The 139,891-nt window shown below is 37.8% G+C and overlaps 7 protein-coding genes and 3 long non-coding RNA genes across 27 annotated transcripts in view; 6 read left to right on the plus strand and 4 right to left on the minus strand.

Moving 5' to 3' along the window:
* Positions 1–17, minus strand: part of LOC139979827 (beta-sarcoglycan-like) — a 13,022-nt gene extending 13,005 nt beyond the window's left edge. Inside the window, exon 1 of the mRNA XM_071990975.1 lies at positions 1–17. This exon is cut by the window's left edge and continues 143 nt beyond it. The gene's annotated coding sequence lies outside the window, so the exon portion shown is untranslated.
* Positions 18–4,498: 4,481 nt separating this feature from the next.
* Positions 4,499–20,183, plus strand: LOC139980344 (lengsin-like). 4 transcript variants are annotated; one of them, XR_011797544.1, is made up of 3 exons: positions 4,499–4,590; positions 17,267–17,311; positions 18,482–18,491. XR_011797544.1 is itself a non-coding variant. In XM_071991954.1 (3 exons), exon 3 carries the CDS (start codon positions 18,536–18,538, stop codon positions 19,886–19,888), a length of 1,353 nt encoding a protein of 450 aa, XP_071848055.1. In that variant the 5' UTR covers positions 4,499–4,590; positions 17,267–17,311; positions 18,519–18,535; the 3' UTR covers positions 19,889–20,183. The 4 variants fall into 4 exon arrangements, 3 of the variants coding, with proteins under 3 accessions (XP_071848055.1, XP_071848054.1, XP_071848056.1); XM_071991954.1 differs by lacking the exon at positions 18,482–18,491 and adding an exon at positions 18,519–20,183; XM_071991955.1 differs by lacking the exons at positions 4,499–4,590; positions 18,482–18,491 and adding exons at positions 16,070–16,084; positions 18,519–20,183.
* Positions 20,184–20,315: 132 nt separating this feature from the next.
* On the minus strand, positions 20,316–27,337 carry LOC139980349 (uncharacterized). The gene is made up of 2 exons (XR_011797547.1): positions 27,085–27,337; positions 20,316–24,861 (listed from the first exon to the last, which is right to left on the minus strand). It is a non-coding gene; the product is annotated as an uncharacterized lncRNA (long non-coding RNA).
* On the plus strand, positions 26,111–65,789 carry LOC139980345 (lengsin-like). Of its 6 annotated transcripts, none has more exons than XM_071991956.1 (3): positions 26,111–26,228; positions 29,101–30,252; positions 62,691–65,789. In XM_071991956.1, the coding sequence occupies exons 2-3, from the start codon at positions 30,224–30,226 to the stop codon at positions 64,063–64,065; spliced, it is 1,404 nt and encodes a 467-aa protein (XP_071848057.1). In that variant the 5' UTR covers positions 26,111–26,228; positions 29,101–30,223; the 3' UTR covers positions 64,066–65,789. The 6 variants fall into 6 exon arrangements, with proteins under 6 accessions (XP_071848057.1, XP_071848061.1, XP_071848058.1 ...); XM_071991957.1 differs by lacking the exon at positions 26,111–26,228 and adding an exon at positions 27,536–27,644; XM_071991958.1 differs by lacking the exon at positions 26,111–26,228 and adding an exon at positions 28,676–28,845.
* LOC139980093 (lengsin-like) lies at positions 28,644–30,224 on the plus strand. The gene is made up of 2 exons (XM_071991469.1): positions 28,644–28,749; positions 29,206–30,224. Exons 1-2 carry the CDS (start codon positions 28,644–28,646, stop codon positions 30,222–30,224), a joined length of 1,125 nt encoding a protein of 374 aa, XP_071847570.1.
* LOC139979742 (uncharacterized) lies at positions 56,872–61,369 on the plus strand. Its single transcript, XR_011797310.1, has 3 exons — positions 56,872–57,958; positions 58,762–58,976; positions 60,609–61,369. It is a non-coding gene; the product is annotated as an uncharacterized lncRNA (long non-coding RNA).
* A 3,417-nt stretch (positions 65,790–69,206) lies between the features above and the next one.
* Positions 69,207–85,883, plus strand: LOC139979557 (lengsin-like). Of its 8 annotated transcripts, none has more exons than XM_071990488.1 (4): positions 69,207–69,398; positions 75,375–75,460; positions 76,307–76,420; positions 83,302–85,883. In XM_071990488.1, the coding sequence occupies exons 2-4, from the start codon at positions 75,402–75,404 to the stop codon at positions 84,677–84,679; spliced, it is 1,551 nt and encodes a 516-aa protein (XP_071846589.1). In that variant the 5' UTR covers positions 69,207–69,398; positions 75,375–75,401; the 3' UTR covers positions 84,680–85,883. The 8 variants fall into 8 exon arrangements, with proteins under 8 accessions (XP_071846589.1, XP_071846588.1, XP_071846587.1 ...); XM_071990487.1 differs by having other exon boundaries at positions 69,207–69,386; XM_071990486.1 differs by having other exon boundaries at positions 69,209–69,368.
* On the minus strand, positions 71,731–74,775 carry LOC139979567 (uncharacterized). Of its 3 annotated transcripts, none has more exons than XR_011797213.1 (3): positions 74,003–74,775; positions 73,174–73,330; positions 71,731–72,903 (listed from the first exon to the last, which is right to left on the minus strand). It is a non-coding gene; the product is annotated as an uncharacterized lncRNA (long non-coding RNA). The 3 variants fall into 3 exon arrangements; XR_011797214.1 differs by lacking the exon at positions 74,003–74,775 and adding an exon at positions 73,923–73,943; XR_011797212.1 differs by lacking the exon at positions 74,003–74,775 and having other exon boundaries at positions 73,174–73,915.
* LOC139979559 (carboxypeptidase B-like) lies at positions 85,338–97,542 on the minus strand. Its single transcript, XM_071990493.1, has 10 exons — positions 97,383–97,542; positions 95,354–95,435; positions 93,629–93,832; positions 91,382–91,483; positions 90,345–90,449; positions 89,893–90,000; positions 89,414–89,519; positions 89,011–89,219; positions 88,312–88,396; positions 85,338–86,095 (listed from the first exon to the last, which is right to left on the minus strand). Exons 1-10 carry the CDS (start codon positions 97,442–97,444, stop codon positions 85,908–85,910), a joined length of 1,251 nt encoding a protein of 416 aa, XP_071846594.1. The 5' UTR covers positions 97,445–97,542; the 3' UTR covers positions 85,338–85,907.
* Positions 97,543–99,436: 1,894 nt separating this feature from the next.
* Positions 99,437–121,208, plus strand: LOC139979556 (kinesin-II 85 kDa subunit-like). The gene is made up of 14 exons (XM_071990484.1): positions 99,437–99,623; positions 102,097–102,361; positions 103,653–103,797; positions 105,543–105,627; positions 105,835–105,940; positions 106,723–106,862; positions 107,859–108,056; positions 109,603–109,777; positions 110,696–110,803; positions 112,558–112,714; positions 113,342–113,633; positions 114,860–115,039; positions 118,948–119,150; positions 119,873–121,208. Exons 1-14 carry the CDS (start codon positions 99,618–99,620, stop codon positions 119,916–119,918), a joined length of 2,106 nt encoding a protein of 701 aa, XP_071846585.1. The 5' UTR covers positions 99,437–99,617; the 3' UTR covers positions 119,919–121,208.
* Positions 121,209–139,891: the final 18,683 nt, after the last annotated feature.

A 139,891-nucleotide genomic window follows, 5' to 3' on the forward strand; every position in this document is an offset into this window, starting at 1 on the left:
TACTATGGAAAGCCGAATGCTTCCGTACGAGATTATCAAGATTTTTTCGTCGAAAAAGTACATTTTAGTGTATACAAAAATGTGTAAAAAATTTTACTGATCGTTTGTAAGGTAGATGGATCTGCTATGTATTTTCATGGTGAAGTACGGAAGCTGAGAAATTTGGGCATTCATCGCGATTTGTGTTTTTGCCATAATGAGTGCGGCCGCAGGGGGTATGAGCCGGGGGCACTGGGGGACGTGCCCCCTCCCTACTTTTCCCCACAATAGCAAATGTGCCCAACTGGCAAATAAAATGTGTCCCTTTGATGAAGAACTTTCTTCTGTTAATTTTAATATAGCGTACACCACAATAGTATTGGTAGCATACTAACACGTCATACATATTTAAGTGATATGGCCGGTGTATATCGGTTTATAGCATAACGAGTGGTGGTTGTAGAATGAGGAAGTGCACCTCTGATGTTGTGCCCCCTCCCCACTTTTGGAAGCTTTCTATTCCCCTGAGTGCGGGTGCCACAAGCAATTTGGTGAAGTGTGCAACGTGCCAATATATATGACAATAATCATTTGTATTCTTCATTTTATAATGCGCAGACGTATGATGATTACGGTTAACTTCAAATAGGGGATTCCTGATTTTGGCTATTAGGGAGGGGATCGGGTTTGATATGGGTCCAGTGGACGAAGGCACGGCTACTGCAACACTTTTAGATAATACTTCTTGTTCCATCGTAGCGATCTTCAAGCACAGGAATACAAGTAAGAAAGCAGAATTACTATTGATTTTTTTTGGTAGCAAATTATTGTGTGTGTGGTTTTTTTTTTTTTTTTTTTTTTATAGTAGTTATGACTTCAGGTCTCACCGAGTATATATGCTCACGAGAGGACAGAACGTATATATGGAATAACTGAGAAATTGCAGTACTAGACCTAGAGAAGAAGCAACCTATTTAAGGTAGCATAGAAGGCCTTCATATAACTTATCCTACAATTGACTATACACATTAACTTGTCAAACTATGATATGGTCTCTGGAACTTTGCGAACTTTTCATTATGTTGAAGCTATACCCTTCACTGGATAGATGGCACGTTGGCCATTCGTAGTACCTTGTGCCTAAAGGAAATTATTATATAGGAAGTTATTCAACTTCTTTAACCAGGCAGGTATCATCAATGCGAACTGCTTTTTCCCCTGCTAGATGTTGAGGCAGAAATAAGGTAATTCACGCAATACAGAGCAAGTATCGCGTCTGTTATGATTATTAAGGGTGTCAAGACACGCGCAAAAAGAAACGTCTAATGCCGGTAATCTGACCTAGTTTCGAATGAGGTGTAACAGCAGTGTTAGACACCACCATCGATCCCAGAAAATACACACACACACCAGTGGCGGAGATTTCTTGTCAGAAGTGGGGGGGTTGCAGGCCATTGATGAAATGAAAAGTCAAAAAACTGCTGGCTCACTATCTAAGTGGAGCGCCACCATAAGTTGGCGCAAAGTGCACAAGAATTTGTTTGCCAAATATTGCCTCCCAGATTGCAGTAAATGGCACTGCCCAGGCATTGAAAAGCTGCATTTAACCAGGGGCGTATGCAGGATTTTCTAACCCGGGGGGGGGGGGAGTTTACTATCAAAGCGGAGAGCCACCATTGGTTGGCGCGCAGCGTACAAGCAAATTTCTGGTTTTGGTATCCCCAGATCACCGGAAATGGCACTTCTCGGCTTGAAACTGACCAACCATATGTACACTTTTGTCTGAGAACCAAGTTTATTCCAAATACTTTTTTCTCATCTATAACCTTTTTGAAGATTGTCACCAGTCACACATCATGTTCGACTTCATCACATATCCTGTGGATCATTGCTTTTGTGGGTGATTCTTCATCGCGGCCCACAATATCCGTCAGCCCCACTGTTCAGAATTTGAAAATTAACAATTCTCGTAAATAAATTCGTGAATAATTCAACATACCCATAATGTTGCACAAAATATCATCTATGGACAACCGATATAGAAAAACCTCCTTCAAACCCTAACAGACGGGTCAAAATTGCACGAGTATGATGAAGTATGATGAAGAATGTTGGTTAGGGAATTTTCGAAAATTCAGACGGCTACTAAAAAAATTCGTTGAAGGAAATAAAAATATACCAGATATTTCCGAAACCGAACACTACATACATCGACAGTTTTGAGCATGGGCGCAGATCAGTCTTGGATAATGGTGGGGATGCGTGTCTGTTCTATGACACTATCTAAGCGGAGCGCGACCATGGGTTCGCGCGTAGCGTACGATTTTTTTGGGCAAAGATACCTCCCAGATCGCCGGAAATAACACTTCCCAGACCTAATGATGCTCCTAAACCTCCTTAAGTTTTAGATCTCATGGCTTAGAAATTTAGTTTGGAGAAATACATTCGCGTCTGCAGAAAGAAAATCAGGGGACAAATAATCCAAGTAGACTTTTGTATAAACGATGGGTCTGGGGTCCTCTCCCAGAAAACAAATATAGGCTGCCGCAAATGCGATTTCCGTCCTATATTTAACAACTGTGGATAAAATACAATAAAATGAGAACTGCTGCATGTCATTTGCACAATGCTGGATCAAACTGCGCCAAAGTTCAATACAGGGGAACTTGAAATGCAGCTATTGGTCAAGACAAATCGGTGGGGACACGGTAAATCATGTCCCCACTACTGAAAAAGTTGGTGGGGACGCGTCCCGCTGTCCTCACCAGGATCTGCGCCCATGGTTTGGAGGCTGTTTATCGTGGAACGCCATTTACATGCTCACTGATATATGATGTGATATCTGCTGTTTGCTTTACAAATTCGAATAATTTTGTCACTGTTCCTCTTTCTTTTCCCGTTTTCTTGCCGTATTTTCTACTCCATCCTTTTCTCCTTTTCTCTCTTTCCTCTCTTTCTTCTTTTTCTTTTCCTTCCTTCACCTCGTTGAAGTTGGCAAGTGTATACAGTTCCAAAGCTATTCAACGGCAACAAAACGTTATTTTGTGTATGTCTGTTGTGGGGTGAAGTTAGCGCTATGAGCTACAAGTTCCAATGCGCAAGGAAGGGGAAAGGGGCTAGAAATAATGTGTGGGTCAATTCTAACTCGGTTTTCGGTCGTTAATTGTTGATGTAGCCTACCAGGTAAAAGGTTGAAATGACTTTAACGATTTCAAATTTAATAATTTGATTGATTATGCCATTTGGAGCACATAACATAGGCTATAACAGAACATTACTGGCAAAAACTAGGGGGAGTTGATTGTGTGGGCCAACCCCCCCTCTTCAAAAAGTGGGGGGTTAAAACCCCCCCAACCCCCCCTGTTTCTCCGCCACTGACACACACAGATTGCTACCGTCGGTAATTAGACACTAGTGTACAGTCAGTACATACAGCTGCGGTCAATACCCACAGCACGGTGTATAAACGATACAGCGATGGAAATCTCAGATCCAGCTAAAGATAACAAGGTATCACGTTTCATTTTGCATTTTGCAGCGACACGAACAAAACGTCACTTGCAAGCAACAGAAAGTTAACTTTTGCAGATGGCCGCACGCAATATATTTATGTGGGGGTATTGAGTCCTGTGAGTAACCAACGGATAAAAAAAATTGCTCAAGGAAAAGTAATTATTGGCTATGAAAGGATGATAATCAACCTGACCAGCACACTAACATGTCAATCTATAATGTGTGTAAAAGCATGGAGCTATAAACAGTTTATAGCTCCATAGTAAAAGTAAGTTGGCCTGACGTTTCGATCCTAGCAGGATCTTCTTCAAAGGCTAAATAACAAGTAAACAGTAACAGAAGGGACAAAAACACGCACAGAATACAGACAGGTTAATGAGCATGGTGAACACATATAGACGTAATGTGTAACACATAGATGTAACACAGATAGAAGTAATGGGATAAGTGGACAAGGGATGGAGAGAAGGAAGAAAGAAACCAACAGGGGAAGAGGAGAGGTATAGGAGATAAACAGTGGAGGGACAAAGAGAGGCCTATAGTGGAAGGAGTAGGGAATGAACTTATATCCTTTTTAACTTTTTTTACTTTTAACAAATTTTTTTATCTTTTGCTGTAAAGCGCTTAAGAGCAATTTTTTATTTGAATAAGGCGCTATATAAATCTCGTGTATTAAATTAAACTGGAGAAGGACAAAGACAGAGAGGAAAGGAGAAAAAAGAGTGGAAGAGAGCTATGAGAAGAGGAGTGGTCTCTCTTGTGTGGTCTCTATGACCTTGCGGAGATTTCACTGCATGGATAGATGACACGTTGATGGTGTTTATGGCACCTTGTACCGCCGATAGGAAATTAAAGTTATTCGTTTTCGTTAACAACACATGTATACGAACTGTTTTTTCTCCTCTGCTAGATGATGCAGGACGTATATCGCATCGCATGATTGAACAATTTATCAATGAGCGGGTAGTACTCCTGTGAATCACCAACATATATAAGGATTTAAAGAAAGACAACGATCGAAAAGCAAACTAATGATTCTATAGCGATTCCGGTTTACAAGATATTCACTTGGTGCACTCCTCGGTGCAGGCCTAAACGGTAATGTTAATCTCTTATTCATTTCTCTGTTAACTCAAACAAAACATCTTCTTTTAAGTTGTTATAAACAAACAACTCTTTGTTTCAACATTGTTATGCTACAAATTTAATGTATGTAACGTGACTTCCTTAAGGGCAAAACCAAAGTGACTGTGCATATGGAGCATGGAGATTCCGGTTGTTAGGAAATAATCATGCGGGTGGACCGGCTAGCGTAATTTTTTTTTCCTAGGAGGGTTAGGGGCAATTATCATATATAGGCGTATCCAGACCCTCGCGCATGCGTGTTACTCGTGGCTAGTAGTAGTACATACAGTGTGTGCGACGCGATTCAAGTTTTGCATATGCGTTCATGCAGCGATGGAGACCTGTTCGACTGACACCCAGATTTTAGACACAATGTACGGATTTCATATGTTGTCATCAATGTGCGCGACGGACATTAATTTAATGGTTTGGTTAATGTTAATCTGCTAGCCTGCATTACATGCATTTCTAGCTTCACGGTAAACTTTAAGGTTACGGTAAACTTTAAAATTCTATACATGATACTAATATAGTAGGCCTACATACAAAATTAAGCCTGCTTTTATGAACTATCAGTTCTATCAGATATTACTATCAGATATTAAATCACCAGCCGATACGCAGACTATTAGTCACCTACATTAGCCACAACACCTCCAGAAAATTAGTAATTGAAGTGACGATTTGATCGCGCTTTAATTTGTATTTCTTTAGCCTGCGTCCCATCACTCATATTATTCAATTCTCACTTGGTAATCCTTGGCCAAAAAGCAAACTGCATTACGTGTAAAACTGTACAGCGGAGATCTACTGCTTTGTACTGCGTACATAGTGCCCACACGTGTATTACAGCGATCAATGAGTAACGCGTGTGTATGAGTAACACGCATGCGCGAGGGTTTGGATACGCCTATATATGATAATTGCCCCTAACCCTCCTAGGAAAAAAAATTACGCGACCGGCTATACCGTACATAACCGCATACCACCAAATTAACGCTAGGTCAAACTTGGATTGGAATCTTTGAACTGGTATCTACATGCATGGTTCTATACGTATATTAATCTATAGTCACAAGTAAGCAAGAAACATATCAACGTACGTAACATGAACATAGTACTACTGCAGGCAGATATTAACATAAATGATGACGTAGTTAATTAACATGTACCGAGCTGCGGATCGTACATGTTCCGTTTAAAGTCAATATTTTAACTATAGTCATGATAATGCAAAGTTGATTTAAAGGAGAACATGTAGCAACATTATGTCATTCAACAAAATTTTTATGTAATTCGGTACTACTACTACTAATAATAATTATAATAATACTATCTATTCACTCTGCTGTTGCTAGAGGCATACTCAACAAATATTACCAGATTTAAAGATAAATCTCATCTTCTGCAGTACAAAGTGTTTTTATAATGGATTTTGACGGACTTTTCAAAGACTTGCATGCAGCCTGTCTCCAAACAATTCTATTAGCAACGACAGTCAACCAACAATCCCTTTAAGCCATGAAGGCATATATATAATGCTAACATTTAGTTCCTGTGCCAGGCCCAACAACAACAAAAAGGAGTTTTACCCCCTGATCGACCTCGCGAGAGGTCCTTCTCCGGGGGATAATATTCTAATTAAACGAGCTTAAAGTGAAGTTTGATTTAGATTCTATCGAATCATATGCTTTGCATGAAGGAATCTATATAACCAGCAACTGCGAGACCAAAGAGCTATTCTACTATACATCACACTACACATCCGTCGGAAAAGATCACAAGTCGTTTATTTTCATGCTAATACTGTACTAGTCGCATCGAATTCTTTCGTAATCCCTGTTCATATCACATAGAGAAAGAAAGAAGTGGTCAGTATCACGACCACGCTGTTCATGAAAGTAGGTAAGAACTCCAAACGAAACCTAACTGGTAAGTACGTTTTCTTTAGGCATTTATGCATAACATTTCCACGGCCTAGACCATGAGCGGCGATCATGGTGGGGGGGGGGGGGGCAGGGGACATGTCCCCCCAATATTTTAGGTGGGGGAATATAGTAGGCTATCTAAAATCCCCCCAATATTCGGTGGCATAGTTTTTTTTGTGGCTATAAGAGCATATTTTTTTTATGATATCGCTAGTAACTTCAAAATTTTCTTTTACGCTTCGCGCCAACTTATGGTGGCGCCACGCTTAGATAGTATGCCTACAAGCTGCGCCCCTCCCTTGGAAAATTCCTAGCTACGCGCCTGTCTAACCGAGTCGAATTTGTAACTAAATATCACCAAAAAACGACACAGACTTTCACCGAGAGTAGTTTTTACTTATTTTCGCAATTAATTAGCTAGACGGACCATGGGCGCAGATCCTGGTGGGGACAGCGGGACGCGTCTCCACCAACTCTTTCAGTGGTGGGGACATGATATACCGTATCCCCACCAATTTGTCTTGACCAAACGCTGCATTGCGAATTTCCCTGTATTGAACTTTGGCGCAGTTTGATCCAGCATTGTGCAAATGACATGCAGCAGTTCTCACTTTATTACATTTATCCACAGTTGTTAAATTTTGGAAGGAAATCGCATTTGCGGCAGTCTATAATTGTTTTCTGGGAGAGGACCCAGACCAATCGTATACAAGGTCTACTTGGATTATTTGTCCCCTGATATTTTTTTTTTCTGCAGACGCCCATGTGTTTCCCCCAACTTAAATTTTTAATCCATGAGATCTCAAATTTAAGGAGGTTTTGGAGCATTATTGGGTCTGGGAAGTGTTATTTCCGGCGATCTGGGAGGTATATTTGCCAAAAAAATTCTTGTATGCTGAGCGCGAACAAATGGTCGTGCTCCGCTTAGATAATATCAGAGAACAGGTATACGCGTCACCATTATCCAAGACTGATCTGCGCCCATGAACCGGACCGCATCCGTAATGAAATTTGGTATATATATATACAAAATATCACGAAGCGCGCGAACAATTTTTGGGATGTAGTTGCTACGCGCCTGCACCCAAGCAAATGTCCCCCCCCCCAACAAATCGCCGCCCCTGGCCTAGACAGGAAAAAATAGAGTCCTGGCTTTGGCAGGCTCGTGTGCGTTTGATCATAAAGTACTATAATTGTACGTATTTGGAGCTCTGACTTATGCAGGCTCATTTAGTAAACCTATCTAACTTTGGCAGATTTCTCAGTACAGAGTTGATTTGCGTATTTGCAAATAGGCTCTAGGACATTTAAAGACCAACTATGGAGACAATTTTTTTTATTGGGATTTTCCATTAATTTGGGAGTTTACATAACCATAATCAACATGTGTAAAAAATAATCTTCGAAAACCTACTATAAACCATCAAAAAACGACCACGAAAATGGACATTTTGGGTAGTCACGTGACATGAACCTCTGGAATGTCTGAAAACAGAGATTGACCCAAAGGAGCCTCTGGTCACCGTGTGACGTCATTGTTTGTATACCGCGAAAATCAAACGCTGATATAGGCACTGTTTATACACAGATAGCGAACAATTGTACTGTATTTGACTTCCAATTTCGAGCGTTTGAAAAGCTGTTAGCTTAAAACAAGAACACATGAAGGTAAAAAAATAGTTTTAAGACAATTTTAAGAAGAAAATTTAGTAAAATTGGTTATTTTATTAGCAAAATTTTCACTCAAATGGAAGCATCTTTTACATAGGGGAGCGTCAATAGGTCCGTACGGTACAATATACTGTAGAACATGCAAGCAGCTTGGCGATTCCGTAATACAATTTGATCGCAGGATACCGTAAACTGAACAGAAGAATAGACCTAAAAGATGCCTCATGCGTGATATGTGACGGAAAATGGCTTACGTTACTGTCAACGAATTACCAAAAAGACACTAAACATAATCGAACAACTACGAGAAGACGCTGACCCGAATCGACCAGGGTAGCATATACATGACTAAGCTTCAGCTGAACATAGTACTTACTCGTTTTAATATCCAAAAGTACAAACACAGAAAAAGTATCCTTTCAATAAACAAAATTTAGCAGTGAATATCCAAATCCACGTTTCTTGTTCAATCCTGGGCGAAATACTACCGTGACTCTGTGTAATTCCATAGAGTTAGGTCTAGTTGAAACAGACCTTGACCAGTTACATATGGAACGCCAAAAGGACCACAGTGACATGTACCACTACTAATTTGACATGTACTACTACTAATTCGAAGTGTACTACTACTAATTTGAAGTGTAATACATGTAAAATGTCGCGTACTACTACTAATTCGAAGTGTACTATATCTAAAATGTCGCGTACTACTACTAATTCGAAGTGTAATACTACTAATTTGAAGTGTACTACATCTAAAATGTCGCGTACTAATTCGAAGTGTACTACATCTAAAAAGTCACGTACTACTACTAAATTGGAGAGATGGCGCTATTCACAATTTTTCCGATACCATGTCATCTAGTTACGCATCTGCATTAAAATAATGATGAAGAAAACATATTGTTGATTCAAATGTCTATTTTAAAGTTTATACCTTTAAGGTCTGTGGCAAATATAGAAAATAGCATATAGTAAGGCACAGCTGGGGAATCAAAAGCATTCTTGACATTTCAATGAAGGGGAAATTGCTGCTTGTGAATAATAGTGTGTATAACAATTTTAAGAGTTAAAAACTGAAGCTACATTAAGCACATTCTTGGGGATCGATGGTTCCACCTGCTGGGGCTTCGAAATCTTGTTGCTTTGCCACCACTGGATTTTATTTTTGTGATGCCCAATGGTCACAGACAATGGTGATTATAGTATTAGTAATGAAGGCAAGGAGAAGGGGAACATTCCTACAGGAAGACTGACACGTACATATATACTCCTAATCCTACGCTTACTAAGCTCTGCATATACACACATTACTGTGCCAAAATTTAAACGGTAACTTATATTTGGGCTCTTAAGTTATGCTCGGAATTAATCCAGGACCTAGTACTTTAGTAGGCCTATATTCAGGCCATTTGTAGAACACCTAAAATGCATACGGTACTAGACCTGTATATAATTTAAACAAGTAGCAGTTTTGGAATATCATTTAAATTAGACACTATATCATAGCCGCAGCCTGGCCTAGCATATAGAAAAAGCCTAGGAAGCCTAAGTTTAGCTCATTAACAGTAGCACCTCACCGGTCTTTTCTGAATTTAAAGCAGCATTTTGCATTTGGGCGCCGTTTTCTATTTTTTTGACATGTCCATCGAGTTTTTTACATATATCAAATACAAAACAGCAAACTAAGATATCAGCCAAGTTTTTCCCTGCCAACATGGTTAATTGGCGAGTAATTAAGGATATTTGCAGAGAATGAGAAAAGCATCCACGACAAAATTCCACATTTAAAATTAATCGCATACAGTACCCCAAACCCACTAGTTTGAATTCAACCAATCAGAGATGCAGGTTTAGTTATGAGCCGTTGCTAAAAATAGATTCAAGACTTTGCGTTGTCACAACCAGGGAGTTGTTATGGAACTCCCTGGTACAACTGCCATAGGCCTATAGACTGTACACAAATCAGGCTTGGTGTTGGATTACGTATTGGTCAATGACGTTCGTAGTGTTTAAATAGTCATATTATAGGCGAGGTTAATTGGGATCTCAACGGAAAATATCTTGGAGAAAAACAAAGTTGAAAGTTGCAAATTTTTCGACTTTTATGCCACCATTTGAAGTAAGATTTAATAGATAAGCTAGTTATGTATGTCGTTATGGCATAGTGGATTCAGTGAGGTTGAGAAATATCATAGAAAAGGACGCAAAATGCTGCTTTAAGTCTTTCTTTCTCAATTGTAAGTCACGTCTCCTCTGCACAGTATTTTCATTGACACTCAGCATTTCTGCCATTTGTCGATTTGTGAAACCCATCTTCACATATTCCTCAACTTTTCATCTATTTCAAATGACATTTTGAACACTTAATTTTGTTATGGTTATATCTTATGCAGGATTGCAGGTGTGATTCTCGCTTTTAATTGGGTCAAGGTCTAGTCGTCGATATAAGTTTGCATACTTCGGCATCACAGATTGAGCATAGCGCCATCGCTCCAATTTAGTAGTAGTAGCTTCCGTTTTAGAGGTAGTGGTATTGACATCAGTAGTAGTACGTGACAATTTAGATGTAGTACACTTCGAATTAGTAGTAGTACGGGACATTTTAGACGTAGTACACTTCGAAGTAGTAGTAGTACACTTCAAGTTAGTGGTGGTACATGTCACCGTGGTCCTTTTGGCGTTCCATAGTTACATCCCACAATCACAAGACAGTCACTAACGAAATAAAACGTCCGATCGCTACATAGTACCGTTTTTATTCAACTCCTTGGACCATGCAGATGCCGGAATAAACATAACGGACAATATAACACAATGTATCACGAACTCACGATACTGGAATACAACAAAGGAAATAGATAAATGCGATGAAATCCTAACATGACTATTTATACATGCTGTGAGCCAACTCACTACATGTACTAACAATGCTACCCTATAGGCACGGTATATACACGCAGTGGCGTCGCCAAGGGGGGGGGGGGGGGCAGGGGGGCACGTGCCCCCTAGAAAAAACCTAGTGCCCCCCGAGTGCCCCCCCCCATCTGAGATTTGGGTTGGTAAAAAAGTTTATATATATTTTGTTATATTCAACTCCCATCATCTGAGTTGGTGTTTCATAAGGACAAAGAAGCACAGTAATTCGTATTTTCTTCAAATGAGCTGCGAGAAAATGAAAAAGTTTATCCTTGACCGTCGGGTATCGAAGTCGTAACCCGCGCCATCACAACAGGTGTCGATATTTACATTGAATGTGTCAGTGCTCACGCCTTACCAGCGGCTATACACGTCTATGGCAAGCCAATTGCTCAACAAATCTAAAAACATGGATTATCGGTCGAAAAACCATGTTTATCGACTGATAACCATGTTTTTCGATCGAAAAACCATGTTTATCGACCGATAAACATGGATTTTCGGTTGATAAACACGGTTTATCGGCGAGAATCCATGTTTATGGCTTGAGAAACATGGAGTATCACTGATAAACATGGTTTTTCGGCGATAAACATGGTTTATCGGCGATAAACATGGTTTATCGGCGATAAACCATGTTTCTCGATAGATAAACATGGTTTATCTGTGACAATCCATGTTTATCTGCGATAATCCATGTTTTTCAAGCGATAAACATGGTTTTTCGAGCGATAACAAGGTTTTTCGCCGATAAACCATGTTTATCTATCGAGAAACATGGTTTATTGCCAATAAACCATGTTTATCGCCGATAAACCATGTTTATCGCCGATAAACCATGTTTATCGCCGATAAACCATGTTTATCGCCGATAAACCATGTTTATCGCGTAAAAACATAGCTACGGTCCCGCACAGTCCGCATATGGACAAGTGCGGAATAATAATCGGCAACGCACAGGCTTAGTAACAGTACACCGTCATCGATCTGACACGGTCGTAAATCAACCTTTAAAGTTCTAGACTGTACAATTATCCTGCATAGCTTTAGGCTCTTTGAGTAAACACTGTGTGGTTATGTTCATGTCTACAATGTAGTTCATCATACAGCGTTCACACAAAGACCTCCATACTAAGAAAAAATATGTGGCAGGCGTTGCAAACTACAGTAATTGGTAAAAAGAGGTCATATTACGACCAATTGCAGGTTGAGTTTGTAATCTCAAGAAACTTTTCCATAATAGCGTGATATGCAACTAACAAGGCCTGGGAAGTGCCATTGACAGCAATGTGGGAGCAATTTTCGGCCTAAATTTTCTTATACTCTTCGCGCCAACTCATGGTGGCGCTACGCTTAGGTGGTTTACCTACAAGCTTGGCCCCTTCCTTGGCAAATTCCTCGCTACGCACCTGTCTAACCGTGTCACAATTTGTTTCTAAATATCACCAAAAAACATCACAGACTTTCACCAAAAGTTGTTTTGACTTTTCGAAATGAATTAGCTAGACGGACCGCATCCGTAATGAAATTTGGTTTGCCGATTTAAAAAGAAAATATAGGGCTGTACGGTAGCAACCAGTATATATGTATATATACAAAATACCATGAAGCGTGCGAACAATTTCGGGGATGAAAGATGCTACCCGCCGGCACCCAAGCCAATTCCCCCCCCCCCCCCCCCAATATTTGAAACAAATCGCCGCCCGTGTATATACAGAAGACCGTTTAAGTCATAGGAAACAGCCATTGAGCATAATAGGAACTCGTTTATAACTCTATGGAAATAGCCTAACTGCATAATATAAAGGCTTACAATAGTCCAATGGCTAAGCAAAGTCAAACCTGTTTTGGCATTGTATTTTCTAGATTGTTTGTAAAGGGCACAGATGCATCGCGCGTATAGTGCGCTATATAAGATTTTATTTACATTACAGTACAAAAATTCCGCAGTAAGCTGGAAAGTCTGTGTATGAATTTGTCAACAGAGGGTTGGGAATTTGATACTCTCTCCTCTCTATTCGGCAAAGGCGCCAACGCAGAATTGATCAAGAGATACAACCCGGTGCACACCATGAACCGTTTCACATCGGTAACAGGGGCCATATTTCGTTGTTCCTAATTATGGAAAGGACCGGGCCCATACGAAGTTTGCGTACGGCTCGCCCACATGCGGCTTCGGAACTAAAGATTTATCATATATATACTAACATAACATGTAGAGTTTTGGAAGTAGTTCCGGTAAATTTTCATCAGTCGCCAAATATAAAAACATGATTTATCGCCGATAAACTATGCTTATCGGACGATAAACATGGTTTATCGCCGATATACATGGATTTTCGACGAAAAACATGGTTTATCAGTCGATAAACCATGTTTATCGGCGATAAACCATGTTTATCGGCGATAAACCATGTTTATCGGCGATAAACCATGTTTATCGGCGATAAACCATGTTTTTCGACAGATAAACATTGTTTATCGCCGATAAACATGGTTTATCGCGGAAAAACATGGCTTATCAGTCGATAAACCATGTTTATCGCCGATAAACCATGTTTATCTGTCGAAAAACATGGTTTTATATTTGGCGACTGATGAAAATTTACCGATAAACATGGTTTATCGCCGATAAACATGGATTTTCGAAATAAAAACATGGATTTTCGAAAGAAAAACATGGAATATCTAATGAAAATCCCTGTTTATGGTTCGATAAACCATGTTTCTCAGAAAAACCATGGTTATCTGCCGATAATCATGGTTTTTCGGTGAAAAACCATGTTTATCGGTCGATAAACATGGTTTTTCGAGTGATAAACATGGTTTATCGGTCGATAAACATGGTTTTTCGACCGAAAATCCATGTTTCTCGATTTATTGAGCATTTGGCTTGCCATACACGTCCGCTTCGCGAGCTACATGACTCATCGTTCAAAACAATGAATTTCCCTGTTCTGGCTGTGCTGCAGCCGTGTTTTTATTTCCTAGGAAGTAGGACGAATATTCAGAAAATCACTAGGTGCAGTCCAATCAAATTCCTGAAAATTAGTAGGCCACCCCTACTCTCCACAGAACACTATTTCTGGACCTTTCTCATGATTCTGACATTAGAATATGAAAGAACGCGCTTTATTTTTTCTGGACCGATGAGTAATATCGTTGCTCTGAACCCTAACCTTGATTTCGAAACAAATTTGAGAATCCCGTATTTTTTGTGGACCCATATTTTAACCCTGTTGTGTAGGGAGTGCAGAGGTCATTTGAGGTCAGATGCTTGTAGGAACAAGTGGCGAATGTTCACACCTGCATACTGAGCCATACTCGATGTGTGATCAAACTTTGGATTGCATGGTGAGATCCCTGATAGGAGCCAATAACGATGCTGGAACCTGTTACATCTTAATAGATAATGGGAGAAAACGAGAAGGACAAGAGAGGAGTCGGGGGTCATGCCACACATTAATTCAACAAATGCAGGTTCTATTGATAGGGTTAGGCATAATATCGACAGCATGTGGTTCCTATCCTCTGAAAAATTCTGCGCGTTGTTAAAATCATTACCTAAAAAGTAGCAATTTCTGGATTTTAGCAACAAATGTGGCACAATTTTGCATCTAGCCCATCCTCCGTATGCGAAAATTTTCCAAAGGGGAGGGGGAACCCCTCCCCTTAGACCCCTCCCCCAGGACGGCGATCCGTATCCACCTAAGTGCCCCCCCATCAAATGCTGGTGCCCCCCCCAGACTGAAAAGTCTGGTGACGCCACTGTATACACGGTCATCTCTTACAGTAAATATTATACTGTCAATTGCGTGATATAATGTTACATGTAAGGACGTCCAGAGCTTGTTTACGAGGAGACTTAAAAGGGTCAATTTCACGTTAGCAATGTCCGACACAGCTATCGACAGTATATAATTTTCGCAGAATGAGACATTTGCAGCATACACAGAGGCAGGGTCATGCATGTGGACTCATGGGCATGAGATACTCCGGGTGCTGAAAAATCTTTCCGCGTGGATCTCAAAAAATTGATCCAAAGTCTGCGGCGTTTTACGTCGGTGCTTTTACTCGGAAATCTAAAAAAGCTGATGCTTTTGTTGGATGAGCTATAACTGCAACCTCCTACAACACAAAATTGTGGCATTTCGGGGGAAAAGCAGTAATATCGTTGATGTTTTTGGCAGCTCAAGTATACAACTTTACACACTAAAAGTATTGTTGTGAGTGAGGTATACAAACAGTGACGTCACATGGTCACCTGATGTCTTCGGAATGTTTCAGGAATGTCTGAAATAGGTTTCATAAAAAGCTGACTTTTCTTCCCATTTTTCACGTATTTAACGTCCGAAATTGGTAAAGTTAATTACAGCAATGTAATTGGAGTGAGTTAAGGATTACATACATGCAAAATGGTTGGATTTTATGTTCATCGAAAAGTCTCCATAGTTGGTCTTTAAACAAACCAGCAGTTCTGACCTCGGCAGACCATGGAGCTATAAGGGCAGACTCATTCGGTAATTCAACCGTTAATATTATCTGACTTCGGCAGATTTTTTATACCAGTGCACAGCAGATATCTGACTTACAGATATTGATTTACAGATTTACAGATATTGATTTAGATTCTATCGAATCATATGCTTTGCATGAAGGAATCTATATAACCAGCAACTACGAGACCAAAGAGCTATTATCTGCTGTGAACAAAATCGTCCGCATTCAGCAGACACATACAATAGCGTAGTACTCTGGCTTAACTATAAGCCAGTCTATGATATTGACGGTTCGAAGTTAATCAGCACAATGACGGTATTCAGTCAACCAGCGCTTCTCACGTGGTTCTGGAATGCAAAGCATGATTAGATAGAATAGTACTGTTTTTATAGAATAGACACTTTTTTTTTCTTGGGAAAGTTGTCTATTGTTCAGTCAAGGAGTTGTTGGTAAGTGAAGTACTATGTAATAACATTGCATAGATGCTATAAATAAACGAGAGGTCGGAATTAAAGAACTAATTAGGCAGGGATCTCTAAATGGGAGGAATTTCTAAGTAAATAGGATTTGGAGACGGAGCGGTTTCTATTGTTTGGGTCGAAAGTGGTTGCTACTTTGTTGGAATTTTTTGTTTTTTTCTTAATAAAGGCATTGAAGACTCGCCCCAAACCGCGTGCGGCCATCTGAAAAAAAGTTAACTTTCCGTTGCTTGCAAGTGACGTTTTGTTAGTGTCGCTACAAAATGCAGACAATACAGTAATGAAAAGTGATACCTTGTTATCTTTAGCTGGACCTGAGATGTCCATCGCTGTATTGTTTGTACACTGTGCTGTGGGTATTGACCGCAGCTGTATGTACTGTCTGTAAACTAGTGTCTAATTCTCGATGGTAGCAAGAGTTTTTCGATCAATGGGTCGTTCTCTAGGTTGTTTGTATATAGTTTGGTGTTAAATTCTTCGAGTAGGGTGAATAAAGATTTTGTGTTTCCTGCGCGGAGAACGTGAGAAGTAGCTATTGCCAGGCCCAGACTCGACTTCCATTATTTATAACAATTTACCTAATATAAGTCAATTGAATTGCGCTATAAAGGTTAAATAGCCTCCGGTATAAAGGAGTCCATCCAAATAGAAGTGCTTCTACCCGTGAAGTCTATAGTACAGACACAAACTTAAATATGCAGTCTATTCATTGCCGTGATATACATATTGCATAAGCCCTTATGAAGGTTATTCTATAGGCTAAATGACGTTATAGTACAACCGGTATTTATTATACCTCAAACATAACGTTACTGATATAGATCGGTAATGCAGCGCTGAAGTAGAAATGAAATCACTATATTATACATCCAACAATTGTGATATTAGTCGCACGTGACTGTAGCATATACAGTAGGAATATACTGAGACGGTGAATGCTTCGATTATTAAATTATTTCATATTTGTTCTTTGCAGAATGAATAAGTGAGGGTAGGTTGAATTTCGAACTAAATATAGCAATGAATGAAATCTATTATTTGAACTTATAAATCACGTTTAATTAAACGTAACCTGGTCTCAAGTGATATAGGCCTATACCATACAAAAGCGCCATATGCAAACTTCGTTTCCCTTATTTTCCCTCTCCACAGAGTTCTCATTTTGAATTTTTGTTGAGCAGATATCTTTAATTTGAAGTAAGTAATCTACTCATATTTAATAACGTATTGGCTGTATAGACTTTGGGTAACGCGTAAATCAAGAGAGCGGACGTTGGGTGGGGGGGGGGAGGGGGGAGTTGGAATTATGCCACCCTTTGGTAACCTTGGGAGAGGGGAGGGGGAAGTATAGAATTGGAAATACACTGCGTTAGATTAAACGCATCTCTTCACGGATCACTTTAGTCATATATGAACATCTGGAATATAAGTTTCTGTGTTCCAGACAAAAAGGAGATGATATTTGGCTTTTGGTCTCCCTTAACTCGGTATTCAAGAAAACAGTTATAGGCTTGAACTAATCAATTGAAAATCGAAAGTTTTGCTAATGTCGAGTTCGTTTATGACTCGCACGTTAACGTTCGTTTGCTGAAATAGTCTTAAGGACGTATCTCAGTTTTATCATTTGTAACCCTATTTTGATAGACATTTAACGAAAACGATAAGATATATTATAAAAAGAGACCTTGTGTAGTCTTCTTCCGCCACTAACTATATCAAAGTATGATGAAATCAATGATAAATATTCAATTACTGCAAAACAAATCAATATGTGGAAACAAATTTTCTATTCATTTTGTACTAAACCGTTAAAGCGTTCTCCTTTGATAACCATAATGATGTATGTATATTAGATCCTCCTGCAAGCAGGAACTCGCGAAGAAGCCTAATTGGCTTATCAAAGCCGCAAGCTGACCGAAGTCAGTCTCTCACATTCATATTTAACGTCCATGATTATGAATTGTTAATTGTCAACAACCCTGTAACTGGACGACATACATTAATCTGGGAGTGACTCGAACCGGGGACCTTATGATTGAAAGGCACCGGTGTTAACCACTGAGCTAACACTCCACGTTGATCTGTTTCTGTAATGATCTGTTTGATCTGTTTGTTATATGTCTGTCTGTCTGTCTGTAATTGATCTGTCTGTAATGATCTGTTTGTTATATGGGGGTTTCCAATAAAGTTAGATAATATTAGTTACTGGTGGTTTTTGGATAGAAATATCGAGAAGTAATACCCAATGCCACATGTAGCATTGCTAAAAATGCAGGCTATAAGGGTAGACACCTACAATACAACATGACTACAAAGTGACTTAGCACATGATTATGAACATTAATACTCTTGCATGTCTCTTCACAGACGAAGCACTTATATTTTTAAATTCATCAATTTACAGACTTTCAGGAGTACAAAATGGCCCTTCAGCATATACTAAAAGAGATCGACAATCACCACTTGGAAATGGTGCGTTTTGAATTGACTGATTTTTACGGTATATCTCATTGCAAGGAAATCCCATCCAGACATTTCCAGGAGAAGGTCGAAAATGGAGTCCTCCTTCACGGTGGGCAGTTATCAAAAGATCCACAAGCTGCACTGGTTTCAGGAACTGGGTACCATGAAGAAATTAACTTCGGTGACTTTGAGTACCATGCAGATTTGTCTACCTTTCGCGCTGTACCTTGGGTACCAGAGACAGCTCGAGTTCTCATCTATCCCAAATATCGAGGGAAACTTGTAAATGGCTACCCGCGCAATATTGCTGAAAGACTCCTCGGAGTGTTAAAATCGGAAGGGTTCTCACTCTACTCGAGCCACGAACATGAGTTCTTTGTCGTGGATGCTGTAACAAAGAAACCAATCACCGACGGTATCCAAGTTCGTTCCACCATCAGACTTGCTAAAAATCGCGATTTCATTTCACAGATTGCAAAACAACTACCTTTGATGGGAGTAGACTTAGAATCGTTCGAGACCGAATTTGCTCCCGGACAATATGAAATTACCTACAAGCCAGCATTTGGTTTGCAGGCTGCAGACAACGCGTTTACTTTCAAGAACGGGATCAAAGAAATTGCTCAACAACATGGATATCTTGCAAGTTTTACCACAAAGCCTTACGCCGATCATGTCGGTGCCTCTGCCCATCTCAACCATTCTCTTTGGGACGAACATGGTAAGAGAAACCTTATGTTTGATGCCAGCTCACCCAATGGGTTGTCAAAGATAGCAAGGCACTGGATAGCGGGTTTGCTGTACCACGCTCCTGCAATCACGGTCCTACACTCACCGACCGTCAATTGCACAACGCGCATAAGAGAGCACCGATTCGCACCAGCTAACGCCACATGGGCTATCGATAACCGTTCTACTGCCCTCCGTATTAAATCCAATGGTACTGCAGGCGGCACTTACGTGGAGAATAGAATGGGGTCCTCGGGCGGATGCCCGTACACTAGCGTGGCGGCCACAGTAGCAGCGGGTCTGGACGGCATCAAGAATGAATACGAGCTTCCACCACCAGTAAATGGTCTCGCATATGAAGAGGATAATCTCCCGCCAAAGACTGCGAAGCTACCGACAGACATGGAAAGTGCTTTGGAAGCATTACTCGCCGATAAGGTTATATGTAATGCAATGGGAGATGAATTTATCAAATGCTTTGTAGCTCTTAAGAAATATGAGTTGGTATGTGAGGCGGCAGCCATGGAAAAGGGAATGGATCATGCCGAATGGGCGCGAAGTTATTATTTTGATTACCTCTAAGTTATTTCAGACTATTAGTGGATCTGCATGCACAAGAACTGTGGTATTCCACCAAGCTTTACTTTTGCTATTATCATCTATACAATGTTGTCAAATTTTGACTTCTACACTCACCACTAAACCGATTATTTGAAGTTTTTTTTAAACGTAAACTTGACTCACGTGATATATACCACAAAAAGGCCAAATTTTCACTTTTTACTTCGCTTCCTTTCTATAGTAAATGGAGTGGTTACTGGAACGTAGAGGGTGACGCAAAACCAGTATATATAGGACAAACACACACACCCACACACAAACAAGAAAACGCAAAATTTCATGTAAGAAAACCGAAGCATTTGAGTGGAACTTGAGTCGAAACTGCTGAATGGATAAAACTTAACCCTTTGATTTCCCTTTAAGTTATTTCGGTTCAATTGTTAGCCTATTTTTGGTGCCGGGCTCGGTACCACCATGTATGAGGTAACATTTACCACTTATCTACGAATACACTTAAAGTAGCCGAGGTTGTTGCAGTAAAGAGTTTCCATATCGACAATGGAACTACTAAACTGAGCAAGTCTCTAGGCAGAAATTTTATTGTCTTGATATGTCCACGTAACAAATAAGTTTTCAAGATAGTTACTTTTCAAATATGATTAATTTCTGAAATGTTCTTTCAAGTTAATGTGTTGATGATGACGTCAACACCTCCGGTGCAGGTCTAAATGTTAATGTTCAGTCCGTTGTTTAGAAATTCCAATAACTCAACCAAAATATGTATCGTTAACTTCAAATGAACAACAGAGTATCCTTGGACGAGGTTCAATAACATTTGTCCTTGACAAATTTGTGACATTTACATTTAATTCGAGGTCATCAAAGTCTAATATTTGGCCAGTGAGTTTTGTGTTGCATCTACGGAACTGGCCTAATGGTTTGTGTATAAGACTACGAAGTCCAGACACTTTAGCTGGAGAGCCTCATCAAATTATATGTTTAATTTCTCAAACATTTAAGGTGTTATAGAATTACAAAGTGACCTGACAGAAGTGGTTTTCAACGATCTCAAACGTATCAAAATTTGTTTTTTTTGCGTCAAGACACCCTTTAACTCTCTGCATAGTGTAAGAAACAATGCCCACCTGTTCATGTATTTTCCTCCCCGCACCTTCCACTTCCACCCAAGGACCACCTGCCAACATACCAGACCTTCCTGTACCCTGCAACCTCTCTGTTTCAAAACATTGGTTTCGTTATCCAAACGGCCTCAACAAATCCAGAAGCTTCTTCATCATTGAACTATATATGTACCTGTATTTTCATTCATTTCATTTCTTTATTCCAGTATAAATTGACAGAGAAATTTATAAATAGGATAAAAATATAACAATATACAGAACATCAAAATACAGGTTAAGACATATAAAAGTTCATGAGACTAAGTTAATAGTGAAAACATAAAAAGCGTTACAAAAGTTATCAAAGTTATCAAGAAGCTACAACAAAGGATCTAAGAAGCTGTCTTTACCAGTTTACAAAAAGGGGCTGTTCTGTAAATAAAACGAGTTATTAAAGAGTAAAAATTCTAAAACATTATCAAAATGCTACAATAAAGGATCTAAGGAGCCGTTTTGTACAAAAATGGCTGCTCTGTAAATAAACGAGTTCTTAAAAAGTATAATTCTAAAAGATCGCGTGATATTTGGATTTCTCAAATTATAATTTGTTTTATTGCACAGAGAGTTGAGCTTGGAATGTAGAGGATGTTCTTTAGAAGTTTGAATATTTTTGACAAGTCGTATAAATTCATTCCTAGCAGACTCATTGACTTTATGTACAAGATTCTCATAATTAAGCCTGAAAATTTTTGAACAAAATTTAAGAAAATTTCTTATTCTTCTCTTATCTTTAACGTGTACAAAATGATACCATACTGGAACCGCATATACTAGGATCGGCAAGACAGACGCCGCGAACACCCTTTCTATTGTATCACTGGAAAAGTATGGGACAGTGAATGCTAATGTCGAAACAATATAACATACTCTAGCTAACATTTTCGAGATATGATTTGTAAAAGTTAACTTATCGTCAATGCACACTCCTAGATACATAGTGCAAGAGGTACGTTCAACGCACGAGCCCTGAATTATAGTTCTCTGCTCTTTAACATTCATTAAACCTTTGTGCTTCACATTTATATTTTCAAACAAGATTTCTTTTGATTTATTTGGATTCAAGATGAGATTTTTCTGCTCACACAAGCTAACAATTCTAGAAATAAAGTACTGAAAATCATTTTGATCTTTACTGTGTGTGCTTTTACTGATTCTGCAGGAAACAGCAGTATCATCTGCATACTTAATAACATTGCAGTTGGAACCTGAGCGTATCTCATCCGTGTAAATGGTGAAAAGTAGAGCCGATAGAGGACCCCCTTGAGGAACGCCAATTTTAATATCCGATTTAGAAGAAAATCCCTTCTGTAATTTCACTTGCCTAGACCAGCCTTGTACAAAGTTTGCAAGCCAATGAATAAGCCATGGTTCTTCAATAAAGCTACATCTTGAATTAGGCGATTAGGCAATACCGTATTAAATGCGCTTGAAAAATCTAAGAAAAGGACTTTTGACAATGTTGTGTCTTTCTGATTTAGCCCCGAAACGATGTCATGTACAAGAGTAAAGTATGGCATCAGTGCATGAAACTCCCTTTTTGTAGGCAAATTGATTTTTGTCTCCATGTTCAATGATAGACTGCATTATGTTTGGGAGTTAAATCAGTTAAATCCAATATTTGAAATATCTATTGGTCTATAGTCTTTAACTGAAATGGGATTACCTGTTTTAGGAACAGGCGACGTTTTAGCATGTTTCCACGATGATGGAATCAGACTTTCATTAATACTTCTATTCAAAATAGTTGCAAAAATACTTGACAGTTCGTCAGAACAATATTTGAAAACCCACCACGAGATGTTGTCGAAACCTGAGGCAATTCCACTTTTAACCAGGCTAAAATATTTGTTAACTTCATTCTTTACGAAAACTACAGGTATATCATTAGTTCTTTCTGGTAAGATCAGATTAACATCCTTATTAACAGCACTGTTAAAACGTCCAAAATGTTCATTTAATTCAACTCCAAGTTCACTAGATATCAAGTTTTTGTGATGGTCACCGGGTTTGCTAATAGATTTTAGCAGGCTCCACAGAGAATTAGAATTTTATGTAACTTTCTCAAAATAAATAGATCTATTTTTGTGTACGTAATTATTGATTTTTTCTTTGTAAGCTGTTTCTCTTTGCAGTATCACCAGTTTCGATTGCTTTCATCTTCTCCTTTTCTAATTTCTTTATTGTCTCATCCGCTGGTAATCTCTTCATCATCTCCGAGGCAGATATAATCTTATGTGGGATGCATATGTCACATATGAAGTTAATGTAACATGAAACCACTTCAGTTAGCTCATGCAAGGTATTACAGTTTTCTGTAAAAATACTCCAGTCAGTTGAGTCCAACATCTCTCTTAAGTTCTTGATATTGTTCATACTAATGTCCCTCTCCTTTCTTCTCGTAATCTTTTGGAACAGGCGATGTTTCTCTGTGTACTTTGGTATGACGCATATGCTGATATGGTCAGATGTGGCCATGGAATGTAGTTTCCTAGCTTGGTAATTATCGTCTTTGACATACACAGCATCCAAAGTAGCCTGTGATCTTGGATATGTGATGAAGTTGACAAGGTTTTTGTAGCTCATAGTCTCAAGGAGAGGAACTCTGTTTCCGTTGATGTCCCCTAAAATGATGACGTTAGATCGTGGGTTGTTTTTCAAAATTTTTGTTAGTGCCTTCTTCATCTCTGCATCGGCAACTGGAAAATTTGATGTAGGACGGGTATAAATGTTGACAATGATGATACTGCTTGTACCACTCGGCAAAAAACGGGGACGGGCACTCACAGTTAGTAGCTCAATGTTCGGCGTTGATAAGGTTACATATACTTTGGGGCGGCAATGAATATTCCGTTGATAGAAAATGTTACCCATAATTCAGAAAGAAGCTGGCTTACACTGTTAGTTGAAGACCCACCTCAATATCGTGTCCTAAAGCTCCTTTATATTGAATTGATATTATATGAATATATGATTGAATGGAATCTAATTTGGTTGGCTCAGGACGGGAGTTCTTCCTGGTTGGCTGCAGCCTCGATTCTTTCATGGAGTAGATCACAGTGGCATGTGATGGCATCACGGTAGATGTCTTAGCAAAGCTTTCGTATCCTGTAATGTGCTAACGATTAAAAACGACGAACGGGGGACGTACAATGACTGAACCCACCACGGCACAGCTATTCTGTAATGCCCAAGATGCCTAGCAGCGCAGCTCAACTGTACGCATTGTAAAAATATTTGTAAAAAGAACCCAAAAAACTATCATGTAGGCTCACTGAAATATCTCACTTCTAATTCGCCATCATAAGTCATTAGTAGAGAAATCACTGATTGAAAAGACGAGATGGTGTCGTGTGTCCTTTTCGTTCGACAAGAGTATAAGTATGTTGAACACACGGATCTATCAATTTCAATAATAGTACTACTGAAAGCTCATTTATTGATCAGAGTATTCCCCACGGTTGTAAGACGTAGTTGTTGGTGCTGTATACCGACCTCCTAGCTGTAACATTTCAGCATTTAATGATAACCTTTTAGAAACAGTTTATAACATTTCATACGAAAAGAAGTAATGTTTTATACTAAGGGATTATAACATTGATCTTCTTAGCAATCCATCTTCAGACTTCCTTACCACAGTGCCCGCTTCACTGATTGAAAAACCTCCTACCCTAATGTTGCCTCGCAAAAAGATGTCCACGTTGGTGGAAATACTGCTCACTGACATCATTGTTTACTTTGCCATTTATGTAAACACTAGAATATAGAAAGGGATATCCATGAGGACCAGGAAAGGTTGATCCAAAGGTTTTCTACCTGTAATATAAATTATAAACACTGTTGTATGTATGAGCCATTCTAATCCATCATCCCTCTTTCTCTTCCTAGCAACTGAAGCTGAAGTTGCTAAAATCGCATCTGTATCCAATAATCCCCAAAATCAGCCGGATTTTATAACATCTATTCAAAAATTATATTAGAGGTTATTCCTTATATCCCACAACCTCTCAACCATGTATTTAATACTTCTATTTAAGACTGGAACTTCCCCGGATCACTTAAAGAAATACAAAGTCATGTCTATCTTAAAGACAGGAATTGTCGACATCTTATGTAATTACGTCCTTTATCTATATTGCCTTGTTTTTTTTTCAAATTTTGGAGGGACTAATGCTTAATCGACTGTACTCCTTTCTAGTAAAACATAGTACTCTAATTGCCAATACGGTTTTCGCGCTGGACATTCCACGGACTTGGCACTAGCTGATTCCATGGATAAACTTTATTCTGCACTTCAACACAAACAAAACTCAACTGGTGTTTCTTGTGTTTTCCTTCATATAGCAATTATCCTACCATTGACTCTAAACATTAACTTGTCAAATTAATATGTGGTATCTATGACTTTGCGAAGTGTTCATTATGTGAAAGCTACGCTCCACTGGATAGATGGCACGTTTGCCATTCATGGTTCCCTGAGCTTATAGGAAACTAAAGTTATTCGTCTTCTTAAACCACCAGTTATCATCAAGGCAAACTCTTTTTTCACATGCTAGATGTTGAAATAATGAAATCCTTCACGCACTACAGAGCACGTACCGCATTGCATGTGTTATTAAAACAATAGGTCAATGTGCGGGTATTAAGTCCTGTGAGTAACCAATGCTTAAAAGACATTGAGCAAGGAAAGTAATTATTGGCTATGAAAGGATGATAATCAACCTGTTCAAGGTATCATATTCGGCCTACATATAATGCTACATTTGACCAGCACACTAACCTACCTACATATAATGCTACATTTGACCAGCACACTAACCTGTCAAACTATAATGTGGTCTCTCTGACCTTGTGGAGCTTTTACTGCATGGATAAATGACACGTTGGAAATTCATGGCACCTTGTGCCGATAGGAAATTAATGTTATTTGTCTTCATTAACAACACATACACACGAACTGCTTTTTCCCCTCTGCTAGATGTTGAAGTACGTAATGCATCGTATGATTGAACAATATATCAATGAGCGGGTATATACTCCTGTGAATAACCAACATATAATAAATTAAAGAATGTTCGTCTATATGAAATGTTGATTTGAATCTTGATGTGTCATGGTCTATTTATAGCGATTACTGTTTTCAAGATATTTACCTAGTACACTACTCGGTGCAGGCCTAAACGGTAATGTTAATCTCTTATTCATTTCTCTGTTAACTCAAACGAAACATCTTCTTTAACTTATAACGTTGTTATAAAGTGTTAAATGCTCAGTATATCTAAAGTATCTCTCGCAACTCAATATAACGACCAAAGCTATATAGATTTCAAACAACTCTGTTTCAGCATCGCTACGCTAGAAATTTAATGTATGTGACATGACTTCCCCGAGTGCACAAAACAAAGTGACTGTGCATATGGAGAATGGAGATCTCGGCTGTTAGGAAACATTCATGATGGTTGACAGACTACCGTATATAACTGCATACCACCAAATAACGCTTGGTCAAAATTGAATTGTAATCTTTGAACTGGTATATACTGTCTTCATGGTTCTATGTATTTATCTAATGACAATCGGCAGGAATCATATCAACTAACGTAATATAGACATAGTACTACTGCAGGCAGATATCAATATGAATAATGACGTAGTTAATTAACATGTACCGAGCTGCAGAATCGTATATTTTACGTTTAACCTCAATATAGTTTAGCTAGTAGTCATGTTAAGGCATTGAATTAAAGGAGAACATGTAGTAACATTATTATTTTATTCAACAAAATAATTATGTTATTTTTTACTACTACTACTACTACTACTACTACTACTACTACTACTACTACTACTACTACTACAACTACTACTACTACAACTACTACTACTACTACAACTACTGCTTATAATAAAAATAGTAAAAGTAATCATAATAGTAACAGTACTAGTAATAGTAATAACAATAATGATAATAATTATAGGAAAAACAATGATGACTATATTCACTCTGCTGTTTCTAGAGGCACACTCAACAAATATTACCAGATTTAAAGAAAACTCTCATCTTCTGCAGTACAAAGTGTTTTTATAATGGTTTTCACGGACTTTTCAAAGACTTGCATGTAGAACCTTCAAACAATTCTAGCAACGACAGTCAACCAACAATCCCTCTCAGCTAATACGTAGGCATATATATAATGCTGATATTATTTCCTTTATCAGGCCCAGACTCCAGTTCCATTATTTATGACAATTTACCTCATACTAGTCATTTAAATTGCGCTATAAGGTTTAATTGCCTCCGGTACAGGAGTACATACATCCTATTGTCAGTAATATACCATACACGCAGACACGAGCTCAAATATGAAGTCTATTCATCGCAGTGATGTACAGGTTCCATACACCCTCATGAAGGTTATTCTATAGGCTAAATGACGTTATAGTACAACCATTATTTTTTATACCTAAAAACTAACGTTACTGTTATGGATCGGTAATACAGCGCTGAAGTAGAAATGAAATGACTATATGATTCATCCTACAATTGTAATATTAGTCGCACGTGACTGTAGCATATGCAGTAGGAATATACTGAGACGGTGGGTGCTTCGATTATTATTTTTTTATTCATTTTTTTCATAATGAATAAGTGAGGGTAGGTTGAATTTCGAACTAAATAGGAATAAACTAAACCTATTATTTGAACTTATATTCACGTTTAATTAAACGTTACCTGGGCTCAAGTAATACAGGCCTATACCATACAAAAGGGCCATATGGTAACTGCATTTCCTTTTTTTCCCATCCCTCTGGAGTTCTCATTTTGAATTTTTGTTGAGCAGATATCTTTGAATTGAAGTAAGTAATCTGCTCATATTTCATAACGTATTGGCTGTATAGATTTTGGGTAACGCGTAAATCAAGAGAGCGGACGTTGGGGGGAGGGGGGGGGAGGAAACTTGAATTATGCAGCCCTTATGTATCCTTGGGAGAGGGGAGGGGGAAGCATAGAAATGGAAATACACATAGAGGTGCGTTAGATCAACCGCGCTCTTCACGGAACACTTTAGCCATAAGAACATAAGAACGTGAATATAAGTTTCTGTGCTCCAGACAAAAATGAGATGGTATTTGTATTTGAGTATCTCTCAACTCGGTATTCAAGAAAACTGTTATAAGCTGAACCGTTATCAAGTGAAAATCGAAAGTTTGGCTTATGTCGAGTTCGTTTATTACTCGCTCGTTAACGTTCGTTGCTGAAATAGTCTTAAGGACGTATCTTAGTTTTATCATTTGTAGCCCTATTTTGATAGAAATTTAACGGAAGCGATAAGATAGATTTTAAAAAAAGACCTTGTGTAGTCTTCTTCCGCCAATAATTATATCAAAGTATGATGAAATCAATGATAAATATTCAATTACTGCAAAACAAATCAATATGTGGAAACAAACTTGCTATTCATATTGAACTAAACCGTCGAAGCTTTCTCATTTGTTAACCATAAGATCGCTTTGGTGGATTGGAGGCTTCCAAATAAAGTTAGATAATATTAGTTACTGGTAGTTTTTGGATAGAAATATCAAAAAATAATAGTCCAATGGAACATGTAGCATTGCTAAAAGTGCAGGCTGTAAGGGTAGACATCTACAATACAACATACATGAGCGAATTAATAGATATGGACAATGCACCGGGAGATTACGGTAATGAGATTAGAATGGTTCTGTTGCAATTCAGTATCAATTGTTTTGTTTTTCGCTCCGCCATCAGAGGTTGAGACAAAATTGGAATACATTACTGTAAGTAAATCCCTCAATAAATTTGTAATATTATGGTTAAAGCACTTGAATATTTGCAATAAGTGAACATACATTGAATGCAAGTAACAAAAGAAGAAGAAGTTTCTGTCTTCAATCTAGGGCCATTTCAGCTCTGCCAACTGTTAAGTTGAACCATGACTACAAAGTGACTTTGCACATGATTATTAACATTTAATTGTCCTGCATGTCTCTTCACAAACGTAACAATTATATTTTAAATGTATTACTTTACAGTATTGCAAAATGGCCCTTCAGCAAATACTAGAAGAGATCGACAATCACCACATGGAAATGGTGCGTTTTGAATTGACTGATTTTTACGGTATATCTCATTGCAAGGAAATCCCAGCCAGACATTTTCTGGAGAAGGTCGAAATGGAGTCCTCATTTACGGTGGGCTTTTAGCAAAAGATCCACAAGCTGCACTGGTTCCAGGAACTGGTTACTATGAAGAAATTAACTTCGGTGACTTGGAGTACCATGCAGATTTGTCTACCTTTCGCACTGTACCTTGGGTACCAGAGACAGCTCGAGTTCTCATCTATCCCAAATATCGAGGGAAACTTGTAAATGGCTACCCGCGCAATGTTGCTGACAGACTCCTCGGAGTGTTAAAATCGGAAGGGTACTCTCTCTACTCGAGCCACGAACATGAGTTCTTTGTCGTGGATGCTGTAACAAAGCAACCAATCACCGACGGTATCAAATTTCTTGCCACCATAAGACTTGCCAAAAATCGCGATTTCCTTTCTCAGATTGCAAAACAACTACCTCTGATGGGAGTAGACTTAGAATCGTTCGAGACCGAAAATGCTCCCGGACAATATGAAATTACCTACAAGCCAGCATTTGGTTTGCAGGCTGCAGACAATGCGTTTACTTACAAGAACGGGATCAAAGAAATTGCTCAACAACATGGATATCTTGCAAGTTTTACCACAAAGCCTTACGCCGATCATGTCGGTGCCTCTGCCCATCTCAACCATTCTCTTTGGGACGAACATGGTAAGAGAAACCTTATGTTTGATGCCAGCTCACCCAATGGGTTATCAAAGATAGCAAGGCACTGGATTGCGGGTTTGTTGTACCACGCTCCTGCAATCACGGTCCTACACTCACCGACCGTCAATTGCATAACGCGTATAAGAGAACGCGAATTCGCACCAGCTAACGCCACATGGGCTGTCGATAACCGGTCTACTGCCTTCCGTATTAAATCCAATGGTACTGCAGGCGGCACTTACGTGGAGAATCGGTTGGGGTCCTCGGGCGGATGCCCGTACACAAGCGTGGCTGCCACAGTAGCAGCGGGTCTGGACGGCATCAAGAATGAATACGAGCTTCCACCCTATTTTTGATGCCGGGATCGGTACCACCATGTATGAGGTAACATTTACCACTTATCTACGAATACACTTAAAGTAGACGAGGTTGTTGCAGTAAAGAGTTTTTATATCGACAATGGAACTACTAAACTGAGCATGTCTCTAGGCAGAAATTTTATTGTCTTGATATGTCCACGTAACAAATAAGTTTTTCAAGGTAGTTTACTTTTCAAATATGATTAATTTATGAAATGTTCTTTCAAAGTTAATGTTTTGATGATGACGTCAGCTCCTCCGGTGCAGGTCTAAATGTTAATGTTCAGTCCATTGTTTAGAAATTCCAATAACTCAACCAAAAGATGTACCGTTAACTTCAAATGAACAACAGAGTATCCTTGGACGAGGTTCAATAACATTTGTCCTTGACAAATTTGTGACATTTACATTTATTTCGAGGTCATCAAAGTCTAATATTTAGCCAGTGAGTTTTGTGTTGCATCTACGGAACTGACCTAATGGTTTGTGTATAAGACTACGTAGTCCAGTCACTTTAGCTGAAGAGCCCCAGAAAGTTAAATGTTTAATTTCTCAAACATTAAAAGTGTTATAGAAATACAACGTTCCCTGACAGAAGTGGTTTTCAACGATCTCCAACATATCAAAATTAATTTTTTGCCTCCCTGGTGTAAGTTATAACGCCCACCTATTTTCCTCACTGCACCTTCCACTGCCACCCAAAGACCACCTCCCAACAGATCAGACTTTCGTGTACCCTTCAATCTCTCTGTTTCAAGCATAGAAATTGAAGTAGAAAGAATGACGTCATGTGACATATACCGAAGCCACTCATCCAACTGGTGGCGCTTTGCTTGTACGGCAAGAAAGTACCGGCGCGTAATACAAACACTACGTCCTTGACATAACTAAAGTGATAAAGTTGACATAAATCACTAGAATTGGTGATATCGTGTGCCGCATTTGGATGCCAAAATCGTCAAAAATGTGGCAGTGGACTACAATTTCACATATATTTCTTCGCAAGCGATAGTAGAAGCAATTGCATAGGAATTTAAGTACTGTGTTAGTGTCGTCTGCTCAGTTGCTTATTTGTATTCACTGGACCCTAGATATAGTTAGCCTATAGGCCCTAGACCGGCTACGTACGACTGTCCTTTCGGATGCGATATGACTACAGCTTCATGACAACAATTATCACCACCCCATTTTACTTAAAACTGTTTCCCTAACGATCTAGACCCACATGTCAGAATAACGTGGGATGACGGTTATGATGTCCTGAGCTAACAATTCAACTTGATACTAGGAAATAGTGTTGACGGTAAAAATGACAAAACATCAAAACAAATAAAGCCCTGGCACCTCCGCCGACTATGTATTGACACACACCAAATAATGGTAAAGATGATGGTTCAATCTGTAAAAGGACACAACAAAATATCCATAAGTACAGATTTAACACTAGTTAAAGGCTTGGTCTTTAAATTAACCTTATATCCAAAGCTATCTTCATTGACATCCCAATAAACACCAAGTGCTCTCTCTACAGGAAGAGCCTCTGGATGAAAGTCAATGTCTTTAACAGCCTTGGCTCTGTCATCCTGAGGGATGTGACTGAGTACCTTAACACTATTAGTGATCCACTTTGTTAATTTGAATCCACCCTTACTGAGAAGCTTTTTAACTCTGAATACAGCTCTATGGCCTCTTCTTCAGTACTCACAGCCTTTGGGCAATCATCGACATAAAAGTTGGATCTGACCGTAATATTAGTGCTCTCCTTAAAGTTACCTTGATTATCTTCAGCTGTGCGCTGAAGAGTAAAATTACAACAGCTCGGGCTCCAACAACCCCCAAACACATGTACACACATTCTGTACACTTATGGCTCAACATTCATGTTCCCACCTGGCCACCATAAGAATCTCATCACATCATGGTTACTAGGACTAACCCTCACTTGGTAAAATATTGACTCAATGTCAGCCATGAGAGCTACTCGCCCTTCCCGAAATCTAAGCAAAACTCCAAACAACTTGTTAGCCATATCTGGACCTTGGTGGACATTCTCATTTATAGAGGTCCCTTTGTACACTGAAGCACAGTCGTAAACTATTCGCACCTTATCGGGTTTCATCGGGTGAGTGACTGGATGGTGTGGTAGGTACCACACAGCTCCATCACTCCTCCCGATATCCTCTTCAGGGACAATTTGAGCATACCATTTATTGAGCACCTCGCCCATAGCCTTAGCATATTTCTCTTGCAACTTTGCATCCTTCCTTAACCTCTTAGCCAAACCCTTTAATCTCTGTTCAGCACTTTCCCTGTTGTTGGGTAACTCTACTGGTTGCTGCTTAAAGGGTATTCCTAACTGGTAATGACCCTCAGTATGGCAAATGGTTTCTTCCCACATTGTTACAGCTCTTTTGTCATTTGGAGACAACCCATTCTCATGAGATAAGTTTTCACTTGAGTCTATATTCCAACATTTTTGCAATTGAGTATCTAGCTCAGCATTGCTACAAACAAAGTGACATACTGGATTTCCACCAGGTTCCCCTAATGGCCCACTCACAGCCCAACCTAGTTGAGTCCGAATGGCATACGGATCACCAGTCTTACCCTTTCTAACTTCAATGGGCACTAACGCCTGTGGGACATCTTGCCCTATAAGCAATTCAACCTGCATAGGATTAACTTGTGGCAAACCAAGCTCACTAAAGTGATTCCATCGCTTCAAGTCTTGCGATTTGACGATATTTTCCTCCCTAATGGGAATCTCAGGTGCACTATAGACACGAGGAACATTAATAACATGAGCATGATCTGAGCCGTTACCTCCAAGTTAACAACAGAGGTGCTAGTGACACTCTCATTACTGTGCAGTGTACTCAATGAGAGCTTCTGCTTGGTACCAACTGTTCCTAATTGTCTTAGTAGAGACTCTGAGCAGAATGAGTTTGTAGAGCCGGTGTCCAATAATGCAAAAGTAGACACACTTCGACGTCCACCCTCTGCTCTTACTTGAACAGGAACAACCGGAAGTGCTACCCTAGTGTTACCGGCCCCATTAACAGCTACAGATGCCTTTGGAGCACCTGTAGTGAATCCACTCTGTACTAAAGATTCAGGCTGCACCACTGCATCATTATGTGCGTGAGGTGCTTCGGCTGTCCCTAGATGCAGAAATTTGGTGTGTTTTTCCCCACACCCATGAACACTGCATGTCCTAGCTAATGTGCACTCATAAGACCTATGCCCTGTCCTTAAACAGTTAAAACAGAGCCTATTCTCTTTAGCAAATCCAAACCTTTGAGTAGGATACATCTCCTTAAATTCATCGTACCTGAATAACGAATGACCACTTTTGTTACACTTGAGACAGGGAACATTCTGCTCTGTGAGCAAATTAAAATTCGTCCCTCTATTTCTCGCCTTGGTTTTAGAACCATCAAACTTGCCCACTACTACGTTACCTTCCTTAGCTCTCAAGCTTAACCTCCCATAAACAGGATCATTCAGCTCTTCAGCTGTATCATTTAATGAACTCTACTATATCAGCAATATTAGGCACCCTACTATGTCGCTTCCTAACACGACGAGCCTCCCTCACCCACATGGACCGTAGGAAATTAGGTAACCTCTCAGCTATTGAGAGGAGAACCCTCTGGTTATTCATCTCTGCTGTGAAGCCCATAGAACTTAATGTTTCCTTACAACTCTGTAGATCATCTGCAAAATCTCTTAACCCTTGCTTATCATACGAGGAGAAGGTGCCCCCAGAAGTGATGTTCTCCATCCAAGCATCTGCTGTTAGGTGGTTGTCACCGAAACGATGTTTAAGGATCCTTAGCGCCTTGGGGTAACCATCGCAAGGATCCATGACGGAGCAGCACTGTATGACCTTGCTTGCTTTCCCCATACAATACTGCTGAAGACGTGTAAGCTTAGCTCCATAACTAAGATTTGAACTACCAACGCTGTTCTCGAAGGACCTAACAAATGACCAGTATTTCATGGGATTCCCATCAAAATAGCTTAACTCTGCTCGCGGCAAGTGAATAGCTTCAATTAACTGGTTTCGACCTTGATCTGACAGCTGTGGTGTGGCTTCTTCTCACTCGGGTGAAATTCCAGAGCTTCGGGACGCAACACAGCACCTTCGCTTTCAACTACATTGGAAGAATTTTTAACACAACTCAAATCAACCTTATGCTCCGCCACCATGTGAGCCTTCTCTTCTGCTTCGGCCATAGCTATTTCCATCCTGAGGTCTAGCTCATCTTTCTGCTGTTTCAACCTCAGTTCTGCTAGCTGGAGATCTTGTTGCTGTTGCAACAAAACTGCCCGTGCTGCTAATGCAGCTTTCTTGGCGTTGGCTTTGGCTCTCTCACTTGTGATGGAGCTACTTGAGCTTGTTTGGCTAACTGAATCAGAAGGCATGACCAATGGGATATCCTGGGATCTCTGCCATGTCGAAATCTCCTGACTGAACTCATCAACAGCACGATGAATGGCTGACATATATGCTTCGGCTTCATGAATATCATCATCCTCTTTGAGCACTTCCAGGTATGCATTATGTGCCTCTTCAAGCTCTCCAATTGCCTGACTGTAGGCTTCATTCTTTTGTTGCACAGTAGCCCTACAGCTGTTGTCTGGCTGTGGGTTTCTGTTATTATGGCCTTTATTTCATTTCCCAAACGGGTAAGACTTCCCCTCTTGGTGGCTCTAGCCTTCTTCAGTCCTTTCACGACTGCTAGGTCTGGCTCTACTGAACCTTGTGACATCATACTTGATCAAACTTGACAACTTATCCAAACGACTATGTATTGACACACACCAAATAATGGTAAAGATGATGGTTCAATCTGTAAAAGGACACAACAAAATATCCATAAGTACAGATTTACAAACACATAATAGATATAATATAAATAGATGTAACAACTATCACACTAATGCCAAGAATGCAAGTCATATAAGATTCATCACACATGAACAACAATTGTAAACATACACTATTCTACTTTAAGCTAAATAGTCACTAAATCACTGAACCCGATACTCAAATATCAGAAGGTGACCTTAAAGGGGCTATACAATGAATCCAGCCAAGCAATTAATGTCAGGCGCCCTCTATTTTTCTCCAACTTCTGATTCTGTCCGATTAAGGGTTGTACCATTGTGTGTGTGTGGGGGGGGGGGGGAAGCTAAGGCAGTGAAAAGTACTGTTTCACCTCAATCATAGTAGAATGAATGTGGAATGCTGTATAGCCCTAGATGTTTATGTTATTGGAGAAAGTCGAGGGAGTTGTTATATGTTCTACTTGGAATGACCTGTTACAATTTGTAGTGTCGGACATGCGGGTAATTTTTACACACATTGAATTTGTCTGCATTGTGAGCAAACAAATTCATAAATTTTTGGGTCGGCCAAGTGCATGATGTGATGCTGATTTATATTTTTAGTTATTTTCACTGATGTAATACATAGAGGTAATTCAATATGACATATGTATGGGTGTAATATTCTTCACCTTGAAGATACATATTTTGTTGGGACATGCGTTCCCCTCCAAAGATCAACAATTCCGCTTTTGACAAAAGTGTGACACAGCAGATTTTTCAGATTAGGGTATGGGGGGGGGGTTGGTGGGGATGGGGCAGGCCCATATTAGCTACAAAATGGAAAAATTTAAAAAAACAAAAAGGTGAAAAAGAAACAAAGGAGATCTAACAAGTGGTTCAAAACTTTACTTTTTTAATTTCAAATTGATGATTCAGGGGCCAAGGCTGGGGTGCTTACCAATTACCCCCGGCAGCCAGTCCGGCACTAATAATTGGTACAATTTTCCTACCATATTTTGTCAGAGTATAGCCTACTGCAGGAACAGTGTAATGAGATTGACTGGCCAGATCTGACTGAAACTTTCTTTCTATTGTGAAACCTTGTGATGGATCCATTGTGGGAGAGGGAACTGGGTTTAATGCCTCCCCTAATCCCCTTATTAATCCGATTCTATGAACATTTTACAATAATGACGAGGCTGATATTAGGGTGTGATTGAATTAACAACTTGTCATACATTTTTTTGTTGGCATATGTTGCAAACAATATCCATAAATCATATATTATTTTGGAGAAGTGATCTTATAATTTAGTGAACTTTAAAGAATGTATATATATGGCAACACCAATGTGAGTCTTTGTGAGCAAATTCATCACATCAGCCATACAGAAAATAACTCCCTCCTATTATTTATGACAATTTTATAGAGTGGACATCATTTTACAAAAACATTTCATTTTATATAGTCTAATTTTAGAGTATTCCTGTACATAGCACGCCTCTGGAGTATTCATTAAAACAGTGTCACAGCAGAGACCTTAATTGTATACAAAAACAACCGGTACTCATAGCTCGTAAGTAACTACTGTTCATGTCCTGATACACATGTTAGGAATACCAAGTAGTTATTACTGTTGCACGGTTGTGGGAGAGTAGTTGCTGTATCCAATCATTGAGTGAGGGTTTTTAATACGTGATTGTAAAATGAAGTCGTATCTAGTAATTTTTGCTATAAGCAGGTCTACTGATATACCCGAACATGGCCTTTCTTTGCTATCTTCATGACGAATTGGAGTCATTTAAAGAGAGTTGTAACTGTAATCAAGAGGTACTGTACCTAGTTACTGTACTAGCTATGAGTATTGGCTGACAATAATTGCTAAATAATATTATAGTGGTTGCAATAATTTTGCTAGTTTTACATGCTAATTTATATTTGAGGTTAGGGTTGCAAGAGCCCCTTCATAACATTCATTTAGAACTCGAGAACCAAGCAGATCATATGTCAAGACATTTGCTTACTACATTAAACAAACGTTCATTTTCGGTCATTAATAATGGACCTGAAGCTTTGAATCTGGCAATGGTCCAAAGATATGACCTGCTGATACTGGGACACAGGACATGTAATAAAACCTACAGGTACACTGCACATAGGTCTTTTATTTACTGGAAAGCCGTCAGAACTGGACGTTACAATAGTGTAGTCATCCCATTCTGTGCAGTTTGGTGCATAAGGAACATGTTTCCATCAGAGGATTGTCACTACACAGGAATTAAAGTTGGCATATTTTAGAAAAACATATTCAAATTAAAAAACATTTATGTTTTTCAATGCATATCATGGATTGTAAGATAACTTTCTTTGAGGGTACGGAAAGAACCAGGTATTGTTTAAGGAAAAGACAATACATGCTAGACATGTTTATTTTGACATATGTAGGCCTTTATAAATTGACCTACAGAGACTACACTTCTCAATGTCATATGCATGAACAACTTTGAAAACAAAGGATAGGTAGTTGTGGAAAATAGGGTAGTTTTTCTTCCAAAGCAACTATCCATACCTCGCAGATATGTCCACAAAAACTGCTTCACGTGTCTCACTTTCACCAGAAATGTACTATACGCACAATTTCAGAAGTGTTATACCATTTTGGTGACTTCAGTTGGTGAGATTAAATTTTATGGGCATCAATAACAAAGTTTGATGTTTGCTTGCAGTATTTTATCTCCTGTGAAATTAAAGAGCTTACATCCATAACATTTGGTCTAATGCAAGCTGTAATAACGAATGGGATAAAAAAAATAGCAAATTATAGTACGGTTTTGAATGTTCTTTTGTCAAACATTCTACCAGCTTTTAACTGCCAATAATAATTTTACTTCCACTCTTTAATTTTGATTAATAATATCATATATTTGTGGAAATGAGCTTAAGAATCTACAACCATTGATTACGTGTAAACCCACTCTTATATTGATTCTGTTAAGTCTTCAACTGTTGGCTTATGGACGGTGGACACTCTTGGTATAATTTTTTGGTTCATCAAGTAGGGTTTTTCAAGCCTGTTTGGATGAACATAGATTAACTACCAGAACTTTCACGATGTTCTCCAGAAATGCAGAATGTATCCATAGGTTTTGAGCTCTTTCACAGGTATCGGATGCCATTGTTTGGTGGCTGTGGAGTACTTCACCTTGACCCTGAAAAGAAATCATAAGAGGTCGTTGTGATTTGCATATTCCTTTGTGCACCTCCAGATAATCAACTCAAAGGGTATTTTAACAAATATCTTCATATGTAGCTATAAGGCTGCTGTCAATTAAATCTTGATTGTTTTCACTATGAAAAACTACCTAGAAACAATTAACATCATCAAAGAAGTGTAGAACTGTATGTTCATGTACTAGGTAAATACCTTGAAAGTGTTTCAATTTAGTTATGCATTTAACCTCTGGTTTAAGACATAAACGAATCCACAAACCACTAATTGCATCTATGGTAATAATGTAAATATTCTGTTGTGAAGTGAGTCAGAAGTGTGCCTAAAAGGTATCATTTGAAATGGGTTGTACATCTAATGCCATTCACTACACATATAAATAAGCATATAATGAGGGCATAGACAGAAACACTTACTCATCATTCCCATCTTCATCTTTCTTTGGAACGGTTTCTGTGAAAGTTGAAATCGATGGCTGCCAAGTACTTTCTCCTAACATACAGTATCCAACGTAGCTGTGATAAAGAATGAAAAAGTTGGGGTCATATGTTAATTATGAAGTTTGTAATGCAAACTTTTACCAGGGTTTCTTTGCCAGAGTATCATTTATAGTAATATTTACCTTTTCAGTAATCGTGTTTACAAGCAGTTGTCTTACCATGTACACAAATACACACACACAACATTTCCATCAAATTCTTGGCCTTTTGGCAAGAATTCAACAATTATTCACAGACCGTCATGAGCCATTATTCTAAAAAATTATATGTCAGCTGGCAGGGTAGTTGAAGGATGTCCATGCAACCCACTGTTGCCATGACAGGGCTTTTAGGTTTATGGCATGGGGCATTGAGGAACCATGATGCAATGCTACTTCTGCATGTATTGTCCTGACTCTCTAAATTCACTCTGATAAAGGGCCACATAGGCTGGATGTCCAGGAAGTAGGGTTGGGCGATATTTGTTTTTTAACGTCACGATAAATAGTTCAAAAATTATCGCGATATGTCGATAATTACGATAATTTTTCCTTGTTGTTTTTAGTGTGTTCGCAAACACACTAAAAACAACTGCCGATTTACCACCAGTGTTTTCGCGCAGCGAACACACCAACCCCTGTTGCGTGCGAGCATAATGGCGTGGGGTCAAGGGGCCAGTGGGGTCAAGGGATGGAACCCCTTGCGTGGGGTCCAGGGGCGAAGGACCCCGGTAAATTTTAGTATTTTTGCGTGTCTGGCGATAACAAACTCGCAGTTGAGAATTCAAAATACTAACAACTTTTTGAATATAAATTGTCACGAAACTGATGAAAATTTGAAAATGACAAGTTAGAGTAGCTATACTATGTGATAAAATGAAAAGAGATTTAACCTGTCTTACAATCTTTAAAAAGTTTAACTTACAAAACTGACGATATTATGAAACAAACTACGTTCGGCAAAGCCCCGTTTCTAGACTGCCTAACAATGAACAGCGTGCACTATACTTACATTAGCTTACAAGTTAACTGCAGTGCTTACCCCTACTTAAATATCACGGTAGGCTACTGTACATGTGCTGCGGATTTTCCCAGGTACCTTGACAAACAACCCCCTGTCTAACACCTGTTTGTTAACATTTTTGGCACGTTTCCAAAAAACTTTTCATGGAGTTAACTTTTTTGACTCCACTCTAGAATTAATTAGGTCAGAGTCAGTAAAGGATCGGTAAAGTTATGCGAAATATTATCTTAGACGTTCAAGAAAATTTATATCCCCGTAACATTAAGGTAAATAAAACCATGGAGGTAAAAACACACCTCAAGCCAACCGACTCATCCGCATGAACAAAACAATCTGTTCCCCATGATACACGAGGCACAGTCTATACCATACAGACATAGCACAATATCAAGGCCCCAATAGCTACAGTATGGCCATCTTTATGAAAGTAAACCTTGCAATCCCATGTTTTAGGCCACTTGGCATGATTAACTAAATGCTAAATATTGTTTCCATGTCCTTGTAGAAAACGTCAACTTCGCAAAATACAATTAGTTGTGTTTTTGTTGTTTCGTGAGATCCGTAACCGACGAGGTGGTTAGGCTATGTACTATACTCTTAACTATGGTAGGATAATTATTTTTCCTTTTTTGTGGAAATTCTAGAAAATACTTTCTTTTTCCCCCGCTTAACAGCAGATGTGGTCGTATGGCTTACTCATAAATGGGTGTACTAGAGCCTTGTTTACATGACATTTGTTGCATTTAGCACGATATGCCAGTTTCGCGTGAATTTTTCGAAAGTATTTTGCTCGATCTTTCGTAAAATTGGAAAGGTGCACCAACTTACTGTTCGTACACAATTGGTAATTTCTCTACTGATTTTCGAGCTGTTTTTCTCTATACAGTTAATGTTGTAAAGGAGAGGGTTTTTTACGAAGTTCAAAAGTCAGTGAATGAAGATGATAAACTTCTTTTTTTTTCAACTTTCTTAACCATGGAATGCTAGAATAACATTTACACATAAAACGTAGAAAGGATAATCGCATTTTTATCCACAGTTATTTCAAATTTCTTTCACAAGAAATTATCGTCATTTGTTCAATCCTCAAAAAATATCGTCTTGAAAAAAAATTTATCGCGATAATAATAATTTTCGATATATCGCCCAACCCTACCAGGAAGTTACTCACCATACCATATAATATATATTTCTCCTTAAGAAGAGGAAGGACTTCCAGGTGTCAACATGGGCTATTCATTATAATCAGCTAATGAGCTAACATGACTTGACACTGCTAACAAGAGACTATTGTAACTCTATGTACTGAAGGTAGTTTATAGGATGACTTCCTGTCAATGCTCTCAATGCAGATGTTGTAGAAGGTGAAGTGGAGATGAAGGGCAAAACTGGATTTGAATACACTTTGTATTACTTGCAAATATTAGAACAATGACAGAAGGGTATTCCATGCAAATAGACCAATCTAATCCTCCTTCACTTCTTGTTGTAACAGTCACAACAGTGCATGCCTTGGTAAACAGTAAACACTGAATAGTACAGAACTTGGTGGATTCAAATTTGGCCAAGTATAATTTGTTCCATTGGAGAGTATGCATGTAGCATTAGCATTGATAGATTTTATGAGAAGTTTGCATCTCTGAAGCATAGATCTACTGAAAACAAATACAAAAAATAAATGCTGACGAAAACATGGCACAAACAATGTTGCATACCATAGGCTATATAGTGCAGACTAAATTAAGTACTACCAAAACAGAATGTGACTTTCTACAGCATGTTGGGTTTCACTGACCTTAGAATGAAGCTTACAGTAGCCTAGCTACATACCAAGTGAAGCAAAATAACTAGATCAATAAAGGAAACTAGGAAAGCGAATGTGGTGGAAGTGCAGCCTATACCTACCTTGCTATGCATGCATAGGACAAACAGGAAATTAGTTCAGTTGGCCTTTCAACCAAGTTAATAGTATCGTCAACTATCTAAGTTCATGCACATGTATGTTAAATTATTCTATAATGTCCACTGTAATATATACTAGCCTAACCATTTTTGCAATCTGATACTTATTCTCCACCATTATGAACACTTTTAAAGTTTGCTTAAATTGCGAAAATTCTGCTAAAAACTTTCTTGTTGCTTACTTATTATTTCATAAGCTACACTTATACTTATAGGCAGAATCATATGCTGGGAGTTAACCACAAAATGTCCATTCTTTGGAACATTGTTTTGTTGGGAGGTCTTTTTTGCTGATTTTAGAGTGTTAGTCGCCTGGGGACTGGAGTAGGAGAAGGCAAGAAAACGCCATCTACTTTCCATTAGTTTTGTACAGTAGGTGCTTATATCTAAGGGTGAATAGTAGTGCTGCATTGAGTTTGGTCATGCATTTTCAGCAAGCAATGTGTCAATTATATAACAATCATAATTTCTGAATTTTCTGTGGGCCATGAGTCAATTATACATCAATGATCAATCAGAAAGGGAAAAAAGAAGTCACGTTAGTAATAAAGTAGCGCCTGTCCTTAGTCACCTACAGACTACTACTAGTCTATGTTCCCTAACTACATGCACCCAAATGTTTGCTCCTATCTAGGAAGGCATATATATTTTAACCACATGTACCTGCATCCTTTTCCTTCAAAATGATGACTACTGATGTAAATATTATTTTGTAAAACTTGAAAATTATCCACTTTCTTTACGCTTCTATAAAGCATGTGGGCCAGGCATTAACTTTTTTTCAAAGTAAGCAAAACCAACAGAAAATAAAGATTGCTACCTAGTACTTTGATCTGTGATATGCTGTCTGTTAAACATGCAAGTTGATAACTATGTGGACATCTTGAGGGAGAGCAATACCAGAGGACACACAATGAAAATTAGGCCCTCAAGAGTACGGTTGGAAGTACGAAGGAACTCTTATTTTAAAAGAATTTGGAAGGTATGGAATACACTACCACAGGAAGCAGTGACAGCCCAGACACTCAATAAATTCAAGAACAGTATAGCAGATTGTGGGATCTTTAAGGGTCGTGGAGACCTCCTATCCCGATGAGCCATTCCTTCAAACAGACTTGACTGAAGTTGAGGGGATGGCTGTCCAGGTAAATCTGTGATATTGGGAAGGCCTATCAAATTTTCGTATAATGAGTAGGTCGACATCACTTTATTTATCTTCTTGTGGATTTTTGGAGGATGCAAAATACCATGAACGAAATCAGGTATCTTTGCCATTTGTAGAAATGTAAGGCTAACAGTGATGTTAACTGCACTAATAAACACAGGTAATATTTTGTAAGAAATTTTGGCAGGTAAGAAGTTGGAGACACGAAAGTCATTTGAAACTAGGCTAGATAAAAGATTCGCACAGTAACAGTTAAATTGATTCCATAGCTGCACAAAATAAGGTTAGTAAGGAGTAGCCTAGTAATACTATATTCCTATCGAACTCCGAGTCCTTGTTGAATACCCTAGCTGACCGTGGTGGCTGCAATTCACGATCGTCTAGACTAGATACAACTACATTAGGCCCATATCAAATATTCAGGCCAAGCCTTTGGCTATAGGCCTAGGCCTAGTCACAGTATTACAGATACTTTTACCATGTGTCCTGACAGTGACACTAACTAAGATAATCTGAATGTAACTTGTAAGGCCTAACTAACGTTACAGGCCTAGCCCACAGTGCTTGTAGCTAGGCCATCAACATCCTTACCGTATTTGAATCGGTAATGAAAGTTATTTGACTTACCTAGGCCTAAGCTACTTCAACTGCGGTATAGCAACCAACGACCTCCTTCAGGGGCTTCAGCGTTTTCCAGTTTTCAAAAGAATCTGCCAGAGAGATTTTGCCGTCTTGTTTTAATTCATTCTCCTAGTCCTACGTTGCTTTGTAGAGCTAGACACAATTTCGATGTGTATTTCGAGTAGACTGTGTCCCAGCTCTGTATATGCACCTAGACCAAGATATTTGTGTATAAGTATAATAGTGAAGCTAAATACGGCCGTGTACGTACGAGCGGGGAATTGTTACACACAATTCCCTAGTATAGTACGTACGAGCGTTACGACTCGGCAATCTAGCTAGCGCTGTATATGTGAACAGTGAACTCGGCTACATACAGTACTGTAGATCAGTGTGTATATATATATTGTACATACTGCGTGTATACTACTGTATCATGTAGATCAGTATCTGTCTACATTGTTTACACTAGCTAACGGGAGTCGAGTTTCAGTGTGTTGCCATAGGGATGATTTGCACACGGCATTTCGCTCCCATCAAGCGATGCTTCTCTCGGATTCATTGTATAGACCCTTTAATTATGGTTATAATAACGAATATGCTCCCAAGCACATAGAGGATAAACAAGTACAAGTACAACACATCCTGGTACACATACCCCGCTATGCTAATGCACAACACAATAGGTTAAATAAGTAACGCTTCCCTTCCCTGAAGTCTAACCACATGTCCCCCTCCCTAACAGCGTTAACAATATAATTCCTGAAGGCCTAGGCTCTCGTCCCAAACAAACTTATATACCAAAAGTTAAATGCCTCAATGAGGATAAACAATCATACTAGGGAACAGGAAAACAAACAATACAGCACACAAATGCCATAACTAAAGACTTATTAAGAGAGAAATCAAATAAAACGGCTAATTCGATGCAAAATTAAGAAAATTTACGACATTGGGTCTCTCTAGGAGGTGCATGGGTGACGCGACTTAAATCCAAATAACTCAACTCTCAAATATGACGAGCGCCACCTATTGACTGCTCTCTGCCTCCAACAAATAGGCTTAGCCTAATTTAGGCATATGTATCTAGCCCTGTCCTTGGTCTAAGTTAGGTTAGCCTAGGTCATAACTTAAGCCTAGAATATGTCAGTCTATTAACGTATCTAGAATTGTACAAATATTCAAACACATCCTTCATTTGCAACTTGATTTCCAACACTGTAAATGTGGCAAGAAGGCATAAGCATTATAGGTCTAGCCGTAGTCTGATTTTGAGGTAGGCCAAAACCTACTCAGCCTAGCCAGGTATGTAACTGCTGGACAGTAACTTTAAAGGCTATTTACCTAAATTTACTCAACTATGATTTTAAGGCCTAATGATACTCACTTATATACTATGTTCGGAGAAAGCTTTGTAGGAAAACGACACACTCAAGCCACTACTCTTGCTAACATCTGACTGGGACTGGATGCAGACATACATCACACATGTTGGACTCTCACTTGATAAGGTGGGATCTGTTATCCTGCATAAACTACTATCCACTGTGCAAGATAAACTGAGAACTGTATGCACAGACTAATATGGAAGTATTACACAACAGTATGTGTGTGTACGAGGGGGGGGGGGGGAACTCGAGGGTTGCTTTTTTCACGGCATTTTCTAGGGACAACTATGACACTTTCAGAGTGGAGCAAACATGTGTGATGTAATAGTTGCATATCAAAACGAAACTTTGACGTGGACTATTCTTTCAAACACAGGACGATACACTGTGTTAGCATTCTTCCTAGTTCAATTTATATGTTTTCAAGACATCGGTTTCGTTATCCAAACGGCCTCAACCAATCCAGTTGAAGCTTCTTCATCATTGAACTATGTACCTGTATGAATATTCCGTTGATAGAAAATGTTACCCGTATATAGTACAGAAAGAAGCTGGCTAACACTGTTTGTTGAAAACCTCACCTCAATATCGTGTCCTAAAGCTCCTTTATATTGAATTGATATTATATGAATATATGATTGAATGGAATCTAATTTGGTTGGCTCAGGCCGGGAGTTGTTCCTGGTTGGCTGCTGCCTCTATTCTTTCATGGAGTAGATTACAGTGGCATGTGATAGCATAACGGTAGATTTCTTTACAAAGCCCCGTATCCTATAATAATAATCATAATAATAATGTTCATTTAAACCACGGCTCTATGACACAAATGTCGTCAGAAGCGCCTAAAAAGCAAAACATTACATATTAACGTTTTAAGTTTTAAGTTGACGTTGAAAGCTGGAAATGTTGCTAACATTCCTCAAAATAACCAGGAGAGCATTCCAGAGTACTGGGGCAGCAATACTGAAAGCATGATTACTGTAAACAATTCCTTTACATTCGTGAACAGACAGTAATACGCACAGTAATAAAAGACAGTAATACGCACATTTTCTTAATTGTAAGGACCTCACCAGGTAATCTGGGGCTCCACCGTAAACACAGCGATGAGCCAAGGTTAAAATTGTAAAATCAATACGCGATTTAACCGGGAGCCAATGTAATTCCCTAATTATTGGGGTCACATGGTCATACCTGTTACAGCAGGTAATTATTTTAGAAGCCATGTTCTGGATTTTCTGAAAGCGATTTAAGGTATAAGCCGGCAGCCCAACAAATAAGGAATTGCAGAAATCCAGCCTAGAAGTAATAAAGGCATGGACCAGAGTCTCAGTATCCGTCTTAGTAAGGTAAGAACGGATGGAATTTATATGTCTTAAGCTAATATAACAAGACTTGATGACATTTGAGATGTGGGTATCCAAGACAAAATTAGAATAAAAATGGACACCAAGATTTCTGGCATGATTTGAAGGACCAACCACTGTGCCACAAAGATTAATGGTTATGCCCGGCACAAGATTTCGTCTGGATTTTGGAGAAAGAACCAAGAATTCAGTCTTATCTTTGTTAAGTTTAAGTCTATTTCTGATCATCCAATTTCCGATATAAGAAAAAGTAGACTGCAGGATATCAGTTTTGCAGAGATATCAGAAGGATTGTCCAAATTAACAGTAGTCCAAATTTGGGTGTCATCGGCATATACATGGAAATCGACATTGGATATGCCATCAAGTAAGTCACAAAAAGGTTTTGTGTATACAGTATAAAGAAGAGGGCCCAGAACACTGCCTTGTGGAACCCCAGATCTCAAATCATAAACAACTGAAAATTCCGAGTAAATGCAAAACTTGAAATTGCGGTCTCTCAAATAAGATGGAATCAGCTTCAGGACACTACCACTGATGCCAATCCAACGGCGAAGTGTAGACGCCAGAACTCCATGAACAATGGTATCAAAGGCCGCACCACTTAAAGGCCAGATATCGTGATTTTTGGTGGAAGGCGTACAATCAATTCACTGCCCATGCGCGGTTATTGGACTACCAAGCTCAGAAAACCGTTGCCGAAAAGTTTCTATAGACGGTGTGCGTAGGATATTGTACACACTGTAGTGTATACACTATGTGTACCCATCTCAGCACCACTAGAACCAAAATATGCACTTTCGTGCAGTATAATTTTCTGACAGGCTACACTGTCCGTTATAGCTACTGAGCGTGTAGGAGCGGGTGCACCTCCTCCTAAAAGACCAAGAGGAAGACCTCCGAGTGGTAATCCTCCAGCAAAACGTGCTTATAGTCTCGATGGGGCCATGCAATTTGAAACTTCATCTGGAGATGGTGGAGCTGGAGAAGCCCCACGCAGAATTTAAAATCAAATGTATATATAGTTACAAAAAATCTTCTAAACTTTTTTACCGTATAATAGTATTTTAACAGGAAAATCATGAGAAATTAATAATGTATGTTTTAGTAAATTTTACCCATGACACATGTAAAAAGGAAATCCATTTCCGTTAGCAACTCTTTTCAACCAATTAAAAAATTGAAAATATACTAAAAGTATATACTATTTGAAATTGATGGCAGGGCGGTTTCAACGCTATGGAATTTCTTATAGGCTGATTGGTTTGAAGGGTAAGTATCGGTACACACTATACATGGTCGTGAATCCTAGAAGCTATAATTTTCTCAAAGAGCTTGTATTCAAAGCTAAGGTTTGAAATAGGGCGATAATTTTTTAAATCATTTAAATTAAGACCACATTCCTTTAATGAAGGTTTAACAATTGTCAATTAGAGCAATCAGGAAAAAACGAACTGTCCAAAGCAAAATTGAACAGTTTGACATAGTAAGGCAGAAGAACTGGCGTGCAACTTGCTAAAATTAAAGGGACCGTGCTTCTTCTTAATTTATGTGGCAACCTGATACATGTGGAATGTTGAAATAGTGTCAAGGTTCCCTGTACTGAGGATTTCCTTGAAATGCAAATTTGTTTGTAGAGATATTATTCCCTCTGTGAATAAGAAGGTTAAATATTTTGAACAAAGCAAAAAATTTCCAGTTGAATTAAAGTTATTACAACATTCAATCTGCTGCTGCCAAATGCATTAACAACATTTTAAAAACTCATATTGTAACTTTGTCCGCTCCGGTAGTGTGGTGAAGTACCCAGTTGGTAAGTAGGGAGGGAGGGGAGGGGGTGGGTGGGGTAGCTAGGTAGGTAGAGACTCGAAGGCACCGTTGAATAAATATAATAACAGTGCATTCTGAATTGTCATTGGCTATACAATGTACATGCTGTACATCTTTCGCAATATAATAAACAAATAAATACGGTATATGAAACATTTAATACATTTACGACTAAAACACGACAAACGGGGAACGTACATGAACTAATCACATCACGGCACAGCTATTCTGCAATGCGCAAGTTGGCTAGCAGCGCAGCTAAACTTCACAAGAACAACGCAGCGCAGGGGACGATGAAATTCGTGAAGGGCAACCGCGCAGCGCAGCTTGCGATGAAATTCGTCAGCCCGCGAGCGAGATTTTTTCCTAGCGCGGTAAAGGCCATCATTTGCATACCTCGCTACTCATTGGCTGAGTCTTGCACTTTTGATGCTGAATTGGGAAGTTCTTGCTTATACGCTATGCGTGTGTGTATGAACATGAACATACACGTGCACGCAATGGGTCGTGATTCGCATACACGTATACTGAATGAACTGTCTTGAAATTTGTTTCTTTGCTTTTGCGCAGTTTGTGTACATTTACATCCATAATTTCGTATAACAATACTGCGACCATGGACTGAGAGTGTACACGTCTCATTTGAAATACTGTCCTTCTTTGAATGTAAGGATTACTTAGGTTGATGATCCAAAACTGAAAAGCCAATAAATCGAATAAGTTAGTTTTGACAAGGGTGAAGCTTCTAAGTGGTGGTGGAACTTGCTGTACAGATTACTGCGATGGCAATGTACGCAGATAAGTACCAGACGTTTGCTTGCTTCAAAACTGCATACAAACATTGGACAGCTTGACCGTTTCTGGTTGACTAGTGACTTGAGATGCTTTAAAACTTTAAACTTGTAGACTCTTAGTTTTGAGCGTAGACATTGATTTGATTTTCAAAATTATGACCCTTTGAAACGGTTTATTATGACCCTTTGGCACGGTTTTCAGATAGTATAATACGAAAGATATAGGCCTAGTATTTAGTCATGTATGTTAGTAGTGCCAGGTAGCTGCTACTCTATAGCTCCCTGGTAGTACCACTGCCACTGTGGATTATAGTTATTGAACACAGAAATTGTCTTACGTTTATATTATATGGTGATATTTTGTATCATCTTCAAACTGTTTCGGTTTGATTTAACTTATTTAAATTTACAGCAACAGAGTTGTGCGATACATAACCACACACCCTCTATCCCGTGGCATAACACACCGACAAATAATTTAACTCTACTCAAACGCGTACCATAGTACATTCTGCTGCTAGACTGTTTCCTTTTTGGTTGTGAGTGTAGCAAAGTGGGCTTGTGAAATGTGGTATGTGATGAGCGATTCAGTGCAGCAGCTGCTAGTTAATATTGTAATGTATCTTATCGTTACGTATACGGGCCCCAGCCAATGGGAGCGAGGTATGCTAATCTTGGCCTTTACCGCGCTGGGAATAAAAAAATCGCAGCCCGCGAACCCTACGCTGCGACGGCCTTGCTACTCTATAAAGCAGTTTACGGAGAGCAGCCGCAGAGTACATCAAGCCGATCTTATGCAGAAGCTAAAAATAACCCTAAAAACTATGGCGCGACAAAGCAGAATATATAACGTACAAAAATATATATGCTGTACTTGCGAAATACATATTATTACATGGTTTACTTGAAAAATACATTTTAGACATATTTATATATATGTATACACATACATATTGTCCGAAAATTTTATTTAATCCTTAAAAGTATAACTTATATATTCCCAGACGTACAGAAAATATTTTCTGAATAAAATATATGTATTCTATGCAAAAATATATATTCCCTTACAGTAAATATTCTGTACAAAATATATATTCTCTAATACCCAATTTGTAAAAAAAAAATCTATGCAAAGAGACTGTATATTTATTCTCTACGAGAAAAAATATATATTCTCTAGAAAATATATATACTGTTCAAAAAATATAAAAATTCTGTTACAGATAAATATTTTCTTTAACAAATACATAAATTATGTGACAGAAATTATATATAAATTCTATAGAAAAATATTATATTCTGTGCGAAAATATATTTGTATTCTTTGTAAGACAAACATTCTCTAACAACAAACTTCTATTTTGTGCAAAAAATATATATTCTGTGTGAAAAATATATTCTGTGCGAAAAAAATATATATGCTGTAATAAAAATACATAGTTCTGAAGCACTAAATTCTTTGAATTTGTATTCGTATTTTGACGTCATAAAAGTGAACAGCGCCGCCAGATCAAAGGAGAAAACATCCAAGGAGACAACAGCATTAAAGTAGCCAACGTTGAAGGAGACAAAACATCAAAGGAGACAACAACATCGAAGGAGACAACAACATCACAAGAGACAATTAGAACATGATAACAGACAGAATAGAAGTAAACAACATAATACATGCCCTTTCGGCGTGACATAGATTCTATGCTAAATCTTAGCCTAGTGTAGGTAGTAGGTGTGCTGTTAAGAGAAGTCTAACGTTAACATCATACTACCAACATCATACTCACGCGCTATATCTGGACGCCATGCATCACTGCAGTACTGCTGCAGTGCTGCTATACGTATGTACTGTTTACGTGACTGGCCCTGCGGGAATCAATACGTTATCTAAACGGAATCTAAACGTTATCTATCGTTACGATTCCGAGCAAGCAAGTGATTTGTACGTGCACACATTATGGCCAATATAATGAATAAGCTGGTCACTGAAGTTTACTGAACAACCAAACATCTCAGTTGGCACTTGCAGAGCTCCTAAAGTATATCGAACTTGGAATTCAGACCTTTGGGGACTAGAGGGTACCCAAGAAGAAAATCAGCCTACTCTCTGCAACAAGACGTTCATAATTATGTAACTTAAAGTTCTCTCCCTCAACTAATAAGGCCACTGTCCTTACCCTCAGTTCATTGTGCTATTATCACTTCCGTTCAGTGTGTGGCTATATTATTCATTTGAGCGTATCAGACTGTGTGTTTCTACGTGACTTGTTAGATGTTTGTTTTGTTACCTTGTAGAAGGGTTTACACCCGAAACGTTGTAATTTAATCAATTTACTTGTTCATATAGTATCAACCATGTTTTCGACTTCCATGTAATTGTATATGCAACGCAATATTTCGCCTATTATTTATATTTATAAATGAATGCACAATGTAATTAACGCTGTTTATGTGTACAAGTGCAGTGTACGGCAGTGCAATGTAAGCCAGTATCCAACGACACTCTGTAGAGGTCAGCTAATTTAGGATGGTCGGCTAACGAGTCCAAATATTCGGCCATACAATCACGTTGTTCAAGTGTGATTCATTACACCGTTAGCTCTCTAGAGTACAACACGCTTGTAGATGTATATCTTTCTGCGTGAATCGGTTGTAAATCTTGTGTGTGCGTGTTCGTTCAAGGTCATACGTATGAGGACAGTGGATATTTAGTTGCATACGCCTTGCGGATTTGTAAAGTTGTACGGCCTTCTGTGCAGGGATTACTCTGAGAAAAATTGTTGCCTAAATTTGTTATGCAATTCGAGGTTAGTACGCATATCAGGTTCTTAAAAGAGTCTGTAGTCAGCTTAATCAGGCTAAAATTGCTGGAAGTTTGTGACAGTTTCAAATATAAAAGAATTACTGCAGAATAATGTATTAAGAATTGGTAGTAATACAGCTGCTATCGTTTATTGGTTCCTTGCTGGACGCAATGGAACATATGCAATCAGATTGGCGTGTGTGTGTGTGAGGGTGTTTGTGTGTGTGTGCGTATGTGACACTTTCTTTGGTCTGCGATAGGCCTCAAGAAATGAGTGATGGATATTTGTCATTCTGTGTATTATAGTGAGAAGGTGTGCCTTATCGTTCTGGCGCGGACCTTATGAATACTAATGACGGTATGAGGTCAAACGTAAAAGGCTTTACATTGTAATAATTCCTCAACCAGAGTTAAATCACTCAATATATATATATATTTATTTAAATAATTGATTTAAATCACATATTTTAATCTTTTACACATCTGGTTAAAGAAAAGGCAGAAAATAAGAACATGCAGAAAATTAGAACAGTAATAGTTATTACTTTCTCAGATATTTATTGAACATGTTTAAAACCTGCAAAAGGGTAAAAGAAGTGATATATACAACTTAAAATTTAAGGTTATTATAGACCAGCAACTTTACAGGATGGTCAAGTAGCATGACGACCTCATCTATACCTTCAAGTTGAAGTCTTCATCATAACTATCAGCTTAGTCAATGTAACCATTTTTTACAGTCACTTTGAAGACCATATTTTGATAATATAAAATGTTGCAACATGCAAAATCATAGTCAGATGTGGCAGCAAAAGGACAAGTAATAAATTACCTGCTGCGAGGGCCTATAAGTATACAGTTGATAACAATGGGCTTCACTGAAATCACTCTGCAATTCAGTAAACTGAAAGTATGAAATTTGGTGTTCTGGGTTGTGAGAATATTATAGTCAGAACTGTGGCCAGTATATATAATCCTGCTAAGCATATAAAATAGATATCAACTTAAGTAACGTACTGTATCCTGTAGCTTAATTGTTATTAAATGTTTAATTAGTACATTTGAATGATTATTGCCAAATTACAATAGAAACAGAGCTACGTCTGTGTCTCTCTTGGCTTCTCAAAGCTTTAATATAGAATATGTTGGCAAGAACTGTGCCACACTGTACTGTAAACACCTACTTTAGCCTACTAAAGTGATGGTTTTCAGTCATTATTTCTTGGTTTATATTGTAAAATTTGTACAGTTAAGTTTCATTTTACACTTCAAAGGGCTTAATTTCTATTCGGAAAGCCGCTAAGTGTTGCTAAATAATTAACATATTTTCAACACATTATGCTAGCTCATTTTACAACGTTCGTATAGGACTATAACGCACTGTACCGTATATATACATATTTTTTATTATTGTCATCTTTTATGAGGGTATAGTCCTTCTCAGTGCAGAAGCGCTGCTTTCCAGAGGAGCCTTGAAAATACCACGGTGCTGTTAACAGCAGCTCCCTGCATATACATACATAACGTTATCAAACTGATTCAGTATATTTAATTGACCATTTACCAGTAATTGCACACCTGTTATTGTCCAGTACTGAGGCTACCCCGTGACCAATTCACTCATGCATGGAATGTATACAGAGAGAGAACGTTTATCGACGCACGCGGCGTTGTCATTTTGCTGACGTATGGGCGGCCATTTGAGGCAAAATACAACGATGAAACAAGAGACACACAAACAAACAAAAGATGAAAAGGAACAATTAGCTACTGTACAGATAGACTGAAAGGATATATATATATATATATATATATATATATATATATATATATATATATATATATATATATATATATAGATGAAGCATTCTAAACATTCTAAAAGAACAAATTAACAGACCAAAATGAAGAAAATTAACATGATCATACAGTAATACTGAAATGTTTGGTATTTAAAACAAGGACTAAAAGAGAAGAAACAAAATTTAAAGATAGAATCATCAATTAGATAAAAATCTAAAGCGAACATCGAGTTGCTAACACAATCTCCACACAGTGATAGACCGAATATAAAGCTCGATATTCACATAATAAGAAAATGATGCACCGCAAAAGGAAACTGACTAAGCAACCAAATTAAACTACACCAAGCCATCGATAAACGAAATGACTGCCCGAACTAAATGAAAGATTACCCACACGATTGAAAGGTTTCCCCATAAAGCAAAAACGAAATTTGGGACAGGATCAAAGTGAACATAGGGACAGAATCAAAACGAACAGCGGGCAAACACGAACAGCCGGCAAAATTAAAACTAAAGAAAGGGCGATATACTAAGCACGCCTCTTAGATAAGTTTAGGAATACCTTCAGCACACGGCGACGGGGCAGCTCGAACCGGATCTTGCTGCATAGAAATGTTGTCTCTTATCGTCATATAGCAGGCATAGGCTATATGTACTTGGTCACGGTGACTAGGCCTATCTATGGGAATCACCGAATCAGTATGGCAGTGTCTCTCGTCTGCCACTGGCCCGGTTAAAAATTCCCATGTGGGCACAATGATAGCGCGACAATTAGCCCACACAGTTCACTGACCTTCTAAAGCACGGTGCAGCGAGGTTGGACAGAAGTTTCGCGCATACACGATAACGTAACTACATTTCGTAATTTAACAAGGTCAAGGAAAACCATAACAGTGACATCTGGTCTTTTAGTTAGCGCTCGTTCGTTTCGCGTGAACGTTCGCTCTGATTTCGTGCTAATATCCTTTTGATTACGTTACATCTTCGTTTTTATGGTGACGCTTATTCTTTTTGTTCTGACTAGTGGATCAGTTTTGACTTTCGGGTGCTTCTTGTTTATCTTTCAGTTGTATATGTTGATATGTTTCGCTACATTATTGTCTTTTTAATCAGTTCTATTTTAACGATGTTTTGCGACCGACCGTTACAGGGTTGGCATTTTCCAGGGAAAAACCTGTTTTTCCCACTAAGCGGTAAAAACCAGGTAAAAACCGGGAAAACCTGGTAAATACCAGTAAAAACCGCCTCCGCCTCGAAAACTATTATTACTTGTCCGTATCATGCAGGGTCATCAGTAGGCACGATATTGTTTCATGACAGGCATATGTTATTGAATATGGGAGTTTCTTAGCTTCATTTTGAGCTATTTTATCACAACCTAATTCTACTTTTTGTGGAAAAAAGAGTATTTTTCATATTGCACATGTATAGTTATTCTGTCACGATCTCTTTAGCAGTATGCATTGCCTATTGCCCAAACCATTATAGGTCTACACTGGGACATTCACCCCTCCTAAATTCTTCAGGCCTATTATGTGCTCAGATAATTCATTCAATTAATACAGTAGGCAACTGTCTATTGAGGTGAACTTCAATCCAGGGGGCTCAATAGAAACTGCTTTGAAACTATGTAAGGCACATGGGCTGATGGTGTTGCATTATATATATGTAACAAGACAATGTGACATGTATAATATGACGAACCATAGCCCTAGGAGGCACCAACAGTTTGATACTTGTCCATTCTCTAGATTATGGAATTATGCATCTCGATAGGAAAATAAAGTTGGTTGATTTGAGCATCCAATATATTATTTATTTGAATTATTTATAATAGTCTAATCGGTAAACTCACAAAGTTATAGATCATGGCTGTTCTTTGGATGTAACCCAACCCACTGCCATAAGATGCCATTTTCTTGTAGTTTATATGCTCCTCCACAAGTTCCACATGAATTTTTAGGAATTCTATATAATTTTAGGTTTTTCCCAGTTTTTCCCACTTATAGGTGGGAAAAACCTCCCGGTAAAAACCGGCCAACCCTGGACCGTTAACGTAGCCTATAATTGTTTTCCTTGTGATTCCTGTGTGTAGGACTCTGCAACGTTTTCAGATTCCTTTTATTCAATTTGTTGCAATTGATTCCCTGCATTATTTTTTATTTTTCTCTTTTAAGTGTGCCTTTCACAATTATTACAATGATACGTTTTCTTTCATTTTGCATTTTCTTCTTTTTCATTTTTCTTTCTTGTTTACTTGTGTCATCGTTGTATTTTTTGCCCAAACAGCCGCCCCAAAAAATGTTCATACTTTTCGCTAAATTTTGTTAGATTCGAGACGTTTTAGGCGCAAAATATTTTAGGTAGTACATGTTTGAAGTAGTGTAAGGATCACAAATAATGGCATGTATAGGCGTCCCTTTGGGTGATACACACAATATGCTCCTTTTAGCGTCTAAGTTCAAAAGTCGTGGAGAGGTCCTTGTCTCTAGGCGGTTAGTTACGGTGCTACATTTCAATTTGTTACATGTTAATACTGACTTTATCGCAGTACAGTGCAGTGCAGTACATGGAGCTCGGTGCATGCTGTCATCATAATTATGGCACGTGCTGATGTGGATCACGTGATCATCATACCGCTTTTCGCGAAATCCTCAATCCCCCCCCCCCACCACCCCGCCCTCCAAAAAAATGGCGACAAGTTAAGGCCGTAGTTTTCCTAAGTCATATAGTAGCAGTCAAATACTCAAGTTTATGCATGGGGTGCAGCCAAAGCAAACTTTAGTTTGATCTTTTAATCAATGGTATCAACAGCTTTTGGAAGATGTAGTTTGTCTGAATTAGGGTTTGCAGGCAAACATTGCTACTTCTCAGTACAAGTTTGGCATTAGATCAGAAAGTACCTATTCCAGGTTCAACACAAGTTTCCGAGTATAAAAGGGACAGACACATGAAGGCATCATATAATGATGTAAAAAAAAAATCGATTTAAGTAACAAGAATCTAATTTAAATTTAAAAAAATTATACCAATTTAAGTTCAATTTTGTAAGCCCTTGAGATAGCTGATATTATGCCACAATAACGAGTACAAGGGATATTGTCAGTAATATCAAACTTTGAGATGAAGTGGATGTAGTTACATTTACAAAGTTGAATGTATACAGTCTTCTTAGAGACCCTCACACGACTGTACAACTTAACCCCTGGTCCTTAGTAACTTGTCAAACCCACACACAATGACCAAACATCATGCTTGCGAAAATTACATTCAAACAGAAACCTGTCCCGTACTAACGGAAGACTAATGCGGGCCATGCCAAAAAATGATATAAACCAAGGATATATATACACTGAAAAAATAAACTAGTCAATATTGCAACGGACTAACGTTAAATTAGTCTGTAACGTTAGTCAATGCACACGAACTAGCAAAAATCTTCGTTTCATCACTGCTTCTTAGTCAGTTTACACTGACTAAGGAATATTTAATCGCAACTTAGTCGATGGCGACGGACTAAGGTATTTTAACCCATGGACTAAGAACGATACGGACACCCGATTTACGCCATAATCGTAGCTTAGTCGGTGTCGACGGACTAATGTATTTTAACCCAATTCGATTCACTTCAATTTGGAAACCGAGAGGCAACGGCAGCTTGCTGGACTTGGCATAGTTTCATACGATCACTCTAAGCAACTTTCAACCGTAAATCACCCAAGAAGGTCTTTAGAAGAATGGAGGTATTAACTGCCATCATCGGCCTACCTGTTATTCCTTTAACTTGAAGGTAAAATTAAAGTTAATTGTTAGGCCACTGGCACTAGTACTGTATCATGGTTAGTGTAACGCTACCGTTGCCACGCTGGCGTTTCGCAATACACAAGTGCAATGACAGTGAGTAGCCTATAGGCTTCTACTGGGTACTGCAGTGCATTCTCAACACTAAAGCGTGCATTCTAAACACCAATTAACAATGTGTTATGTGTGTACTGGGCTAGATTGAACAGTGGCACATAATCTTCTAATTTATTCCCAAACAAATGCTGGAACTATAAATCTCAATAGTTTATTTGAAGTCTACACTCATTTGGTAAAGATTTCCTGTAATTTCCCATGTGAATCTAAATGGGTAGGCTTTGTGATATTGAATAGGCAAGGCTAGACCTTCAAACGTACAGTCACAGTAGGCTGAACAAATTATGTTGGCTAGTCAACGGTATTATATGTTGCGAGCAGTCAGGATGCACGCTTCAGTTCTATTTAACCTTTTCATTTATCATTTTTTAGTATTTAATTTCCGGTCACGCCGGACAATTGCGACATTCCTTCACGGTCGACTTGTTTACTGTAAGAAGTATTAACCGTTTTTTCTCAGGAAAGCTTGATAGTCTGAAGTTATTATAACATGTGCTTTTAGTATACTGCCAAAAGAGTAAGTTGTTGTATTTGTATTGATATTTTATGTAGAAGTAACGGAAAATTTAGTATGTTTAGTTTGGTCTAATTGCACGTTTTTTTTCTGTCCAATGTAGTGCAGGGTTCACTTGCGCGAATTCAAATTATTCTGTTTATGTATATGTACATGCATCGATTCGTAGATTATGATGTTTTTTTTTTTGACATTTATTTGTAATTCAAGCATATCTGTTTAGTAGCAAAGTTTAAAGGTTAAGATTAATTAATTTTCTCTTTTTGATCCTAGATTGAATGAAACTCATTGACGTAAATAATAGATCAGATGATACAGTTTAACGCAGTTGCTAAAACTCTGGGTATTCTCTAGTCTTCGCCGGTCCATTATATACTTTAGTACTACTAGTAAGACTAAATCAAAACGACCGAAAGACAAACTTAGTGTAACAAAGTACTGATTCTCCTCTAGCCTAGGTCTAAACAGGCTTGTTATGTGAGCAAGCAAAATAACAACTAAAAACGATTAGGCCTATAAATAAGTTGGCTCAGTGCATTTCTGTTTCTAAAATTTTATATTTTTAAAGATCATAAAAACAAACAAAGATTTAGCCCATGTTTTATTATCTCTGTATTCTGGGCATTTGATTCTGGTTGCAATGGTGATGACACTCTCGTTCAAATTTTCAGCTTTATACAGTCTGCTTCAAACTTTGGGATTGTTTTTTGAGACTATAGTGGAAGCAAATCTCACATAACTTTGTGGTGACAACTTTATTTAATTTTTTTTCAAATGATGAATACTTTGCTGTTTCTTTTTTCCAGCAGGAATTGAAAAGCCAAATATCTAAGTCAAGTGTGAGGTTTCCTGTGATGTACGACACCAGTGTGGAGGCAACAACAGAAGAGGAGAACTGTGTTATATATGGCTTAAAGACATGTTTTAAGATGATATATTGGTACCCTACGCAGAACAAAAGAGTTTATCCAAGAGTCCAAAAAGCAAAGGAACAAGTACCATAGAGAAAAAAGATGGAAGAGTGAGTTTAACTATTGTACCCAACTGTTTAATGATATTAAAGATACTTTTCATAACCTGTTTAAAAAAAAAACAGTCTAGTATATCATTTACGTGCAAGCTTCATAAGTTTGGTCAAATTTTGACTGATCTGTAGAGCGGGAGTCCAGAGGGTTTGGTTAGCTGGGAAGGTAACCAATTGCCTTGTACATCACAATGTTCACAATGCATTCCTGTATATGAAACCTGACGACTGGCAAACCGACTGTGGTGGATGTGGCTGGAGAGCAATTTTAAAGTCACCTAATAGCTAACATAGATCAGCTTTCATGGTAACCACATCAAAGTAAGAACAATGTGTCAGGTATGGCCCCAAGAGCAACAAATGACCATCGCCAGTTATTATTGGTGGTGGGGTACCCCTGCCAGTGATCAACAATTGACCCCTCACGGCTGACCTAGGTCAGCTCATGAGGTAACCACTTGAAACCTACTGGAAAATGTTGGTTAGGACTTCAGATACAAGGGATGGGCATTGCCAGTAATTTTTATTGGTAGGGTACCCCTGCCAGTAGACCCCCAATATGCCCATCCCCTCATTGACCTAGGTGAGCTCATGATTTGACCAGTTGAAACCTACAGGAAAATGATAGGTATCACTTCATATGTAAGGATGGGCATTTCTAGTATTTTATATTGGTGGGCCACCACTGCCAGAGTCCGCCCATCCCTTACATATAGAATCCTGTCAATCATTTTCCAGTAGTTTTCAACTGGTTAAATCATGAGCTAACCTAGATCAATGAGGGGGGGGGGCATTTTGGGGGTCTACTGGCAGGGGTACCCCACTAATATAAATTACTGGAAATGCCCATCCCTTACATATAGATTCCTGCCAATCATTTTACAGTAGTTTTCAACTGGTTACCTCATGAGCTAATCTAGGTCAATGGGGGATGGGCATTTTGGGGGTCTACTGGCAGGGTTACCCCACCAATGTAAATGACTGGAAATGCCCATCCCTTACATATGAAGTGATACCTTTCATTTTCCTGTAGGTTTCAACTGGTCAAATCATGAGCTCACCTAGGTCAATGAGGGGATGGGCATATTGGGGGTCTACTGGCAGGGGTACCCCACCACCAATAATTACTGGCAATGGCCATTTGTTGCTCTTGGGGCCATACCTGACACATTGTACTTACTTTGATGTGTTACCATGAAAACTGATCTAGGTTACTGTAGCTATCAGGTGACTTTAAAATTGCTCTCCCAGCCACACCCACCACAGTCGGTTTGCCAGTCGTTTGGTTTCATATACAGGAATGCACTGTGAACATTGTGATGTACAAGGCAATTGGTTACCTTCCCAGCTAACCAAATCCTCTGGGCTCCCGGTCTATTGGGATCATTATTAACATGATTAACATAATTATTAAGCTTTGAAAAATAACTTGGTGTTATGCTGTGCAAAGCTAATAATTATTTGGTAAAGCTGCTATTCCTCGCTTATAATTTGAGGGACCTAGATTTAAATGTATACCTCCCAATATGTTATAAAATTATAATGTAAATGTATGTTTATGATAATGTGAGTTATCATGTGCTATATCTGTATCTGTGCTTACACGTATATCATATTTTCTGTTCACAGGTCAATAATGGTGCAGATTTTGGCTTCCTGGAGACAAGTGGGAGGCCATTTGTAGTTAAGAGAAACACTCTTTGTTCGTGAAGACTTAACTGGTGTCGATTTGGGGTACCACTTTAAAACAAAAGTCATGAGGAACCCTTGCCCAAGATTCAACTTTGCATTATTGTGCAGTGCTATACTTTTGCGATTCATGTTTGATCCATTAACTTGTCTTAACTTTGTTGGAATAAAATCATATTTTCAGATTTTTGTTCACAGTGATTTCTTCTCTATCTGTCGAAAGTCAGCCTTTGTAGACATCAGAAGTTTTATCAGAAATAAATACTGCCAACGTACACATTATTTGTGTTTCTTCTGCTCTCTTTTCTTTCAGTGGTGCTAGTCAGTGAAACTAGTCGGGTTTAATTCTTTCAGTGATTCTAGTCAGTGCAACTAGTCAGTCGATACCGACTAAGAAAGGTTAGTCGGGAGAGGCACCATCCTGACTAATGTAAAACCTGCTATAAACTAGTCGGTGGCTCATAAAATTAGTCGGTAAAGACCGACTAATGTCACCAACTAATGTAACTGACTAATATACATTTACCGACTAAGAAATTGTTGATCAACTAAGCTGACGGACTAAGATGACCGACTAAGAAATCCAACTGACTAAGGAATAAATTAGTCGGTATAGCAACTGACTAAGGCTATGTTAGTCGGGAGAGGCACCAGATGGACTAACGTTATGTTAGTCGGTGAACCAATTTAAGTTTTCAGTGTAGAAGACAAAATTTATAAAACGAAAACAGAATTTTTAAAACGAACAAACCTTTTTACGCTTTGTTTACATAGTGTAGTTAGAAATCTTAACGGTAGTATTTGAAATTGAGATACCATGGATATTGTTGTTTGAAATAATTAAATCATTTAAAATCTCAGTACATGTGATGACGAGATATGAACTTAGCGGACACCCTTGTCGGAATCCTCGAGAAAGTAATAATCAAATCTGGAAGGATTACCTTTCTGAAGTTTGCTAAACATCTGACAAGAACTTTATGGTCAGCATTAAGTAAAGCAATTCGACGACATGTTTTCCCTCAAAAAGGCGATGGTCTGTTGAAGGCTTTGGAATGAGAGAAATACAAGTCATCCCTTGCTCATCCGAGATATGACAATGAAAAAAGTGTATTTAAAGATTTGAGTACTAAATCGCCAATTTCGGTCCAAAAAGTCCTATAGACATCTATAGGAAGCCCATCGGAACCCGGATATTTAGGAAAGTGTATAGAGTACAACAAATTTGCTATAATTCCTCGAGGAAAGTATTTCAAAATCAGCTGCTTCTGCCGAGACAGCCTTTTGTCGTTCAAGTTGAAATTACGGTATACAACTCGTTAGATGTAACCGTCATATTTAGTATAAAGATCCTGATACAAGTGACTGGTCTCATCCATAGTTTCATCATGAGTATTAATAATAGCGTCGTTACTTATAGGACTATTTCAATTATTGTAGTCGACCACTTATTTCCTCTTCTCTAAATTGAGAAAAGATTCGCATTTGTTTTCACTATTTCGGACCTCACGATTTCACTCTTTACCTTATAGTCATATAAGACGTCAAACGCAGCGCTGGCTGCGTTAGGACGATTTTTTACAAGATTCTGATAGATAATGTGCATTTAACCGTTCCAGTGTTGCCCATAAAGGGATTGCTACAAATCATTTCTGGTTCTGCCTTACATCTCGGACAAATTTATCTCAATTTCGCTCTACATTAGTCCGATAGTTATTTTGACGTTTTGGAGCGAATCGTATAACAAGGAATTACAAAGTTTACTGGGTTTCTGGTTTTCATTTCTGGAAAAAACGATTGATACCATCAAACAATAAGTTATGTTATAGACGCACAATTGCTAATGTCACCAATTCACGGATAAAATATAAAACGGCTTGTCACTTGTGGTATTTTCCAGATGACCAAATCAAAGAGCTTCACTGATAATTTCATGAATTAACCCTCACAATTATTGGTTCCTTTTCCCCGTTTCATCCAATATTTGTTAATATTTTGTTTTTGTTTCGTTTTTCTCTCCAGGGATACAACTCGATACTATACAATGGAACTTCAAAAATTACTAACAGAGATTGACAATAAGCAGATTGAAATGGTGCGGTTCGAAATGACAGACTTCTACGGGATATCTCATTGCAAGGGAATCCCCTCTCGACATTTCAAGGAGAAGGTCAATCATGGCCTCCCCTTTTTCGGCGGTCAAATGGCCCTAGATCCCCAAGCTGGATTGGTTTCAGGAACCGGTTACAGCGAAGAAATCGCCTACCGTGATATGGTGTACCATGCAGACTTGTCTACCTTTCGCACTTTGCCCTGGGAAAAAGAGACAGCTCGCATTCTTACTTTCCCCAAATATTTAGGGAATTTAGTAGGTGGCTACCCGCGCAATGTTGCTGAAAGACTCCTCGGAGTGTTAAAATCGGAAGGGTACTCCCTCTACTCGAGCCACGAACATGAGTTCTTTGTCGTGGATGCTGTAACAAAGAAACCAATCACCGACGGTATCCAAGTTCGTGCCACCATCAGACTTGCTAAAAATCGCGATTTCCTTTCACAGATTGCAAAACAACTACCTCTGATGGGAGTAGACTTAGAATCGTTCGAGACCGAATATGCTCCCGGACAATATGAAATTAGCTACAAGCCAGCATTTGGTTTGCAGGCTGCAGACAACGCGTTTACTTTCAAGAACGGGATCAAAGAAATTGCTCAACAACATGGATATCTTGCAAGTTTTACCACAAAGCCTTACGCCGATCAAATCGCTGCCTCTGCCCATCTCAACCATTCTCTTTGGGACGAACATGGTAAGAGAAACCTTATGTTTGATGCCAGCTCACCCAATGGGTTATCAAAGATAGCAAGGCACTGGATTGCGGGTTTGTTGTACCACGCTCCTGCAATCACTGTCCTTCTATCCCCGACTGTTAACTGTATTACGCGTATAAAAGAACACGCATTTGCACCGTCTAACGCCACGTGGAGCATAGGTAACCGCACTGCCGCTTTACGTGTAAAAGCCGACGGCGATGAACGAAGTACTTACGTAGAGAATCGGATGGGGTCCTCGGGCGGATGCCCGTACACTAGCCTTGCAGCTCTGATCGCTGCGGGTCTGGACGGCATCAAGAATGAATACGATCCTCCACCACCAGTAGATGGTATCGCATATGAAGAGGATAACCTCCCGCCAAAGACTGCGAAGCTACCGACAGACATGGAAAGTGCTTTGGAAGCATTACTCGCCGATAAGGTTATATGTAATGCAATGGGAGATGAATTTATCAAATGCTTTGTAGCTCTTAAGAAAAATGAGTTGGTATGTGAGGCGGCAGCCATAGAAAAGGGAATGGATCATGCCGAATGGGCGCGAAGTTATTACTCTGAATATATTTAGAGTTCTTTTAGGTCAATATAGATGTTTTAGCATTATTACAACAGGGTCTAATGTACATCATACTTCATATAATTTCTTTCATTTCCTATCCGTTTATATACAACCATTGAACTTCTCCCAGAGTAGAGCACTGATAAATGGGTTTGCACAGATTTGATGCACATGTCGTTTTTGGAGTCATTTTGAGTATACTATCTCTAAAGTGATACGAACTCAGATCATGTGTACCATCACTGGCATAATATCAAATATCGACATCTTTTAAGTACGTCTATTTGGAAAGACGCTCGTCATTTAAATGTTTATATAACTCTTGCACGAAGATTATCATGCATAAAATAATAGTCGAAGGTGGAGGTTTTGAAAGCATTGCCATAAGACGACATGAAGACGTTTTATAGTATGTCTTTAGAATTATACGGCTTAAATGACGGTGAGGCGAGTAAGGCGGTAAGTCGACTTTCTCGGAAGATAACAAAATATAAAAATAAGATAAATCAACTGCGTTCATGCAGCCAACACCGTAATCAACACCCTCTATACAAATACGAGTCCAAGTTGGTCCCATCCTAACTACTTTGGGAAAACTAATTTGACACGGATTCTTCCCTCCTTATTCATTTAATGTACAAACTGATCATAATTAATGTTACCAAATATATGATAAATGCAACATTTAATATAGGTGAAATATTCTTTTAGCATCATGTCAAAGTTTCTTGTAGATTCTGCTTGCACCGAGAGATTTTGTCCCCAAGCAAATCCATCTAAACCATCTTACAAAAACTGAAATATTTTGATACGTCAAGAGGTTATATCAAACTTTCAATATTTCTGCATAGTCTACTTTGTGTAACGACTATAATACATGATTACTTTAATCACGCGTTCTTCAAATTCTGTTCTTTCATATATTAAAGCGTATACTGAAATATATTGTCGTTGCTTTACAACTGTTTGTCTTTGTATGAAAGAAGCTCTCCATTTCTTTAATTACCTTAATATTAATCTAAATATCTTATTTGCCTATGTAGTTCACTGTTAGTATGATTAGCCTTGTCATTCGTTCCTTTTTATGTTCTTCATTCCTGGGTGACTTGATTTAGACTAAAGTAGTGAGTTTCATTTATTTTTCTTATTGTATTGTCCTTCCAGCTTAACGTTCTATAATACCCGGCAGTACACTTTTATAAATATATAAATACCTATATATACTGTTACACTATAGCGTATTATATATAATTTGATAATATATATATTTATATTGTTATACGTACATATTATCAAAATCAATAACTGACTGGAATGGGAGCGCTACTAACTTTCAGTGCACCCACCACTATTACCTACCACAGCACAAAATGGTGCCAAAAACATATAATATACTATTCCAAATTTCATAAAATGAATATTTTAATAAATACACAGAAGTATTATGTAGGACTACAAGCACCTAATATAGAGCTTCAGGGTGAGTGGTGATACTATGCAAACGTCCAAGCATCAAGAAATGCTCTCTCCTATACCATATATATCAAAAGAAAAATGTGCAACGACGGCATGTCAACAATAGGCTCAACAGAGATCTCTCTTTTATGAGTATCCATGCGAAGTTAAATCCCAACATGGTTTCTTGCAATTTTTCATCTCATTCCTGCAACTGAGGAAGAGCTGTGATAACGCTCGAAATATTTTGTTACTGATTTAACGTTTAAGCAATAAAGTTGGAAATGAAAGTATCATATTTTTTCCTTTTTCACTTTTGGATATATATATATATATAGTCGTATAGCTATGATGTCTCCTGGACCCCACGAAGATAGCCCAAAGCGTTCTCGTTGACAGGTCAATAAATTGAATACCCCCCTTCCCTTCCCCACTAGAGATGGCTTCGCACTTGTGGCCGAGTTAGTAGGAGTATATCGTGTTCCTGTTTCGTTTGATATATAGTAGATATAGTATATATATTAGGCACGCAACTCAAACAGCTATTATCTACAATTACCAGACTCTGCAGTCTCCTTATACACATCGAGACCGTTGTACTGAAGTATCAGGATGACGATATATGTTACGTTATCTTAGATGAAGTGACATTGCTTTAAATCAAGATCTGAGAGTACAGACATCATGTAGTAATCTCATAAGAAAGACTGAAGAGTGATGTTCAATGATGGAGGGTTAAGGGTCAACTGGATTGGATGATGATGTAAAAATTTGTAAGTATACAGATAATGCATCATGTTACAATTAAGATCACATGACCCCAAAGTTAGAAATATAATTAAATTAACTAATTGATGTTGGTGCCCTTCAGCTAACCTTTTTCCGGATTGTCCAGATGGAAGAAGAAAATTTTACTTATTTAGTCATCAAGTCCAGGGTGCATGGGGATGTAGCGGTGGGGGTTTAGGTGCGGCAGATTTTGGAAGTGCAAAAACGCAACTTATAACGGAAACATTTAGGGGGGCAAGGGAACCTCACACCCAACGCTTCATCAGTGAATTAAATTTTAATTTTCAAACTTTTGACTGTAATGCCATATATAACCAGGGTCGTACAATCACCATTTTGCATGAGGGATTTTGATCGATTTCGAGAAAGACTGGGCTTTTTGCGATCATCTACAGTATACTAGCTGAGCAACATTAATAGTGGAAATATTCGCAGAAACCAATAGAAATAAAATTATTAAATTACAACATTAAAACGGGTGCCTTTATCCTTTGGTGTCACAAGATTACACCGATGACGTCACGTGTTCCGCACATGATCTTAACGGACCAGCAGTTCATCAGTGTAAAATGGAAAAGTGGCAATATAAGAAATTCTTAAATTATCCATCGAATTTATATGGACTAACATCGAGGAAATAATGTAAATGAATTTGAATTATTTGACGGTGTGAAATGAACATTCGTTTCTACTCCATAGGCAAATACAACGTTGGTGAAGTAATAGAGGGCGCTTACGGTATTAACCAAAAGTCATTGAGCTTTAAGTTTGCTATGGTTTGGAGTGAGAAAAAAATCTAAGCAAGAAATATCAGCATTCAACGTACGTATACGCGTAAAATTGAGAATTGAAGTAGCCAGTATGGTGTGAGCATGCAGCTTATCGGTAACCATTTCTTTGATAATGTTAGAATTAACTAATTTGTCAAACTCTCTAAAGGAACTAAATTTTGCAAAGTATGAGTAAAGTGACTCGCGAAAATATTTTACAAACCATTCGGCTGGCACGAGTATATATTACATAAACAGAAATTATATATTCCACCGTGGTATTGTTTGAACATAACAGATATAAGAGCTTTTGTCTGCAAGGAAAATCTCCTGTTGCAGTCGCCATAAGTTTCCTACAAATAACTACGTACCAATCTACTGAAAACTTTAATGTTCTATGTTTAGACCTGGATGCTTTTCTAAATCACGTACGGGCCCGAAGCCAGACTATAGCTAACCCCGCCAGGATACGAGTATAATGCTCCTTCTTAAATTGTTGGTTTCTTTCCATCTCAAAAATGCTGATTATAACGACATAAGCTCCTTCCTTTGCTTGCCTGTTTTATGTCTAGCCTTGAAGAACGCATGTTCCCGCGCGTGCAGCTTCCTGTCGTCCTCATGTGGTGGCGCTACATTGATGATATCTTTCGTGTGGAGCAGTGATGAGGATAGCCTGCTCACCTTCATCAATCACATCAATTCCTTTCACAGCACCAATAAGTTCACCAGGCTCTGATCAGGGAGCTGCAACTAGTAGCAGCTCCCTGCTCTGAAAACTCTCACCAACACGTTAACTTCCTCGATGTGACTGTTAGCAAGGAACACGGTTCCTCTCTCCACTGACTTATACACCAATCCCACAGGCACACACCAGTATCTCCATTCTTCTAGTTGCCATCCCAGTGACCGGACAAATACCCCCAAACAAATACCCCCCCCGGACGATTACATTAACCCCCGGAGATGATTACCCACCGGACAATTACCCCCCGGACAAATACCACCCGGACAATTACCCCCCAGGACAACTACCACCCGGACAGATACCCCCGGACAATTACCCCCGATGACAAAAAAAAAACCCGGACAACTACCCACCCGGACAACTACCTTCTGGGACGAATACCCCCTAGACAATTACCCCCCGGATAAATACCCCGGACGAATATCCCTGGACATATGCGGTTAACTATAGGGAACGGATGCAGCGACGGATACGCAGGTCTGTTTTCGACTTTAGATTCCCGCGGGCCTCAACATATATCCTGTTCCCTCGAGCAACTGCGAGAGCATATTTACAACTTCCCCGCCACTGCAAGCATCTGGAATTGCGTACAGCTAGCACTTCGTCTTCGTCGCATATGCTCTAACAATTCCTCTTTCATTCGTCGTACAGATGCTTTGACGTGGAGATGGTGATAATGTTGATAAACTAAACATGGTCATAAACAAAATATGACTTCTAATAAAACAAAACTGATATTGTAATCTTATTTCTTTTTTTGCAAATTACTGCCAGTATTTTCAATTTGTTCGCTCACGCAGTATTTGGTGGGAGGTGGGCTTGATGGTATACAGTCCGCCATAAAGTCAAACATTTTAATTAACGTAATCAATAAAGCTCATGGCTCAAGTACTATAATTACAGTCAAAACAAAAGTCAGTGTTGCAATTAGTCAGTTTGCTACATTTTTGAGGAGATGAAAGTCCTCACGTGAAATGCGAAGTGAAATTGTTGATCATTGCTTTGTTGATGTGACGCCAGTTAGACGCTTCCATAGATTTTAACTGTAAGCCAGGGGGTTGCGATCAGGGGTTGCAGCGCTAGCTCCAGCTCAGTGCGCTGAATTATTCATATCTTGCACGGGGTTGACGTTTATTTATTTTGGATTTTTTACTCCACGTCACCTGAGGGTAGACTGTGGCTCCGCCTATTTTCTATAAGACCCCGCCTTTTCTCCAGCTGAGGGTAGCTTGAAATGTCGATCAAATCACATTGTCGACGTCCATTGACTTAGATATGAAAGTAACGCCTTAGTAATACATATTCATATCGATGATATACTGTTTGACCCGCAAAGCTCGAGTGCATGTGCAGTCTGCTGAAAAACAACATTCTTGTACATGCGGATTTAGTGTCAAGCTATTGTATTCTACGAACTGGTCTGGACTGTGAGAACTATTGCTTTTACGTAATAACAACTTTTGATATCACTCCTTTACCTGTAAATGCTACAAGGCAAACGTCGTTAATTCGGTGATTTGCCATCAGTGTAACGGTCTTTACCTTACCCTTAGGTAAGCCAGGATGTCGCTGTGAGTGAAACTGTACGTAGTTTACGATTAAATGAAATATACGTACAATAGGTTATACCATGAACTACCCTTGATCCTTTAGGACGGAGGATTACTGCTAGCAAACTAGTACTAGGCTTAGTAGTAGTACAGTAGTAGGCAAGTACTTATCACTAAGTTATGTTGAAATACTTTCAGTAGCCTAGACCTCAAATGTGGTTTATGCTAGCACCCCTCCAGTCCTAGACCCTAAATTAAATATAAAACTTCAAAAAAGGCTAGGCCTAGTTCAACTTCAACCTTATAAATCATTACCATTGGTTCTAGGCCCTAGGCTACTTCACTTGGCATGGGACGGCCTAACATTAAAGAAAGTATGTATGTATGTATATGTGATCTTCCCGCAAGCAGGAACTCGCGAAAGAAGCCATGGAGGCTTGTAGACTCGCAAGCTGACCGAAGCCAATCTCTCGGCACACATTCATTTAACGTCCATGTCGGGAAGTTGTTATTGAACAACACCCTTGCCAGACGACACACATTGCTGTTGGCGGGGAATCGAACCGGGGATCTCATGACTGGGAGACGCCGGCGTTAACCACTAGGCTATACACTCCGCCCTGAGTGGTTCTGTGTTCTGGCTGGGTTCTGGCTGGTGGTTCTGGTTCTGGCTGGGTTAGGATAGAAGTAGTGGATGTTTGTGGGCTATGGGTTAAGCCTAGACTATGGGTTATTATGTTGGTAATAAGTGCTGTATGATGGCTGCATATATGGCCAATGCCCACAGCTGGAGTTTTAAAAAGGTGTTTCACAAAGCTTCCCATTTATCACTCAACTTACTATTATTACATAGTTGTGACTCCATTATCCCACACAAAAAAAGTCCTGCAGGAATCCTATAGGATTCCTGTATATGGAACAGGATTCCTTCCAAACATACAAGAATCCTTCATATGCATGCAGGATTCCATGATGCATGTTCAGGAATCCTTCATAAGCATGCAGGATGTGGCCAAATCCTGGCATATATAAGTCCTGCACAAAATCCTGCAGGATTTTATGCAGGATTTTGTGAAGGACTTTTTTGTATGGGATTGACACTATGTAAGTGATGGAGCTGAGGTTTCTTACGGTTAGGCCTTATGTTGTTTATTGTCAGGATTGATAGGCCTGGGTGGAGGGAGGATTTTTCATTAACATGAGGTTTGTGTACATTTCATGGGCCAGATTAAGTCAAGTGTTGAAAAGTAAAAGAAGTTTTTTTCAATTCTGTATGGGGTCAGTTCTCAATGATCAACTCCAATAAGTCAAGTTCATATAATTATCACTAGTAGTAGTGATGATGTTGTAAACTATAGTACCTGTACTCTCCAACAGTATAGGCCATCAGCTGAAGCTCAAAATGTGGCTGTAAAATCAGTTTCGTTCCAGCAACACCGGGTCTAGACTTTTAATGCATTTTTGGGTAGCTTAATGCATCACAATCATTATATCAAAAGTTCTCCAAAAAATTTCCTGCAGTATTTTTGTAAGAAACCCTTGAAATTGGGTATGTTATGTAGACATTACGTGCTACGATGCTATGTATTAGGAACACATGTGCTAACGTTAGATTTGGTACAGTGGTGCATACCACTCTTTTCTTATATGTTAAATTACGACTGATATATTTTTTTTTGTATAATAGTTGGGTCAGGGTTACAAGAATGGTGGAAGAGGATTCTGGTCTAAGGGTCAGTGAGGGTTGTTTTCAGGCATTACAAGTTGTGCCCCCCCCCCCCTCCATTTTCGCCAAAATGGTAAAAAATCACATTTTCAACTTTGAAATATGAAATACAATTTTTGCACATTATAACTTAAGGGTTTTAATTATAAAAATGTACCACTTTTAATAAACTCAGATATAATGTTTTGTAATAAATCAAATATTTTGAGATATTCCCCCTATGTTATAAATGCATTTCGTCTGTGCATGTATGCGTAAATATACACATATAATGAAAAGTTCCTCTCCATAATTGTTACACTCCCCATCCAAACTGTTTTACAAATGCAACCCCCTCCCCCTCTACTTTACATGTAGCTAAATCCCTAGTTACAATGAGATGTACCAATGCCCCAAGACCAGTGAGCTATTTCTTTTGTATAAATCAATATATAAGTTGGCACACTAAGACGTCATGGCATATCATAGATGTGAAATAAAGTTATAGTCCATATATATCCGTTACCTTAGTACTCTTTCTACAGTCTTCTGCAAAACTAGGTACTTTCTCCTTGTTACTGAAACGACATGTTTATAATTCGTATTCCTGCAAAAAGAGTTTCCAAGGGAGTTAACGTATAAAAGAAAAGATCGACAAGGTTTCGAATGGTATTTTGAATAATAATAGTTCTATATTCTACAAATAATATGAATAATAAAGGTGAATGGTACAAATAAGTGAATAACGAAGACAGTTAACTTAAGCCCCAGATAGAAAGAAATAATGTATCTATTAAGACTGGGTCGATACACTCAATGGTGTAGTAGAGCTGGGCCTTTGCGATGATTCAAGATACAGGTTCTTCATCAAAAGGCGCGGAGCGGAATTAATAAGTGATTAAAAGTTCATCCAAGGACAGTTGTACTAGTCTTAACAGTATCCACTTCAATTCACTGCTTGGTAGTCAGATATGGTATGGAAAAGGGAAAGTCTATTCTGTAGTAGAGGTGAAGATAATTAGATGAAATAAAAGTCACTAAAGACTTGAATATCCTTCAGTCAAAACTTGAACAGATGCACAGAACATATTAACAATATGAATAAAACAGGTAACGAAATGTTACGGCAAACAATAAAGAACCGTGATATTGGAACAGGGTCAGGGGATATGTGAATATGCAAGAGGTAAAGCATGCCCATAACACCCTCCTCCCCCCTCCCCTCCCCTCTCAAAAAAAAGTGTGATTTGAAGAAAATGTGGATATTTATCAAAGGTGTCTGGTAGGTAGGGTAATCTACGTAAAACTACTAATAGCTAAAATGAATATATGAATAAGATCATGTTTTCTGGTTCCTTTAAACTCTGGGGAACAAAATAATGACAACATGACTTTGAAAAAGTTAACCCTCTTCACAAACTTCAAACTTGATTAAAATTTCAGACTAAGATATCAAGATTTAACACCATCACAGTTCATCCTCCAAATCATCTTCCCCTGCATCAACAATCTCAACATCTTCTTGGAAGTTGCTGCAATTTCTATATTTACATAGGTCTGTACACGGTAGTTGTGCATTCATTCAGGAACATCTTCCTTTAAGACATTTGCCGACTCTACAGCTACTGCTGACACACTGAAGCAAAACATCTGGGTCAGGTGGCTTCGTCATCCAAGTGATTATAAGGTCATCATTTTCAAGTTTCCATCCATGTCCCTCTGGTGAGAGTGCATCAATCCTTTGCTGCAATGCCCTACTGTGAATAGCAGCCTGGTTGGTGCAGCGCTTAACATGCTGGATCAGAGCATCTTTTGTTGGTGGTAAACTCTGCTCTGAGGAGGAGATGAACAGAACACCTTGTACCATGAAATTGGATATTTTTGAGTCTCACATTTTATGATGGGGTACCAATATAATTACAATTCAGCTAAAAATATGTTGCAAATTACTTTAATAATTTCAATGGAAAGATTAACCTGATATTGCATCTCAAAGCGTTTAGAGAATTTTTTAATTTTCCTTGGGGAGGACCCCCATATTCCAAAAGTCCTAGATCCACCCCTGAACACTCAATGAACCACACATTGAAGAGAGTACTTTACCTTTCAAGATCTGTATGTCTTCCTTGTCAAGAATTGTATCTAGTTTCTTCAACATAGAGAGTGGTACCTCACTTCAATGGCAACACGGTCTTTTCCTCTAATATTCATAAAATCTGGGCTCATCTTTTTTCCGCTCTGCTGCTTGTCGAAGCAATACCTTAATAAAATGAAATAAAAAAAGCAAATTGTTTTGCATTTTCTGTTGATCAAAATGTAAGTTTGAACAAATAAGAACTAAGACAATTTTATTTATATAACATGTGATCTGCTCATCTTCTATGGACAAACAAAGACACATTCAAATTTTGCAAACCAGTGTCATGCAAAAAAAAATTAAAAAAGGCTTTTTTTGACAGTACAGTACATTATCTCTTAATGTTATGGTTTAAATTATACAATGGTAGATTATATCTGTTACTAATAATAAAGGAGACAGATACTTGTTCATTTTGGTAAAGCTAGACAGGCTGACCATAAGACCTTGCAAACCTAACCTTATTGCACCTTTGTTACACTTATTTTTCTAACTAATATAATATCTCTATCATTCAAATAAAGGGCCACAGTAAGAAAACTATGACGCCTGTATTTAACACTTAGGCTAGTGCCCAGATGGAGAATTTGAAACAAATTTCCGTTCCTACCACCATATAACAAAACAAATCAGATGACCATGCCACTAATTATATTATGTTCAGGTCCAACACTGTGCCCTTTGACTTGGATTATATCCCTTAAGAGCTACTGACCTTGCATTATGCAACTTCTCTTAACACTTCAACTGTGCCACAGAAGTACAAGTAGAGTCGTGTAGTATGCTTAGGCTTACCGCCATCGAAAGTCTCTGCCTGCTGCAGCTTGTCCCGTTTGCAACGCCTAGTAATGTATTGTTTCTTTTCCCACATATAATAAATTGAACAGGCAATACACCAGAGCTTCTGCTTGGTTTCCTCGATCTTTTCCGTCAATTCTTCGTTTAAAATCATATGGGGTCTCCTCTGGAACTGTCCGTTTTCTTGCAGCAATGTGCTTGCTATCAATGAACCGCCTGTAACACTTATCGTGGAACCCCATCATACTATGCTGTTGAACACACGCTTGATCGTAGTAGGCCATGGAGTAATCAGTAGTACGGCGATATCACTGTCTCCGCCGCTGAGATTAAGCCAATCTTTAGCGCAGGAAGTAACTTAAGTCCATCGTTTATTCGTCAGTGCCTTGAATGCTTCAAATTTTACAGATTCAATGTGCACTGAGCACTGTAGATTTCCGTGTGTCGGAGACTGCCTAGCGCCCGTGGGAGCCGCCATGTTTGTTGTTTTCTACAAAGATTGCACACAGAACTCATGGCTCATTGGACAATTCATATCACATGGTACAGATATCTCACTGGCGCACAACTTTTGAACGTAAAACGGCAAGTTTCTTAACATACGCAATAAAAATATAGTTCGATCTTTCGAGCGGAATTGCAAAAAAACTGCAGGAAAGTACATGGAGAACTTTTGGATCATTAATCTTAATTAATTTATGTATTCAATGCTGTAGAGAAATTTTAGACCCGCAGTTGCTGGAACGAAACAAGCGAATTTCGACCTTCAGCTGATGGCCTAGTAGGGATGATCATATGGTTTGCTGTTTGTACTGTAGCAATCAGTGCTGCTATGACTGATGTGGTTAAAACCAGTGACTTTAATTATCTAGATATCAATTGTACTGAAGGCTTCAGTTGTAGTGCATGGGCACACTATACAGCACACACTGTTTTTGAATTTTGAATCATCAGCACAAGTTTGAGTCACAGACAGAGCCGTTAACACTATTTGACTGACTATGTGTTTTCCTTATATGGTAATTGATAACCCTCTTATGATTTTGACGTTGTGTAAAAGATTTGCATGCACATTTGCTGATGTATACCCAATAGCTTTATTTGTTTAAAACCTTATGACTGTCAAAGAGTCCAATCAGGAGAACTGAACATGCTCAGTTTTCTACAACTTGGCCGCAGTGAATTTAAACTGCCAGTCTTAGCCATTTTTCATGCACTTACTATGCTTTTGACTGCTGTGACAGTCCAGTTCAGTTGCTTAACGGTAATTAGACAATCTAGTGATACAACATCTTCGCTATTTCAGAAGTTCATAATGTTCTTACTTTTGTATACATGTGAATCAGTACACTTTATTTTTGGGTGCCAGCTTTTGCATACAGATTTGGAGATCACAATGAAGGGATACCAGTTGTTGGAAACCTGTGAGACTGAGAGGTTGCAGTTTGTTCAGAGGTATGTTCAAGGAATCTTTTACTATCTGACATCTGATAATATTTAGTGTTTCTTATAATAATTAATGTTTATGAACTGGGACTGACACAAAACAAGATGACCATTCAGTTGCTAGGTGTGGCTATATTGTAGTAATCAAAAGGTTTTTAAAGTTTATCTGTAATTGCCAGCTGATATTCATTTTCCCAAGTGACTGTACATAGCTGCTTCTCCTGTGAGATTAAGACTAAGAAATGGATAGGTCTTGTCCCTTAGTTCCTGTTAATGTTACGTAAAGCCAACCATATTTATTTTGATGAGTAGGCAAGTGTAAATTACATGTACAGTAGGTTGCAGTGGATTGGAGGAAGATGTCGTATATCATGATATGGAAAAAAAAAAAAACCTCATAAAGCTTTGATAGTCACACATCATCGGAGACCACTCAATCTAATTAGAGTAGTAGTGATCTGCATGATTGCAACTAAATAGTCAATGCTTAAATACCAACATTTTAAATGAAAATACTAGGGGCCAATTAAACACTCAATGTATCAGCAGATATATATGTGTGTCATCAATTTCTTTTTTTTTGGTTGAATATTTGTGGACTAAACGAGGAAATATCAATGAATTCAGTTCAGTCGTCTTTACTTTCTACTTGAGAAACTGTCCAGGTCAATAGCCTAATTTGAACTTACAATCTCCTTTTGAGAAAGTTCACTTATTACACTAAGTACAGTACTTGCTGTATATATATATTTCCTCAGGACTGTTGGTTTTGTTTCTCTGCATCTGTTTGCAACTACGGTATGATTTCCTTCAGCTTTACGTATTAGTGACCCTAATTGTCCCACTGTATTTCAGAATGGCATACGACGTTTCCAAGTGTCATGTAACTCATGTTTGTGGATCCATCAGCAGCAGTGTTGTATTGGCAATATGGATGCCACCATCTCCATCCTCCACCAGTCTACCAAGGTACTGTACAGTGCTATAGTTGCAAGCTACAGTATTCAATTGGTATAGCCACATTTTACATGTGTTACTTTTCTTATTGACTGTTGTGTTGTTCTTAGTTTTTTAACTGCGGCACTATTCTGTGCTTTTTTTCCAGTTCTTTTTTCTTCTGACATGGCAGAAAGATTCTCAACCTGGTCAAATGCTGTTTACACCAGCAATAAGATACCTCCACAATATGTAAATTACCTTTCAGCTTGCATCACCCATTTACATCGATCGATATTTGATGCCACTTTCTTGGTGCTGATGTACTCCTTTCAATTGCCAATAAGTCCAATTATGCATTTGAATATAAAAACACACTAGAATTTAGAAACCAAATCAACTCTCTCAGTGCAGGCTGAAAGATGGTCGACAGTTACACTGTCCCAATAAATACATGTTTCCTTTCCCCAAATAAATAGCAAATTCAGAAATTGGATGGAAAGCACGAACAAGCATTACTTTTGTTTACAAACAGAATGCATCAGAGGGATTTTGGTCTTTGTTCATGCCTGTAGGGAATTGTCATTCAGAACTAGCAACACAACTTGATCTGAACATAAACAGAGATACAGACCACGAATGTTGTATTCTTAGTTTTAACGAGCTTTCAAACATTGCCAAGAGGCCAATTATTTGAAAATCAGGTACTTCAGTGTCAACATGTCAGTGATTAATTATATATTATCCATAGTGCATCCTCATTGTGTTGGCTCCTAACGGCTGTTCACCATATATCATGCTACAGTATAGGAAGCCTTCGTGTAAGTTAGATGATAGTGCAGTACCTGTTACAAGATATTAATAAAAAACTTGTACGACTTCCATATCTTCCATATAATCCTGCTAGGCCAACTTACTTTAAGACATTCTCCTACACAGGCTCTCTAGTGGATAAGCAGTTTGCTAACAGTTTTATTTTATTTTGACTTCCATATCATGTCAGTTTGAAAGAAAACTGCGACAGGTGTTATTGAGCCTGTTGTAAACATTTGATATTGGTTAATTACACATTATTCACTAACTTGTTCCTTTTCATGTTGACTCAGTGATGCATTAAAATCTGTTCTGGTGATGTAGAAGTAATCTCTACAAGTGGTTCAATTCCATTGGCAGATCATGAGTATTTCACTGTATGCTTCATATTCATAAACAGGGCAAGCAAAGATGTTATAACCTGAATGAATCGAAAAGTTGGAAATTGCTTTTGCCTCAGAAAATTTGATATAAGTGACATAAAGTCAACTTGTTTTGCTCCTTTATTCATCCCCTAGACAATTTGTTCACACAGGCTTAATTTCATCCTCAAGAATTCCCACTTAGTGTAGACGAGTACCATATAGTTCTACTACTTGAAAAGGAGATACTACCAAATTTGTTTTCTTGAAATTTTGGACATATATTGTTTTTCATTTTTTTGGTCACATTTCACTGTTTTTCACTGAATTACTAAGATCAGTTTTATTGTACAACCTTTACTTTAAACTATAAATGCCATATTCATTGAAGAGGATACTCATGCCACATCATCAAACCACAATGCATTTTTACATTCTGGTTAGTTTGAATGGAGTTCAAACATACTTTTTCACATTGCATTGTGGTAACATCTCAATTTCACACATACTGTACTTATAATAAGCTCTGTTTGGTTTGAAGTTTTGTTTAAAAGCCAGCACTCCCATAAACAGAGATAAAATGGTGCAACATAGCTACTGTGATAATGTGGACGGTAAACCTTTCTTACACAGTCCCTGGTAGTTTGCCTTATTGGCACCCTTTACGTGGTTTCCTATCTTGCAGTCAACTGTCCTTTTCATATTTCTACTGGCAGGAGGTTGCTCCCAATCAGCATCACATGCTAACATGCAGTCCTTGTTTCGACACTGTCCTTCATGCTGCATTTGTATCTTCTACTGCACAACAGGAGGGGGTATTGTGGTCAAGTGGTTAAGGCAGTGGACTGGTGCTCTAATGATTACAGGTTGAAGCCCTGACCAGATCATTGTGTTGTGTCCTTGGGCAAGGCACTTTATCTCCATTGCCTCTCTTCACCCAGGTGTAAAATGGGGACTTGCAGGTAACTTGTTAATATAGAACTTTGTGTGTGGCTGCATCCTATGGGAAGTCCCCCGGGGGACACGTGGTTGTGGTGCCCCAGGAGAGATTGATTGAATTGCTCACACTTTGAGGTGTAGGCATGGCAAGTTACCAATGACCAAGGCTAATAGCACCTTTGAAAAATTTCTGTTGACTTTGGCGCCATATAAATGTCCTCTGATTGATTGATTGATTGAAAGAGCTAACAAAATACTACGTCAAATCACATTACTTTAATTTAATCTTGTTGTGGTCGGTCATTATATGCATTAAAACTGTTGCATATTACTTTAAGGAGTCAAGGTATCTTGTCGCAAAATGAAGGAACCTATTGCTCAGTGATTTAGCTGTTATTACATATTTAAATCGTGTTATAGTAACATTTCCAGAAATTTTTGGGAAAGGGGGTGGGGGAGGGGGAACAACTACCGAAGGCACTTTCCCAAATGTACAACTTTCTGGTGCAATACTTAACTTTGGGTGGGTGAAGCTGTCACACCTGACTCGGAATGAAAATTTTCTTTCAAAGTCAAATAAGAATACTTTAATACGAAAAAACGTTACAAGCAGTGACATGAGTTTAGTGCATGTATTCATTCTACTTGGTATAGTATCTGCAACTTTTAAATAATCAATATCGTCTCGGACTTTTGATTGTGAAATTTCAGCCATTATTTCTTGGATCGTGGGAACCCTGATGAATTAATACAGTGTACGTTACTGACTGTTAATTTGATAATGATTAAGTCTCTGATTAAATTTATACATCATCACTGTTTTCTTTCTTTGTTTGTCGTTTTAAAAAGGTTTTAAATTTGGTCAAAAGAACTCTACAATACGACAATAGTTGTTTTAGTGTCATACGTTATCGCTATTTTTTTTTGTAAAGAAGTATTAAATTTGGTCAAAAATCAATCGCGTTACTGAGCTACCCTGAGGTGCCAGCTGAGTTTTAACCCCAAGAAACACCCTAATTGTCCATTAATGCGGCTGAAAATAATATATAGAATACATAACACAGCTTAAAATAAATAATTGGTCTATTTTAGTCATACGTTACGTAAGAAAAATTCTTAACTTCGGTCGAAATCAAATTTTTTAAATTCCACACTCAATCGCGATACTGAGCTACCTTGAGGTGGAGCCGAGTTTTCACCTCGAAAAACATCCTAATTGAACATAAATCTGTCTGAAAGGAATACAAAGGGTTTTCAGCGGACTCTGGAATAAATACATTGTCCTTTTTGTAGAGTCATAACCTTTTTGCAGAAAGAAACATCAATTAAGAATTTCATTATATTAAAGTCCAAACGAAGCTTCCGTATTGCTTTTTATCCGCTGGGTGGAGCTTATTTTGGTGGGTGCAACTGATTTACATGTCATTATCTACCGTACCCGCCCTGACGTGGAGAAGTTCAAAGCTGCAACCCAACCCCTGAAAATAAACATTAACAATCTAGTTAATAGGTAAGCATAATAATGTAACCGAGGAATTTGATGAGGGTACCCAACTAATGAACAAAACATTGTTAACTATATCTGCGGTAAGTATGATAACATGATATTGCAAGATTACTTTGTTTGACTAAGTTAAGCACAGTGATTAATTGACTAAAGGTCAAGTATGTTCTGCAAGTTCATGTGCAAAGCCTAAAGCTAGGCTCGTTGTGGTACATAGCTACATAGAATATAGTCAATACTGTAGGATTCGCATATGTTATTATAATGTTACGTTGGGGTGTTACATTCTACATAACAAATTTAGGGTAGTCCTACGTGGCGTTGTGGGGGTGAAGTACTATATACCCACTGAGGAAATTAAACCAAGATTGCGATAGAAACCGGCATTGTGTTCAATTCATTTGCATCATCAGTTCATGTAACTTCCTAAAATGTTGACAAAATTCTGGCAAGTTCAGTAATGTATTGTAGTGTTAATGTAAATAGGTAGCCTAATGTGTGGGCATACTTTGCTGTATAGAAAATGTAGTAGCATGGTGGGCTCATAATTGAAGCACTCAGGCCTTGGATTTGATCAACAATGTCTATCAACAACTGATGTGTTTTTGATGTGTGGTTCCTCAGAAATGGAATGATCCCAAAATATTTATTGTTCTGTGCATAAGAAACGTACAATTGAGCAGAACTTGACCACAAATGTCTGCCCTGTCAAGTTCTTTGATACCCTAAATTGACACATTTGTCGTTAAGCTAACTGTAACTTTTGTGTAAGTATACATCAATTGACTCTGAATGCTGTTTGCTATGCTCTCAGCCCCTAAGCTCAGACAGGTCAGGTCCCAGAGAGTAGTGGTATCATGCTGAGGTAATTTGGGTTACTTTTAGGGAGTAAGATTCCAAATCCCCAAAATAGGTGCAAATCTGGGGGGAGGGTGTTAAAAACTTTAAAAAAAAAATTTAATCAGCACATAGCTGAAATGGATTTAAACTCATGAAATATGTAACTCTGCTTCCCTGCTAAAAGGTTAGGTTGTCTGCTGTATCGTTGCTAGTAATATTTGAAGGTGCATCAATTACGAAGGTGCGTCAATTATGAAGCCTTTACTATATGTATGACACAGGTTACTGGCATGAAGGAAAATGCATTTGAAATTCATATGGTGTGCTTCTAAAATGTTGTAAATGACTGCCCTATGTTAACATAGAAATATTACAAGAAAAGAAGAAGTAGTGAGAAGGAGAATGAGAAAATATTTCTCTATGCTTTACATTAATTGTAACAAAACATGCAGAGCTACAGGTAGGATATGCGTGTATGTGTGTGACACTTTAGATTGTATACACAATAACTCAACAAAGGAATGGTTGATCAATGCCATACTTGGTGGGTGGGTGGTCCATAATGAGTTGATAAATCTGATTGATTTTGGTGCGCATATCATGAATATTAATGAGGTCATCGGGTCTGATGTCAAAATCTTCAAATTGCAATAAGTTGGCAACCGTAAGTTGGAGTTTCTTCAAACTTGGTATGGTGATATTGGCAGACCACCTATACATGCTGATGTGTCTTGCAAGTGATATCATGTATATTTATGAGGAGGCGGGGCTGAGCATTATTTTTGTAACAGAAGTTTGTATGCACAATATATAACTAGACAAGGGAATGATTGATCAATAACATACTTGGTGGGTGGGTGGTCCATAATAATTAGATAACCCCTATTGATTTTGGTATTTATATAATGAATATTAATGAGGTCATACGGTCAAATGTCAAAATCTTCAAATTGGAGTACTAGACAATCATAAGTCACAGTTTCATTAACGTTAGTGTGTTATTGGTAGGTAGTCTACACATGGAGATGTGTGTTGCAATTGTGTATTCATGTGTATTTATGAGGAGGTTTGCCTTTCCATTAGTTAAGTTACAAGTTTGTATGATTAATAACTTCAGAAGGCAATTATTGTGATCATTAATTAGTGAGAAGGTGAACCTAATTGTTTTGGGTGCTCATGTCATGACTAATGATGAGTTTACAGCTTACAGCTCTTACATGGTTAACTCACGTTGGTAAAATATTGGCATCAAACCCCTTTCTCGTGCTCATTCGCAGCATGAAATAGCAACTTCAGAGCTGCACAAGTTGCAAAGATATTAATTACAGGAAAGCATTGTAATCATTATTGTGTATTGTGTGGACTAGACATAATAACCTCTAAAAGAATCAAGTATCCTTAGAAAGCAACAATTGAGGAGCAATTGATCACTAAAAACAGTACATATTTTAGCAAAAAAATATCAAAATTGAATTTTTGGCATTTGTAATTGCACAAGAGTGACAAGACAATGCTTTTATAAGCAATTTTTGTTCATCCTTCATTCTATGAGATAGAATCTATAGGCCGCTGTAATAGAAAGGTAGTAGGATGTTTAATTGCTGAGAAATCAAACTTCAAAAATGTCATGGTGGCGACAAATTCCGGAATTTCAAAGTGTGATATTAAAATCGGACAATTTTGAAGCAATGCAACTGAAATTTTTGCAATATGCTTATTTCCTGATGTTCCAAGCATTTAAAAAATTAGTAATTTTCAAAAGAGGTGGAACTACAACATAGGCCTACTCCAATGTTAAGTGATTTGATATGGAATATAACCCATGTGATAGGAAGACCTCATAAAGCTTGTAACATAGATGGTGCCTTCCAAACCTGTAGTTCGTGTAGATTGCTGACAAGAACCCAGCATAATATAACCGAAATAATATATATATTAGCTCTCCAAACAATCTTCATTAGAGGTCAATAGGGGTCAAAGTCTGATACGCGATATCATTTCAAAAGCATACTGTAGCTTCAAGCTACTTTGTACTTGGTATATGTACAGTAGATCAACCTTCGTGGGTTCAAGAATATTACATTTTTGTGAAGGTCAATGGTCATTTGAGGTCAATAGATGTCAAAGTGTAAAGTCCTTGTGCATTTACATGATTAACTCAAAAATTATAGCCAGCGTGGCCTTCATACTTAAATTGTAGGTCCACGTGGGTGAAACCTTTTCTGGTAACAATAGTCAAACCTAGAAAATATTATTTGTTTGCACCTACTAAACTTTTTCATATAGAGTGTGGTAATTAAGGAGACATGATATGATTTTGAAAATTTGCTCTAGCTGGCACTTAGCAAGTTTACAAAGAATCGGAGATCACGTTTTTACCTCAAATCAAATTTTGTACTTAATTTGTTTGTAATTTATTTAAAATTTCCTTTTTATGTATGTGTGTTTGTTGACAGATTGATCACACAAGCAACTCTCATGATGTCTTTGCCACATATTCAGAGGGGAATCCGGGAGAAGAAGGTCAGTTTGGTTCGATTTGAGCTAAGTGATTACTACGGCATTTCACATTGCAAAGCCATTCCTGCTCGGCATTTCGAAGAGAAGGTCGAAAACGGTTTACCTTTCTACTTTGGGCATCTCGGCTTTGACCCGCAAGCAGCGATTGTTCCCGGCACTGGATATTCAGAAGAAACAAGTTTTGGCGATGCCATCTTTCACTCAGATTTGACTACGTTCCGAAAGGTTCCGTGGGCGAAGAACACAGCTCGTGTTTTGACGGTGCCAAAATGTGATGGTAAGTTAGTTGCAGGATATCCACGCACGATACTCCAACGGCTGCTCGGCGAGCTGAGAGGAATAGGGTACTCGTTACTCTCGTGCCACGAACATGAATTCTTTGTGTTTGATGCCAAAACCAAGAAACCTGTCATCGACGGACGCCAGATTCGCTCCACGATCAGATTAGCAAAGAACGAGGATTTCGTTCTGCAGATTGCAGATCAGCTGCCAGAGATGGGTGTCGACGTAGAATCTATCGAAACAGAGTACGCACCGGGCGAGTATGAAATAACATACAAACCAGCATTCGGCGTGGCAGCTGCCGACAATGCCTTCACTTACAAGAATGGTATCAAGGAAATTGCACAGAAGCATAGTCTGCTAGCCACATTCATGACCAAACCATTCCCTGATCAAGTTGCGGCATCGGCCCACTTAAATCATTCCTTGTGGGACGTCGACTGTGAGAAGAGTCTCATGCACGACGCTGAGGAACCGCACGGGTTGTCCAAAGCCGCTCGCCACTGGATGGCAGGCATTCTGTATCATGCACCAGCAATAACTGTTCTAATGTCCCAAACAGTCAATTGCCTGAAGCGTTTGGAAGCTCACATTTTTGCCCCAGGAAATGCCACCTGGGCCATTGATAACAGGACGACAGCATTGAGAGTAAAACTAAATGGTGAGAAGGGTGTTTACATAGAGAATCGTATGGGTTCTGCAGCTGGTTGCCCTTACATCAGTTTAGCTGCCACGGTCGCGGCAGGGATGGACGGACTCAAGAATCAATACGAACTCCCTCCACCGGTCGATGGCATTGCTTACGATGATTTGACCGAATTACCTCCAAAGACGATGCCACTGCCAGTTGATATGGAGAGCGCCCTCGAGAAATTAGTGAATGATGAGGTTATTCGGGAGGCATTTGGGGCAGACTTTATCAAGTGCTTTACTGCACTTAAAATGTATGAAGTCAAACTGGAGGCAGAGGCTAAAGCGAACGGTGTAGATGCCTCGGAGTGGGCATTTGGTTACTATTCTGAGTATATGTAGAAAATATTATAGTCCTGCAGGTTAAATTTCGAATGTCCATGATTAGAAACCTTCCCAATATCTTGACAGAATAAACATAATTTATTATTATTAGGCATTGCATATAGTCATATGTATCTGCAGACAGTACTATAGGCTTTAGATTTGTTATAATTTGGTTTGTTTTTTATAGCTTATGATTGCTTCATAAGAAGAACTGTTATTTTGTGTATTCTTATTCTTGCCTGTTAATCCCACATGGCACTTTTCTGCTTGGTGATATTTATGTGGTAAAACTGAAATGTTGACTGAAATATTTGTTTGCTTATAATCGCATGTAAAACCTTCTGGTTTTCTTCTCTTCTTTTTTGTTTTTTTCCTCAAATTCTGCTTTAGATTTATCAGCAAAACAAATTGTGTATATTGCCTCCAGTTTTGTGAGAGAAAAAAACAAAGCTCAAATGTGCACCTTTCCATACATTCACTGTGACCTAGTTTGGTATATATACTCAGTACCATTTTCCCCAATTATCCTTTGGTCATTTATTGAAAATATGGATATGTTCATGTATGGAATGCTCATCCATTTTCGAGGAGTTTGGAGGTAACTTTGTGATCTCCCCCTCGAAGTGTGGTCCCTCACACCTATTTCGCTACCGCTGTGTTTTTTTTTGGTGGGTTTTGGTGGGTTTTGGTTTGTTTGTTTGGTGGGTTTTTGGGGTTTTTTTTCTACTTCAACAATGGTTTGAGAAGAGAGGCAAACTTTTCTTACAGATATAAATCTGCAAATCTATTTCAGATTTGTGAATGTATTCTATCGAGTCATGTATTTTAATGCAATATTCGTTTACTTTTTAAACCAAATGAAATATGTGCTATGGTGTATACTGACCTTTCTGTTGAAATTCAATCAACTTTTGTAGAAAGTTCAACAAGGTAAAACTCCAGCAGTATACTTTACATGGTCCACACCACTTTTCAATATAATTGCATATAGAAATTTTGTCATCAGTTAGGCATGAATTTTCTCATTACTATATCATTTACGTTTGAACCACACACACGCAAAAAAGAAAAAAAAAACAATACAGGGTAAGATGTACGTCTCAAATTCAACCATTTAATTACGATCTTGATTAAGATAAATCATTAAAGTAAAGAATTATGGAAAGCTTTGTATACTCTCGTTTATACAGATTGACAATATATTACGATTGAATGTGAATCCATGATTGGAAACGATGCTCATTTATCGCCCCAAGTATGTTAACCCAAAAGACTTTACCAGCTCGTAAGTCTCAATTCCGGAGGGTTCAATTTCATCTTCTGGCAAGAGGAAACCTGGGGGATCACCGGTTGGCCTCAGTTCTACCACATACGAATATTGAGCGCCAAGAACTGCATATCCCCAGTCTTCACTGCATCCGGAGGCTGCGTCTATACAGGCGAAAATATTAAGGGAAAAAAAAGGGTTTGATATGATTATCAATAGTGAATATTACCGGTAGACATGGGCGGCGATCCTGGGGGGGATGGGGGGGATATATCCCCCCCATGAAAATGGGTGGAGGGGATGTAATACACCATATCCCCCCCACCAAATGCCAGGAATAAGAATATTTTCATGCCTTCATTTATGCATCATCGTGAATGTACGGCTCTTTTTAGCTTCATTTCTCGCCTATACCATAAACGCAGTGCGATCTTTTCAAATAAACCGTCTTTATAAAGCAAGAATAGTTGACTGTAGGCTTCATTGGCCCTATAACAACAAAATGTATTATTGCGCCCACGGTATTGATATAGTACATATATGCACCCTCATAGTATTCATATAGGCCCTATAGTAGGCCTACACACGTACATGTACCCTCGAACAGCTGAGAATCTCATGTTACCAGGGTAATGCTTAATTAGGGGCGTCGGAGCGGTTCGCCGGACCAATATTCACGGCGCAAAAAAAAAAGGAGAAAAAAGTAGCACTAAGAAGAAAAAAAGGCAAAAAATAAAGAACCAAAATGAAAACATACTTCAAAATGTGTTTCAGAAGATTAATCGGGTACAAAAACAGACAAGGGAGAATGCACAGAAGAAAAGCTCCGGAAGTGCCATTTCCTGCAATCTGGGAGGCATTTTTTCAAAATTTTCTCCATTACGCTACGCGCCAACCAATGGTGGCGCGTAGCGTAGTTTGACCTTCCAAACGTCCCCCACCCCCCCCCCCCCCGATAATTATGGTAGATGGCCACACTCTGATCTTCCGTACCAATCCCAAATAGCTTCCGACGCCCCTGTTAATACACGTACGTTTCACCTGGATGCCCTAGCAATCGGTACCTAGGAATGTAACTATGTGTAATTATGTATAGGCCTATAATAGCCTGCATGAGGCCATTTTCTTCATCGAATAATATAAAGAGCTCTCGAACATTCTAACGTAGCGCCTGAAACAAGATTGACAGGGGCAATTTTCCCAAAATAACACCCGAAATTTAAAAAAAAGTATTTTGGATCCTGATTATGAGATATTTCGGACATGAAATCCCTATTTTAAAGTTGGGTATATGCCGCTTGGAAACCTCGGCAAGTGCCGTTTCCGGCCATCTAGAGGGTTTGTAAATCCCAAAATTTTCTTGTACGCTTCGCGCCAACTCATGGTGGCGCTACGCTTAGATAGTCAACAAGGTCATATCCCCCCCACTCGGAAGTACGGATCGCCGCCCATGCCGGTAGAGGGGGGTTGGGGGAGGGGTCTTCCACAGTATCTTTCCCACTTTTCCGGATTAGCCTGCAGTATGTGTAACTTTAATACGAGTCTAATAAATCAAGATATAGACTTGAATGCAGCAGTCGATCAACTAACAAGGGAATCATCTCATACATAGCAACAGGTCATCATCGATATGCTATTGGCTCATCACGTCAGGGAGTTGTTCCATAACGACTCCCTGGTCACGTATACGGTGAAAATTTAAGAACGGTAAATGTTTTATTCCTTCAGAATTTTTACCGTACCAGGTGGGGGGGGGGGTTCCAGAGGTAGTTGTCGTTGCACCTTTGCACCGTACGTTTAATTTCGAAACCGGCAAAGAAGAGTTAGACAATTATACAGACCAATAAATCATCACTACCCGCAGCCAATCGAATAATGATAATATTCAATAGTAGCCAATACCAGGGACGTAGCAATGGGAGCGACCCCCCCCCCCCTCCTTCCCCACTTTGAGTACCCCGAAATATAATATTCACTAAAAGCAGGAAATATTTTTTCATGTTGAAGGAACCTAAGCGACCCTTCTCAATCTTTCCCCTGAAAGTTCGTCTGCATAATTAATACAATACTCTGACTATTGTTTATTTCCTGCAACGTGGGAGGCCTTTTTGGCCAACATTTTCTTTTTACATCATGGCGCTCCGTTAAGTGTAATAATGCTCCCCACATGAGAAGTGCCCCTCGAGTTAAAAATTCTGCCCCCCCCCCCCATCAAAATTCCTTGCTACGTTTCTAGTCAATACTAGGGGGTTAGGATTATGATTTAGGAGCCTTTTCGTACCAACGTAAGTATATGCGTTTCCTATACAGAAAAGGAAGGCGGTTGTACTTTTCATACATTATTAATATACATGCGAAACCTTTGATCCTTATAACTTACAGAGAGTTCTGGCTGATGGTCCTACGGTGTACTCAGTATTATATACCGCCTTTAATGCAGTCGCGGCCTTTGTACCTGCGTCTACCTGTGAATAGTTCAGAAATAAGGAAGTTCTTAATTATGTGAATAATATATATATGGTTCACCCCAACGTTGCTAGCCTGCGTTGAATTAGTCAACAACAGATAAAACTTCATTAAGAACCTTATACTGCATGTGAGACAGAGTTAACCATTCATGCATTGATATGTTTTATCATTTGCTATAGGAGTACAAAGTAGACCTATATAGGCCTACGTAAAGTGACAGGAAGTAACCTAAACACAACTCTTGGGGGCTTAAGAAATTGAAATACCCCCAACCGGAAGGATAATGAAAATGAAGCGAAAGAAACTCCTCACAGGTAACAAGTATAAGTAACACATAAACAACCTCTTACTCCCCCCCCCCCCCCACCCCATACGCATGCACGTAGGCCTATATATGGTATAATTAGTAGAAGAATGTAGTCATATTTTTATTTTGGGTCTCCTACGTATAGAAAAAGTTTGACAGCAACGTGCCAATAAATGACTCACAGTCAGAATTATTAACTTTATTATGAAGATTGCTTATTGTATTTTATGGTAGTTGAGAGAGAAGTCTCATAATCTGGGGGCGCTCTTTTTGTTTGTAATAAAATTAAGACGTAGTACTAACCATAACGTCGGAATCAGCAGGGAGTGAAGCTACTTTGGAATAAGACCAGGGAGACAGGACCAACTGAGAATATGCATGAAAGTCGATGAAACCGACCCATTCTCTTTGTTCATCCACTAAAAAGTTGGTAATTGCCTGGATTTCTAACTCAGAGCCTGATGTTGGTCCTCTGTAAGTTATACCACAAGAATTATCGGATACACCATTGGCTGAAGAGAATGAAAGAAGATGTGATAACAGACTTGCGAGGATATGAAAATAAAGAGAGAGAGAGAGAAACATTGTCATAATTGCAAATATCTATTGAGAAGAGGGTACGGTTTACAATGACGGTTATTTGACGTTTATATTTCTTGCAAAATGTAAAATAATTTCATAAATACGTTGTATACGGTATACATACCAGCTTCCCATTGGTACGGCCAGTTTCTATTTAGGTCTACACCCGTGCATCGGCCCGGAACATCTGAATTTCTGTTCTTACGCCAAAGACGATCACCACCATTGGCCTGATTATATGCAAATGAGTATATCATTGCCATAAATGATAATTATTATAAACAATGAACAATGTTCTGCACGTTTGCACATATAAAATATACATAATCCTTAATATTCTCGATTATATGTATGTCGATCTATCGATCTATCTATCTATCTATATATCTATCTATTGTTATATATCTATCTATTGTTAATATCTATCTATCTATCTTTATATATAGAGAGAGAGAGATACGGTTGTTTCTATATAACTACATGATTAATTGATGAGAAAAGGTAGTGACGTAAGCAATTGATAATCACCCCCCCCCCCCTCCACTTCCTTCTTCACCGTTATATTGATTGGATACATCGCTGCGAGAACATTAAAGCACTTACGTATGTATGTGCGTATCCATCAGCATTCAACACAGGTACAATGTAGTAGTCGAAAGTTTCCAGCATCTCTTTGACATCTGCATTACCTGTTCTGTAGTCATCAACTAGCTGTTACATATAAATCGCATGAGAACAATTAAGTTGTATGTATAGTCGCACGCATAGTCAGCATATCAACCGCAGCTGAATTGCCAATAATGTGCAGTCATTAACCAGTTGTTACATATAAATAAAATAATAAGAAAAAATGAAATAAGAAAATAAATAAAAAATAAAAGTTGTATGCTGTACCCCTTGTGTTAATCCCATTATTGTGCTGATCTCATTATGTTATGGCAACCAGCGTCAGGGAGCCTTCAACTCTTGTGCTACAATAACTTGTTCAGGATTACTCTCACTACACATGCGCATGCGATCTTCTGACAACGCGTTATTGTTGTATATATACTTACACTTCTGGCAATGTTGATAACAGTAGCAGGGGAAATCCACTCTCTAGCATGAATACCACCTTCATAGTAAACAGCTTTCTTGCTTGATCCTTGGTTTTCTCCAATCTGTGATAATTAATAACATCAGGATGCTAATAAATTCAATTACTAATAACTCTTAATAACAATTAATACACTTTTATTGGTACATATATATATATATATATATATATATATATATTTCAGTTTATAGATTTCCATGACATGTTCTCATTTCCTCATTACACTTTCTAAAAGCAAAGAAATTTCTACGAATATGTGAATTCTTAAAACATAAAGCTGCTCGGAAAAGACTTTCAATTCAATAATATAGTAACCAAACAATCACAAACTAAAACTGGAGAGCATCCATGCAATATGTAGATTAACATTTTGCAACTTCCTGTAATCATATTACTAGCAGCATGCAACTTTTCTGCTGCAAAGATCATTACGCTGTATCATTATACTAACGAACGTTTAATCAATTAACTATGTCCCTCCAACATTTTCCTTTGGAAAATAACTGCCTGATTTGCTTTCCGCGTGCACTAGTATAGTGGCCTGCTTTATATTGCTTTTGAACTATAAAATATGTGCTCATCCGTCCCAGCAAGGCGGTAGTCGAGACAAAATGCGGTTTTGGTATTTTCCTACCATTATAGGCATGAGTTCCTCGGGCGTTGCATGACCGGTTCTGTATTTGTGAATCTTATATAGAGGAATGAGATTTCTTTCAGCAAAATAGTTAGAACTTTTACAATTGTTGTTGTTCTTTTCCCCTTTATATATATATATATATATATATATATATATATATATATATATATATATATATATATATATATATATATATATATAAATATATATATAGGCCTATATATATATATATAAATGAAAATCGTAATGAGTATATATATAGGCCTATATATATATATATATTTATTTATATATATATATATAGGCCTATACATATATATATATATATATAGATCAAGTAGGTTCCTCTTTCGGTTTACCTTTATTCCCTTAATTTGGCGACCTTCAAATGTTACGCCGACGTTGAACTCAGTGACGATGTCACTGTTAGCGCTGGCAAAATCAGTCATCCAAGTGACGATCTGTCAACGGATCAAAAGAAAAGAAGATATGACAACGCAATGTTCGTTCGTTTGTTCGTTTTTCGTTCGTTCATTCGCTTCTTGTAATAGAGCACTGAAGGAACGTGTGATGAATATAATGACAATTTCTTCATTGTATAGCAACCCTATAACTCGCTGCTTGTAGTCACCGTTTGTTACATCTTGTTATGAAATGGTAATATTTGGAGAGAGTTTATCTATACGGCAATATTTCTAAGTAATTTCGGACTTATATATGCATGTTTGTTTTATGATCCAAAGATGCGGTATAGTTGCACTGTGCATAGGAGTCTATCTTACTTACCATATATATTGATTAGCGGCCTGATGCTTTAATTACAGACACGCATATACCGATAAATACCTGTAATATTATCTTGTAATTGGATATAGTTAACCATGAAGAAACACTGGGGTTTTGCAGTGACCTCATAGTAGAGAGGAATATTCTTACACCCTCTGAGAAATAATCAGCCGAAACTACCTTTCCCCGAACTTCCAGGAATTTTATAATTATTTTAATCATAGCTACTGTGTGGGACGCCATTATGTTAATTTCAATAACGAGGGCGCTTCACAAATGAGCCACATCGTCAGTCAAACAATTCCCTTCTCTGCATATGAATTGTACACTTGCTTTCGGGGATTGTTCAGAATTTGGCGCAAAATGCCGGAGGAAGGAGCAGGGAAGGGAAACGGTATAATGGCGAATGCCATGGATGACAAATAAATCGATTTTTAAGGTTGAAAGAAATGTTTTCAAGCATTCGTGTTGCTTCTGTCGAAAAGAGCGTCCTGCCAAACGGTGTTCTCTAAGCAGAAAAGGCTAGGGTTTACTTCTCCTTTAAAGACAAATCATTGGGCACTTTTCCCGCTAATGATTGACGCATGTCGGTTCGATCGTATGGAAAGCCATTTTAACATTTAATCGGGAATTTTAGATATCTGAAATTGTCTCTTATTTCAGATATCTGAAATTGAATTCGAGATATCTTAAATAGATTTCGAGATATCTGAAATTCTAATTCAGATATCTGAAATTGAATTCGAGATATCTGATATTGAATTCGAGATATCTAAAATAGATTTCGAGATATCTGAAATTCTAATTCAGATATCTGAAATTGAATTCGAGATATCTGAAATTGAATTCGAGATATCCGAAATTGAATTCGAGATATCTGAAATTCTATTTTAGATATCTGAAATTCAATTCGAGATATCTGAAATTGAATTCGAGATATCTGAAATTGAATTCAAGATATCTGCAATTCTAATTCGAGATATCTGAAATTGAATTCGAGATATCTGCAATTGAATTCGAGATATCTGAAATGCATATGCATAAATTTCCGATTAAATGTTAAAATGGCACGTATGGAAAGCCATTTTAACATTTAATCGGGAAATTTCAGATATCTGTAATTGAATTCGAGATATCTGAAATTGAATTCGAGATATCTAAAATTCTATTTCAGATATCTGAAATTGAATTCGAGATATCTGAAATTGAATTCGAGATATCTGAAAATGAATTCGAGATATCTGAAATTTTATTTCAGATATCTGAAATTGAATTCGAGATATCTGAAATTGAATTCGAGATATCCAAAATTCTATTTCAGATATCTGAAACTGAATTCGAGATATCCGAAATTGAATTCGAGATATCTGAAATTGAATTCGAGATATCTCGAATTCAATTTCAGATATCTGAAATTCCCTGGTATTTCGAGATATCTGAAATTGATTTTAAGATATCTGCAATTATTTGTAGATATCTTAAATAAATTGGAGATATCTGTAATTTAATTTGAGATATCTGAAATTATTTCGAGATATCTGAAATTCCTTATTAAATGTTAAAACGGCTTTCCATACGATCGTGCGTGTTCATATGTAACTGCTTGCAGTTTTTACGCCAGTGGGAATGAGATAATAGGTGGGGTCATAGCCTGGATAACGTTTGAGCTTGTTTAATAATCTGTACTCATTCACTACTATAAAGAAACAAAATATGTGTAGCTTGAAAGGTGATAGCTGGCATATTTACTTGGGATATAGTTAAAAGTTTACATGAAGACTAAAAAGAGGTCCCAAAACAAATAGCAAAGAATAACGTACGTTATCGAAAGTGTTGTACTTGTTGTAGTCGAACACAGCGGCTGTTGATGGGGCTTTCTCAATAGCATCTTGAACATCTTCTAAACCAATGCTGTAGTCAATGCCATGTTGACGAAACAGATCTTCCAAAGAACTTTGTAAGTGTGGTGGAATCATAATGTCCACAGAACGGCCAAGTATGTTAGGATCGGTCCAAAAATCAATCTTTTATGTGAAATGAAAAAGAAATATGAATGATCGAGGGGTGCTATGATAGGTGCAGCATCATTGGGTGACACCATTCTTGTGTGGGACGTTTTTCGGCCTGAGGTAACGTTTTCAAATATAATATATAAGTATTAACCACATGGCCACTGTCAAAGAGCTGCATAAAATATAGGTTGGGTGTAATTACAGTGGGGTGAAACCTCGCGAGGCACGCAAATTGACCTGAAGCTAAACATATAGTAGCTAATAAATACATGAACACTCACTTTTTACGATCATTCCAACAACGCTGTTTTTGCAGGGAATCACTTCCGTCTCCACCCCCATTTCAACCCCTCACTCACCCCCCCCCCCTAAACCCCTTCGAGTTTTTTGTTTGTTATATCATTATATGTGAGTAAGCAGCGTACCGTATTAGTTCGTACGAAGATCTAGAGAGGACATGGTTAAAATAAAATTATTACGTACTTACGTAATAATTATCACGTACGTACGTGATAATACTACGTACGTACGTAATAATATCACGTACGTACGTGATAATTACTACGTACGTACGTGATAATTACTACGTACGTAATAATTACTACGTACTTATGTAGTGATTATCACGTACGTATTTAATAATTATAACGAATGTAGGCCTACGTATATGTACGTGTTTAGTGATATAGCCTATGTTAACACTTGTCTAACGTAAGGGAGCCTACGTTATATACTGCCGGTGATACATCTTCATATCAAAGATGGAGAGGGATGAACTTGTTCGTATGTACATTAATTTAGGGTTTAGCGAGAAGGAAATCCTTTATTACTTGACAGCAAAGCATCGGATAATAGTTAGGCGAAAGATATCTCAGACGCATTCTGAGGAGCCTATTCTTGTATCGCAGGAAACATTCAGACATTGTGGATGTGGAGATTTTTATATTGTGGCAAGCCTAAGCACAGACATTCCTGTGGTGTTAGTCGAACGAACGTACCAATAGTCTGTCTCCGGCATTTTTTAGTTAACTATAAGTATAAGCTTGACTTCTGTGGTGTATACGTATCTTGCATGTAGACAAATATGTTACAGTATGTATACCGCGTACCGCCACTTCTTACTATCTTCAGTATAGAACGTAAAATTATCACGTACGTACGTAATAAATATTACGTACGTATGTAATATGTATTACGTACGTACGTAATAAATATTACGTACGTACGTTATAAATATTACGTACGTACGTAATATATATTTTTTTTACCATGTCCTCTCTAGATCTTCGTAAGTTCGCACTTGTCATTGATTGGAATTTAGGGATGAGTACGATACTTGTAGAGGGCTCATACAACGTGGAAGGGGGGGGGGGGGCTATTTGAGCTCCTTCCAACAACCAAAGACCATCTGCGACAATCACTATATAGTTAAACAAGTACAAGAGGACCCGACGTATAGGGAATACTTGTGTCGTTTAAGACCCCGGTGGGAAAAATATTCTTTTGATAAAAGAAAATCTGATGTATAATAACCGATCCATCGAAGTCATGCTCGAGGTTCCTCAGGAATTCTAACTGGGCGGTGTATTTGGGATGTAAATTGTAGGTCTTGTACCTGCAGGAAAGAAGAGAAGAGAATTTAATTTTTCGTACTATATATCGAGCGCGGCATATCGCAGATAAAATTGCAACAGACATAAAAAAGTTCCTTCAATTATCGAGTTTCCTCTGCACGTTTGACAAATGTATAGTTATGTAATACTTATATTCTTCTTTATATATATATATATATATATATATATATATATATATATATATATATATATATATATATATATATATATATATATATTTAAGTTTACCCCTCTTTCAGTTTTTCTCCATATAGTAAGAGTGTACGAGTACACAAATCCATGAAGACAAGTGCAGGTAACTCTGCTACAATATTAGCCTTTGTTAAGTCGTATCAATTTTTCTTTGCCAAATTGGCTGGGTCGATCCTTACTATGTGCGATTCGTTTCTGTGAATTGCAACTGTGTGTGATGCATTCCTCCTGTGAAGCGTTAGTAGAATTGGGGAGGAAAATATAACAGCCATAGCATATGCCTAGTTTTATGTAGGGAGACTCGATTGTGTCGTCACTCAATGAATCGTAGAAAATTATTAGTTCTGACAGTCCAGGCAGTGACGTCGAGAGCTAACAATCAAACGCGTAAGTTGCTTCCGTGCAGAGATCACAACATATCTATTACACTGATTTTCATGCTAAATAAAGCCAATGATGTTTTTCCAAATTTCCGGCGATTTACTTGCCTTATTGTCCCTTACCCATTGTCTGCAAACATTATGGAATATTTAGTGCTCAATAAACGCAAAGTATGATGGTTTAATTATGGAACGCGACAAGGGGAAAATTCGTTAACGTCCTGAACAAGTAAATTTCATTAACAACGTCATGATCTCTGATACTGAATCGAACTTTTCATCTCACAGTATATGTTTGTTCTCTCTGCATTGATAGTTGCTAATGTGAAATGTGCATTAATACCACAGTAGTTTCTTCGTTGCAAACTTGCGTAAATTTTCGCGGTCCCTTTGTCCACGTGCTTCAGTCATGATTTTGGTGCACCGTTCGTGTGTATAAACTACTGTATTTCATACATCGTCAAACGTAGAGTCATTGAAGTTTGAGATATTTAATCGACGTTGCTTAAACGTGTACTTACATACTACAGTTTTCGTGGAGCTGGTTGTTTGTAAATACTGCAAAGCTCTGCAGGGTAAATGTTGGATCCGTTGCTCTATGATTGAATGTAGTCTGCGCTTCGTGAGCAACACGAAGGGCCCGATTTAAGAAGTATACGTAGGTAATACACTCACTGAACTAGATTACTAAACCCACCAAACCCGAAGTTCATTCGTAAAACGAATCCACTTCGGAGTTTCGATTTGCCGAGAAAGGGATTGTTTGGCAAATGGAAAATACACAAACTTCGCTCAGCATTGTTACGAATTTTTAAGACCAACAAGACCGCTTACATGCTATGCAGAAACAAATCTTCCAAGATATTATTTATATGGATTAATCAACTCCTGTGCAGTGCCCGACCCCTGCGCAGCGCGATAGTTGGGCTGCTACGGTCATGATTGGTACCTGACCCTATAGCGCGGCTATGCGCTACATATATCTATGTAAAGTATACAAATTAGTGAAAAGAATGAGATGAGAACTATATACTCGTTAACCTTATACTTTCGATGTCTGCTGTCCGACTTTGAGTTTTGTTTTGTACCATCTCCTCACTTACCTTCCCCGCGCCTTCGGTTGGTTCCGAGACGAGGAGTTCCCTATACCCCTAGATGTTGGCAGCGTTACAGTTTATATATATGCTAAATGTGCAAATATATCAACTACAAATCATGATGTATATGAGAGCGGCAAATATTACTACATGCAAATATACTAAAACATTGAAGTTTCAAGAAATGTGATGGAGGTATTTCTGAAGACGTCCCAGGATGCCAAAGAAATAAAATAATAAAGATAAAATAAGATCTCACCCATCGTAGCGAACTGCGCTTTCGCTAAGAACAAAGAACGCAAATAACACCAAGAACTTCATCTTGAAACGTATGTAGGCTGCGTCAACAAGCTGAACGAAGAACTACGTCAATTTTACAAGAGCCTTCTTATTTAAAGCTTTTTACAAATTTCTACAGGCTAGGCTTTGAGAATATTTCGGTGCAAACATCTGTTAATTTGCATTTTGAATCCCATTGTTTCATGACCACTGATTATGCATTTATCATCAAAGACGCAAAAGTTTGTTAACCCTTCCTGCTGTAGAATCATGGTAGCAAAACGAAATATATTATCTCAGTTCATAAGATAGAAGTTTAACTTTTGGAACAGAATCAGTTTTGGGCGTTCTTCTTTATTAAGGTAGGATTTATGATAGGAATTAGGATGCGGGATTGGTGTTGGTTCCCGTTAAGATAGACCAACTTAGTGGTTTTCACTTAGACCTATAATGTTTACACTGAAATTGTTTTGTATAATTGAATGTGGCAACATGGAAATATGAAGTTGAATGGGAAGACCGTTTGCCATGAAGAGAAATTACCTGAGATGTCAGGGATTTATCTTATGTTATGCTCGTCATTTTAGTGTCATCTTATAACTTGCAAGGACAGTAGGCATGTGGTGCGAGGAGGGCGTTACTTTACCAAAACTACTATAAGTCATCTTTTAGGTGCTTGCCTGGTTATAATAGTTAACCTACCTTCTCCTGATTTTTATTAGTCCCCCTCCCCCTTCCACTTCACCCCCTCCCCTCCCCTAAATTTCCACTACTCTCAGTGGCAATAAAATTGTGTTATGTGTTACTGCTGTTATAATGCTAAGATATAGTACCAAATTTGTGCACATTTCAACGTCACCACCGTGGAGTCAGTGGTCGCTTACTCGGCGGACGGTACGGACTGTATGATCACATCGGTCATGTCTGTGAGCTGTCCATTTAACAGAGTTGTATATACGGCTCTACCATTTAGCAGAGCCGTCTCTTTATACGGCTCTGCCATTTAGGTTTATATGGCGCCACCATTATATTATCAATATAGCGTATCTATTGAAGATATGTTTCGCAGTGTTTGTTCAATATAACAGCTGTGGAGGAATACCTCAAACTCATGTTTACTCATCGTTGACTAACCTTATACACAAGATAACTTTCTCCGCCCAGTCTGCCAACTACTTCTGTGGCATGCGCATAATATTTCATAGTTAACAACACCTTTTCTTCGGGGGAGCATTTTCTTCACGTGGAAATTTCGCGAAGTTTCGGGAGACTTTTGGTCGTTGTAGCGGGGTGGGGTGGGAGAGGAAGGGATGGTGCAAGGTCACTTTTATTTTAGGAGTTGAGGCTATGTTATTAAATAAACAATTCTTCTTCTCAGAGAAGTATATTTTGTTTTGTTTCGGTGTTTATGTAGCTTACGCATACAATTTGTTATGTTATGTATGAAACGATTCAATTTTCAATGATAATTTAATACGGGTATTCCTGTCGTCGATAATTTGTTTCTATTAATTTAAATTTGCAAAAATTTTGTGTACAAAAGTACACAAAACCGATAATCTATTATTAATAAAAGATAAAAATTACTTCATGCAGCTTAGACACGTTTTCGGGATACGCGAATTTCTTTTCCAAAGTTCGGTTTGATTCTTTGAGATGTATTTTGATGATAACTGTTACATTGTTATGACGTTGGGATGTAATCGTTTATTTAATATGAAGCAAACTCTTATTTAAAGTATGAAATTGATTGTTCATTTGAAACGAAAGATATAAAAAAAAGGGGGAATTATCTATTTATATTAATTTGTTTATTTCTGTATTTACATTTTTTCAAACCAATTTTCTATAAGATCCTTGATGGTTACTTATTATGTCCCTCCTGATCTTTTTTTGCACTCTCTTTCAAAAAAAAATTATATCCAGCTGAAGCACATACTAGCCGATTAAGGATCCAAATATTTAGCAGGAACTATTATGTACAATCTGGTCGTTCGTGTGTACATTCCTTCCTTCTTTTTTTGTTATTGGTTACACTGTACTGTAATGCGTCCACTGACAGAATTCTCGCAGAACCGACCTATGCTAGGCCTACAAATAATCAATTCGAATGAAAGCACACATTTATGCTTATCAAACCTTCTGTTCCTTGTAAAATAAAAAGACACGTGACATACCTTGGTGAAGTGTTTACAACTTAACAAGGCTCAGTAAAATGACGGTAAATTCTGAGTTTGATTTTCTGGCGGCTGGTCCGTAAGCATAGGCCTAACGTTACGCATTTATACAAGGCTTAGGCCAGACCTAATTGGATGATTCCATTAGGCATCCAACCTTAGGACGTAGGGCCATGCCTTACCACTGCACAGGCTACTCCGACTAACGTTATAGTAATTTGCAGCACAATTACAACAACACTGTTTGGTAGAGTTTCTGTTAAATAAGATTTGATTGCCTAAGAATATTTCCAAAAACATGGTTAGTTTGCATGGTAACTTTTTGTGCCAGTGAATAGTGAACTCACAGACTGTCACAGTCACACACAAATGGCTATTTGACTTTGGAAAACAACAATACATTGTTTATTATAGGGACTTCTGGGTCATAATATGTGAGATTTAAGAATTGTGGGGTATTCTGCAGTGAAGCAGAATTATGTCATCATTTTGTCAAGACTAGAACAGAAATGTTCCAAAAGGATTCTTTCTAGCAGCTTAGCGTTAAAGGAGAAATAAACTCTGGGTTTTTGGAGTGTACATGCGGTAGGGGATATTTTTCTGATACCATTTATGAAATTACTAAGCAAAATATAGTTTCCCTGAATTTTACGCGAATTTTCCAATAATTTTTTTTTACCCATTTGAACAACAGCCATTTTGTTAATTTGAGTATTGAGGGCGCTTCAAAAGTGACGTAGGCTAGCCTCATCGTAACTTCAAAACAATGAAGCTTTGCATACGAGTTAAAGTCTTTTCACACTATGTTCGAGCATCTTGCTTTGCTTATTTCACCGGTTAAAATGCCCGAATGCCAAGCCTTTGGTTGTGTTAACCGAAAAGGGGAAGAGAGAGCAGAAAAGGGAAAAAGATATTTCGAAAAGGATTCTTCTTCTTGTACCTCAAGAAATTTACAAAACAGAGTTCTAAATGAACTGGCTGCAAAAATATCTGGGAGAATTCAGGTCTGTTGGTCAGACATTCTCCTGCGTTCAACAAAGCTTTTTCCGCGAACAATCCATAGCAGCATACCCTCCCCTTGTTGCTTTCCAATTGCGAACAGAGTGCACACAGACACCATTCTTCGCAGTGGCTCGCAGAACCGGTATTCGTATCAGCAACGGAATTCGACACAACATCAACAACAGTCGCGGACTGATTCTTTGCACAAACACCTCCTCTCGATGTCTCAGTTCTTCCTCTGAATATTCTGGTTTGAAAAGATACGATTCCAATCAAAAGGCTTCCATTTTCTTTTTTGAAGATATTTGCTCGACAGTATATTGGAGTGCAATGATGGACGTGAGTAACGCTATCGCTAGGACTGAGTACGGTATGCGTGTTGAAAGCAATCTAATTTAAACATGTTAAAAATCAAATCCTTGAAAAGATCCCAAAATTTATATTTCTACTGATACTTGTTACAATAACAAATTTTACACACTTTTTAAGCATTTTTACAGATCAATAAAGACAAAAGATATTGTTTGATCGATATTTTATTCATTACTATTTTTGAAAGTACAATTCTAATTATTTTAGGGATTGGCAACGATTTTGTCTTGAAATACGCGATAAGGCTAGCTTTCGTCACGGTACATCCGGGAACTGGCTCAATTCAAACAAAATGGTGCGACACATGAACTACATTCAAATCGTTTTTTCACCTCAAAGTAGGGATTTTAATGCTTTTCTTTTGCTTTTACTGGAAAGACCATCTGTCAAAATGTAAGAATGGATGCAAAAAAAACTAGGGTTTATTTCTCCTTTAATCCTTCACATACAGTAGTACGTCATTCCATCAGCGACTTTTGTTTACTTTAAGTTAATAATGACTGGGTACCAGAGGTAACTTGTTAACTTGGATTCAGAATTTGGTATGCAAAAGGCAGAGGGTTGTTGTGTCTGTGGGTGTAATTCTTCTTGGCAGGAGGTATGTAGTGGTGTTCCTCAAGACTCGGTATTAGGTCCATTGTTGTTTGTTGCTTACAAGTTTGCTGATGAAACCAAATTTTATGCAGAAATTTCCTCTAAAAGAAGTGCTGATGTATGTTAGTAAATTGTGCAAGGTGATGCATGTTGGTATAAAGTAATCCAAGGTGTTTGTCCAAGCCTTGATGACAAGAAACTTTTCTGAAAATAGATTTAGGTGTTTATATTGACTATACGATGCAGACTTCTAGGTAGTGTAGTCTTGAGCGCAGAAAAGGCAATAGAGTGCTTGGTATGGTTAGGAGAAATTTTAAGTATTAAAAGGAAGCAATTGTAGTTAAAATTGTAGTTGGTTAGACCTCATCTTGTAGCAAATGTGAACTACTGTATGCACCTGGTATATAATGTAGTAATGTACATTACTGTAGAAGACATTATAGTATATTGTTCAAGTGTTCATACACATTAAGTTACACTTCAGTTACACACATTACTCAGATCTGTCAAGTTGATAATTTTCAATGATCTCCTTAAATGCACGTACAGGGAAAGTCCCGGGGTGACGATAATGTGCGTGTAGTGGTCCGTTGCCGGCCCCTCAACAGCAAAGAGAAAGAACAAGGTTTCAAGGCAATCGCTAAAATTGATGAGGTCAGGGGTCAAGTGCAAGTGACAAACCCTGATGCACCAAGAGGAGAGCCTCCAAAAACGTTCACATTTGATACTGTCTTTGCACCAGGATGCAAACAGACTGACGTCTACAACCAGACTGCAAGGCCAATTGTTGAGGCCGTAATGGAAGGTTACAATGGTAAGTATCATAAAGTAAGGAAAAATCTCTTTTATTAAATGAAAGAATAGGTTTTGTCTGTACAGGTACTGCGATGCTTTGCTGTCGAGGTAAAAGATTAATTTAATTCCGAGTGTATGTTTAGAAGAGACTGAAGGAAAGTTGCAGTGCATCACCGGTTGTTTGTCAAATAGGGAAGTTGGTAGTCGAGCAAGAATCATAGCTGCAGTTGATGGATAGTGACTGAGTGTGTTTAGAAAACTACTCAAGTCCTTCAGTGACTTTTCATTTTCTTGCACTAATGTACAACCTTGCTGCTTGATCCTTTGCAATCACCTCCCTGAGTCAGAAGAAAGACAGACATGTAACACCTTGAAATATTACGGAACAAAGAGAAAACATTCTTCTAGTCTGTCAAGAAGATTGTATCAAGACTTTAAGTTCACAATCAGAACTGCAGTGCCAACATTTATCTAAATTTATGCAAATATTTGCAGCAGATTATAAAATTCTCATGAAAAGCTAATGGATTTATACTAATCATTACTTACCATTAGTAAAAAGAAATACTGTACAGCAAATTCATAGTGTTTGTGCTGAATAATTTTTGGAATTGAAAGTGAAAATGAGTAGCCGTGGTGGAGTGTGCACTGTACAAGCATACAGGGGTATTGTAATTGTAGTTCAACAAAATACAGGAAATGGTTTAAAGAGACTCCCTGGTAGCGTAACAGACTTATTGTAACTCGCGCTGCAAATATTCCTCATCCAGAGCAGTTTACAGTATATGTATCCATAGTGTAGATATCACCTAAATTTATCGATAGCAAGAATATCAATTTCTGTTATGTACAGTAAGTAGAACTCTTGTGGTTCATGTAGTAAACAAATAAACTGCTATTAAAGTACAAGTTAACATTCCAGATGTTGGAATGACAACTTAAAAAATTTAAAATCATACTGTTACTATGTTTTAGAACAATTTCCCCCCATGAGACAGAAGGCTAAATGAAAGATTATCTTGCCCTGGAATAGCGAGTCTGTTTGTAGCCTTGATGACATGAACTATCCGATACTCATATTTTAGATTGTGAATGAAAAAAAAAAGTAGCAATATATGTGACAAAGATGTGTGCCTAGGTAATTGTTGTACAATTGAAAGCAAAATATGTTAAGTGTTACAGCTTTATTAACTGGTACTTTACTTTGCACATTTCTTTGCACAGTGTTCATGAAAACATGGATGTCTTGATATGCCCAAGAAAAACAAAGAAAAAACAGTAGAGATTGTGGCTTTTTTTTTATTTCTCAGGTACCATATTTGCGTACGGACAAACGGGTACGGGGAAAACCTACACAATGGAGGGCGTTCGAGCACAGCCAGAACTTCGGGGAATCATTCCCAACTCATTTGCACACATATTCGGCACGATCGCCAAAGCCGGAGATCAAGTAAGGTAAGAATTTTTTTTTTTATCACAGACTCGGTAAATGAGAAGTCAAATCGTTTTATGAAACGATTTCCAAGGTCATGCATATTCAGTGTATGATGTTGCCTAAAAATCCTGGCATTGTCTTTTACCCTAAGAAGATTTACCGAATGGCTGTGAGGTATTATTAAGCTGCTGCTCGGTCACTTTGTCGTAATAGAATGCAAGTTTGATCTGTACTTCCTACACGATATCAAATATCACTTTGTAAGATACTTCAACGTAAAGACAACTGATAAATCAAAGTACTTCAAAAGTGATAAACAGAAGAAAGACCGTATGGAACTAGAGTTCCGTTTAGAAATATCTGAAAGTAATTTTTGATACGTATCTTGTTAGAACTAACAGATAAGTATCATTTGAGGAATTGAGGTCTTAGATAATTCAGTATTTTCCCAAAAAGATTTGGTAGGACATTGGCCCCACCTACCTTAGATCTCACGCATGGGGTTTGATTTGTAGTTATAACGCAGATCACACCCCACTATAGACTGGAATCGAAGGATGATCAAACCCTAGCTGTGCTTCGGTTTGGGTTTGACAGTGAATCAGCGGTAACCTTTAAGTTCCTTTTTTTTCTCTGCAGGTTATTCGACATAATGGTCGTTGGCATTTTCATCATAGCTTCGCAACACACTACTTCTGGTCTTTTCCTTGTAGTTAAGAAAATCTAAACTTTCTGTTAAGTGATCAGGAGTGCAGGCTCTGATGTGAAGCACAGAGTCAAATGTTAACGTGTGGAAGTTCAAACTCAAGTTAAGACGTTTTAATGCCAAACACCAAGGGCGGGGTCTGATTCGTAATGTTATTGTGGCCCAAGCATTTGCGAGCTACAGTATTTGCTAGCACAACCCCAGGGCTGACAAAATTTACATATTTTCTGAGCCCTGGGAACTATAATCTTTTCCATATTAATATTGATTTGATTGCAGGCAGCTGTTTTTGAATAGACAATAAACAATAGAATAAATTAGCTTACAAACGTATCAGTTGATCTTGACTGAGATGATGGATACAGGTTACTCTAACCTCACATGTGTTTCCTTTCTCAACAATTGACCCAATTTCATCACCTAAGCCCTCTCAGAATCTTGATAAGATATGAACCTTATAATCCAACGTATCTTTGGCGCCATGAATTGTCAATTATTAATTACAGGGAATCTCAAATGTGATGGTCATAAATATTTCAACATTTTATCATTTCCATGAGCTTTTAGCTTGGCATGCAACTCTCTCTAATTGTTTTGTAAATTCGATATTTTTTTTAGTTTAATCACTATACACAGCATTGTTGCTCGTGCACCTGGACAAAACAAATAGTTTATAAAGTATTTTCTTTTTAGTTTAATCACTGTACACAGCATTGTTTCTTGTGTAATAAACACATATTTTAGATAAACTAAATGAAAATGCTATTTTAAATAGACGAAAGAACTTTGATTTGTTGCTATAATTTAGGGTTCACGGCCAGTTTTTTTCAATGTCAGATGATGTAATGGCAAAAGTTGAACTGCAACAATCATTGTTTATTCCTTCTCTGAAACTTAGGCAGTGATGTTGGTAATATTTTTGCAAGGCGGTTGCAAAAAAAAGAGAGGCGACCACCCCACAAAATGAATACCAGGGGAAGCCCGGCCATCAACTTTAAAATATTGACAGTAGTGACAGAATACTAGTGACTTTTCTATATTATTAATTCCACCTTTCAGGTTTTTAGTTCGGGTCTCGTATCTGGAAATCTACAATGAAGAGGTGAAGGATCTTTTAGGCAAAAATCAGAAGAGTCGTTTAGAGGTCAGTTTTTTGTTTTTTTCAAGTAACTTAGTTTTTGGGGGGTTTTTTTTGGTGTGTAAATATTCCAAGGCCTGTCAATTATTGCATACTTTTACATAAGTAAGTTTATGCATTTCATTTCCAATACTATCTCATTTTACTTGCAATGGTTAAACATGTCATGTCAAACCTGAAAAGAATTTCTTTGTGTTTGTTTCTGCGGGAAAGGTGAAAGAAAGGCCAGATGTTGGTGTCTATGTGAAAGATCTGTCTGCGTTTGTTGTCAACAATGCTGATGATATGGACAGGATCATGACTCTAGGAAACAAGAACAGTAAGTTAATCAAATATAGTGTTACTTGCATACAGTGGTTTAGGAAACAAGAATAATGTTTATCAATAAACTTACCACTAATAATAAATACTTAATTAAAATAACAAGGAACACAAAATACAACATATATCGTTTCATTTATCCAAACTTGGGGTGGGGGGATCAAAAATTAAATCATTTTTAACAATATTATACTGCTCTCTATATATATATATATATATTCAGACCTTTCAAGGTCATATTTACCAGCTGAATGATTCGTGCAAATGAATGAAGGCCAAGATGGTAATAGTCTCTGTTGATCCGCCTTACTCGTCAGTAACTGTTTCAACACAATCGTACCCTGTCTTGATTCTTTGTATCACAGTTCGGTAAGCCTAGGCCAAGATATATTTGTGTTGAAGGGAAGTCCACTAAGTTAAGGACAAGACATCTTAGATGGAACTGCACAGCTGGGAATTGTGTTTTAGAATTAAACTGCTTCAAATCCCGCTAGTAAATTTCTCTCTCGTTCTTTTGTGTCAGTTCTCTGTCTCTCATTTTCTTATACATAGTAACATTTATTCAGGAATATAAATCATACTGTATTTTTTTTTAATCAGTGTTTTAATTCAAATCCTGAGTTTTCAAAATTCCTTCGATCACTTAAAAAATCATTTTTGTAAAACTAATCGCTTTTTGATCGAAAATCAATACTTAAATTTTAATCAACTGCTTGAAATCTGAAAGATGGATTTCCTTTTTGTTTGTCACAAATATTTAACTACTTTTACCCCTCGCAGGGTCGGTGGGTTCTACCTTCATGAACGAACACAGCTCGAGATCTCACGCCATATTCTCTATCACCGTGGAAAGGAGCGACGAGGGCGCCGATAAGGAACAGCACGTACGAGTCGGTAAATTGCACATGGTGGACCTGGCCGTAAGTCAAACGAGGAATTGACCTTACATACGTGGGTTTTGCAGCAAAGAATCTTTTGCCTGTCATTCATTGGTTATCACTTGTTATGATAGAAATACTTTGATATATAAGTTATAAAACCTTAAACCGAAAAAATAGCTTTTTCAACATATCCCCCCTTTTAACAATGAGGTGGTATGTAGAAGAATTATCTGTGTCATGTTATAACTTGTGAAACACACAGGAGGAGATGGTCGTTACAGTTTTGAATACAGCAGCCCCAGAATACAGCAGCCTCAGTCTTAGAAACATAAATTCATGACATGACATGCTTGTATTTGTGGAAAGGTTTTGAAAAGTGAACAAAACAATTTTTCAGTTTGTGCAAATGTTACGATTTGGATGATTCTTATGTTTAGTCCTTAAAGGGATGTTCAAATGAGTGGCAGACAATTGGACACTTCAATGGAAAAGAAACAACATTCCACAATGTTAGTCTCAATATCTTGTCCCTAACTCAAGATACAGTCGATTGAATGAAACCTATTTTGACAGACCCAACATCTAATGTACTCAAAAAAGCTATGCTTTCTTATTATAATCTTCTCGTCGATCTATCCTCGGAACCTGACGCATTTGGAATGTTTGTTTAGCTGGTAAGATTCTCTGTGCTTAATCTTCTCTGTGGGTTAATGAGTTATATTATAAAGAAAACAAAAACATTTCCATTTTCTGAAATCGCAAGGATGACATTATACACTCTACTGTTGCCAGATGCATTCACAAAAAAAACCACAACATTTGAAGATAAAAAAAAATTGATATCTTTGTCTAACAAAATGCTACAAGGATGTGGTTTGACCTAGAGATGCATAATACTTCCAGCATTTTTATGAGGTGATCAACATCCAGCCCACACCAATATCACTTACAGTAATAAGAAACCTCATTGAACCATTAAGAGATCCTCAATTGCAGCAACGAATAATAACTTTTTGGCTGCCACCTTTTGCCTAGGGTTCTGAGCGACAGACCAAGACAGGAGCGACTGGTCAGAGGTTAATCGAGGCTACAAAAATCAACTTGTCGTTGTCGACGCTGGGTAATGTGATCTCATCGCTGGTGGACGGCAAGAGTACTCACATACCGTACAGAAACTCTAAACTGACTCGCTTACTACAGGACTCTCTGGGAGGAAATGCAAAGACTGTTATGGTATTAGCAGATGATTTCATTTTCCTCAATTTTTTTTCCATTTCACAGGTCGAAGCAGAAGTCTAACCTCTTGCATATAGAGTATTAATCCAATGGGATTGGGAAGTGTTTGGCTAGTGGCAAATTTGAACTATTTTTAGACATGAAAAAAACAAGAAAGCACTAGGTTTGGGCAATCTGGCAGTGCTTGAGGGCCTAGAGCAGTGGGGAGGGGGGCATCAGTCTCCTCCTCCTCCCCCTCCTCCCCCCTGAAATTTGGTACTCTTGTGTACAAGATTTGTGTTAACATTTTGGGTCTTATCTGAAAACTCTTGACACTTTGTCAAATGAGGGAGGTCCAGCACCACCTCATTTTGTTTTTCGTGTTGACGATGTTGTTGTCAGAGGGAGGTGCATTAACCATTTCTGCCAGGGGCCCAGATCACTCTTGATTGCCACTGCTGGAAAAAGTAACAATTAGGTTGATTTCCATCAAAGTTTGTCGGTTGTCACTCAAAAAGGCGAAAAGGTAACAATTAGAAGACCTTATATTTGGTGTGTAGAAGTACCACATTGAGTACAAGAAACCTATTGATTTTGGTGGAAGGTCATTTTGGACAACAGGTCAAATCGTGAAAGCCTTGTATACATGAAATTGGAAGAAGGGACAGAACTCATATTTGGTTTGTAGATTTACCATATCAGATTAACCATATCAGATTTAAAGGAGCCTATTATTGCTTTTGGTGGAGGTCAAATCATTTGAAGTCAACAACTGCCAAACATTTCACTTCACTCCCCTCTTTACCTGTTTCTATACTAGCACACCTTCCTAACATAATATCGCAAGGGAAGCTTGGACAGATCGCATATTTAGTATGTAATTGTACCACATTGAGTACAAGAAGCCTAATGTTGTGGGCGGAGGTCAATGGTCGATTGAGTGCACCAGGGGTTCGATTGTGAAAACCATGTTTTACACAAGATTTCAACAAGGACAGATGGCATGTTTAGTATGTTGATGAATCCATCACATTTATTACAAGAGGCCGCCTGTTTGGTCATTGCAGGACAGCCTGTGTCATTGTGAATTTGTTTGTCACATCACACTGCTTTTAACTGTATTACTAATATCAAGTATGTTGTACACCCTCACTATACATTACGTCAGATTCATAAAGAAAACAGCTCACGTTACATCATCGAAACCACAATGCATTTTTGCATTCTGGTTAAGTTCGAGTTTAATATTTGACTCAAAATAACCCTATGTCTAGTTTAATATCAAGAAATATTTCGAAGTGACATTTAAGCATTTGTTATTATACTGGAAAAGGCATCCAAGTAGTAGTTATTATTCTAAAGAAAAAAGAATTTCAGTGGTGTCAGATTGATTTACTTCTGGACATGTGTTGGGGAAAATTTCTGAAACCCAAAAAGATCATAATTGATCATAAATATTGTGTCCATCAATAAAATAATACTCATCCTTTTCGCTGTATGAGACCGTAGATACTGGTGGTTATTAAAAAGGAAGCAACAATGCATTGATCGTTTTTATTTCTAGTGTGCAAACATGGGGCCTGCAGAGTATAATTACGATGAAACAATTAGTACCCTGCGCTACGCCAACCGAGCCAAGAACATCAAAAACAAAGCTAAGATCAACGAGGACCCCAAAGACGCCCTGTTACGACAGTTTCAGAATGAGATTGATGAGCTTAAGAAGCAACTTGCGGATGGTAACTTATTTTACTCTTATAGAATTATTCATTTCTTTTTTATCCTCAACAAAAGGTCAAAAGGTTTCTCAGTTCAGCCTATTATTATTCTGTTTTCATTTTTCCTTGGGGTAAATGACCAGTTGTAGGTCCCTCATCTTATGTGTGAACAAAAAAAAACAAAAAAACAAAAAGTTCCATTCAGGAATGTCGCTACTTTTATGCTGGTTGTCCGTTTTTTTTCTTCTTTCCTTTTTCAGTTTTGTCTAAAACAATATTTTAAGTATAAATAAAGCAGTAGAGTAATGCACTGCAAAATGGAAAGAATTTAGTCATAAGACTTGATATCCTGTTTTGCCATCTTGTTCCTCAGTTTAAGAAAGCTGTTTAGTTACATGGCATAATTACAAAAAAATGTATATCCAATTGCTACTTTACAGTTAGACCCATAAAAGTAAATATTTTAGTCTTCCATTCGGTGACTATTAAAGAAAAATATTTTTCTTCTCACTCGACAAGTGTCAGTCACTGATAATAAACCTTACCGATTAATAACCACAAACAATTTCCCTCCTAATTCCTACATTAACATACAAATCCCACTTGGCCTATATATGTCTGATTCAATGTAGGCCAAAGTTACAATTGAATGTTTCTATAAAATAAAAAGTGACCAAAATTTTCTGAAGATGTTTAGGCATCATGTTTGTGACATCACTACAAGAAACGTGAAATGGTGAAAAATACTGCTTTATCAATGATGTGGGGAGGGTAGGGGAGGGGGGTCTTGTCATACATACAAATTTACAAGCACCTGTTTTACATAGTTGTAGAAATTTCACTAATGTGGTAAACATGCTTTACTTGATAAACTACACTGGGTAAAGTAGTCATCATTCTGAAGTGTGTTGTTTTTTGTTGCAACTCTCTTCCAATTAGGAGGAGAAATATCGGGGTCTGATGAGGACAGCGGATCGGAGGAGAGTGAGGAAGAGGAAGTGATTGGAGAGGATGGCCAGATAACAATCGTCAGAAGGAAGAAGAAAGGTAACTACTGACAACCATCGAGCTGATCAAAAAAAAGTTCTCTATTTGGAAGTCATAATCTCTCGCCCATAATTCTCATCACAGTGTGCTTGTGGTAGTAGGTACCCTATTGTGTAAGCACGGCAAGGGGTTTGGGAATGGGGGGAGGGGCTTGTAACCATATTTAGAGAAGACACTGCTGGGGGAACACAGTTAATCTTTGCTTTTGCTTTTTTTTTTTTTTTTTTTAATTTTTTTTATATAGCGCTTTATACCAGCGATAGGTCTCAAAGCGCTTTACAGACGTTATATTACCCCTGGTCAATGATAACCTGTCCCAGAGACAATCCCTCCAGTCGGCAGCAGTTATATACTGCGTCCAATGACAAGTTACCTCACAGGTACCCATTTAACCCCCCCTTAAGGATACGATTTGTCACCTGCACTGGTAATATTCACAGAACCTTCCGCAGTTAGTAAGGAGGTATTGCGTTTAAAGTGTTCCACCCCCCCCCCTTTATTTTGCCAAGATCAGGGTGAGGTCTTCAGAAGTCACTGAGTTTGTACCTGGGTCATGTAGGATAATATGACATTGACAAATAATCAGAGGCTGTCTTTGGGATGTTGTTTAGGTGCATTTTTTCCTGTAATTTTTGTCTTGTTGCTTTTTGGCAGGTAGAAAAGTAGGTAGATTTTTCATGTAAGCATGTTAGGTGAGCGGAAACATCGAAAAAAAAATTGAGAGGGGGGGGGGTTCACTTGACTGATCCTTGGAAGTTCAAAATGTTTATGGATAAATTTTGATTGTTTACCATTAACTTTTTGTCATTGTATATCCAATTAACTAGTTTATTCTTTGAATGGTTAAATGGTTATCAAAACACAGATTTTAGTCCCCTCCCCCTCCCCCCTCCCCATCCCCCCGGATTTATTTATACGGCCATCTATGTCAGTTTGCGGTGGACGTCTGATTACAAAAGTTACAAAAGTCATCTAAGAGGAGGACAACAGTGAATTTAGTTTAGTTAGTTACTGAAAGAGAGAACCTGCAATAACATGGAAACTACCACATGTTAAAGATTATGAATGTCAACTGTTGAAAGTTCCTGTTAATTAAGGAATATGTTAAGATCCCATTCAATGGTTAAAAAGTGCAGTAGAATGTATGAATGCTTCAATGGAAAGGAAGATTTTATACCAAGTGAAATTCCCCCAAAATACACTAATGTTGCTGTTGTGTTACAATCAAAAACCTGGCTGTTGTTTTCTCATAGCCTGCAGAGAGTGCCCCCAGTCAGAACGATTTCATATTAGGTATAGATAAAATGCCGTCCATGCCGAAAATCTTCAAAGCAACAGTTAATGACACACAGGTAACGGACATGTTGGAAGATTCCCCCCCCCCCACTTCCCCTCCATCAGTTATGCTTTTCAATGTTGTCAGTAATATATGACATTTGTAAAATATTGTCACTTGTGTACTTGTTTTACCCCTGAGCTCCCTACTCCCATGATAACCTTGTAGTGTTGTGCCATGACCTTGACGTGAAACCCCTTTACATGCCAGTATCCTTACAGTGTTGATGCTATGATCATGACGTGAAACCCTTTACATGGGAGTAACCTTGTATAGTTGATGCTATGACCTTGACGTGAAACCCCTTTACATGCCAGTATCCTTACAGTGTTGATGCTATGATCATGACGTAAAACCTTCTACATTTTGGTAGTTTGATAACAGGAGATGATTAGCTTAAGTGGCTTTTGTTCTTTAGGGCACAAGGGGCTATCCACTGAGAAGATGGAAGAAATGCAGAGGAAAATTGACGAAGAAAGAAAAGCCTTGGAGGAGAAGAAGGACATGGAATCGGAGGAGAAAAATAAAGTCCAAGTAGAGTTGGAGAGACGAGAGAGTGAACTACACAGAGCCAAGTAAGTCTGTTTAGGTCTGCACCAGAAAGTGACACTGCACTGCACAGTTGATTTGTTATTGGTTTGTATGATAAATTGATTTGTTATTGGTTTGTATGATAAATTGATTTGTTATTGGTTTGTACGATAAATTGATTTGTTATTGGTTTGTATGATAAATTGATTTGTTTTTGGTTTGTATGATAAATTGATCGATTGGTTGGTCGTTCATCACGATGCATATCTCTCTTTTTTAAGTTTCAAATTCAAGGAAGCTTGTTTCATACGTTTGATTATCTTTATTGGGCTTCTCATCAAATTTCACTCCAAGTTAACAGTGCAATATCATGTTTGAGATCATGAAGCATTTTTGATGGAGATTCAATAGTTATGCTCTTAGCTGGTACAACTCTTTCTTCCATGCTCATACACAAAGTTGGCTAGACTGATGCGCAGCACATAATCTGTGGATAGTTTGTCGATGTCTGATGTGTAGCATGTTCCGAGAGTACTTTCTTAAGATACAGCCTCTGTCAAAGTGTATTTGCAGCTATTTGGCAAGAGAAGTTATCGAAGCAGAGGCAACCCATTTGTTTTGAAAAGAACTGTTGCATAGCATTAACTAAGCATATTCCACTCTTTGCGCAGAGAGGAACACAATGCCTTGGAAGAAAAACTCCAGGCGATCGAGAAGAAGGTCATCGTCGGAGGGGTGGACCTACTCCAAAAGATGGAGGATCAAGAGAAGCTGCTGGATGAATCTGCCAGAGAGCTGGAAGAGAGGCAGAAGAAACAGGAAGCGTTGAAGAGGGAACTGGAAGAGAAAGAAGCCGAGAGGATAGACATCGAGGAGAAATATGTCAATTTGCAGGAAGAGGCAGCGGGGAAGACCAAGAAATTGAAGAAGGTCTGGACAATGTTGATGAGCGCCAAGTCAGAGGTGAGGTTCGGGGGAGGTTTTACTCCTCTTTGTGACTTGGAAACTTTCCCTTTGCCTGCAGATAGTTCATTCTTTCTTTACTCCAAACAGCCAACATGTTTCAAGGTTCTTTTGTACTTCGGGAGATATGTTGGTTTTCCATTTTTTATAGAAATGAAGCCAGAGATTTTGAAGAAGGGGTGGAGGGCGGGTGGGGGTTCGGGATTGTCTAATTGATAAATATAATATTTTCTGCCCCTGGTCAAGACCACAAGCATATTAAATATACCGTCAAGTGTGTGCAGATATAGAGAGAAATCAACACGGTATAAAGTTACACATCTTGTCGGCCATATTTGTTATTTCAGTTGTTTCATTTTGCTCAAAAACTGACAGTTCTGACTGCTCAGCTTTTTAGTTGCCATGGTAACCTTAATGTGGCATAATGATTCAATGAGTACTAATCGGTTATCATGTATTTATGTGGCATGGAGTCATACCTTACAAACAACACAGGTAGTTAATTGAAAGCTGCATTTTGTGTAGCATACTTAGTCAAATGAAGAAATGAAAAGGTGCTCGAAGAAACATAATCTGCTAATTACTTAAATTACTTACGACTTAAACCAGACAATGGACGATGAAAATCATGCATAACATTTGATCGTTTTGCAAATGCAAAACTAACAAAACGTTAGCATTAAAATGTGTGTGGACACAAAATGTTCTGCATCGCACTATTTAAATGGCGTACGATGACGACTCACTGGTTTAATAGCAAGTGAGTTCTATTTGTTATATAGATCTCTAAATAAAAAAATTGCAGAATAATGAACTGTGTTTGAATATATATATATTACATGGTATATGAATATTCAATATGAATACAGTGTTGCCAGCCAATCCTCATGTGACAGTATTTCTCAAGAGAACCGTTTTGTACAAAGTTTAATATGTTGAGCAATGTCATCATGCATGATACAGCCCAATGAATGACGTATCTTGTGGTACCAGGAAATCCCTATGATTAGGGTTAATCCCTATGGTTAACCCTAACCAGAGAAATACTACATCACATGTAGTATCATGCAATACCGTACTTCTCGAGGCAATGCAACTTGCCACATTATAACTTGTCTTGAGGGATGAATAAAACTTGAGGTCTTGGTGGTGTTGCAATGAAGTACTCTCAGTCTTTTTTTGGATGTTTTTGGATGTTTCTGGATGTTTTTGGTTGTATATATTAGGTAGCAGACATGCAGCAGGAACATCAGAGAGAGATGGAAGGATTACTCGACAATATTCGTCAGCTGAGTCAGGAATTAAGACTACAGATGCTTACGATGGACAGCTTCATACCGCCAGAATTCCAACAGATGATAGAGCAGTACGTACATTGGAATGAAGACATTGGAGAATGGCAACTGGTTAGTCGAGATGTCGCTTACATTTATCCATTCAAACACTTCGGGAATATTATCTACCCTCCTTTTCATCTTTTAATTGCCAACTCCTTCTTCCTCACATCATCCAGTTCATGCCTAATCTCATCTTTCTCCTTCTATAGATGTGCAATTAACATTTTTATCTTTGTCTGGCTGTCTGTTTTTAAAGAAAACTTCCCACAGAGATAACAATTTTATAGGTCCGTTATCGTTTGCCACTTCCTGAAGAAAGTCTTATGTTTCTTCTCGTCCTGCCTCCTACTCGAATGTTCTCCTATTAAATAGTTTAATCTCCATCTCGTGACATTGTTTTCTTTGAAACAGATCCTGGTGAGAAAAAAACAAAAAATTACACCTGGTTTCTCTTTTAATGTACCCAGCTGTCATATGAGTCATCCTCATATTTTCATTTTCTGTCTCTACCTAAATCACACCTTTGTTGAATTTATAGTGTGTCTTGTACATGCTAGTCTGTCATGTAATAATAATAATAATAAGTAATATTTATGTAGCGCATAATCAGCAAAGCTGCTCAAAGTGCTTTACAAATGTAAACAAATAGTAACAAAAACCAAAATATTAAATATATAGAACCAAAAAGGCAAACAATGTAAAAGCCAAAAGCAACGATATAAAAAAAAACCCGTACTAAACTATACTAAAAGAAAAAGAAAAAAAAGGAGATGTACATGAAAGTTACTTGGAATAATTCTGTTGGTTATCACTGTAGTTATGCTATGCAGAGTCAACTGGTTGTTGCATGAATTGCCAAGATGTATAACATTACACAAAGTACGTAGTATCTATTGAAATCGATTAAAAAAGAAAAATGACTGCCGCACAAAAGTTGGTACCATATAATTCTCTGCTCGTGCATCTGAAATGTTAACCGTGTCATTGAAGAGGTAATCTATGAAGGTAACCTATAGTAAAATGAGCTTCTTTTTGGTGTTTTTTTTTTTTGATAAATGTTCATATTGATGTATTTTAGGCTTTGAAATTCAAGACTATTTAATGGCTAAATATTTTTCGAGTAGATCTTGACATTTGCCAGCAGAAACATTCTTCTTGCATGTTTCTACCGGGAGACTTAGTTTAGAAAATAAACAAACGAGAATTAGTTCTTTCAGATAATCAAAGTATTTTCCCTACCTGACATAAGCTCTGTATTTACTGCTTATCATCATCAACAAATATTATGAGCTGCTCTAAAAAAACCTGTGAGCAACTGATGTGTGATTTTAAGTCAGGAAATTGCCAGTGGATAATTTAAATTTCAGCTAGTAGATTGCCAGCACTAGTTTGTATTTTTTTTTAGTAAGTGGTTAAACTTTTGAAATCTAGGCCTGTATTTAACAATATAGATCTTAATCAGGACTAGTCATGTTTCATAATTTCCAATAATGATGCACAAAAAAGTTAAAATTATACTGAAATTTGTCAATTTTTTTATAAACCAACAAGAATATTATATGAGCCTACAGTAGGTAAAGCTTTTGAAGAACAATCAGTGACAAATATTGTGTTTGCCGATGTAGGATTCGATCAATATTGCTGTTAGCTAACGCTGTATTCATAAACTATAGATTTGGTGGTTCACACTGCTATGGTTTTATACAGTAGTCTTAACAATAGATATCGACCAATATATTGGATATCGACAAGTGTCGGTATGCCCAGAAGAGGCTATATTAATATCGTTGGATATGAATCCAGTCGATGACGTCCAATTGTTGTATTCTTATCATCGGATATCAGACGATAATGGATTGTTTTGTCCTGAATGTCAGGATATTAATAAAGAATAATGAATTAACTTTGGAAAGATTTAGAAGAGGTAAAAAAATGACATGATGATTATTTATGTAGGTTATTGACACAACTTCAGTCATGCTTACAGGATGTAGAACTGTCTCTTGGTCATACTGAAGTGTGTCTGTTTTGGTGTTTCTGTCGGTGAAACGTTCAAGGGTGGCAGCTCACTTAACAAGTATGACTTTTTAATGTTAAAGATTTTAAGAAGAACAGAATGTCAGTTGAAGATGACAGTCATTCAGGCTATTGAACTGCTGGAATTCAGGGGCACCCTTGACTGTCTTCCTTTACATAATTACCATTAACGATGGTAGGCAATGTCTTCGAAAAGTATTTAAATTGGGAGCTCGAGGATGTTCGAAATGTCACCCGACAGGTTTCTTCCGATCGTTTTGGCTATAAAAAAAAAAATGGATAAAAGTGTCTGTTTCTCAAGGTTAACCTGGATTAAAGTAGAAGAGGAACCTACTGACTTGAGATTATATTCAACTGCAACTGTCTGCATAAATATGTTAATATCCGAAGAAATTTGAGTTTACTTCGAGACGATGCAATCCAAAGAAAATGGTGAAGGACTGAAGGAACAGAGTAGAGATTTTATTAGTAATGTCCGTTTACAGCAACAAAAAATACGAGCAAATATAATAGACGAAGAAAGGGAATGATAATATAAGGAATAGAAGAAAGATAGGATTAAATAAGTAGCAGGAGTCAATTGGTAAATGCAGCTTTTACTGTTTCTCAATTTTACATCCATCCAAACTTAAATTTCCAGCTCCACTTTCTCAAATGGTCGGACATATTTTTCATCATCTGACAGGGAAAATGTTTGTACGTTGTTTCATCCGTATAATTGATCAGAATTCTGCGTCTAATTATTTGGAAGAAATGTTATCCAAGTCAGAGAACAATTAATTTATGAATTAATGTGATTGTAGCATTTTGTTGTTTCTTTAGATCAGTGGTTCTCAAAGTGGTCCCTGCCGCCCCCCTGAGGCGTTGGGAAGTCTCAGGGGGCACTACAGGGTACACTGGGAGAGGGGGGCGTTGGCACTGATTTGGGGGTCCCTGACGATTACGACACAACACTGCAGCGATTTAGGGCACAATAAGGCATCCAGGGGGTCTGGGAACAACAAAAAATAACTATTGTTTAGAGAAAATTCATCATCTTGTAGGGAATGTAGGCTATTTTTTAATTCCTAAATGCATATCTTTGGACTGTCTGATTGCTCGCTTGAGCGGCCGACTATGAACGGTAGGTCGAGGGGAGGGGGTAGGGGAGGGGGGCATTGGGACAGTTCAAGATGGTCGAAGGGGGCATTCGTCTAAAAAAGTTTGAGAACCACTGCTTTAGATGGTTAGATATACGATTTAATAAAACTTCATATTCTGGTGGCAAACTATGTGTTGCAGACAAATATTACATATTTTTACAATATTAAAAATATTACAATATAAAGACAAATATTACAAACGATTCCAAACTCGAGATATGATATTGATTCAACGGAGACCAATTTTGACCGGCTAAGCTCTTGATTCTTACCTGGTGTACAGTAGGTGGTCTATGACGTCATAATGGGAAATGTTCTCAAGTTTGTTTTTTTTTCTTCTATTATACTGTAATTTTTCTTGTCAATTTATAATTGTCACCTAATACATTTGAAATGTTTGTTTAACTGTCAGTGTTCTTCATATTTAGCAATTCATCAAATTGTAACTTTTTACAAAGACATTATTTTTTCTGTGAATAAGTTTGATACTAATATAAAGAAAAAACAAACCATAAAACATTTCCAGCTAAATTGGTGACAACCTTTCACTCTGTTGTTGCCAGATGTGTTCACAAAGTACAACCAAATTTGAATATGTTGGTCATACTAAAATGCTTTGAGGATTTAGTTTGATCTCAAGATGCTGGACCCTTTTAGCATTTATCATTTAGCAATCCATATCTGCCACAGACCGGAGTATCCCTCTAAACGGTTACGTTGGTTAGAAAACAGAAGAATTTTGCTACTCGGAACCCCTTTTTACGCCTTCCGTTTTTTCCCCCCTTCTGCCTGACTCAGAAATGTGTGGCTTACACCGGTAACAACATGAGGAAACAGACGCCCAACGACCTGCAGGACCGGGACAAGGATTTGGCACAGCACGACCTTTCTCACGTCTATCTGGTGTACAGCCCTGAAGGAGCCCACCAGAGATTTAAACCGTCCAAAACCAGAAGCGGACGTCCCAAGGCATCGTCTGGGAGACCAAAGACAGCCAAACAGTATGTGCTATTATTATAGTAATCAGAACTCACTGAGGAGGTGGACAGGGCACCCCTTTAAGTTTAATTTCCTCCCTTGGTGAATGAGAATATTTAAAGGGTTACCATGATCTCAGATTTGCTATGGAAACCTTTTAGAAATGTTGCAAAACAGAAAAAGTCTTATCTTTAAAATCTTGATATTGGTTGGACAGGTCTGATGCCAGGAGAGTTGGAAGGAGGCGAGTGAAGAAATGGAACGGGGGGAAAAGTGATGGAGGGAGAGAGAGAGAGAGAGGGAGGCAAGAAGGAAGAAATTGGGAGATAAGGAGTAGTGGGAAGGGGAGGGAAGATCAGAGATGGGAACGAAGAGAAGGGAGGGATGATGGGCAAGGAAGAGAGGAGAAAGAACAGAAGGGTGGGGGAAGAATGGAATGGGGAGAGGAAGGAGCATGATATGGGAGGGATAGGGTTACATCTTTTGAACATGGTAATGTAAGTAAAACTGTCTGGGGGATGAATTTATTACAATCGAATGGAGTTATTGTTATTGCTTGCTAAATAACAATCTTAATGTAAGTTAATCCATTTGTAATCATAAAAAGATCAATGCTTGGTATTTTTGGAAGTAAACTAGAAGCCAAAGGGAGGATGTCATAATGTTTTACAATTTTGCTGTTTCTTCTTTTTGTAGAAGAGATTCTTATTTTGATTTGTAAAATTTCCTTCTGTTTTGTTAACAGAAAGCAAGCCAAGATGAATAATGCTATTGATTCACTACTCCACTGAAGAAGACAAAGTGATGCTGTGTCAACAGTAGGTAAGCTACTCACATAGCAAGAAAGATGAGAAACACTCCTTGGTGACAGGACTATACTCACCACGCAGCAAGTAGCTTCAGTTTGGCAGGACTATTCTCAAAAAGTAACAAGTAATGCACAAAAACTAAATGTGTTTAAGAAAATTAAAAAATATCTCTTTGAGCTGATTTGTTAAAATGGTGAAGTGGTTAACTTATAGAAACAAGATTATTTTTTAGATAAAATACAGTATTACTAGTAGTACAGTATTACCAGTAGTTCAGTGCTACCAGAAGAACAGTAGTACTCAAAGTACAGTTCTACTAGTAGTACAGTATTACCAATAGTACATTAGTACTAGTAGTTCAATGCTACCAGAAGAACAGTATTACTTTTAGTACAGTTCTACTAGTACAACAGTATTACAAGTAGTAGAGTAGTACTAGTAGTTCAGTGCTACCAGAAGAACAGTAGTACTATAAGTACAGTTCTACTAGGAGAACAGTATTACTATTAGTACTTACAGTACTACCAGAAGAACAGTAGCACTAGAAGTACAATTCTACTAGAAGTATTGCGCTTTTGGTGAAGATGCACAGCATCTCTAGAAGTACATTACTACTATAACTGTTATCACAATACAGTACATAGGATTGTCAACTTTGTGGACATTAACGATTAAAATGCTGTTTGAAGGTCATTTCATCTCTAGATCAATCTAAATATTTGGGTTACAATGTATGAAAATGAAATCTGTTTGATATTTTTTTAATTTATATTCTACAACATAAATGTGAATTTCTCAAATATTTGATAGGTTATACAAGTTATACATTTTGATAAATTACAGCATGTGTGTGTGGGTGTTAGCACTGAGAGTAGTGCGTTTAAATTTATCTTACACAATAGTAAAATAAAGCAGACAATAATTTGCTACACGTATAGGGACTTTCATGTAATTTGTTTAAGTTCTGGCAATGTAATGTTTATATTCAATCCTTTGCTTGAAGTATTCAGAAGTTGTGTTCAGACATTAGTAGAAGTAAAAGAAGAGAAAAAATATATATACTTCTTGTTTTTTCGTTTTGCATGTTTATCAAAGATTATTTCCGAGCAGTATTTGTAGATAACGATGGCTTTATATGGTATGTGCAATGTCGTATCACCTTGTATGTAACTTATTTCTGTTTTTGGTAGTATTCTCAATTCTATAGTCTTTAATTTGCCTGAATGTTTTGTTATGTTTTGTGAAATTGTCAATAAAAAAGAAAGCAATCTACCTACAATAATCACATATCATATCATATTTGTCTGTTATTCTATTGCTGTGGGTTTTCATTGGCTTCTGGCAGTCGACTGATCTTTAAAACAATTCCGATCAACTGGTTAGTTAGAACTTTTAAGATGGGCGGAGGGAACTCGTTTTTGCTCTGTGTGTGTGGGGGGGGGAGGGTGGGTAGGTGAGGGGGGGTGGTGGCGGAGGGGAGGACCACATTCAGAAATAGAAGGTACAGTATTACTGCGTATATGAGCCAACATGATGGCATACGTTTTGCGAAGGATAATGACATGCGCAGGATTTCTAAGGTAGGGGATTGGAAGGGGTCAGGGTGGATTGTGCAAATTCAAAGTTCCTCGGCCGATTTAGGTAGGGCATGAACCTTCTTGGAGAATCTAGATGCATGTCAAGGATTTTATTAGGAAGGTGTGAGGTCTTTCTTTTTTTCAGATTAATAATGAGAAATTTCAAGAGGAAATTTTGAAATAAAATTTTCTAGAATGTTGACACAAATAGAAATTATGAAATATCCTTGCACGGACCACCGCCTTAGCTTATTCGGTTTCTCCTTGAAAGAACTGCTAGCGGTTGAAATTCCAGTCAATTTTGGTGTACCTAATGTGGAACAGGGCTTAAGGTAACTACTATTTTAGGGTGAAATGAGTAACTGACACTGTCAATTTTTATGTAACGTTACAAAGTGCTTGAAGTTGAAAATGAAGTTATAGCACTATATATATATGAAAACTATTCCAACCAGCATGTCAATGACCGTCCAGAGGGAAAACAAAACCCTTCTCCATTCGCAAAGAAATATGCGAATAAGATTATACTAATCCTCTGGTGATTCTTAATTTCGAAACGTCCATTGACGAAGTTAACGTCACCCTCCCTATACAACGAGAACTTATAGATTACATATTTCATGCTAACACCAGAACCTAGATTTGCCTGTGGATCTATACTGCACAATTCTATATGTATAATCTCTCACATAGCAACTCCCATTAGACTCCATTCATCCGTTTCATTTGATCTGCTCGATTGACTTTACTAATTATATCCCAAAGCGAAAGGTTTGCGTGAAAGCAGAAATGATTTTTTTTTTTTGGTAGGGGGGATTTGCAGAATCAGTTATTCCAGAGTGCAGTCACCTAGGTAATTGAACCACTTACAACGGTTAGATCTTCATTTTAATGGAATTTGCATTGACTGTAATTCCGACGGTTTTAAATTCACCGGGAAAAAATTCATATGTATGAAAGTTAACTCTGTCATATCTGTTTCCAAGCGATACTACTATAGGTTCATGGAAATCATCAATTTTGTGACAGCTTTAATCAAAATGTTTCAAGCGTAGACGATGAAAGATGTATATAACCACAAATGTGTGGGAAGAGCTGGTGAGTGGAGAAGCGTGAGCGTGTTTAACGTCATGGAGGGCGTCACTAAAATAAAAAACAATCCCGCTCTATGTATGTCGCTGAAATGTTTCATTTACCACCAGCATGCCCACGCAAACAATTAAATGCGTCCATATACTGGTCGCATCATGTTTTTTTTTGCCCAATAGAATACGCATTGACATGGTTTTGAAAGCCTTCTGGTGATGCGCAGAAAACGACGGCCGTAGTTTGCCCGTCTGTAAGAATTTAAAGGATGGCTTTGAGTTAGACTCCATGTCCATCAGACTATCCCTCACACCCACCCTAACCCCACCACATCCCACTTTTAGAAGCAAATCCCACTCCCCCTTGGTCATGTTAGCTCTGTTTTCCTCATAGGATGGAACGTGGTTGAGGTATTGCTAATGGTTTGTTAAGCGCATTGCCGCAAATAAAATAATAAATTAAACCCTCGAAAATGAGCCTGTTCCATCTGATAGCAATGGTCTAAGTTTGATGATTTTTTTATATTTTTTTTAAAGGAACTTCGTCAAGAGTCGAACTACCGGCTTAATCGTTTTTACTTTGTTTAGATGTTAAATTTGAAAATTCTGGATTTGATTTTGGTTGAAATGTGTGGACGATCGCAAAAGTGTATTAACTATTCCACACAGGGATCGACTAGACACAAAGTAGCTCCTTCTTCTTTATCTTCTTTTTTGTTATTCCTTCTTGTTTTCTTAATCGACCACGAATGTGCGGAGTAGCCCCGCAGGGGCTTATGGATTAACACTTTCACGTCGGGTGGCTTCCAATTCAACATCGTAAATCAAATTTGAAATCTTTTGAATTTAGAAAGTCATTCATATGGGCAGGGGGTGTGGGAACCCGTAGATTGCTCTTGGAGGAAAACCCACCTTACAATGACCCAGCCGATATTTACAGTCAAATTGCGATCAAAATTTCGCCGTAACCACTCATCATATTGTTCCATCATCATCATCATCATCATCATCATCATCATCATCATCATCATCATCATCATCATCATCATCATCATCATCATCATCATCATCATCATCATCATCATCATCATCATCATCATCAGCAACATCATCATCATCATCATCATCATCATCATCATCATCATCATCATCATCATCATCATCATCATCATCATCATCATCATCATCATCATCATCATCATCATCATCATCATCCTGTATTTAACTAGATTACATTGTAAACATTTCGCAACGTTATTCTAGATAACATTCACACTGCCTTTTTTGAAGGTAAGGTTTTTGTTTAGTCTATAAGTATAAACATGATATTATTATTTATATGAGTAACATCATAATCCCATTGTCATGAAAGGCCCTCAGTGAGCGACTGATGTTCTTTAGTGACTACCGTCATGGATAGTAATCATAGAAAAGAAAACACCAAACGTGTGTTTAGGCATGTATATACAATACGTAGCTATATACCGCTATGTTCGATCGTTCATTTCACTTTTGATTACCACTGTAAGACTAATTTAATCTTGTTAAAACGTCGCAAGCAATTATAGAATATCGACCGTTTTGTTGTCTTAATGTCGTAACATATTCATGGAGTAGGCGAAATAGTATAACTGAAATTATTACGAGAGTATTAGGCCTACGTCCACGAAAACTTCACTTTGTGGCACACTTTAAGCCATAAAATTGAGCCAAGTTCAAGAGTTGTACAAAAACAGCTGATCAGTTAAGCTATTGAGCCCCACAGTTTGCCTCCATGCGCAGTCACCGCCGACTACAGTGGGCGCTTCGGAGATTGATATCTACGTAACCTCAATGGTTTGCCACTTTCTACATAGTAACATCGTCACGAACTTAATTGATTAAGTTATTTACCACACAGACATTTCTATATTTACTAAACAGCTGGTTTCTCACATTCCAACATTTGAACTGAAACACAAGGTTTGTACACAGTCATTTATGGCTTCTAACAGCAGCATTAGTCGTTTTTGTTTCAATGCAAGACTTACATTAATAAGGTGAGAATTAAGTTTTGGTATATTTAAATTAATACGCATTTTCATATATGCAAATTTTTTAAGACCTCGGCATAAAGAATAGATAGAACACTGAATACTTAAGAAATTCGGATAGAACGGGATTTATCGAACAAGTATCATCCGTTGAACGGGATTCTTCTACTCTACAAGACTTATCCATGCTGATAGACCGAATGATCCCTGCTCATGTAACTTGCAAGTTGAAGGGATTGAAATTTACGACACATTTGATCACCCCTGTGGCAAGTTTTGAGCAATAGATTCCATGATATTCCTAACTGCTAGTGGGGGACCTATTTCTTGCAAATGTTGCTAGTATAGTGACTATGTTGAGCAATTATGGAAGCTTGTGAATTTCTGTATTATGAAGCGATTCTGTCTTTTGCTTCACTTAAAAGGCTCCGCCAAGCCCCCCCCCCCCAAAAAAAAAAAAAAAAAAAAAAAGTTTTAGAACTATTACACCTCAGTTAAATCTATACTGACAATGCCTTGAATTGGTTTGTATATAGCTGCATGGTAAACGTGACTTTAATGTCTACCCGCGAAATGACTTTACGGAGGGTTTAAAGCCGTCATTCGTGTATCATGTATGTCAGCCATTCGTTAATTTATGTAATTATTTGTTTATTTTGTTAAACACTGAATCTACGTAACGATTCACTTGGGGGCCAGCGGAAGAGAGGGTAAAACTTTGAGGCACCGAGAGACCCGTCATAATGGCAGTCCTGTTGCCAACGAAGATAGATCACAGTTTGCTTCTCTCTATATTGCTTCGGTAGGTTTCCTTCGCATAAAATTCCACCAGCCTGCCACGCTCGATGATTCTGTATAAACTCTTGAGGATTATACAAACCCGTTTTGTTTAAATATGCCTGACAGATGTTTGTTTATAGCTTAAAGTCGCAACTTGGCTAGATAATTGATTTGTGATATATTCTGCCGATTTTAATAAAGTGTTAAGAAGCAGATGTGCAGGATGAGTTTGAAAAACTGATGTCCTCCTTTGGGAGGGCCTCTCCGGATTCTTGGGACCTCAGATAATTTGTTACACCCGTGCTGGTCGACAGATCGAGGAGGTCTGTAAAGATTCGAGGCCCTGGGCAATTTTTTTGGAAAAGCGTACAAGGTATATACGAATACAATATGTGTTACTTATACGTATACTCTCATACGCCACACATAATATGCGGTAACTTAAATTCCTACACACCCTGTTTACATACTAGAGGCCAATATAGCTCCTTTAAATTAACCGCTGTAGATGTTGAAGATATAAATTATTAAAAGTTATTATTTCAAGATGATATCAGTTTTATATGACAGAGGCGTAACGTGTGTAAGTCGTTTCCGAAAATTCGGGTGAAAAAGTTAAATTGTTACAAATTACCAAAAGGTAAATAGTTTTGTTTTTGAAAGTTGAATTTTACTCAAAAGGTTAATGGCTCTTTGTCAATCTTTAGTTCGTATACAGTGCATGACATTAAAGGAAACGTATCAAAAAGAACAACAATTCAAGAATTTAGACTTAATGTGTCAAATAATGTGAATTTATTCTTCCATTGACAACGTAACCGAGGACAGGAAAGTGGTTCCTTCTTCTGTAGTTTCAAGGTTTATTTATTTATAAGAAAAAGGCGTACATTATGAACAAACGGGGGACGTTCTTGGTCGCGAAACCGATTTTACAACTTGTAACACACTACCAATGAAATGAAATGAAATTTCAGCGGAAAGATTTTCTCTGAATTTGTAAGTGAGCACCCTCTATTGATAACAATGTCAAAGTGCAGCTATTACATTTTGTAGATGAACGAGGAAGAGCGATAGGGGGAAGGGGGGGGGGGTGGGGAGGCCGTGATGGCGAACGGTGGGGTTGTTTGAATACAGATATCACGGTTGAATGAAACCGTTCGGACAGGAGTTTCATTTGACAAAAATTCAGATTTGAAGGAGTGCCAACTGCCATTGCCGCCTTCCTTTCCTTGTCACCATTGCCACCACTTCCGAAATTGCCACCATTGCCACCGTTGTCATCATTGCCACCATTGCCACCCGTGTCGAAATCTTTACCATCGTTACAACTGTCATCATAAGTTAAATTTGAGATCATTTCCAGGGTGGCCATCATCGTTAAAGATGTCACTAATGTTAATTTTATCTATATTATATTATATATTATAACACCGTTGTCACTTCTATCACTGTTGCCACCATGTCATCAATGTCACCATTGTCAACATTGTCACCATTGCCATTATTTTCAATATTGCCACCATTGTCACTGTTGCCACCATTGCCATTATGTCATCATTGCCACCATTGTCAATGTTGCCACCATTTGCTCCGTGTTAACATTCTCACCATTGTCATCATTGTCACCATTGCCACTATTTCTTCCATTGCCACTATTCTCACTATTGTCATCATTATCACCATTGCCATCATTGTCACCATTGCCACTATTGTCAATATTACCACCATTTCATCGTGCCACCATTTCACTCTTGCCACCATTTTCTCCGTTTCCACCCATGGCCACCATTGTCACTCTTACCACCGTTTCACTGTTGCCACGATTGTCAATATTGCCACCATTGTCCTAACTGTGTTAAATTTTAATCAATTTCAGTGAAGCATCACTTACACGATACCTTGATTTCATTTTAATATGATTATAAATACAATCACCGTCAACCTACTCACCTTAATTAATTAAATTACAGACTCTATCGGTTTTCATATGTTACTTAATACACACTATACCCATATATAGAGCTATCCGGCGTCTCTTTCATGGTGTACCATGCAGTCAACGGTCTGTTACCTTTCACGTGAAATTTTATAAACCGTCCAGGTCCTTTTTCTTTTTCGAAGTCCCTAGATATCTTACTTATGTCACTTGCATCTAGGACTTTCATTGTTACATAAAATATTGGGGATATATGCATCACTCATCAAATTTAAAAATAAAAATTATCACCTTGACTCATTCAACAAACCCATTTTCTTGATACCTAATTATATACTAGCTAGATTAAACAACTCCTCTTCGGTTTATATTAATTAGTTCTCTTATATCTTGTATAACATCTTAGGGTTGTTACTTTTGTCACCCAAACCAGCATCATCCCATAGGGACCGGTATTAACATTCCAGTTAATATCCCCTGTCTGATAACGTGTCAATGATTAGGGTCAATGGCCGTTAGTTACCTGACCTCTGTTTAGCACAAGATTGTGCGTGGGTATTTCATTTTTTTTTTTAAATATTATTATTAGTATTATTATTATATGCACCATCGACTCAATCGCTAAGTATATATGGAATGTACCGTGTTCATGTAGTATAGTGTGTTCTTCGTTGGATATTAAAGTATATGCAGTTTAATTTGTCAATGTCGGAATCATCGAAACCAGATATTAAACAAATAGAACTAGAAAGATTTATTTTTTTGGCTAACTCGATACAAATTGAGAAAAGCTTTTACAGATACGTTTTCGTTCGGCTTTGTATCCTTGTAAGATTTGAATCGAGCAAAAACAAAAGATATGTTTAAATATGAAAGTTGATGAATTACTGATAACATAACTATGATCATGATGATCTCTTTTGTGTTTTACCTAACGTCGTCATCATGTTTATTGGATCTACTGCTATCATCTTAAAGAGAAAAATATTATTCCACTCTATTAACTTGAAACTCCAATCACTACATCTTGTTTCCTAAACTCGAGATATGGTAGATTGAATGTAACCGATTTAAAGATGGTAATATGTGGAAATATTATTTTCCTCTTTACATAAGTGAGTTAAATATTATAAATAAATACCAAAACATTTCATCAGCTGATTTGCGGTTCCTACATCATTGACTTTGCTGTTGCTAGATGCCTTTGTCAAAATATCACAAAATTTAACAAATTCATATCTTTGCAATACAAAACGCATATGAATATGTGGTATTGAATTAATATAAAGATGCAGAAAATTTCCAGCATGGTTTTTGTTACGTAATCAACATAAAGCACAGGAATATCCTGATTTTTTTTTTTCATGCTGGTATCAAATACGTTCAATTAAGGATTGAACACGACATGTTAATTTAGGCCACAAAATAACCAGAAGCAGCAAATGAAAGTAGGCGTATAATTCAACAACAGGCAAATGGATATAAAACATTACATTTGATTGGTGGATATAAAAGTGTCTGTTTTGAATTACATGGTTCCTATCTCGTTGATTAGGTGCTGGTAAATTGGGAAGAATAGGATAACCGCATCATGCCTTAGTTAGATTGAAGGGCGGTATAAAATATTCTTGGGTATTACATAGCGTGGTCAGGTTGACGCAACATTAAGATTAAACCAATCTTACTGCAAAGATAAAATATAGTTCCAAAGTTTTATATCTCAGCTTCGGAAGGAGATTTCAAGATCAGAGTTGGACCATGGAAGTATTACGGTAACATATTTCAATGATTTGACCAAACATGGCTGTGGCTTATGTACCTTTGATATTCATTTAAGACGAAATTCTGGCGAATTATTTTCAGTATACGTAACTGAAAAGTGAAACAACTTCACCCTTATCATTGCAGGCTCAGGCAGTGTGTTGACGTTCTTATGGAAAGTTTATTTTGTTGTTACTTATCTGATTAGTTTGTTAACTTCAAACTGACAGATTTAAGGACAGTGTATAAACAAACATCTTAAACAACCACACTTCACTTAACCTGAGACTTTTTACCCTCAATCACCTCTCGTTCTGTTTATCTGCAATAAAATCTAACGTTGACAGCCATTAGCTGTGGTCTAAATCAGTATACTATACGGGGCTTCTAAGCCAACTCGATGGAAAAGATTCTGTAAGGTTGTTTCCTTCTTCTGTTTCTTTGTAATAATTATGCATGGAAGTGTTAAAGGCTATTTCAGTTGACAAGATTATTCAGAGAGAATTCTTGTATATTCACTCGAATTACACATGTTCACACGATGAAGCGTCTCTAGAACGCAATATATATATATATATATATATATATATATATATATATATAGGGCATCGGACTTCTAAATATATATATATATATATATATATATATATATATATATATATATATATGTATATATACATCATCATGTATAAACGTTCTAATAATCAGTTTCAGTAACGTGATCACCTGATCGAGTAGACGTTTCAAATGTGAAACGTACGAGAATGTCCCTCTTGAATTCCTTTTCTCTCTGCCTCTCAGGAAAGATTTAAATGATACATCTATAGAAGATGAACCATATATACGTTGAAGCACCAAACTAATTATCCTGCTATCCCAGTCGACTCGTGATCAGGTTCTGGTCTCAAGGGCGCATGCTGTTACTTCCTCGCAAATACCGCACAATCTAGCACGCTATCTGATTTATTTTTAACGCTTCATTTTCTTACCCGCGGAGAAATTCTTGGAACTGTTGAGGCTGTAAGTATTCGTCTATATACTAAAATAGATTATATCCAAGGAAGTGGACCCTTGGAAAATTGGCCTTCGGAAGCGTCTCGCTGATTATGTTGTTGATCTCATATAAAGGTTACGCGTAACACGTATCGCGTTCGAAACGGTGACCACTTCACATGCACGTCAATCTTATCATCTTCATCATTCCCAAACATTTAGCGAGTATTTTAGTTTTGGTACAAGTATAGCCCTATATTTTCAGGAGGAACTTAACCGGACAATTATGAAGATACATTTGAAAAAAGCAGACACAGGAAAGACAAGTGTTGTACTCAGATGTATAAGTATTTATAAAATCCGATTAGTTCGTTTCGCAGAAAGGGTTTCGTACACTGCAAAACGATACAAGACAACAACAACAACAACTAAAAAGCCATGTAAATTACATTGCTCTTGAAGAAATCATACTAAATTAAACTAAACGTGTGCTAGATACTTGAAATTGGTTAAACTACCTGCAGGCGCGTAGCGAGGAATTTGCCAAGGGAGGGGCGAAGCTTGTTGGCAAACTATCTAAGCGTAGCGCCACCATAAGTTGACGCGAAGCGTACCATGAGTTGGCGCGAAGCGTACAATAACATTTTGGCTGAAAATGCCTCCCAGATCGCTGGAAATGGCACTTCCCAGACCTTGTAAGTTACATCTAAGCATTTTCTATTTTGAAATTACTGGCGATATCATAAAAACATACAAAAAATATGCTCAAGGGGGGCGGTCTCCCCCTTCGCCCCCCCCCCTTGGCTACGCGCCTGACTACCTGATGTTAGTCAAACTATAGTGTCATCGTGAAATTTGTTGTTTTATGCATCATAAGTTTATTCACGGCGTCAAAATTGTGGCAAAAAGGGAAATTTAATATAAGATCACAAGGTGAGTAAGCAGGTGTCCAAGTTTAAAAAATAACTTTAGAAGTCCGATGCCCTATATGTATACACTTACCTTAGATATAGATAAATAGAATACGGTATTTGTATAGCCTACCATACCTTTTCTCTATGCCGAGATGACATAGACATACAAAAGTAGATTGGTGAGAAACAAGCAAATACGAACAAGACAGAAACTTACATATTTACGTTATCATTACAAACAGCAACGCGTTTAGGAAACAATATGTGCTTTTAGGTGTTTATACAAATAAAGTACATGATATGTACACTTCATTCATAACAGTAAATGCGAAATATGTTTGAAAACAAAACTTGAGAACCTTTAGGTCTGGTTACATGGACGGTATAGTGTGATAATGTGTATTCTATAACTCTTAATTCTTGTTTGCGGATAGATGAGTGTCGTGTACGCAGTCTAACTTATACACCAGAGTATAGGCTAGTCACATAACGTTGCCTAACAAGGGGTCAAGGGGTGTCTAAATGAAAGATTTAGTAAAGAAAGCAATGTTTCTCATGTTCTGCTTGTGCCCATATCATTTCCTATTTAACATAGAGAAAGTTATAGGCCCAGTCACGTAAGCACACACCTATGATATACGAACGGGGGGGGGGGGGGGGATTTGTATGTTCAGAACCACGGCTCCAAGATAATGTGACGTCATATTTCGGGACACTAGACCCAATGCTTACATTCTAAGCACGTATTTCTCACTTTCGGTTGTCAACATTTCGGTTCCAGTTCTTCCAATCACAATGATTAACTTTCTATAGTAAATATTATACTATAAGTTATAACTACCTTTTAATACATGAATGTCCTCGGCTCATCTATTCAAACATAGTTTGTTGAACTTAACACTGAACATTTGCTTCAAAGCATACTTGATCAGCACACATAATCGGACATAATCAGCACACATAATTAGGCGGAGTGTATAGCCTAGTGGTTAACGCCGGCGTCTCCCAGTCATGAGATCCCCGGTTCGATTCCCCGCCGACAGCAATGTGTGTCGTCTGGCAAGGGTGTTGTTCAATAACAACTTCCCGACATGGACGTTAAATGGATGTGTGCCGAGAAATTGGCTTCGGTCAGCTTGCGAGTCTATAAGCCTCCATGGCTTCTTTCGCGAGTTCCTGCTTGCGGGAAGATCACATATACATACATAATCGATATCGATTATATTATATCGATATTGTCATCGTCATACTCATACTTATCGTCATTGGCATTATCACTGTCAACGTCGTCGCCGTCGCCATCGCCATCGCCGTCGCCGTCGCCGTCGCCATCAGTCCCATTGCCATTCTATTTGTCGTCGTCGTACTCATCGCCATCCGCATCGCCAGCAATCCAATCGCCGTCGCCATCGGCATCGGCATCGTCATCGCCGTAATCATCGCCATCACCATCGGCATCGACATCGCCGTACTCATCGCCATCGCCATCAATCCCATCGCCATCGCAATCGCAATCAGTCCCATTACCTTTCTATTTTTCGTCGTCATAATCATCGCCATGGTCATCGTCATGGTCCGTCGCCATCGTCATGGTCATGGTCATCACCCTCGGTCATCATTATCAATGTTGATCATGTTTGATTACGTTTACTTTATTATCTATATATGTTTTAACACGAAGCATGAGGAAAGCGTATAACGAGTTATGCACTGAAATCCGCAAACAACTCCCATACACGGCTACTGTATACTAACATGTAAACTACTGTTCAAAATTGTAAAAAGAAAAAAGTTGCATAAACTCTTTGTAGATAACAAGATTTCTTTTCATTTATTAATTTGTGTTAATTGTTTATTTCCAGACTCTGCCAATTTATTTGTCTGTTTATTTTCTGTTATACAAACAACCGACTGTTTTAAAGTTTATTTAAACATATCAAGAAAAACACGGCCCAAAATAAGAATTGCGAAAGATTTGTCAGGAAACACTTGTAACAGCTGTCTGACAAAAAAGATGCATAAACTAGACCATACCAATCAAATCAAATGCAATGACCATGGATCGGGACTTGATTTTTTTTTATCACTTCTTTTTAAAGTTTTTTTTCTTAGTAAGTTCTAGTCTTCGTTACACGCTGTTCATGCATACATCTGGCGTCGACACGACGCCAGTGTTTGAAGCTGAAGAACTGGCTCGCATATGAGTAGTCACATATCATTTACACACCATTACCGACACGAATCGACTGAAATGTTACAGGGATGAAATGATGCAATTTTCTCGTATTTACACCTAGAGGTTAAAGCTGCACTATAAGGTTCCTTAAATCTGCCACATTCTTTTGGTGGTATACTCTTCTCGATTTTAGAGGAAGTATAAGGTACATGAAAACATAACCTGTCATTTTATTTTTATTTGTCCTTCAAATTATGAAATTAGGTACTAAAAGAAACGATTAAAAGTTGTCAAAGATTACGTGGGTACACGATTTTCCCATTTCTTGCTTATTTGTATTTCTCTAAGCGATGTACGTAACTAGCAAACACTGGATTCACCTAAATGCTGGTACCCTGCACAAAGATGCCGTATTATGGGTGACGGGGGGGGGTGTCAAACTACGTGCGATATTGTGAGGATTGGTCAAAGTGACGCAAAGCTATATACTCCAACTAAAATTGTAGTTTTGTTTTAGACTTTTTCATCTGATCATGGTAGACTAAAGTCCTTGCATAATTTGTTTATTAAATGTCCTAAAAAAAAGTACAAAAGGATTTTCAAAAGAAATAAATAAAAATTAAAATAGCAATTAAAAAGGTATTCGTCTCGATTTATTTGTTCCTACACGCAGCGGATTGATATAGACAAGCATATCAACCCAGAGGGTACAGCCATTATATATAGAGGTGTTTGCAGGCAACTCGCCTCAATCAAATCTATTCTGAAAATGCAGCTTACGTTACCGGTAATGCATGCGAAAACTGTTTTTACCGACAAGACAGTATATTATACAGGCCTATGCCGATACAGATGTGGTGATTTCTATGGAAACTCCCTGTTAAGAATGTCTGGATTGTAAAATGACCGAGAATTACCTTTAGAGACCCATTCTCTCCCCTCTTTTCCAAAACATAAAAAAAAAGAAAAATCCAACCTTTTTGTCTTTCAGATGTGTAATCCATTTTAATTTAAAACTTGAAGAACATAAAAGGATGAATTTTAGGCAGAATTTTAGTCTTTATATTTCGTAATCTAAGGAAAATAAAACAGTAAGAAAAGTCAGTGCTGTTTCTATCGCCATACCGGCGTTTCAAGATATTAATATGCTAAACCTCCGGAACGATCAGTTAAGTTTAAATAAGTTGCCTATGGATGCCAGGTACTCAATGTAAGCCTATACATGTTAATATTAATCCATTTTGTTAAAAAATCTATATAATACGTCAACCATACACAGCATGTTCTTTTCCAAGCTTGGTTGACATTCAAAACGCTTTGTCCAAAAAATATTTCTAATGCATTATGAATAATAATTAAATTAAATTAAAAAATATATATATATATAAATAAAATAAAAATAATAATTATGAATAATAATTCAAGGGCATTACGATTTATGATTTTATGATTTTTTATTATTATATTTATGATTAGTTTTGTGTTGCATGTTAGAAACTGACCTAATGGCCTGTTGCTTAGAGAGTATTCAATCTATAGCTACTTTTTAGTGATGTCCATCATTCCTCAAAGTTTAAAGATGTTGTAGAAATCACATCCTGGCTAACAGGGATAAACAGTGTTCATTGAAGGTCTGCAAAATATCAACATTTAATTTTGTTTTTCAGGACATCATGTAATGGGAATTTTCTCTAAACTGATAGAAACTGTACTTTATGATAAGGCGGGTCCCCCTAAAATTGATACCGATTTGAAAAGTTCCTCGTTCCTGCATGATTTCTAAGGATCGATACATTTAGCTAGTGAATTGATGATTTATGGAACAGGGCTGAAAATAAAAGCCAAGGGATTTGTGTCAGAAAAATGAACTTTTATTACAATTGGGAGTTAATATACATAATATTGATTACGTAAATGCAAATAGAGAAAGTTCGTTTAGAAAAAGAAAATGGCAACAGGCGTCAAATCGTACAGCCAGTTCATGAATTTTGAAACTGTATACCACCGAATCTCCTCGTCATAAAATTGCAAGGGAGCGCTGCAATATCCCCCACAGGGAAAGAAGAAAAAAGCTCATCATAATCTTCGACGTTTTGAAGTTATCAGAGGAGGGGAGAGAATATTCACAGGAATTCAACAGTATGTTGAAATCAATCGATACATCACTATCAATTACGGTATACGTTATTTCATTGTATTCCATAAACCGCAGTCAAGGTGTTAGGGAGAAACATAGCTTTTTGAGTAGTAACATGTTCTCCATTCTGATTAAACCCTGTCGTAGACATATTTATTGGCTAACCCTCCTATAGTCGTGGGTGCAGGACCTTTAAAAGGAAGATTGTGGCCCTGGTGCACGTTGAAGCCAACTCACAATGGGGTGGGTGGATGGGAGGGGGGGGGGGTGTCTGGTCATTAATTTTAGAAGTGAAATGGTGCATTCTGTGGCATAAGTATAGGCTATAAGTTAGGTCTATATATACGCATTTGTGCTAATAACTGTTGTTTTGTGTGGGTTGGAAAGGCGAGGGACGGGGGTGTACGTTCCCACACCCCTAGGTCCGAGCCTGCTCACATATTTCAAGGTAATAGTTTGTTGCTTGAAAAACAATAATTTTCAATGATTAATATTCCTCGAAAGGTAGTTTTCATATATATTTTTATGTTGCAATGTGTATGATAAAGATCAATGCTTATATACCTTTGGACAAATGCAAAAATTGAAGGCCATTTATTCTCACCTCTCCGCTTAATTTGACCTGTAATTACCATTTCGGTTATAATCATCAAAATAAGAAGAAAAAAGCAAAAAAGGCAAAAAAGAAAAGTAAAGTAATTGTTACAATACAACAGCTACTGATTGACCTGATTAATGCTAGCAGAGTCTGTTGTTTTGATTTTTTGTACTTTATTTCTTCCAGATTAATGATTAAAATTAATTTTGAGAAGATTAAAAATACGTTAAAGAATTTACATTTATATCAATATATTTGCTGTACGAATAGTAGATCACGTGACTACACCACGAATAGTAGATCACGTGACTATACCAGCTATAAAGAGAGGTGTATATATACGAGCGAGATATACACATTCACTGTGTCAATTCATCAAGTAGTGTGAAATTTTAAGTGACGTATAGTAAAATTAATGTAATACGCCCAAGAACACGTACAATATCTGCCTATAGGTCACGCCTGATCAGACCAAAGTATTTGTACTTTTGTTTAAAAGCAAGTATTTGAAACTTTCTTGATCAAAAGAGCTATATCATTCATCATTTTGGTGGTTCATTTCCTCTGTGTTATTAAATTATTTTTCATTCTTCGAGGGGGACTTTTTACATCGGTTAAACGCTACATGTTGGTCGCAAGAAGTAATCGTGTCTATAATAATGATTTGTCAATTTGGTAAAAGTTAACCAATGCCGTAATTTCGACATTTCCCTCTATAATTATTCTAACTATTCACCCTAAAATCCTCCATCACGTCATCTTGACGCAATCACACGTTTGTCACGTGTCGAAAAAAAGGGGGAAATCCTGTTCAGCTTGGTATATAGGTGCATGGGTATAGTGCCTCGCGATCCTTACAGACTGGGTTATCAAATCGACTCTCTCAGCGTTAATCCTAATCATAAGCCTAATCCTAAACTATATGAATATTCAAACAAAAGTAGTCCGCATTAAAAAGGCACTAATGAAAGCGGAAAATGTTCAATCAATATCGTATAATGACTTAATGTAAAGCTTTAATCGATACAATCAGTATCAATTCAATCTATAATGTCATTATTACATTTAACATGACAAAGAGATGTCTCGGGATGTTTTCGACAGAAATTAAAAAGTTCCCGATATTTACGGTAATGACGAATATTCAAAATTGTGTTTCTCTCGTTCATGCAGTCGTCTCTAAATGAATGTCATATAACTTAGTGCTCAATTAATGTTGGATTTTTTTTTTCTTCAACCACTTTCATGTCAAGATTCATGAGGTGGGTGCGGAAGGGGAAGAGGAGGGGGGTAGTATGGAGAAGAGTAAGTTTAAGGGCTAATACCTGTGACGTATTACCAGGATAAAGGTTGATTCCACCTATAGATCGTATAGTATCCACATACTTCAAACAGAACTAAAAATAGTCCTTATTATTATCAACAGTTCTGTTTAATTGTACTTAGTCATTCACTTTAAATTTTGATATTTACAAATGAGCTAGTCGTTCCTGAAGACATCTCTTCTCCTGGCTTTAACCCTCTTCCTCCGCCCTAATCCTTCGCTTTTCGTTCTCGGCTCGTCGAATGGTTGCTTTATTTCATAAACTTCCCGTTCGTGACATTTGAAATGAATTTATCTAAAAATCCTTCGACGCGCATACACAATAAAAAAAGACATTACCACCACTGCTAAGCTTACAATATCTGTCGCTCAAATGGTCGCTCAAATGGTAAAGACAGGGGTTTCTTTTGGAAAGTACTTGAGGTTAATAATAACACAATATTCTAAATTATTTTAGGTTAATGTAGGTCGTCGGGGGCCATTCACCGGAAATATTAGTCCAAAACCTTGTTTTGTAAATGTTAGAGGTTTATCGTACAGGAATCAATGTGCCAAATGGATTAGCGGTTCAAGCTATTATTAAACAGTGATACGCAGTTCAAAGCAGTGGCTCACTTTTTGCAAACAAACAAGAAACAGGTTTATATTTTACTATTAGTTTACATAAGAGAAAAACACTATGAATTTGCCGTATAAATTGTTTATTTAATCAAATGCAAATTCTTGGTCGGAATTCATAGTAATATTATTTAAATTAAAATAAGTAGCCTGTAGGTAAATTATAAAAAAAAAATAAAGAAAACTCAACGTGTACAGTTCTCCTCAGGGAATGTGACTTAAATACAACTTTCAGTTAAAATGCAATAATATTGCTTTATTTAATATTACGCCAATTGGGAAATACAAATAGATAATTGTACACTGTTTTTGTACACAAAAACAGGCGACAATATAACAAAAGAACAAGTAAGATTATACAGATATACTGAACCTACGTAGTAAATGTGTTGTGTAAGATACAGAAAATGTACCGTAAATATCCATAGTTTGTTCCTTTGATGCTGAGAAATCAATTTAAAACTCCATAAATTTGTTAATATTTCATATCATTTTAATCTGAAATAGGTGACAAATGCACAATAATTTGTCGTATAGCCTACAGGGATCATCATTAATTTGTCTTATGTTTTATCTTTATTATTACTATTTCGGTTTTCATCATTGCAATTATGTAAACGGTGTTTTTTTGAAAATTGTTAAATCAATTTGATGTGACTTAGCTTGCGATACATATTGTAAAATGGCAGAAGAATTCAACTCGAATTCTTTGCGTTAGGTGCAATATTTCAACATCGTTAATTAGATAATAACATCCTATATCAAATGTAGTTGATTACCTATAGAATATTAAAGATTAATTTCACATAATTAAGAAGAACATTTCTGGTCATTGTTTGTAGTTCTTCGTTCGTCGTGGAAAATGTTGCCAAAAAATTGGCCAAAACGTTGACTTTTATTTTAGAGTAAGGTTAAATACCGCATGTTTTAAAAGTAGGTTTCTGCGTTATTCTATTATATTCTGATTGTTAGTAGTAATATATATTCTCCAACTAAGTTTAACATTGATTCAAAGAAGACGTACTAATTTTGTCTTTATCAACAAAGCCAGTTAAGTGAGATAGTACTTATTATATACAGTACTTATTATATATAACTTCCGATTTGACACCCAACATTTCATTGCCCTGCACGTTTTCTTATTTTGCAAGTTGGTGTTAATCACTTGAAAAAAGGAAAAATTAGAAGAAAAACAGAGCGCTAAAATTGAAGATGTTCACTTCATTATTTTAAATAAAAACTTGATTTAGTAAAGTTAATGACTTTAAATTGCTTTTCCATTTAAGTATCGAAACATCGAAACATTTAAAGCAAAAATTGCGAATATCTTTAAAGAGACTAAGTCTTAATCTCGAAGAAATCGATTGAGCTATGACCCATCAGATCACCCCACCCACCCACCCACCGACCCATCCACCCACCCACCCCAACCCTCAGAACCACTGATCGGAGCGCATGAAATCTAGCTTATAACTATATCTGCTTGATGTTAACGAAATAACTTAATCGATATCCGTCGACAAGCTCTGAAAAATGTAGATAAATGTTTAGACGTTTCGTAAATACCCTGCGATCCACGGAAATGTTTCGCAACCCAAATGTTGAGGTCGCAACTCATGAGCCGTTTCGATATTTTGTGGAATGTATCACAGGAGACAAAATATTAATCTTGAAGTATCGTAGACCGCTAAAACATCACTGCCATCATTCCAGGTTGAATTTCTCTATCTGGCGAGTACTTCCCTTTAAACATCACGGGCTTATTAATCAAAGTGGCTGCATTACTTAGTCTACAACACCCAAACCATTAGCTGTCTGCCTCTCAGAGACAACACAAATGTCAACAGGGAAACATATGAATGTTTATGTCCGCGAATAACATGTGTTTAGAATATGTTTTTAAAACACATATGTCGTTAGAGTGACATCCATGTGTGCTCTGTTGTTGGTATGAAGTGACAAGTGATCAGATGTTGATAAAACAATGATTTACATAAGGTCGGTAAGGAGGAGTCGACTTCAT

The sequence above is a fragment of the Apostichopus japonicus genome, chromosome 14 (assembly GCF_037975245.1).
Source record: "Apostichopus japonicus isolate 1M-3 chromosome 14, ASM3797524v1, whole genome shotgun sequence".
Classification (NCBI taxonomy): Eukaryota; Metazoa; Echinodermata; class Holothuroidea; order Aspidochirotida; family Stichopodidae; genus Apostichopus; species Apostichopus japonicus.

Coding starts and splice junctions, on each gene's coding strand:
- LOC139980344 (XM_071991953.1), top strand. CDS start 6,513: ATGAAAGTAGGTAAGAACTCCAAACGAAACCTAACTG. Junction 6,550..18,518: donor CTCCAAACGAAACCTAACTG/GTAAGTACGTTT, acceptor ATCAATTTACAG/ACTTTCAGGAGTACAAAATG.
- LOC139980093 (XM_071991469.1), top strand. CDS start 28,644: ATGGAACATGTAGCATTGCTAAAAGTGCAGGCTGTAAGGGTAGACATC. Junction 28,750..29,205: donor CAATGCACCGGGAGATTACG/GTAATGAGATTA, acceptor TCTCATTGCAAG/GAAATCCCAGCCAGACATTT.
- LOC139980345 (XM_071991956.1), top strand. CDS start 30,224: ATGCCGGGATCGGTACCACCATGTATGAG. Junction 30,253..62,690: donor TCGGTACCACCATGTATGAG/GTAACATTTACC, acceptor TTTTCTCTCCAG/GGATACAACTCGATACTATA.
- LOC139979557 (XM_071990485.1), top strand. Junction 75,461..76,306: donor AGGTTGCAGTTTGTTCAGAG/GTATGTTCAAGG, acceptor ACTGTATTTCAG/AATGGCATACGACGTTTCCA. Junction 76,421..83,301: donor TCCTCCACCAGTCTACCAAG/GTACTGTACAGT, acceptor GTTTGTTGACAG/ATTGATCACACAAGCAACTC.
- LOC139979559 (XM_071990493.1), bottom strand. CDS start 97,444: ATGAAGTTCTTGGTGTTATTTGCGTTCTTTGTTCTTAGCGAAAGCGCA. Junction 88,397..89,010: donor CTGCTGATTCCGACGTTATG/GTTAGTACTACG, acceptor AACTATTCACAG/GTAGACGCAGGTACAAAGGC. Junction 86,096..88,311: donor ACCATCAGCCAGAACTCTCT/GTAAGTTATAAG, acceptor TCGCCTGTATAG/ACGCAGCCTCCGGATGCAGT.
- LOC139979556 (XM_071990484.1), top strand. Junction 109,778..110,695: donor TAAGAAGCAACTTGCGGATG/GTAACTTATTTT, acceptor TCTTCCAATTAG/GAGGAGAAATATCGGGGTCT. Junction 110,804..112,557: donor CGTCAGAAGGAAGAAGAAAG/GTAACTACTGAC, acceptor TTTGTTCTTTAG/GGCACAAGGGGCTATCCACT.